Below are 144,179 nucleotides of genomic sequence, written 5' to 3' on the forward strand. Positions count from 1 at the left end.
TCGGGATGCGACCGGCGGCTGCCGACTTTTGCCGATAATCGACCACCAGCGGCAGGAAGGAGGTATTCTGTGATTTCTGTTTCGACACCGCCGTCACCATAACGGCCGTATCGCCGATCGTTACGACGGAACATCCGTCCGCGAAGCGTGCATACTTTCCGGATGAGATCTTTAGGATTCTCCTGCAAAAAGTGGTACGGCATTCGATGAACATTTCAGCTCTATTCCGTGCAAAATGCTGTGCTTACCCCGTGCTTAAAGCTACATCGACTTCGGGACTTTCGAAGGCGGGCGTACTGAGCTGCCTCCGGATGGCGCATCGCACGTGCGGCAGGATGTGAAACACTTTCCTTCGATACTGGCAAAGTTTTGCAATATTGTGTAACATTTTAAGGGCTACCTGCGGCCAAACGAACGTGTATAAACAAACAAAATCCCGTAACAAAATTATCTGTGCGGCGCCGCACACGATTTTGCGATAGCCGGCGAGGGAGCTGTCAACACGCGCATGTAAATATTATTCTTTCAAACGTCTTACGGCATCCGCCTGTCAACGCGATCAGACGTTTGAAAATGGCATTGTGATTATTTTTTTCATTTTGTGAGAAAATAACGATTTACAATTTGTATTGCACAATTAAAAACATTTTCTATGCAATCATCCCGTTAGAAAAAGCAAATAATTTTCCATTTTTATTTAAATTCTCTTCGCTGTCAGCTCATCAAACGTCACCAGAGCACGGTGACATTTTGACAGCTGGGAGAAGATTGCAGTTTTCTTCCCAACAAAAAAAACACAGCAGGGAAGGATTCCGAAACGAAAGAAGTGACTCGAGAGGCACCGTAAATTCGGTTTTTCGTCCCGAAAATGGCATCTCTGATCCTGGTCAATGGGGTGCAGCTGGCAAGTAAGTGCAGGGCGACGATGTTCCAACCGATCCGACCGCGGGCTGGATCGATTCCGGGACACAATCCGTCGGTTTGTTATGTAATTTGTTTGACCAGTGTGGCTAATCGTATCTGCATCCTTTCACCGACACAGAACAACAAACCGGGCTGCTCGGTATCGTGTGCCTGAAGGCGAACTACAGCAGCGATGCGCCGCGCAAGCTGAAGACGACCAGCCTGGCGGCGATGAAGCGCGGCACGGGCGGCCGCTCGAGCTTCAACGGCATCGTCGCGACCGTGTTCGGCAGCACCGGGTTCCTCGGGCGATACGTGTGCAACAAGCTGGGCAAAATTGGCAGTCAGGTCATCATCCCGTACCGGGCGGATCACTACGAAGCGATGCGCCTGAAGCTGGTCGGCGATCTCGGCCAGGTGCTGTTCCATCCGTACGATCTGCGCGACGAGGAAGCGATCTACAAGGCGGTGAAGTACTCGAACGTCGTCATCAATCTGGTCGGGCGCGACTGGGAGACGAAGAACTTCACGTTCAAGGATGTGCACGTGGACGGGGCCCGTCGGTTGGCCCGGATTGCGCGCGAAGCCGGCGTGGAGAAGTTTGTGCACGTGTCGAGCCTGAACGCGACGCCGAACCCGCAGCCGTTCTTCACCAAGGAGGGCAGCAAGTTCCTGGCGAGCAAGTACTACGGCGAGCTGGCGGTGCGGGAGGAATTTCCCGATGCGATCGTGTTCCGCCCGTCGGACATCTACGGGCAGGAGGATCGGTTCCTGCGCTACTACGCGCACATCTGGCGCCGGCAGTTCCGCGCGATGCCGCTGTGGTATAAGGGCGAGCGCACGATCAAGCAGCCGGTGTACTGTTCCGATCTGGCGCAGGGTATCGTGAACGCGATCAAGGACTCGGACAGCCAGGGCCAGACATACCAGGCGGTGGGGCCGCGCCGGTACAAGCTGTCCGCGCTGGTCGACTGGTTCCACCAGGTGATGCGCAAGGACGAGAAGTGGTGGGGATACTATCGGTACGATCTGCGCTACGATCCGACCTTCCGCATGAAGGTGCTGCTGACCGAGCTGGTGTCGCCGTCGTTCCCGATCGGCGACGTGCACACGGAGCGGGTCGAGCGGGAGTACGTGAGCGATGAGGTGGAGAAGGGCGTACCGACGCTGGAAGATTTGGGCGTCAATCTGACGTACATGGAGGATCAGGTAAATGTGGTTTAAGTGGAAATTGAGTTAAAGAGCAATATTTACAACCTTTTTGCTTCCTATTATCCTTTTTTTGTAGGTTCCTTGGGAACTGAGACCGTACCGTGCCGCCCTGTACTACGACGCCGAGCTGGATGAGTTCGAAAAGCCAACGCCACCACAGTACATCCAGTAGTAAGAGAAAAGCCTTTGCTTCATCTCTCTCCCTCCCTCTCGTCCCGGCGCTGCCCGGAAAAACGAACGATCCGAGCGCGTTTGTGCTTAGTTGTAGAGCGAGCGAATTTGTGCGCGAGTTGTGGTGCGAATTGGAGACCTTCGCCTTACCACAAGTGTAAAAAAAAACGTTTAAAAAACTAATTCAAAAATAAAATAACAACAAAAAATATAACGCCCGATAAAAATAAATTACCCACTGCCTTGAAGCGTTTCTCTTAGCGTCGTCACGTAAGTTATAAGATATTGGTTTTTTATTATTGGCTGAAGTTGGCTGGAGATCCATGGTTCGATATTAATACAACAGTCTCTACAAACAACATTCAGGAGTTACGAAACAGTAGTTAACAACTAAAACGAGAACTGGGGCCGTGAAGGGCCCCGGAAACACAACAGCAGAGATAAACAACATCGAATGGTCAGCGTTGGCATATAATAGTATTAGTAATAGTAGAAGTAATAGTAGCGGAAATGCGCTCGTGATGTCAATGTGGAATAAGGATATCCGAAATATCCCGCGGGAAGGTATGGTGCAGTTGCTTGAGCAGCAATGTTAACGTTCAATGCGCGCCGTATACCTTCTTCTACTGCTCCAATATCGATCGCATCGTTTGATTGTTTTTCGTCATCCTTTGCCCTTTACTTTAGATTGCTTTTACACAAGCGATCGATTAAAACGTTTTCCCCCTCTTTTTGCGCGACGGAAGCAGTTGCATATTTAAAACTAGCAATTCATAATGCTTGGGGCATGACTCACACACGCACGAGTCAATAAAATACCGGCAAACAATACTACGAAAAAACGGAACGGAACGTGGGGGGGAAACCATTAACTCTACGCGTAAATCTATTTAAACCGGTAACCCGATTTTCGAATGTTAGTTTTGGCAATGGACGCGGGGCGACAATGCGCCGGTACGCGTTCGGCGGGATCGCAGGTGCCTGTGCTTTGTCCGCGTGCCAGGTGCGGCGATGAATGGGTTTGAGCTAAATAGTGTTTTTTGGCATCACATCATAGCCGTACGCTCACGCTAGCGTCCTTTTGCCAGCCCCGAGGACGAACAATTGCTGCCTTGTTTGCGCTTGAAACCGTTTGAACCGGCAAAAATATGCTGCAAACGACTAGGGAAGGGGGAAGGTGTGCAAAAAGGGTCCCTCGCGGCGGTTTTCCGACATCTATGTCTTTCGCTTATGATCCCGCTGCTGCTCTGGTATTTCCTCCTGCAGCTCCATTATGTGATCGACGGCGTGCGGCTTTCCGTCCTCGCCGATCTTGCACGGCTGTATCAACCCCTGCCGCTGCAGCTTATCCATCAGCTTCACCAGCTCCATCGCTTCGTACTCTTTCTGCTCCTCCGACATACCCTCCAGTGGGTTCGGTTTCGGTGACTCGTAGCACCCAATCACCGGATTGATCGCGTGCTGTATCTGTTTGTACTCCTCCGTATCGCTATCCTCGCTGTCCGACGAGTACTGCTCGCCACCGTTGCCGGTGCGACCACCCAGCAGTCCCCGGTTAGCGAACAGGCCCGCCGCATTACCGTACCCCGTGTACTTGATCATCCGGCCGACGTTCTCCTTGCACAGCACAAACAGCAACTCCGCCGACAGGTCAGCGATCTGGGTGCAGGGGCTGGTCAGCAGGGAGCATAGATGGTTGCGCAGCTCTTTGCCCACCTCCGGCCGGTCGCGCACATCACGCAGCGGCGGCAGAATGATCGACCTTACGTACCGGCGATGAACGCCGTCGGCCCGCACCGCCTTGATCAGCACGGTCAGTATGGGGGACAGCAGCTCGTATTGGTCCGATTTCTTTTCCGCCTTCTGGAAGTTTTTGCGCAGAAACTCTACCAGCACGTGCAGCACGTACACGTTGTTGGCCTCGAACGGGACGACGGTGGATGGGTCGGGTCCATCGCTGCCGGGGGTGGAAGCGCTATCGAGCTTGGAGTGCAGCGACGATACCAGCTCGACGTAGCAGCTTACCGGGACGCTCGTGAGCAGGTTGACGATGTTGGAGTGTAGCAGCACAATCTTGTCCCGATTCAGCGTGCGGTAAAAGAACAGATCGTGCAGTACGGTCACGAGCCGATGGAACTGTGTCGCTTCCTCCTCCTCCGGGACGAGATTGTCCGTCGAGCGTACTGTTAGGTTGAACAGCACCTTCAGCACCTCATTGATTAGATCAAGATCTTTGTCCTAAAATGCGATTTGAGTAACAAAAACGGATCAAATCGTCAGCACAACAAATCATCGGGTAATAATTACACTGAATTCCTTAAATATTGCCGCCTGACTCATGAACAGATCCAGCGTTTCCACCAGATACACCAGCCCGTGCAGCTGATCGCGTACTTTGGCCCGAATATCACAATTGATCGCTGTCAGCAGAAACAGTAGCTTCATGTCAAAATACTTGATATCGTACCCGTACGGTGCTTCCCTAAAATGTAATTAAATTAATTAACCTTCCTCCATTTCACCTTTCATTGCATTCGTACGCACTTGTACATCTTGACGCGCCGGATGATGCCCTCGGTGGATGCATTGGTGAGACACATTTCCTGGCACTTGGTGCTTTGGAATATCATATTGCTCAGACATTTGAGGGCTTCCACCTGTACCTCCTCGCTGGCCGGCGCGTCACACCCTTCCGGCGTCCCGATGCCGGCCAGCTGCAGTAGCCCATCCAGCTGCCCCCCGCTAACCGTCTCGTTCAGGTAGGTTTTGTCACGGGCCAGCACTTTGATTGCCATCAAACAGTCCACCCGGTGGGGCATGGCCGGGTCCGCCAGGTACTCGAACAGCTTGTTCCAGATCACCACCCACTGGCCCGTGCTGGTGAAGTGCATAAAGTTAAACACCTGGGAATTCTGTAAGACCCACGAGAGGGAAAGGAAACATTAACGTTAGTACCGATTACGTCGCCCACAGCGTCCAGGGGGAATTACGTGCCTGGCCGGGGACGACCTACCTGTTTGTTGAATTTCACCAGCGCTTCCTTCACCCGCCCGTAGTCACCGCTCAGCAGGCAGCTTAAGCTTTCCGCATCCATCGCTATTGCTTGTTGCACACGCGCACGCACTATTCTAGGTTAACTCACGACCACGTCTTGCTCGAGCCACGTTCCGTACCGGTTTGAAATGGTTAAATTGGATTATAATCTACACGACGATTCCGAGGGTGCAGTACAATTTTGGGGGTGCTTCGAACAAATCGATCGCAATCAAAACAAAAAAGCAAAACAATCTACAACGGGCTGTCAAAACCAGTGTGGCCAGATAATTTTGGCGGTTTTCGGTAGGCGCATCAAAATTTTATCGGTAGTTTTCGGTAGGTTAAAACTCGAAACTTAACTGAGTTAAAAGAAGTGAACGCGAAAGAAGTGTTAAGCTAATGCGCAAAATGAAAGTTCCATCTCACGATCCAAGCGCCACAGATTAAGCTTAACGACTAGAAAATTGAATATCCATAGAAAAAAACAAAAGCTCCATAGCTTCATTGGTTTGCTCAATAAATGGCGTATTTCAACCCATCATTATATTACAGGCGGTCCCCGAGATACACGGTACCTCTTATACGCGGATTCGGAGATACGCGGTTTTCCAAATCTGACAGTTCTTTGAGCAAATTGTACTGATTTGACACATCCATTGTGAAATACCAAATAATTTCCGTATTCGATCATGTAAAATACCATTTCAAAAGGTTTAACCCAAGCACCACAGATTAAGCTTAAACGACTGGAAAATTGAATATCCATAGAAAAAAAATGAAAGCTCCACAGCTTCATTGGTTTGATCAATAGATGGCGTATTACAACTCATCATTATATTGCTATCCTTTTCTTGCAATGTGTTTCGACAAGTTGCATTTTATTATGACCTATATAGTCGTTTAGAAGCCGTTTAGTGGTCGTTTAGTGGATTTGTGGCACTTGGGGAGAGCTTTCTCATTTCCTCTGTACTGTTGTATGGTTTCGCATTGAAGTTATGCATCGCTAGAACTAGAACGGCGATACGATTGTTTAAATACTAAACTCCAACGGAAACCACCAGCACTGAAGCAAGTGAGATTTGAGCAATGGTCATTGGTGTTGATACCCACGTATCTAACCACACGACCATTTATATATATTTTTGCTCAGAAAGTTAGAAGGCTATATAGGTCATAATAAAATGCAACTTGTCGAAACACATTGCAAGAAAAGGATAGCAATATAATGATGAGTTGTAATACGCCATCTATTGATCAAACCAATGAAGCTGTGGAGCTTTCATTTTTTTCTATGGATATTCAATTTTCCAGTCGTTTCAGCTTAATCTGTGGCGCTTGGGTCCTCCAAGCGATGAAGCTCAACTGGTTGGGGTATCCCACCAACAGATAGCGCCACCAGCTTTTTTGCTATTTTTAGAATGCATGAGTCGTTTGGCGTCTGCTAAACGAAGTCTTTCTATATTCCGTTTAGGTAGAGAGCTTGAGTCATTTAGAAGCCGTTTAGTGGTCGTTTAGGGGATTTGTGGCACTTGGGAAAACTGTTCAATTCATTAGAAACATATCAAATAATTAATTTGATAGCTAAAACCACCCCCTACTTGCAAACTTGCACGAAAATTAGTGATATTTTGGCTGGAAATCACAAGATTCGACTTACGTGGAAATTCGAGATACGCGGTATTTTGCGGCCGATTTCGGTCCCCATTAACCGTGTATCTCGGGGACCGCCTGTACTGTCCTTTTCTTGCAATGTGTTTTGACAAGTTTCATCTAATCATGACCTATATAGCCTTTTATTTTTCCGCATTCTCTGCGTAATAGCACTCCATCCGCCATTTTTAATTTTCAGCCCAAAACAATGGACTTCGGATCCGGTATTGGGCCAAACCCTCACCGTATGTTTCTACCTACCCTTCGCTTGAAAATTTCATTCTCTTTGTCTGTGTTGTCATTTAAATTTAAATGATTTTCTTTGACGATCAATTCTCGGAATCCACACAACTGACATTTTCCACTTACAGTGGAGCGCCGTTTATTCGGGTACCTTTTATCCGGTTGTCCGTTTATCCATGCTGTTGAACAATGACAGTTCAATACATATATGACATTACGTGCTGAGGAGGATATTTGAAATAACGGTTAACAAAGCATTTTGTCATATCAAAATACACTATAATTCATGGCACATTTCAAACAATCTCATTGGAAGTTTATAAAACTGGCTAGGTTTTACCTAAACATAATATTAATTTCAAAAACAAATGAGGATTTTGTGATAAAATAAATACTTTGACTTATTATCCGTGTTATTCGACTATCCATGCGAGGTAGTGTCCCGAAGAGCCCGGATAATCGGCGCTCCACTGTATTATGAACATTAAATTTTAACGGATAAAATTTTGAATTCAAAACGCATATAGCATCCCAAGTGCCACAAATCCACTAAACGACCACTAAACGGCTTCTAAACGACTCAAGTTCTCTACCTAAACGGAATATAGAAAGACTTCGTTTAGCAGACGGCAAACGACTCATTCATTCTAAAAATAGCAAAAAAGCTGGTGGCGCTCTCTGTTGGTGGGATACCCCAACCAGTTGAGCTTCATCGCTTGGAGGAGAGCTTTCTCATTTCCTCTGTACTGTTGTATGGTTTCGCATTGAAGTTATGCATCGCTAGAACTAGAACGGCGATACAATTGTTTAATTACTAAACTCCAACGGAAACCACCAGTACTGAAGCAAGTGAGATTTGAGCAATGGTCATTGGTGTTGATACCCACGTATCTAACCACACGACCATTTATATAGATTTTTGCTCAGAAAGTTAGAAGGCTATATAGGTCATAATAAAATGCAACTTGTCGAAACACATTGCAAGAAAAGGATAGCAATATAATGATGAGTTGTAATACGCCATCTATAGATCAAACCAATGAAGCTGTGGAGCTTTCATTTTTTTTCTATGGATATTCAATCTTCCAGTCGTTTAAGCTTAATCTGTGGCGCTTGGGATCTTTCCAGTGCCAGGCAAACAAACGTACATCAGCGCGATAAGTAACAAATGAGGATATCGATCCTTGAAACAGCATCCCAAGCGCCACAGATTAAGCTTAAACGACTGAAACATCAAATATCTGTGATTTTCGGTAGGATAAATGGAAAATCGGTAGTTTTAGGGCAGTCATGTGTGAATCGGTAGGCATATAATCGCAGGACTCCACAGAGCATAATACGGAGCGCAACATCCCAAGCGCCACAAATTAAGCTTAAACGACTGGAAAATTGAATATCCATAGAAAAAAAATGAAAGCTCCACAGCTTCATTGGTTTGATCAATAGATGGCGTATTACAACTCATCATTATATTGCTATCCTTTTCTTGCAATGTGTTTCGACAAGTTGCATTTTATTATGACCTATATAGCCTTCTAACTTTCTGAGCAAAAATCTATATAAATGGTCGTGTGGTTAGATACGTGGGTATCAACACCAATGACCATTGCTCAAATCTCACTTGCTTCAGTGCTGGTGGTTTCCGTTGGAGTTTAGTATTTAAACAATTGTTTTGTGGGGTTACAGGGGTTACAAGTACTTTTTATTATCACCACTTAAGATAACAGGATGGGTGTGTGTGTGTGGAACCGATCGCTTCGGCGTCGAGCAAAAGAGAGAGCTTCGTTACCACATTGCCACTACTTATAAAGCCTAACTGAGTGCCTCTCGCGGGCACTCCCTAACTTCGGGTTTGCTATAAACTAAAGCATGCGTTACACTACGCTAACCTTAGCATGCAGATCCCATAACACGCCCAATTTTTTTTTTTTTTTTTTTTTTTTTTTTTTTTTTTTTTTTTTTTTTTTTAGTTATGCCATTTCTTGAGCCTATTCTTGTGTATTACTTCGCTTTTATTATGATCTTCGAGCCTAACGTTTTCTCCTTCATCTTTGATTACGGTGTACGGACCAGTGTATGGAGGTTCTAATTTTTTTGTTTTCTTCCCTGATTAGTACTTGATTGCCTGGTTGGAACATTTTCGTTTTTGTTTTTTCATCGTAGTGGATTTTGCTTTTTTGCTTATTTTTTATCAACCTTTCCGTGACTTCTGCATGGGCTTTTCTCAATTTTATTTGTAATACATTCGCATAGTCGTCTAGATTGTATCGCACTTTCTTTGCGCTCTCATTTATTATGCTGGTTGGTACATTAGCCTGTCTTCCATGCATTAGGTAAAATGGTGTATATCCTGTAGCGGTATGCACGGTATTATTATAAGCAAACTCGTAAAAGTTTACCCATTGGAACCAATCTAGTGCTTTCTCTTCGCTATATATCCGTAAGAAATTTCCTAGCTGTTTATGTGAATTTTCCAGCGCTCCAACTGTTTCGTGATGGTAAGCGGTTGATTGTAATTTCTGAATTTGCAATACCTTACATATTTCGCTAAATAATCCTGATAAAAATTCAGTTCCCCTGTCAGTACAAATGGTTCTTGGCACTCCATACTTTAGGATGACTTTTTCTACGAAAGTTCGTGCTACTGTATCTGTTCGTTTATTTGTGATTGGCGTGGCTGTTATGAATTTAGTTAGATCGCATTGCGTAGTTAAGATATATTCAAATCCGTTAGAATTTACTAGGGGACCAACAAGGTCTATAAAAATCTTCTCCATTGCTTCATTGGCCGTATCTGTTATTTTGAGAGGAATTTTAAATGGTTTATTTGATTTATAAAGCTGACAGTGCTTACATTTTGCTATCATATCTCTAACGTCTTTATCGATTCCGGGCCAAGTGTATTTTTGCTTAATTGTATTAATCGTTCTTTGAATTCCTGCGTGCCCTGCGGTTGGTAGTGTATGATAATCATTCATAACAATCAATCTCTTTGCTTTTTCTCGTTCTCCAAGTACTTTTACGTCTTCGTTTAGTATGATTATTTTTGGCATCCCTTCTCATTGAGGGTTTTTAAGTTTTCCATGAATTTGGTTGTATGTTCATCACGTTTTCTTATTACCAAATATATCTTACTTTTCAACGATTTGATGTAAGATTTTATCCTTACTATCATTCCTCGTAAGCGAACGATAGTGGTGGATTGTGGTAATATTATTTTGTGGTTAGAAACAATAAGATCTTTAGTATTAGGATTTAACTGAAGCTCAACATGGGTTACTTTAGATATTGCTGACTCATTAATGTCTTCGCAAGTATCGTTGCTTTCAGTTTTGGATCTCGTAGATATTAGCACTTCATCTCGCACACTCATGGCTCTCAATTCAGAAATTGGCAATCGGGATAAGGCGTCCGCTATTACATTTTCTGCTCCTTTTTTGTAACAGACGGTGAAGTTGTATTCTTCTAACGCTAAACGAAATTTAGTTAGGCGGCTTGAAGGATCGTTCATGGTAAATAGATACGTTAAAGGTTTATGATCTGTGAAGATGTTAAAATGTCTTCCAAATAAGTAGGGACGGTAATGTTTAATTGACCATACTATTGCTAATAGTTCTTTTTCAATTGTTGCATAATTTAATTCGGCTTTGTTTAATGCTCTACTAGCAAATGATATTGGTTTTCCATTTTGATTACTAAGGACTGCTCCTATGGCACTGTTGGAGGCATCAGTGTGCAAATTGAAAGTATTTGTTGAACTAAAATCTGGAAAATCTAAAATCGGTGGTTTAACAAATGATTCTTTCAATTTTTCAAACGCAAATTGACAATCAGGAGTCCATTCAAAGGGAACACCTTTTCTTGTCAAACGATTTAGTGGCATGCATATTGCAGCAAAGTTTTTAATATGTTTTCTGTAATAGTTTGCAAAAGCTACAAATCTCTTAGTTTCATCAGCAGATGTTGGGGCTTTCCAATTTTGGATGCATTCCAATTTGCTCGGATCTGGTTTTATACCTTCCGCGGAAATATAGTGACCTAGGTAGATTAACTCTACTTTAAGGAAGTGGCATTTTTCCGGATTCAGCTTTAGGTTTACCTTTCTTAATCTTTCAAATATATTCATTAAATGTTTGTTATGTTCCTCTATTGTTTTTCCAAATACTATAATGTCATCTAGATATATCAGACATTGTTCTGTATTTAATCCTGACATAGCTACCGTCATCATCCTTGAAAACGTAGATGGGCTTATTTTTAATCCCATCGGTAGCTTAGTCATTTGGTATTGACCGGTAGGGGTTGTAAAAGCTGTAATAGGCCTGTCTTTTTTTCGTAATGGACATTGATAGTATCCCTGGGATAAGTCTAAATGCGAAAAATATTTGCATCCAGACAACGTATCAATGACTTCATCGATGTTAGGTAGAGGAAATTTGTCGTTTTGCAATACCGTATTTACCTTTCGGTAGTCTATTACGAGTCTCCATTTCTTAGTATCATCAGCACTCTTTTTAGGGACCAATAAGATTGGACTATTCCACTCCGATTGTGTTTCTTCTATAGTTTTATTTTTCAACATTTTGTTAATTTGATTTTCTACTTCTGCCTTTTGGGAGTAGGGTAGTCTATAAGGTTTGGAATATATTGGCATAGTATTGTTGTTAACTTTCAAGGAAGCTTCGTAAATTGAAGTAGTGCTTAATTGATCGTTTTGTAGACAGAATACATCATTATATTTGATGCAAATTTTCCCAATAATAGATCTATCAGGTTCCGATAAATGAGTTAGTTTGAGTTCTTTTAATAGTTGATTTGCGTGATTACTATCGTGACGAGGAGTATTGAGTTCTAATATTTTATAATCTGTAGCAGGTTTTATGATTGGAAGTATCTTTGCTAAAGTTACAGTTTTGTTTTGGAAACTTGCTATCCGAATTGGAAGTTTACCATTTTTAGGATGGGCTATAGAATTTGCTACATACACATTTGGTTGAAGCACTTGATTTAATACAACACAAGTATTGGTTTCTGCTGTTTCAAAAAATGTAACAATCTCTGTTCTAGGCGGAATTATTAGGTTTACTGCATTATTATTGGTAGTACAAATTAAATCCATATTTCCAAAGTTTAAGATAGCCTTATGTTTTTTAAGAAAATCAGCTCCTATTAATCCTACGATATGAGAAGGCAATGTATCCACAACATGAAACACTATATGAAAACTATTTGAATCCGTAGAAATGATGGTGTTAATACATCCTAGGGATTTTGCTGGACCGTTAATTCCATACATTTTTAACACAATTGTTTTATCGATAATTGCATTTTTAGGCAAGTAATTAAGATTTAATACACAACAGGTGGCTCCTGTATCAAGGACAAGATCATGATATTCACCAAATAAATAAAATTTTGCTTTAACACTGCTATTGAAATGTAACTTAGCGAAATAAATTAATTATTTCCTCATGTTCAATATCAGATTCTGGGATGTTACCGTTAACTGATTCTAATGGATTACTAGATGCCAATTGCACTCGAGTTGTTGTATTATTTCGTCTATTGGAATTATTGTTAGATGGTAACTGACTAAAGTGATTGTTGGAGTAAGGTCTACCTCTATACGTTCCTCTGTTGTTATTATTGGTAAATCTTGATTGATTTTCACTTGAGGAATTGTTACCAAAACGTTGTGAATTGGATCCACGGTAAGGTTGATTATAAAATGATCTAGGATAATACGAGTGATGAGGGCGTCTGCTATATCGACGCATGTTCTGCGGATATGAACACCAAAGTGTCATTTCTCTATCCTCTCCAGCTGATTTAACTGGTTCGCACTCCAAAGCATCAGATATGGCTTTATTTAGAGTAGAGGGGTTGCGAGCTTGAAGGAAGAATTTTGTATTGGCTTTGTTTAAACCTTGTATGAATGCACGAATCACTATAGGGTTTACTATATTATGCGCGGCAAATTCAGTTTCAAACGTTCCAGTAGACACGTGAGCAGCAGCAAGTTTAGCAGCCATTTTCTCCAATTCTAGTCCAAATTCAGAAATCGATTTAGCACCTTGTCTTAGAGACAGGATTTCTTTTTCCACGGCTAATGGTGTTAGTTGCACACTAAAACGTGTTCGTAGAAGAACGAAAGCTTGTTTTAGCGTCTCTGCTGTATCGATAACTCCATGGGCAATACCAACTAAAGTAGTTCTCACAAACTTGAGGATTTCCTTTTCATCTACTTCTTGTGCGTAATCTTGCAACAATTCGATACTTTCAATGTATGCATTTAGTAATGTGGGTGTACCATCAAACGATTTAATCAACTTCAGAGCCAATTGAATATCAAGTTTGGGAGCCATTTTGTGCCTTACAATATTACCAACTGCAGTAATGATGCGCCGAGGTGTACGAGTAGCGCGAGTTGTTCTTTTCATGAAGGTTTAGGACGAGATCCTTTTGTTAAATGGTTAAGGTTTATTCAAATTGTTTTAAATTCAGGAATATGCCAATATTGTTAAAAAGGAAAACGATCAAAAGCAAGAAACCGGACTGAAACCAATGACGAACGATCACCCCACAAGCTTGTAGGACTTTCCCAAGTGCCACAAATCCACTAAACGACCACTAAACGGCTTCTAAACGACTCAAGTTCTCTACCTAAACGGAATATAGAAAGACTTCGTTTAGCAGACGGCAAACGACTCATTCATTCTAAAAATAGCAAAAAAGCTGGTGGCGCTCTCTGTTGGTGGGATACCCCAACCAGTTGAGCTTCATCGCTTGGAGGAGAGCTTTCTCATTTCCTCTGTACTGTTGTATGGTTTCGCATTGAAGTTATGCATCGCTAGAACTAGAACGGCGATACAATTGTTTAATTACTAAACTCCAACGGAAACCACCAATACTGAAGCAAGTGAGAATTGATTTATGGTCGTTGGTGTTGATACCCACGTATCGGACCACACGACCATTCATATAGATTTTTGCTCAGAAAGTTAGAAGGCTATATAGGTCATTATAAGATGAAACTTGTCGAAACACATTGCAAGAAAAGGATAGCAATATAATGATGAGTTGTAATACGCCATCTATTGATCAAACCAATGAAGCTGTGAAGCTTTCATTTTTTTATATGGATATTCAATTTTCCAGTCGTTTAAGCTTAACCTGTGGCGCTTGGGTTATAGCATTCGTCGAACTTTCAACACAATCAAACACTTTGATAGCATAATTTACGTAGAATGGATTTAGTAATAAATGCACTTTCAGGTTGAGCTATAGGACGGATTTGAAAGTATTGAATAACTATTTAAAATCAACAACGCGATAACTAATTATGAGAAAATATAGGGATCATAGTTTTAGCTTTTTTTTTCACTTAGCACTGGTTTAACACTTTTTACTCGATTTGTTAGCGGTTTGAGTTTACGCAGTTTAAAATAAATATAATAAATATAAACGCAATTTGACGCAATTGAACAAAAAAAATAATTTAAATTATCTAGCTAGCTCTCTTTAAAAAAAAAAATATGTGGCAATTTTGTGGTTACGTACCTTGCTCTCGAAGGGTTAAGTGTGTGCAGCTTAGTATGATGTCTTCAGACCGCATGGTTTTGAGCAGCGCGATGGCGGGATATAGATGTCTTCAGATCTCGTGGTTTTGCTCGGCGCGATGGCGGGATAGATGTCTTCAGATAGACACTGCGATGGCGGCTTGGATTGTCTTCACGTGACGGCTTACGGTGTCTTTTTGCGGCGTTTTTTTTTTTTTTTTTTTTTTTTTTTTTTTTTTTTTTTTTTGTAACTGCAGCTTTCCTCTCGGTCAGTTTTTTCGGCCTGTCGTCTCACGATGCGTGCGATAGAACGGTCACACGTCGTCTCACGATGCGTGTGGTAGAACGGTGCACGAGTCGGCTCACGATGCGTGCGATGGACGGTACGTTTGTGTAGCGCGTTCTGCAGTTAGGTGGCGTGTGCGCGTGGTTGTATGCGTGCGCATGGACTTCGATCGGGATGAGCGTCGCTCTGAGGGTTATTCGTCTCTCTTCGTCCTCGTTTTTGTTGGCTGTTGCGTCGATCCTCTTTTGTTAACACTGTCCAATACTTTGCGGCACTTACACTTTCACTTCACCACGTTGCACTGATTATTGTGTTATACGTAAACGGCTACCGGCACACGGTACTTTATTAACCATCCAAGCGAACAGCTCCTGGCAGGATCGCCATGTTTTGTGGGGTTACAGGGGTTACAAGTACTTTTTATTATCACCACTTAAGATAACAGGATGGGTGTGTGTGTGTGGAACCGATCGCTTCGGCGTCGAGCAAAAGAGAGAGCTTCGTTACCACATTGCCACTACTTATAAAGCCTAACTGAGTGCCTCTCGCGGGCACTCCCTAACTTCGGGTTTGCTATAAACTAAAGCATGCGTTACACTACGCTAACCTTAGCATGCAGATCCCATAACACAATCGTATCGCCGTTCTAGCTCTAGCGATGCATAACTTCAATGCGAAACCATACAACAGTACAGAGGAAATGAGAAAGCTCTCCTCCAAGCGATGAAGCTCAACTGGTTGGGGTATCCCACCAACAGATAGCGCCACCAGCTTTTTTGCTATTTTTAGAATGCATGAGTCGTTTGGCGTCTGCTAAACGAAGTCTTTCTATATTCCGTTTAGGTAGAGAACTTGAGTCGTTTAGAAGCCGTTTAGTGGTCGTTTAGTGGATTTGTGGCACTTGGGATAACAACTGACAGCTGCCAAACGCGTGAGAAAACGCTTGGGAAAGGAGGTAAAGCGTTTCATTAACTGTTGGTCATCGCAGTAGGTTGGTAGCTTTTCAACGAGAAATGAGCGGCCTTCTAAGGATATTCAAAACATGGTACCGGCAATAAAGCGTTTGCTGAAGCGTTTAGCAGCTGTCAGTTGTTATGTTGCGCTCCGTGTTTTTGCTGTGTGGAGTCCTGCGGTAAAAAATTCGGTAGGAATACAAATAAATCGGTATTTCTGGTCACTTTGGTCAAAACAATGTCAGTCGCGCGAGAAAGTGGTGAAATGTCAAACGCGTTGGTCAGGGGTGGCAAACATTACGAAGGAGAGAGTGTGGAATTAATAAAATGCTTTATCGGTAAAAATATGTGCAAAAATTGTAAAACACGTTAAAAAGGGGTATGATTTCATGTATGCCAACCACAATGTAGCTTTTTGGGTTAATTTTTAGAAAATGTACTTTCCAAAACAGATTTCGATTGTTGATGCAGGGGTCGTGTACCATTTATAAATGGAGAGTTTGGCCAAACAGTTTTAATAAAGGAATACTTTCAACTTAAGTTTACTTTCAACTGTACGACTAGAATATTCATTTTATGGGACAAAGTATCAAAGCTTTGCAATTGCTTCATCAATCGCAGCGAATAATCCTGTCCATGTTAAGTCGAATAGCAAGAACAGACAACAAACTCGATTATTGGTTACGATAACCACACATTGGTTTTAATTGCGCTCAACCACCCTCGGATTAACTTCCATCGAAATCCTGCAATCTTGCAATGACGTCATACGCAACAAGTTGTTCTTCAAAAAGTTCCCAAAAGTGTCTGCATCTATAACCGGGAACAGGTTCTGCAGGGTTTGACTGTACGCAGCATGCGTCAATGAGAGAACGAGTTTTGATTTTGTTTTGCTATAGCTGTTCATACGTATTTTATTACACTTAATACAGCGATAGAAAGAGAAGATAAGGCATAATTTCGTCTATCAAGCCTAACAAGCTAGAGCATGTCGAGAAAGATAAGCGAGAAGCCCTTTTTGCCAAGATCTTCACTCCCGCATGAATCAGCCCAATGCTTATCCTTTGCCTTTGACCATCTCTTTGGTATAGCTGTGTGAAGAGCACCAATGTCCTACCTCACACATACATCGATACAACCTATGCAACCATAAATTCCTGTAAAAGATAAACATAAAGCACACACAACGAATGCCACGCAAAGGAGGACGCAAAAGGAGGCTTGCATAAACGGACGAAACAATTGTGGCGGTCAGAAAGCAGTCAGAAGTTATCGTTTGGTGTAGCAACAGTACAAATTGGCTGACAAACTATTTTGGATAGCGAAATAGCAGTTCTATGTTTAAAAAAAGCATCAAAATCTAGAAGATCAAGCATATTGAAGGCAATTCAGGTAGGTTGTAATGATCATACGCCACAATTGGATAGAGTACAATCGAAGAAACTTCTGGCTTATGACGCTCTAAGAAGTGCTATTGACTCTTCCGCTGATCTCAGAACATTGTTTCGATTGTAGCAAAAGTTGTTACTCTGAGAGAATCGCATCTTAACGGTTCCGTTGCACGATCACCACATGGTTGGGAAAGGGCTCAAGGTTCTTTAACACCCAACCGCCCATAGATGCACTATTTTTACCCCTTTCTTGTAATAGAATCATTATTAGAGATCGGTTCAATGTTCACAAACATACCATGCATACTGTTACAATGGATCGGTGTGTCATACCTCTGGGATAAGCGTGTAGTCATACACTTGTGGAATATAGACATTATATAGACATCGAAAAGTAACAGCGGGATCAAGGTTAAGGGAGCGAAAGATCGTATTTTCTATTGCTATTTCTGGAAACATTGTGGGAGCATCAACCATCCGCAGAATTATTTATTGAGTTTGAGTGTGTGTCCACGCATTTGTCATCTTCGTCCCAAAAAAAGCCAGCGCATTAATTATGCTAAGCAAAACAAGGCGAAACAGGGACAACATGGGAAGATGTTATGGTTCACTGTACAAGTGACAACGTGTGTGAGTTTGTCTGTGTTAGTGCGTCCTCGACATCAGCTGTATTATGATTGGCGCAGATCGTTCCGCTTGTCCATGTGCGTGCGATGCTGCGTTCTACGTGGGCCGCCCATGGGGTTGCCGTTATCTACTGTCGCCCCTCTTTTGCAGTAGTATTGGTGTGTGTGTGTGTGTGTTTTTTTATATTGAGCAGAATTTTTTTACTTCTGGATCGTGGTGTGCAAAGTGTTTTCGTTTCGTTGTTGTGTTTTCCTTTTCATTGAGCTAGCAGCGGTAAAACTGAAGCGAGGTGTTTGTAGGAAAAGTCATGTAATTGTTGGCATTAGGAAACGCATGCAAACTTGGATGTGATTTTTGTTTTTGGATGTGGGTGATAGTAAATGTGTAAATAAAATTTTGGACAGCACATAATAGTCTGAGAAGAACGTTAAGCTGTAGCACTGACTGGAGTGAAGTGATTAAAAATATCGACACTAAAAAAGGCATTAAATAGAATCACATCAATTCAACGTCTGTAAAACTCAATATGAAAAATCAATCAGTAAAGTTAAAAAAATAGAGGAACAAAATGGAAAAGAAGGAGAAAAAAACAAAGGAATGGATAAAAAAGGTTACACAAAAGAATAATAATAAGAATAAGAAGAAACCGAAGAAAAGTAAGAAGAAAAATAAGAAGTAAAATAAGAAGAAAAATAAGAAGTAAAATAAGAATAAGAAGAAAATGGAAAAATAGAAGAAGAAGAAGAAGAAGAAGAAAAGAAGAAGAAGAAGAAGAAAGGCAAAAAGAAGAAGAAATACAAAGCATTAATATTTATATTCAATTTGGTCCATTTAACAACCAACCATAAAAAAGGATTTTTTTTATATTATTATTACAGTGTTTGAACCATACATAATTACCACCACAAACTATATGAAAATAAGATCATTCTTTCCAACCCGGCTCCTGGGGGGATTCGGTATCTATATCGGAAATCAAAAATTCCTCCACACACTCCTAACAACCCTCCCAGCAGCGGTTTCGATTTTTTTCCCTCGTTAGGTATACCTCGCGGGAAGGGAAGGGAAAGAAACAGCCACCCCGTGGGGTGGGGTGCAAAAAGCGCATTAGTGTGTGCGCGTAGCAGCCGCGCGCTTCACACGCGGTTTGGGCCGTCGTTGGCGATAACGGCCGCACCGAAACCGGCCGCCAGCCGGGCGATTCAGTTCGCATTCAACAAGTGACGGAAGCGGACGATCAGTGACCGGCACCGGCACCAATAGATCGGTCGCACATACACGAGCACGACATCGTACCAATAAAGCATCACCCTGAATAACAAAAACACAAAATAGAAACAACCCCCAAAACGCGTGGGCTTGTTTCCCTGTCCCTTGTGCAAGTGTGGTTGTGTTGTGTTTTGGTTTCGAATTTAGTGTGTGCTGTAGGGGTTGTTCAGTGTGTGGCTGTGTTCCATCGAAAGCGAGTGTTAGTATTTTTAGAATCAAATGCTTATTTGTGGGGTGAAAATAAACGGTGTTGTGAAAATGGTTTTTGTGCAATGTTGCCATAGGAAGGAGAATGAACCCGACCGGGTGTCAAAACGATATGGATTATTTTAATAAGTAGACAAATATGTCATTGAATGTTGAATATGGTTCCCAACAGTAGTAAAATAAAAGAAAAATGTTAAAATTTGTGCTTGAGAGAGAAGTTTGCCAATCAAATATGCAAAAAAATACCAACAATAGTTACACAAAAGTGAACCAAATTAGAATCTTCCAATCAAATGCTCCTTTTATTATGGATTTTATTCTCTCAACTTCAAAAACACCATACACATCATCGAGACCCGTCGAGAATAATACGCAATCGCATCATAATTGTAGCGAACACTCGACCCTGCTTTCCCAGTTTGTATGCTTCACTGTCTCCGTGCGTCTCTCCGATAAGCCGGAGAAGGAACAGCAAACCAAAAAAGAGGGGTTACAAGTGGTTTCCTTAATCTAAAATATCGCTCCGAAGGTCTCTCGCATCTATCATAAGTTTAGCACCGGGCCTCCACTTTTTGATAAGGACCCGCTGTCTAACAGTTGTTAAATGTGAAAAGATTGTTTATCGTGCATTGAATCGTAGGGAGATGGAGATTCAATGGATCGCGGTTGGAAGTGGCGAAGAGAGGTGATACTTTTAAGAGAGGTTGCAATTTATTACCGAGCACGCCCCAAACTCTTGTTGCGCTGTACCGTGGAGGATGTTTTGTGTGTTTGGAATGGAGCTCGAGCTGTGGTTAAATGGTATGGGGGCGATTGTGTTCAATTAAACTGTTACAAATCGGAAGTAGAGACTTTGGGTTTGGAGTGGGGAGGGGTTGAGGAGTCTTTAATTTACAGATTTTTTAAAGAGCTTCATTGAATATTCAGGGCAGTAAATGATCCTTAATTCATTGATTAATGCTATTTGAATTAGAAAACAATAAAATTATTTTGAAAAAATTAACCCTCTCATTGAAAGTCACTAACGTACCAAAATTGCACTTCACTGAAAGAGTTAAAACGCCCTCCAAATGCGTCTCCGTTCTGCAAGAATAACCACCACGTGGTAATAAATTCGATGTTGAGTGCCAAATTTTCGGCACGTGCAATGGTCCCCAACAACCACCACCAACGCCAGATTGTTGACCGCAAAACCGGTGGCACAGAACATATTGCCCCAGTGTCTACCAGATACGTTGGCGGCCGGTATGGGTTTGGAGAAGCGTGCACACACAAGTGCCAACATTATTGCAATTACGATCGCGGGACAGCATTGTTCCACGCTCCAACTAAACCAGAGTCCAGAGCCCGTGGGCGCATTGCGGTCGGGCAGTGCGGGAACCTACGGTCGCTTATCTAACTATCCCACGGCTCGCTATCGCGCACCGCGGTCTGGGGGTTTGATTTCCCTATCAACAGGTTAATGTATGTATGCCAGACCGGGGAAGCTAAATCATCGTCGCTAATTGAGTTGCGAGTTTAGCGACTGACCGTGCGTGCGGTTTAGCGGTTTGCAATGGATTATCTGGTTTGGGAGGAGGAACTCTAACTCTGGGACGTGCGAGGACCGAGGAAATTGAGGATACAAATGATGTGTTAAAATTATTAATTGATAAAATATTGTTGTCTAGAATTCATTGCTCCAGCAACAAGTGAAGACATCTGTGGGGATTATCTTCCTTCAGTGGTGTAGCATTGTTGATTTTTAATCACGCCCTAATGCGGCTGGAGTGTCAGTTTACCGTCAATCACATTTGAAAAAACTTGTTTGAGCAACGAAAAAACGTGTGGAAGTCAACAAAAAGTGTGAAGGCGTGCAAGGAGGCCTGTCCAAACTGTGGCCATCAACGAAACCAGGGTCACAACTTTATTTGATAATTTATTGAAATCCGAACAGTTCCAACCTGGCGAGATTCGGCTCTTGGAACTGACGACTTCTTGCAGACGTGCAGGCAGGCAAGTGAAAAGAAGATGATATTCCAAAGTAAACACGATCCTCGTAGAAGACCTCCAAAAAAGTGCTTCACCTTGACCTCGTTTCTCTCCCTCTCTCTAGTCAGTGCTGTGTTGCATACGAGATTTCCTATCAGTGACGTGTTATTCGATGTCTAATCGCGTTATGGGGTGAGCGTCGATGCTTTGCGCCCGGGTAACGTGACGTGGGGTGGAGCTCAGCATTAACGATCGATAGGCGCAAATGGAGTAAAAGTCATTGACACTGCCCCAATCGGTTTGAGGGGTGTAAGTTACCAGTTTTAAGCTCGGTTGGGATGGATGCCCCTGTACGTGTATGTCCCCTTTTTTGGGAATGGCAATGACGCCATATGCACATCGATATGCGTGCGTAACCTTGGGTTGGCTTTTAAATTATGCCAACAGGCTACAGCATCGAACGTGATCGAGCGACCATCTTCGATTGACCCGATTCTTCGTTGGTGGATGGGTACTTATCGTAACAAAAGGCGAAAGTGTGCACGTATCATTTCACTGACGACCTTGCCGTGTGCGTGCTGCGACTGCAAGCAACTACTATGATGCGGTTGAGGTAATAAGACGACTGCGCATTAGTTGAATTAAGGACGAGGAGGTTTACGGCCGACAGCCAACTGAGGAGGTTAGATGTAATTTACAATAGAATGTTTGTAAGCGAAGGGAAGAAATTAATAACCAGGAAAAGACGATGCAGACCATTTAAATCCAACAATAAAACTCAATGTCACAAGACAACTTTGTATGGAAGTCATTTGCAAGTGTGTCAAGTAGCAACAACTTCCAGATTGCGTACTTAAGGCGGAAACAAAAAGAAAGTGTGCTTTTGCTATGATTTTTTTAAAGTAAGCTGCTATGAACAAAGAACACAGTCATTTATAATTTAAATGACAAAAACTCAAGCATTTTGGAGAAAAAATATGTAATTGTTTTGTATTATTACTAATTTTTATGCACAAACTCACCTTCAAACTCAAGCTGAAAGTGGAAGTATTTAGTGTCAGCAGTTCAATTAGCTACTCTACCTCTCCAGCTCAGTAAACGGAGCAAATTTTTTCCGTTAAAATTATCATTTGTAACCAGCTGCAGTCGTGCGACTTTATTTGAATAAACATTTTAAACCCTTGGGGCGTACGCACGAGCCTCGTTGCATGGCGCGATACAAAATTTAGCATTCGCTTCTATTTTAAAATATTCTATTGCTAGAGGAAGTGAGTGGTTGTTGTTTTGTTGTGGCTGATCGTCATCTCCATCAATTGATCTACAATGTTAAACGATCGTTGGTTTGAAAACAGCAAAAAACAAAAACACTAATATAATTGAACTCACGGGTAATTGAGACCACCATTAAAGCTAGCATCCTATTAAAGGGGGATGTTGGGGCAAATTGGTTCTTTCACTATCGAGCTATTATACGTGATGGTGGATGCGATCGTGTGGCATCATTACTCGATTTTAGGGTCAAGTTGAGGCTCAACGCTGCAACACTGGGCGTGGAGGCACACAACGTTTGATTGTCACATGAATTTAAGTGTTGGATGGTGTTGCGGTGTGCGTGCTTGCCGGTACGATTGCTCCATAAAACGTGGCCTGAGTTTGATTATTCGTGCAGACGAAAGGGGGATTGTAGCTGTTGCAGAATTTTAAACTACGAAGTGAAGTGATCCTTTTGTATGCGCATTCGATGTGATTGTGTAATTTGTATTGATGGTGGATGAAGAATGAAGTAGAAAGAATTGGGTTACAGTAATCAAACGACGATCACGATCGTTTTAACCCGGTCATGATTGAACGGTTTCCCAATAAAGTGCGTCCATGGTATCGTGACAAATGCTTGATTTATCACACTACAGGTAATGTGATCGATTCCAGTCTCTAGCACGTTAACGATCTGTGCCGGTTGGGCATAAATAATATTAGTAAATACACCCAGCAAACGTTTCTCCTTATCTTCTTTCCATCACGTCGTTTGTGTTCTCTCCATCTATATCTATTACAAGGGGGGGTGCCAATTTGATTATAAAACGGCCCTCTACCTCAGTTCTCAATCTCAGCCATTAAAAAAAGGATCAATAATCGATTTATTTCCGCAAATCCAACTTGTTTACAAAATATGTTTCTTTGCTTTTTTGCACCATTCAGCACAATGCTAGTAACGTCTTATCAACCAAGACTTTCCCTACACAGCGCACCGATTGGCGCGTGAAAGATTCATCTGCTTGAAAGACAACAACGCGCAGTACGCTTGCTGTTGTTTTCTTTAACTTTTTCACTTGTACACAAAATCTCCCACAAACAGTTTGCTGCCGGATTTTACCAGAGTCTCTGCGATCGTTTGCATTGCCAGCCTTGCGCCTCGCGGTCTATATTATTTCTATCTGCGAGAGTAAACATAGCGCACGGCACAACACTGATGCGGGCAGACGAGCCGAGAGACAAATCTGCTTGCCTGGTGTGATAGTGGCAGCTTCTGCTGTAACCATCGCGTGTGGCTCATTGTGCCTGATAAGGGTTGTATTGTGCCTTCCTCCTTCTTGTGGGTATCACCAGAATTTGGTTTTCGGTCATAAATTAATCCACCGCGCCACAGTTACAATGATAACGGCAGGCGCAAAGACTATTGATGGTAATTTGTTGGCTTTAAGGCTGACAGAGGCGACATGTGCTGGTTCCAAGGTTCTGGATGTTGCCAATGGCAAGAGGCCGTGTGTGGTTAAAGGTGTGCGAACCAATTGGAGCAGGTGGATCGAGGTAGAAGAAGCGGTGATAAAAACAGTAGTACAGTGTGTAGCGTTTACACAGTGTCTGGTGTGGTGCAAATTTTAATAACACATGCTTCTTGCCACCGCATGGCTACAGAAGCGTCATGTTGGAATGAAAATTTCCTATTCACCATCACCTACCCATTCAGATGTGGCAAATACGTTTTGAAATGTTGCCTGCCACCCACCGTCCGTTATCATATTGTCGCCCTTACACGCTCCAGCGAGCATGTCGCACACGATTAACGTAAGTGGATTGCACTCAACGGTTACGGAGAGGGGTTGGCGGGTTCCCTATCAGAGTACGTCTTCTTCTATGCCCTTTTCCCACCCCAACAATAGGGGAAGCATTTATTCAATTGAGCTATTGTGCGGGTTCGGTTTTGCCCGCTCGCACACGACGCAGCGCCCCATTTACTGTCGATAATCGAGCCGCGCAACCCGCTAACGACCGGTATCCGTTTTGCGAGCTCGTCAAAAAATATTGCCCCATCGGTTTCCTGCACGCAAGTCACGCCGTGGTTGCCGTGTTACTGGTGGGACAAGGTTAGAAGTCGTCTGCTAAAGTCTGCTTCATTAGACACTTACACTTGGTGAAGAGTTTTAGGGGGGCGTTATTTGGTGTGGAAAAGTTATAGCGGTGGATATTTTGTTTGTTCAGCAGTTTGGCAGTGAAAACAAAATTTTGCCAAAAACACCTCTAAAATTGATTGATAATCAACTTTGAAGTATGGCTATGCCTGATGAGCATGTATGTTTACTGCATTGTGCTGTTGTTTGTTAGGTCTATGTGTTATTCGGTGTTTTGTATTTAATGCTTTTTTATTCAGAAGAAAAGGCCGAGTTGAATTACTATGGAATGTTACTTAATTGGAAGTAAAGAGTATAGAAAAAGGAGTTGTGCAACCAGTTGCAGTGTCACTGTTTAACATGTTTTCGAGTTTTGTTTTGAATAAACGATGCTGATTGAGCACATATTTTTTAATGCTTTCTTGCACCGTTATCTTCTTTCTCTTTTTATGGAGTCTAAAATAAAGTACAATTTGTATGGATTTCATAAGATTGGCCAGCCATTTTGAAGAAACGAATACTGTCAAAATGTGTTAAGTTCTTTCAAATAAAACAAGCTAAGTTCTTTCAAATAAAGAAGCTGAGGAGTATCTATAAAAAAGAATTTAAACCTTCTGGGAATGTGCAAAACAATATAAAAAAGGTTTAAAAAGAAACGAAAACGAGGAGAAAAAATTACCAAATTTTAAACTGGGTTTTGGAACGCAAGTCGAATCATACAAAATTACAAAAAAAAAATCCCCTCAGGAACCCTGCTGGGAAGGGCTTTTAATTTCTGCGAATGTAATCCTAAGATTTATGCAAGCTTCTCCTCACTCGTTCGATCTCAAACTGCGAAAGATGATTAAAGGGACTTTTCCACGTGAGCCTGTTGTGTTATGTTTCGTTGAATTTTGGGGGAATATTTTCGGTTTGGCATGAAATGCCTTGCAACTGATCGCATGAAATCGAATTTATTAACATTCTAAGAAAAGAATAAATTTACAACAGTATTAATGTGACTCAATGTTTTCCCCCTCTCCATCAGAATCTAATGAAGTGCCACCGGAACGGGAATATTACGTAGATCGTGCCGGAAGTTAAGCTCACAAGGTAGTTAACTGAAGTGCTGCACTGCCCAAAATGCCTATGAAGGAGTGGATCTACCGGTTGCAGCCCGTCCAGCTGTACATCGTGCTGGCCCTGTCGTCCGTCTACTTTCTGGTGCAGCTGTTCCTGAGCCACGTTTCCCACTCGCTGGTACTGCTGGTTGCGTCCTATCACATGCTTTGCAACATCATTGCCCTCACCGGTTGCATTCTAACGATAAAGGTGAGTTGTTTGATGCGGTCGTTATCTTGCCTTGTCAGGATAATTAGATTGTTTTAATTTGCAAAGTAAATGCGAATGCCTAAAGTTCGTTATGACATTATTGACACATTCACTTACTAGTCAAAATTTACAATCCTCAACTCCGATCCGATAACGGACCGGCACATGCCTTGTGTGTGTATGTGTGTGTGTGTGTGTGTGTGTGTGTGTGTGTGTGTGTGTGTGTGTGTGTGTGTGTGTGTGGTTAAGAAGAACGCATCAGCAATCAACGCAAAAGCCATGCGATGGGTGGAATAATTGATGTGGTCCAATGGGCAAACTACCCGGGGCTGGTTTGGCATTTTCAAGCACTGCGTTTTGCGTACATGAGGCCCGGGGGAGGGATGGCCCCACAATAATCACAATGTTAATCACAAGAAACTGCTTGAGCGATGTTTACCCCTTGCAATACGCAAAAAAAAAGGTTAGTACATACAAACACACTTCTAACCGTGCGACTAAATTGCAGTGTGCACTCGGGAGGCATCCGTGCTCGGTGGGTTTTGCACGCTGCGCGCTTCATCCAGGCCCGCCCGCGACTTTCGCTTTCATAGCCCACACTGCAGTGAGTGTGCAGTTTGCATCGCCGAGATGGGTTGGTGCGGGCCCGTGGCATTTGTTTGCGTTTGTCGACTCATAATTAAACGCATCGTAGCTGCGGCGTATGGCAATCATGTTCCACTCGCCGTACTACAGCAGTAAAGCTCGCGGTGCAGCGGCGCAGGAAGTGGCACGTAGAAGCTGCTGCTCAGTGTTTGTGCGATTTCATCCATCGTTTGTGAATGTCTGTGTGTGAGGTTTGTGAGGCTGTTTTTTTTTTTAATTAATTTCTCTACCTTCATCTGCACTATCCCGGCGATGTTCGTATTAGCCGAAGCGATAGCGAAACTATGCACAATGCCCCTTCCGTCCCTATTATCAGCGGACTGTCTTTGTGCAGCTTCTCATTTACGCAAGCCCTACCACGTGTTCATCAGGGAAAGCGTGGCAAATTAGTGGGCAAGCAAGACACGTTTTTCTTTCTTAAATAGTCCGCATCCGTTTGGAAGAATGGAAGATGGATTGCCATTTGCACGTTGCATAACTCACGGGCGCAGGGAATGCTTTACAATGGGCGGGAAAACTCCGCAGTTGCTCTTTTCTTTTGCTTTAGTTTAAATGATAATCTTTTCTTTTGCGGATTTATTCATGGTTCACCGTTGTTTTACATTGATTGCAGCTTGTAGCTCCTCTATACAGCTGTGACGGTGTAAAAGAGCAATCGTCTCTTTTGTTTAACGAAGCTTTGGATAGCAATCGATTCATTCGGTTTGCTTTAGGGAGTTGCACGATATCTGCCACCTTTTTTGTATTCAATTAGAGATGAACAAGCTGAAATTATGTCAACACTTCATGCAGTTCATGTATGATTGAAATGTTTCATTCAATCATTCCAAATACATCAGAGTAACTTGAATATTCTCGTAATAAGAATTTACGATTTAAAGAGAACATTTATTGTTAGTTTTATACATTACATCCATTTGATATTTTAAATAGAAAATAATCATATAATTCAATTTTTTTCGCTATTTTAAAACACCGGCAATAAAGCAATATATTTTGTAGCTTACAATTGATCTGTTAAGATGGTGAAATTTGCTCAAAGGAATGTCAAACTTAGAAGAGCGTTCTCTCCGGATCTGTATTACCCATGAATTACGTCACTCGGGAATAAACTTGATTCCTTTTTAAGTAGCAAATATTAATACCTAATATTTGAGATTCATAGTTGTCATTATTTAACTCTGAATTTAGTAAAAAAAACTTTTATTCTAATTTAATATCCAAAACATGCACTGTGTTCGTCACGTGATTGATAAAGACAGCAATTGGTTTTCCCCATATAGGTTGCTAAGCGAATATCGAAGGTCATCTGCAAATAGTTAAGTGCCACACTTCAGCTGGCGTTTCCACACTCTCTTTGATGGTCGAATGAATCTTGATAGGCACCGCTTATCATGAATATGGCTATCGCTCGATAAATATCATGCTAGACAGTGTGATCGGAGCTTACGCAATGTAGATTGCGATCCCGATTACAGCATAGCAACGTAGCTCCTCGACAAGCGAATATTAATTGTCTATTGTTTACCTATACGCGTGCTAACTGCGATAATAGTGCTTTACGCGTTGCGTACTGTCTGGAGTGTGTTGGTTAATTGCATTATGTGTTTCCTTGCCTTTTTTCTTCCCCCAATTATTATAGAAAAGTGCCTTACCGTCTGCACGGGAAGACAGTGCATTGAAGCAGGAGGCACGCTCCGTCTCCCAACAGCTGACGGCGGGTGATGGGAAGTTTGCGGAAGTTCCACTAGCCAGTGAAGAGTCGACAGATGACGGCAGCAAGGGCAGCTCAGAGGATGCCGGCAAGGCCCTTGAGCAGTCGGTCCTGGAGATCAAGCAGAATGTGAAGGTGAAAGCGCGACAGGCGCGCGAAAGCTCGCTGAAGAACACGTTCGGCTGGACGCGCATCGACATCCTCACGATGCTGGTGGTGTGCATTTTTATGGCGTCGTTCTGCTTTTCCACAATCATCGAGGCGCTGCAGACGCTGTCTCACATCCATCATCAGGATGCGATGCACTTCCCGGCCCACATTCTCGTGCTGGGCGCGATGGGCTTGATACTGAACGGGTTCTGCTATCTGCTGATCGGTGGCTACACGTACCATCAGGGCAGCTTCCTGTACATCACGGCTAGCGGAAATGTGATCCTCGACCACGTCATCACCGGGGACGGTGTGCGAAAGGGTGATCGACGGCTTTCCGGATCACGCAAACAGGTGTCTCCTTCGCAGATTCGCGAACAATCGAAGCGACAGAGTGTTCGGGAGCTGATGAGGGATATTTGCAGTAAGTTACTTTTTGCAGAGGATCTCTTGATACATCTTAGCAACACAATGGTTTATTCTTACAGGTACTGTGATCGTCATTATCTGCTCGGTGATCGTCTACTATACTACTGAGGAGACATCCAAGTTTGTGGATCCAGCTCTTTCGATAGTGTCTTGTATCATTTTACTCACCCTAAGCTACCCTTACAGTAAGTTCTGTTCCAAAATCATAAAAAAATCAATACTTCTCCTAATCAAAATGTTTCACTACCTCCACCCAATAGTGAAAGAATCGGGCATGATTCTGCTGCAAACCATCCCCGATACGATCGATATAGAAATCTTCAAGAAGACGCTGCTTGATGGCTTCAAGGATATTGTCAGTGTGCATGATCTTCACATTTGGCAGCTAAGCGGAAACCAGTACGTCTCAACGGTGCACATCATCTTTGACAACCCAAAGGTAGGTTGCGTCGATCTTTTAGGAACTACAATGTATATTACCTCAAACTTGTTTCTCTCTATTTGATTGCAGGTGTACTTAAAGATCCACAGTGATGTGATAGAGTTCTTCCATGAGCAGGGCATCAATCAAGTTACCATTCAGCCGGAGTTTAAGGTGACGGACGAAAAGCGTACCCTGGGCAGCGGTACGGAGTGCTGCTTGATCCAGTGCCGGACGATTGCCCAGTGCGCTAGCCGTACGTGCTGTGATACGCTGTCTCAGGAGGCGGCGGCCAAGGAGCCCTTGCTGACGGAAGTTGTCGATTTTCCGCTGGAAGAGAGTAAAGTTGAGTTGGAAGACAACGAAGTTATACAGATGAGTCCAATGTCGGCAGTGCAATCATCCAGTGAGGGTAGTATCTCCCGCCAAGTGGCTCCAGACCCCAACAAGTCAATGACCTGTGAAGAGATTGAAATTACGCTGGACGATGTCACTAAAGCCACTCTAGATCATAGTCCACTAGCCGCTACCGCTCAAACAACCGCTGAGAAGAGCACCGTCTCAGCCACAGTACAAATAAGCCCAGTTAAGACTGAATGCGAGCAGGTGGCGCAGGTAGACGGTGATAAGAGCACATAAAGAGGTATAGTACATACGCGCGGGAATTACAGTAAAAAAAATGCCAGTATACACTTGACGAACGGTAATCTCGTCAAGAACAGTTCAATCGTATTTTAATTTGAAAACGTTTAGTAGGGTAAGTTGGCGAGTGTAGAGTGCGGAGTGTGCGAATCGTTTTGCACCAAACCGTCCGCTCATTGATCGAGCGGACTGCCATATCGTTTACTACGCTTGGTAAAGTGAGCAAAGATGTCGAATTGGTTGTGCCTTGTGAATGTATTTTAGCTGCATTTTACTTTGTTAGCGTTAAGATACATCAATACATACTGATAAACGTAACAAGCAACGAGTACGATTAGCTTTATCTACGGTGAAAGAAAGAAGTATATTTACAGCGGTACCGTACCGCAGCCACATTCGAGCTGTTATTAAAACAATCGAGCAATATCGGTGTGCTGCGCATTGCATACTTTGAGGCGTTCATGGGGCATGTTTTAAAACTAGCGATTTTGCTACCAAAATTTAACCGTCGTTTGGAAGTTAAAAGTGTGAATTGCTTTCCGCGTAAAGCATCGCTAGAGCGAGTGTACGGTGCATTAAAATTAATGTTTTATTGTGCAGCTGGCTTGCCAACTGGCCCAAGCTGGGGGTGGAATTTATTCCACCGTTGTCTCGGTTCGGTACACAGCCACCGTCAAAAGCACTGCAAACCATGCCCGACCACTTTTCCCGGTTTGGCTGCATAATGAGCTGACTGAGCTTCTGTCGCAGACTTGATCAATCCCGTGTATGTGTTTGTGTGTGTGAGAGAGATAGAGAGAGCGCGAGGGAATAAAACTTTCTACCAGATGCTCCACCCAGCATGTTCTATGCGGGCTCTGGGCTGGTCTAATTGCTCAATTATGTAGCGCAAAGGGCTTTTTTTACGGAAAGGGTAATTGAAAGCTTACCTTTTCGGTGCGGTATGGGTGCGCTGCGGTGATTGGAAAACATCTCGCCAACGGGCTAGAATCACCCACGGGGTGGAAAAACATGGTTTCGCTTTCGGTTTTCTACGTACGGATGGGTTGCGGCTGGGCCATATTGGGCGCTACCGTGAGGTTATTGAAGTGCCGGGCTAGCTCTGGCAGCGAGAAAACAGTCGGGTCTATAAATTGCTACCCGCTTCCACTTCACCGACGGCAGACGTGTCCTTATTTGGTGCATTCGGTGGGTGGCGGTAGAGTTTAGAACGATAGCGAAAAAGAACGCCCGGGGCTAGTGCACACGAATGCACACGCGAAGAAGCGGTGAACCCGTTAACGGTTATTGCGCTGTTTTTCGCCATCCGAAGGCAGACAGAGTGAACCCCGAGCTGAAAGTTGGGTGGAAGTTTATTTTTTCTCCTTGTGATGCTGTTCACCAAAAACTTCCCAAATACACCAGACAGCACAGACATACACACACGTGGTTTGACTTTTGACGCTATTGCAGCATGGACGTTCGAGATGTGATCGTTTGATGGGATGCAATTTCGCCGCCCCCACAAACTGCAGGTGCATATGGTTTTGCCAGTGCACGTCGATTGCTTGCGATGCTGTCGGCGCCACGTTCACGGGTCACTGTGGGTACGAAGGTTCACAAACGATAGCCCATTTATGGTAACGGGGATATTAAAATAAGCTTTTATGGGTAGTGATACAGTTTGCTTTAAGCATTGCGTTGCGTTTAACCTGAACGTTGACATTTTAAAGAGCATTAGATGGAGCGGGATTGATAGTTGGGGTGGAGTTAATAGTCAGTTGATTCGTATTTAATATAACGACGCTGTGTGACTATGGTTTGAGCATAATGCTACAGGTCGGGTTTCATCAATGTGCATGGCGAAACCATACTACTCTAAACTGAGAGCTTTCCCTAGAACTAAGCAAATAATAAACACAGCATTTACTATTTGACCAACGCACAACGCAGTATAGTATTAATTTACGAGCATTATTGCACTGCTGAAATGATATAGTTCGTGGAAAACGTAATAAATCATACGTATCTGCATTAATCGGTACACATGAATTCGAGGAAGTACCTTTACAACAGGTATGATTGAAGTATAAAGCAAACAGACAGCATTCCTGCTCAACGTATCATCATGGCAGAATAATTTCAATTGTGTATTGCTGTTTGTTAATGTTTTGCAATAATATTCAACACGATTGTACGCCGCAACAATGTACAATGATTCATAGAAAACTGATAAATTATAGACGAACCAGATGGATTAGCACGGCCAACAATAATTAGCGCAACAATTCACTTCAAAAAATGATAAGAGAAGGACACTTTCCAACATAAAGCACCACACAAATCGAACCTTTCCCGCACCAGTGATGATCAATTATTGCTATGAATATTCAATTGCTATTTCTCTTACACTACATTAAACACAGTGACGCACCGATATTGCACAAACGTCGATTGTACCGCAATCAATACTCAACCACAGGCTTGATATTGAAAAAGGGAAAAACGATCAAAATGCTGAGTAGAATATTAAACGAACACAAAAAAAAATGGGAGCAAGCAGACAAAGATTAGCAAACATTACCCGCCTACCCGCACAGCAGCAACAGCATCTGCCGGATGGCAAGCCGATGAAAAGTTTAATCGAGCACTAAATTGACACCTGTATTGATCGTTCGGGGAGGGGAAGAGATCGTTAAATGGCGGCGAAACTTTTCGTGCCATTTTTGTCTCGCTGTTTTTCGCTTTTTTCCAAAGGCGGTTTTGCCTCGGTTTGCTGTGAGAAAAAAAAACAGGCCAGCGCTACAGAGGCAGCAGTACAATGGTGCTAAACGGTGAAAGTGAATATCGTTTCCATTTTCCCAAAAAAAAAAAAACCCAACAAAAAAGAGCGCTCTCAACTCTCGTCCCTTTCCATAACCGAACTTGCGGTGTATTAATTATTCACGTCAATTTCGCCTCCGACAGTAAGCGCGCGCGCGTACCGTGGTTCTGTGAGTGTGTACAGATGAAAGAAAAGCGTAGCGCGTAGTTGGGAAATTGCGCACCCGGGATGTGGACACAGGCGGTCGTTTTTCGGCCCCACAATCGGGGTAGGAGCGATGGGCTATCCAGGCTTTCGTCCCGGGTTTGAGGATGAGATTTAATCAATTTTTCGGGGATTTCAAAAACAGTGGGGGGTTTTAGCCAGGATTGAATTGCAAGTTGGAGGGTGTATCGGGTATGCGTTAGAGGTTCACGGTGATGGCGATGAAAGATCAATTAAATCGGTTCTATATAGGCCGCCTTTTTTTTGGAAAGAGAAAGGCCTGTTTCAGATGTAGCAGGTTTTAATAAAATTGTGATTTATTTTTGTGAACTAAAACACAATCAGGGTGAAAATTTGGGATTTATTACCTAAGGGACAAGTTAAACAGCTAAATTAGAGTATAAGAAACAATCTAGGCATACTCCAATTCAATTGATTTTATAAATTTACTGTTTCATCGAAGATCAAATTCATGGGACGTTCGTTTTGAAGAGTCTCCAGACACTCCGGCACTGATTCGATTGCGCGTTCCGGTGCAGAAATCACGGCCCAGTGACAATCAACGCCTTAATGCGATTGAAGTGAAGATCGCAACACACATCAAAACCTATCCAACCTGTCAGAAAACGGATGAAGGTGCCCAACAGGGAACATCAATCTGGGATTGGCTGTGCACACAAGCACACACGGTGGCGCCTGCGTGGGGTCGCAACGAACGTGAAACGCGAAGGATTGTGAGGATTTGTTGCAGTGAGCCTTATATCACGGTAAACAGATCACGTACGACAGTTATTGTTACAGCACGGTATCTTTACCACAGTGGTTGGAAAGACAGCCCCGATTGATTGGTTGTTGGGTAGTAATCATCTTCTCCTTCTCCCGGTGTATTGCGTACCTTCCATTCGATGAAGCACAAGTTTACGCCTGCTCGTTTGTGTAAAGCTTACATCGTGCTTAGATGTACGGAGGAGTTTAGTCCGACTTGCGGTAATGTGTAGTGGCGTATAAATGCTGTCAGATCCATCACTGATAAGCATCGGCAGCAGGTTCGTATTGTACGTCCAAAGCCACCTTCTCCCGCAGAGAAATTAGAGCACAATTGGGGTGCATAACTCAACTGTCGCCCTCCCGTACTGGCTCTGGTGGGAGAGCTTTGTGTCCTTAGGCACACATTAGACGGTACAGACATCGAGGTCCCTGTGACCTTTTGCAAGTGTCCTCGTGTAAGCTCTCCCCCTCAGGGGAGAAATTCAAATTGTTTCAGTCGATTGAAAATTTACACCGCAAAACTGGAAATGTGTTCGATTCCTGGGATTACTTGCTCGGGAAGGCCTGCTGGGCGAAGTACACAAGAATTGCGCTCGACGTACCGACGCACCTTGAATATACACTCCCGCATGTCGTTGAGGAATAAATAAAAGAAAAGCCCTCCTATTCCCATCGGAATCGGATTACGTATTCATGAAAACAGTCATTCGTTTTACTTTAGCTTCAAAGAAAATCCAATAAGCAGGGACAGGACTGGCAGCACTTCCAGGGACATTTGTTTTACAAGAATAACATTCACGAAACCTTACATGATTCCTTGCCGTCTTTTACTTCCATCTAACACTCTCTGTAAGCTATTGTACGCACTCTTTAAAGCAGCCGGCCAGCTTCATCAGCTTCGTTCATTATCGTTAATTCACCGGGTAATAAGTGACAGGGGCACGCAAAAAGAAAAACGAAGTTGAGCTGCTTTTCCGATAATTAAAAGCACGCACCAGCACAGCTTTCGTATTGGGCCCGTCAACGACAAGCTTAATGAGTGCTGCCCGGTCGAAGCTGAACGTCCTTGGACGCCTTGTGACGCGAAATTGCTGCAGAAAATCCATCACCGGCGCGAGAGTGGCGAAGAAGCAGGCGAAAAATTGAACCATAAAATGAACCGTCTTAAAACGTTTACCTATCGAAATTGGATTATTCTTTTCGTTTCTTTCGTGTGCCATTTTCAGACCAAACAACAAACGCCGGTTTTCACTTAAATCAAGGAAACAATTTTCGATTAAAGATGTATTTTGTCGGAATTATTTCTGAAACAGCTGCAATTTGTCGTTGGGTGTGAAGTGTGCTTGTTACGATCGGGCAATGCGTTCCCTTTGCGCCATGCGTGACCTCGTTAGTGTCCCAGGGGGAAAAGAAGCTCTCGGTGGGTGTTTATCTCGAATAACAATAAAACACGCAAACAACCAGAGCAACATCGACCCTAGCAGCCCATCAATAATGATAATGAACATGGAGGATTAACGAAATATTGAGCACGCCAGATTTGCCCGCATTCTGCGTGATTTTTCACCACCCCTGGCCAGCGAGGAGACTGAGAGAGCGAGATGCTGCGGGTTTTGTTGGGAAAACAAATTAATAATCATAGCTTTTCCGGCTGCGGACGGTGTACGTCGAGGCTTTGGAGCTGCTTAATGAAAAAAAAAATCAACCCGTAATTGGAAGATAATTGGCTGTTTTAGTTGAATTTGCTGTGCGCCCACCGTTGGAAGGTCGTTGATTGAAGCGGAACTTTTTTTCCCGGGCGCGTTGGCGTTGAAGCTTCGAACGCGTCTTCGAATGGTGGATTAGGTCGAAACGGCACGGAGCGAAATGCTTTAATGTGTTGGGAAGTGGAAGTGGTGATGGTAGTGTAATTAAGCTTTCGGTAAAGTCCTCCGGAAGGAAGCCGGAAAGCTGCTTAGTTAAGTGCTTTAATGCGGGTGGCGGTGTTTTTTATGGAGTGTTGCGGGCGATGGGAGAACGATTAGCTTATTGAATCGCCTTTCATGGCAGATTAGTGTGAAAGGTTTGTTTAGAAAAAAAGCGCTAAATGGAATGTGAAAATTGTGTTTTTAATGGATCTAAAAATGGACCAAAAGTCGGTCAAATTCAATCATGAAACAGTAACAATTGCTTAAAAGTGCAATGATGTGTTGCGTTTTGCGGTACTATGGGAAAAAATGCTGTATAGATTGCATACCTTTAGGCGACATAACAGAAACAACGCCTACAGTGTATGCAAACCGCATCACAGCATGTTCTTCCTTTCTTTATGGAGAGCTTAAATAGTATCATGAAACAATGGCGAGTGCTCAACGTGTTATGAGTGTGGAAGGCTTTTCTCCCATTCTTTGTTTTGTTGTCCTAGCACCTGACAAAAACCAACAATCCTAAATAAATATTTAAATTTCTCCTTTTGTGTCCAGTTCCCCTACTACCCAATTGCAGCACCCAATTCCAAATGTTCTAATATCGATTATCCTTCTATTGGAAACTCTCCCTAACACGCCGTTATCGTACCTGCAGCCACTTTAGGTTTCGATGCCTGCAACTTAAAACTTTCTCTTCCGAGCTGTGGTCAAGGAAGCCTCTTTGCTCTGCCCCTCCTGCTGGGTGGTGTGGGCTTTTTTGGTTAGGTTTTGCGATGTTGTTCTACTTTTCAACACTCTCCGGACGCAACGAAGAAACCATCCCGCAAAGCAACTAAATTCTATAGAGAAACTCCTTTGTGCAAGTTGGTGAGTTTTTTTCCTTCTAGTTTTGGGGGGGAAGGAGGAGGTGTAAAAAAACCGCAGCTAAAATAGAACCGGAGCGGCAAAACCGAACGGATATTGGATCGAGTTCCGGTTCCGATAAACTACCGGGACGGCGCTCGGGGTTTTGAGGGTGCTGGTGCCGGTTTGCGGTGGTGCGGGTTTTGTGTGAGCCAAAGTGTTCGTGTTTTTTGGGTGAGTTTGGAAAATCCACATACACGTACGTACACACCCGCATCGCTGGCTTTGCGCCTCTCGCCTATCTGAGCGCCTCGATAGCGTGGCTTATAATGGCATTCACTTTATGCCGTGCGCTTTGCACGGTCGGAAGAATGGTGGGGTTAAAGGGGAAGTTTCCGTAATCCGAGCATGAAGTTTCTTCCCAAACGGTGTGAAGGTGTGTTGCGAACTGCCGGGAGAGGCTTACCTGCCGGGCGAAATGGTGTTGAAAATTCGCTGTCAATACTTTGGCCGGGAAGCTGCATCTTGTTCTCGATTAATCCTTTACTTGCGGATTGCAGCCTTGTTTGGGATTTTGAGGTGTTTTATGGACATGGAGATACTTTGTTCGTTATCTACGGACACATCAAAATATATTGGACAGCTTTCGGAGTGCATTAGTCACTTGTGTTGGCGTGGTTATTGAAGATTGTTCTTTAAAAAAGCTTTCGAATGTTCATCTTGAGAAGCAAGAAGCATCAAACTCAACTAAAAGCAATCTTCAATAGTCTATAATGAGCATTTCTTTTGTACATTTTAGCAATCATTTTCAAGAAATATAATGACCCTTTGGAGAACTCTCGTCACTCGGTTAAATCGCCTACTAAACCGGGATAAAACTATTTATAATCTGCCTCTAGAAGCTCGTCGTTCAATACACCGCTGGAAACAAAGAATGATCAAGCTTACCTCACTAGCATATGACTTTTCCAATAGCCGGCAGGACCCGAACAGTCCGTCCGACAACCAAACTGACAGACACTGGGGCTGGGCTGAAAGATTTTCCATTTTGTGATAAGGGTTCGATCGCCGGGTGGAACGATCGGTGGCAGCAGCAAACTTTTTAATAACTTTCTTCGGACTTCGCCTCGTCGATGTGCCATTGTGTTCGATGCAGCATTGTTGCATCCATGCATGGAAAAGAGCAAAATGGATAAAGGAAACCACCGCCTGTGTGAAGGAGTGTGTGGCGTGGTAAAAACTTTCTGACTACTCGGGAAATCACCGGAAGTCACAGTGCCACTCTGGTCATTGTGGGAGCTGCAGCAGAAAGAAGTTCCACACTCTGTCCAAAAGTGGTTGCCCTTTCGTAAGTTGATCCCCCTTGTCATCGAGTCAGGACATGGAGTCAGTTTGCCGGGGCTTTTCGATTGAAAGAATGTCGATAAAACAAGTTTCAAGCTGCTGGATCCAACTTTGACGCCCTCGATGCACTTTTACTTCACCGTGTTCGGGTTGGTGGCGTCCGTGCTGTACGGTTCATTTAAACTTGATGAACCGTACAGGGCAGGGCTCGGCATAAATTTGCTCCCTCTTTTCGGATGCGGATTTCGCAATCAGGTGATTTCATCCGATTGATTAAATAAGCAATACAAACAAATTATTCCCGCACTCGATGTTGCGCACAATAATTTAAAAGAAACACAGATAATTTGCAAGGAAGGCCGAAATGACATGGCCATGTGAGGTAAGCGAGGTAAAATTAATTATCACCAATCGACACTGGTACGAGAGCCAACTTTTGCGAGCAGAGTGGTAGGTCAGGTATTTGTGTTTTTCGATTATGTTTGCCGATATGATGCTGCCACTGCTGCACATCTGCGGTTGTTGGACAATTTTCATGATTGTATTGTAATACCATTGAAAAAACAACAGCACCAAAAACATCAACCGCAAACCAATGCCGTTTGCTGAACGGTGCACAAAATGCAATTTGATGGCATATCGACGCGGGTCGGTTTCATGTCCAATTTCATTTGAAAGGAAGCTCGATATCGCTGTCACTGCAAAGGGAACGAAACGTATGCCACACCATAAACCATCCAACGGTGGCGGTGTATGATTGAGAAGTATTGATGCGTTATTTCGTGTGGAAAATTTATTGCAACCAAACGATGGTCTATAGCGGTGTACAGGAGCGAGTGAATGGGTGCGAATGTCACAGGATATTTGGTTTTTGTGGGTTGAAAAAAAAATGGCTGAATATAATTTCAAACAGTAAAGAGCGAACATAGAGTATTCATTTCAGTGACGAGCGGCTTTGTTCTGGATGTTGTGCGTTGAGGGCTAAATATTAGCGGCGTGACATTTGGTGTTGTTTTTTGTACCTCGTGTTGGTGTTTGTATGTGTGTGTGTCGCAAGTGGAACAATAATCCGTGTGATTTAATTATGGCAGCGATATTGATGTTCCGTGCTGATTTATTGTGGTATGTTGTTATTAAATTGAAACTGTTCAAGCGATAATGAAAGGTTGCTCGAGAGCTGCTTTAATGGATTTGTTATGAGCGTACACTGGGGACGAACCTGTATCGCTATTGAGCTGTTTAAGCATGAACTGGTTGTATGGTGCATTGGTAAGTGTGTGGACTGTAACACCGTAGGTAGTGGGATCAAACCCCCCAACAAAGAAAGGATCTCTTTGTTCTCCAAAAAAAAAAAAGGATCTCCAAAAAGCTTTCCTCAATAGTTGTGTTCCCAAGTGAGAAGACGTAAAGAAAAATAACCTATAGTAGTCTAGTCGTGATGAAAAACAAATTTACGTGATTTATGAGTTAATTATTATTTACTCATCCCCAGTTATTTCTGTTTTGGCGCTACCACGCTCCAACTCTCTTTGTATTGTTCTACGAATAGGAATGAGCTCATTATTCCCGACCCCTTTCTCGCACCTAAAACTCTCTCCCTCTCTCTGCCCCGCCATCCGCGCTAATCCGTTTTGGCAGCAAATTATGCAGAATCAGTCAAGATTAAGAAACGCAGCTCAGGCGGCCGCCTAATTACTCCTGTGGGAGCTCTAATGAGGGGTAAGAGAAAGAGAGAGAGAGAGTGTGCGATGAAGTCCGATTATGATGCTGCCTTCCACCTGATGAGTGTCGGTGGTGCCTTACATCGTTCCCGCCCCCTTTCGCTAGAAGTCATCCACTGCCGTTGACTGCCCATGAGTGTACTGTGCGGTGACTACCAGCGGCGGCTGATGGATAAAATTCAATTTTGACTTTCATCGCTGACGGCGTCGAGTTCATGTGCGAGCTTGGAACAAACTGCACCCCGGTGGGCAATTTGTGAGTGATTTAAGTTTATTTCCCATTCTCCCTCGCGCCCCAAACTTTTCGGTATCAGTCGCGCAGTTTTTGTCTATGGCTGTTCTACGGTAAGCTATCTCTAGCTTTGTTCTAACTTTTTTTCCTTCCCATCTCGTTCCAGCTGGTTGGACAGTTTAGTTCCATATTTTTTTGCTATTACCTTTTACTCAGACACAACTCAGTTGGAACTAGTTCTACAATTCGTGGTTTTTTGCTGAGCTGTTAAACTTTTTCCTCCTTACTAATATGTTTTCCCTATCGGTAGCGTAGCGTTTTCCCTGTTTGTTCCACTTTCTATTTGTTCAATGTAATTTCATAGGATCCTACCCTGCAGCGGAACACCATCATCTAATGGATTTGGTCAGTGATAGAGGGGAGGGGAGGGGGATTTTAAAAGTTTTTTCACATAACACATTCCCTAGAAAAAGCACAAACGAGCACAAACGCTCGGCCATACCATAAAACACTACTAACTAGCTGGCTTTCCCCCAACGAGTTCAATCACGTGTTGGCTTTATTCTCGAGCAGAATCAGTTGTGAAACAGACACACACAAAAATTAAACATTCATAAGTGTTAATGACAAACCTTCTAAAGGGTGATTGGGGCTCTCGGTTGAGTTTGTATTTTTTGTTGGCTTCGTTTTTCATTTTCCAACAATTTCAACTTGTTGCCTGTGCCTGACCGTTGCCACCGCTGGTGCTTTATCAATTGTGAAAAAGTGGTTTAAAAATTAATGACGAGTTAATGGGAGGCTATGGCAGGGTTTTTTGCTGGCTGCTGCTTGCTGTTTCGATTTTAAACTACTGCTTCTATCTCTCCTCTTTATCATTTTTTAACGATGCTATTGATAGATAAAAGTCAATAGACTGGGAGCAAAAAACTGAACTTTAATTCTATCTACCCATTAAAAAAACCATCGTTTGCTGATTGAGCAAATGGAGTCAAAAATGGGGTGAAAAAACATGGCTTAATTGCTGGATAATGTTCCGTGTAAATAAAAGTGGATCGATTTTAATGCTTCAATCGGGATTGCTTAAAACAGCGAAGCTTAACGCTTATTATTATTCTGAGGAAATACGGACTTTTGAGGTAGAGACTGTGCAATTTTAATTTCTACTTGTTTATTTACTCATCAGAGTTTAAATAATCCAATGATTTAAGCTTCTTTGTTGCTTAATTTTGTACAATTAATACTCGTTAAGCTTTTTAATGCAAGCAGACAGCAGTACAACTTCGTGTGGCACGAGTTTAAAGGGTGTATGAATAATGACTTCCCATCAGACGATCATCATCCACGCATGATGTGTGCCTCCCAGAGGGTTTGCTGGCAAATATTAGCTCGACTTCCACTCCCTTGCCCTAACAAACAGCAAATACACGCGAGAGCTAATCGTGCGTGTTGAATTAAATTACTTCAAACATAACGCGGAACCTGGATCGCTCGCTGCACGCAACGTTGCCGAGGTTCGATTAGGTTCGCATCAGAATTATGCTGTGCACTCGGGAGAACAATCGATTTCGGTACATTGTTGAGCGAACCAGCAAACGTTAATCGGCACGCTTCCGCAATATGTTATGATTTCCATTTCCACCCAAGGGTCCGGACAGGAAGCAACGATCGCAACTACACCGGCTCATCATTGTCTGGGAGCAATTAATGGCAAACACAGCAAAAAAAAAACCTCCGCTTGACAACAAACCACTCCACCACAGTTTCGGAAGTTGGATGGCTCACTTGAATGGAGCAGTGGTGGTGGTTCACAGGTAAGCAACAGGATGGCGATGACGATGGTTACGAAAATCAATCACACATCCCTAATGCTCACATTGTTGAAGGTGAACGTGCCAGAACTAATAATAACCCTTAGCCTACGGACCGTTTTCACCCACTGGAGTAGGGGGCTTTGTGGGAATGATGGAAGGCTTCCCCTACTCCTCCCCTACCCACTAATGTCTACCATGTCATTCGAGCCGGAACTCGATATGTTAAAGAATGGCCGTAGGTGGATTTGCCGCGCTCCTGTGTGCAGTGGGAATACGATTACGCGCTTGGAGTCGTTGGAAGGAGAGGGTAAGGGAAAGGGGTAGAAAATTAAATAAAACTCGTACAAACATCGCATCCCTGCTGGCAGTTAAAGGACCAAATTAAGCAAAAAAGGCAAACCATGGGACGCGCTGGATCTGGCGATGGAGTCGTCTCCGTACAGTGTGCCTGACGAGTGTTGCAGTTGGTATAGAACTCAAGACGTGGTATTGAACTCAAACTCATTAATGACTATTAATCAAGTGGTTTCTGTATGATGTAATATTTGCAGGTTATATACTTCATTTCAGTGATTTAAATTACATATTACAAAAGATGTTCAACCCTATAATTTCAGTGAAACAAATACCTAAAAAGGGTTTTTCTTTTCTATTTACGTCATATCCCACGTTCCGTCCAACACTGTACTGCTTTACTCTTTGTTCTCTGCCGAAACAACGTCGTTAGACGGTGCTACTTGACCATAACTCGTGATACTTTATTTGGCAATGTGACACATGTGACGAATCATTCCCGGGGCCACATCTAAGCAAACAGAAAAAAAACACACACACACACATTCCATACCAAAAACGCTAGCCGAATGATAAATGCTTCCCGGGATAGCCGCGGTGACACGTGATGCATGTTCCAGCAGTGTCAAGATACACATCAGCCCAGCGTGTCCGTGTAGTTTGTCTGGAAAAGCCGAAAAAGCCGACCTCGGCGTACGGAATGAAACATTCTCACCCATTCCCCCTGAGGTCTGTGCGGAGGGATCATAAAAAACAATGCCCTTATGCAGCATGAAAGGAACTCGTCGCTGTAGCTACCGGGACTTTTTGCAGCAAGAAAGGCGCCTCCCTGAAACGCGGGTGCCTTTGCGCGGAATATGTACGTAAGCGCATGCAATCGGCACATGGTTGCTATTATTTTTACGTCCTGCACGAGTTTGTGTGTTTGCGTTTGGTGGCATATTAAGGCCTTTGCGTAACACGGAAGTTGGCCTTTAATTTTCCGCCATCGTAGATAAAACAATCTCCTACTGTGGGTGGGCTATGGGTGACTCCGTGTTTGGGGTGTTTACGTTTGCTGCTGGTGCATTTTTTCGAGAATAAACCTGGAACGAAGAGGAATAAAGGGGAACAAGGGGAAGCGGAATAGGCATGATGCTCTTGCAGATGTTGCAGCACTGCTGCCCTGTAGTTGATGTCGTTCAAGTGTGAGAAAAACATAGGAAAAGTGGTAATGATACAATTTCAATCTTTTTTCCTCTAAGGCAGTGCTCTTCAACATTTTTAGGATTATGTACCATTTGGCTTTGGAAGTAACTCTTATATTGAGGGCAAATATTTTGTAGACTTAGTTAAAAGCTTTTTGATCAAAAATATATTTAAATCTTCTTCTAGATATGCATGTTGCCAAAATGTAATCTTGTTGTGGGTACAAAATTGCAGGATATGTTTTGTAACAATCGACAATAAGGCCGTAATAATAAACTAAATAAATGCATTGTATTAAACTTTTCTTTTCATATATAAATTTTTTCGTGGACCCCTTCTTTTAACTACAATGCTGTGTATAAATTTGAACAGATTGGAAAGAACTGCCGTAATGCATAAATTTATGACCATGTGCATCAAATCTCAAATAGAACAGTAACGATTTAAATGCATTTGCATGAAAAAACGGTGAGATTTTTATAGAGTTTGTTATTAACTTTATCATTGATCGATCGTTTATCAAGGATCGTCACTGTTCCGTTTACACGACAGGGTCGTGAAACCCTGTTTCTGCTGCATGGGCGACAGACGTTAGAATAAGATTTGTTAATGTATTAGAATTAAAGCGAATGCCATGATGGAATTTACAACTGAAATACACGTCGAAGAGCAAACAGTCGTTTTAGATTAAAATATTGATAATGAGCCTAGAGTTTTCATTTTTTGGTTTTAAAAGATTGAGAAATCATTTGCAAATTGAAAACAAAACTATTTACTTACTTACTTACACATATGTACTTTGATTTCATTCACAAATTGTTTTCCAAGTTTTCCAAGATATAGCATATATGCTTTACAACTTATTTTTACGTATACTTCCTATGTTGAGTCTTCACATTCTTGCTGTATTTTTAATAAACTGTAGTAGTATTTAATATTAGTAGAAGAAGGGGTTATGCCTTAACCCAGCTGTGTCAAACTCATTTCGATTGATAATAAAAAATATACCCCAATATTTATATAGTATACTGTTTAAAATCATTATTGTTAAAAAAATTGACTTTGTATGCTCCTCGCTTCAAATCTGGAATCGTTTCTTATTTACAAATTTGCGATGTTATATTTCATTGTGCTCTTTTTTATTAAAAAAAAAACGTTTAATGTACTCTTAATGTCACATGCTATTTCTTTTATCCTTTTTATAAAAATATGAAAAACAAAATTTTCATTAGTAACGTTCTCAAACGGCAGGTCTGTTAGAAAATATCGCTCAACCACACTTTTTCACTGTGGTAGGGGAAGTCTAGCAGCCTGTTGCGTATCTTTTTCAAGGAATCCAAGCTATCCATCGCTGGATGAATTACAAAAATATTGTCCTGCAATTTTTCGGCAGATCAAGAGAAAAATTGTAATATAACGTGTTTAAACATTACTTTTCACAAATTTCCAAGTTCCAAGTGGTGGTATATTCATTTCTTATTACAAAAACTCGTATTATACGAAAAATTTTGGTAAATTTCGATAATTTTATCTGACGAAGATTCGTGGTGTGTGATCCCACAAAGGTCGGCAAATATTTTTTGGCATTTGAAGCGTCTTGAATGATTCGCAAATTGAGGAATGGACTTTGTGAGCTAATCTATTAATAAGCTATGTATTGCAGGGCTTCGGCATTTCGATTATTTGAATCCTTAATCTAAATTCCTCTATCTTAAGCGTAATCATTTCATTTTGGTTTTGATTTTTGGGGAGTTTGGAAAGTACATTGATTCATATTGTAGAATGGGGGTACGAATAATTTAAACTTGGTTACAATCGCTTTCAATGAGTCATAAACATTAGATATTAAGGCTGGAAATAGACGAACCGAGATCGTCGCGGTACCGCGAAATTCGCGCCTTGTTTATAACAGTTGTCTAATCGCGCCTGCTGTTTCGCAGCGATACCCAACTTTGGTATTGCTGAGATTTTCGCGGTAGCGAGAACCGATTATTTTTACTTTTTCTGGTGGGTTTGTGTGAAAACTCATGTCGAGAAACGAGTTTTGTATTTTATTTTGCATGAACTATGTGAAATAAATAATTTGATTAGCGAATTGATTAAAAAAATCATCTTAGCACATTCAATCGTCACCAGACCTCGGATGGTTCGATACACGAACCGCGATTATCTCGCCTACCTGTTAGATTTTAAAACAGAATTGACAGCTCAAGTCATACGCGATTTTCGTGGTACCGCCACGATCTCGGTTCATCTATTTCCAGCCTAACATGTTTATGGTGGCATGGTTATGAAAAAAAATAGAAGTGAATCCAATCGAATATCAAAAAATTTAACATTCTAAGGTCGCAGCCGTGCAGATCCGTACGAAACAATTCGGAGTCGACTGAAGCCTTTACTCGGCAGTCGGAGGCATTGAGATTGTCAAAATCGGTGAGACCGACCAGAGCCATTTCTGACTGCAAACTAGCCGTGCGACTACCGATGACTTCAACGGTTTCGAATGGCTCTGGACGGCTCTATAGGCTTCGGACGGTAACGAGCGGATCTGTTGGTTTGATTTAACCGGAATCGGAGTCGGAAAAGCTAAGATCGGAAATGGTTTTGAGCCGTGGATGCGATTCCGATAATCTATCACTAGTTGTTGCGAAGTTTCCAAGTGTGTGTATCAAGTTATTTTCATTCCTATTTCGTTTCTAGACAGTTGACACAAATCTGTTTTTCCATATAAAATGTGCAATCGATTCTGCACAAAATTATGCTAATATTCAGAATTTAATCGAAACATAATACGACTGAGGTTGCATTCGATATAATGTTTCTTAAGGGTTTCGGTTGTTCTGTACGTACGTGTAGAATAAGTTTGTTAGATGTTATGGGTACATTAATGATAATTTCGAATAATATAGCGACAAAATGACTGTTCTTCTCTAAAAATTTGAACACACTTCAACAAATAGTAATAACAGATTTTTGATTTGCAGTGCTTTAAGCAATTCTCAAAATATTCATGCGGGCGGCATTCAAAATCGAGGCGGGCCGCATGCGGCCCGCGGGCTGCCAGTTTGACACACCTGCCTTAACCTAATTATGCTATCTTAACCTAATTTTTAGCCTAAATTACCCTAAACCTAAATGTATATTGAGCCGATTTCACGTACTGCCGTGTGTGAAGTATCTCTACATTTTTCGATTAGCTTGGTCGTTTGATGCGGTATGTGATTATCGAGTGGAGCTACTCCGCAGATAGCATAAAGATCTGAATTCCTTGAGAATTGATCCTAATTTGCTATCATACAAAAATATATAAATAAATTTATTACCATTTTAATATTCAAACTGATGCATTATAGACCAAAATTGATGACAACAATGCAAAACATTGACACAAAAATTGAGACCACTAATCAAAAGAGAAGAGAAGAGAATCAAACAGTAAGAGAAGATAAGATACGATTAAATAAAAATTTGGTATTTTGGAAACAACATTCAGCAGTAAAGACACAGTGAGACAAAAAAAGTTATTTTTAGTCCTTTTTTTCAATTCTGACTCTGTTTCAAATCATCAATTATGTCTTGGCGCGTGTTTTAGTGAAATAAAGGTAAAATTATGATCCTCATAAACCCATCGAAGTGTGTGAAAAATAATAGAATCGATAAATTACACCCGATTGGAGCTCGATCGTACTGCACGAGCGAATGTTTGCGGACAAGCAGTATTTGCCAATTGAACACTCATAATTTTCTCTGTCTGAGTACCTTATTAGAGGACTCCGCCCGGTTATTCCGTCTTTCCATTCCATCTTCACCTTTTCATCGTTTGCAAATCAAGAACTTACCAAGCGAAAAAAACGCACTTCCTCAGCACGCTTCAATGGCAATCGTTCATCACTGTCATTTTCATCGTTCCCGTTCAGCGAATGAGCAGTTCTTTGGAAAATGATGGGGGAAAACGACACGAAACATTCTTCGAAAAAACCGGCACCGGCTAGAGCAATGGGGTTGGGGAGGCAGGCTCAGATAGGAATAGTATTTTGAGCATAAATAATGGCGCTCTGGCGAAGATTCGACATAGTTTTCTTTGGCAGTTCCCCCACAGCCAAGAAGGGGGTTTGCGGTTTTCTTGGACGGAAAAGTTTTTCCCTTGCACGCCCCTTCCCCTCCCGAACCACCACCACAATCTGCTTGAGTGACAACAAACATCACGCCATTGTGATGGTATAATTAATTAGGTGAAAATTAGATACGCTCTGGTCATCTGTCGTGTGCAAAACCGACTGTGCGTAGTACTCCGGTCACAGTAATGTCTTGACGGCTCCCGGAAGGACGTCCCCGACAGATTCCTCGGTGATTGTGAGTGACAGGTGGTTTGTTTTTTCACCATGTATACGTGTGTGCATGTGTGTGTGTGTGTGTGTGTGTGTGTGTCTTCTATCACGAGCACGAGCATGCGGAAGCAAGTCCATCTTGCTGTCCATACTGTACTGGGCGGTGTGTATGGGTTGCCTCATCTTTTTGGTGGCTGACATTACAAGGCCACATCGTTGCGGTTGTCTACGTTGTATTTTCCTTTTTTCCCCTCAGCTCAGTCTAGGTTGTCGAGCAACAATGGCGTAATTTGTTAAGCTTCTTTGACGCCAGTCTTTTGGGCAAAGCTACATTTTCGTATGCTTCGTTATCATTCATCGCTCATCGTGTCTCGCTCTTTTTATTTTCGCTGAAAGCTAACGTACGCATCAGTCCAGCAAAAGCTGCTAAATAGAAGGAACAAAAAGTGAAGCAAACCTGTAAGCAATTCTAGGAATCACTATCCTGTTATCACCGTACACATACAGCAGATTCTTTTTGTTGTACTTTACAACAAACACTTGTGCATTTGTCTTTGAACAGACTGGACGGTGATGAATGGAGAGCTTTGGAAAGTTTCTCCGAACGCATCATCCTTCGAGCGGGAAAATAATCTTATTAATAAATGGGATGTCATCGAGCCGTGATGTTGGTGATATTGATAGGAGGAATAAAAGCGATTTGTATTGTTAGCCGGATGTCGTCCAGATAATGGTGTTGTGCAATGTGCTTTGTTTTTGTAGAACTACACGTCTTGAGTTCGAATCTGTTCTGTATATGCAAGGGTTTAAAACAGTTTAAAACACGTATAATTTAAATATCGACGCTTAATTAAGTAGCATTGTGAAGGCGTGTGTACACTCTTTCCCACCCAAGCAGTACAGGGTTTTCCAAGTCACTTTCGAATGTGCACATAATTATTCACCGCATCCAGGATGTTGTTCAACAGCTGTCCAATGGTTTGATTGTTTCGAAATGAAATTTCAGTTTCAACACATGATTTTCAACAAATAACAAAGAACTGTCAAACTCAATACAGCTTGAGTCGTGTTGAAAATCATGCTAGAGAAATTAAAAAATTAGTGCGACGGAAATGGAATGTCAGATCGATGTGAAACAACATTTTGCATGCGGTGAAGAACAATGTTTACATTCGAAACTAACTTGGAAAATCCTGTATATACATTTATTTGAAGTATTTCAAGCATAAAAGATCCTTATTTTCGGAAACAAAATTGGCCTTCCAGGACTCTCAGCAAGCAGAGCTTTTTTCAAATTTAAAACATCTCATTACAGTTTTCTATGTTCGATCTCGCCTCCGATCTCACCCAGGCGAATGTTAGGCAGGGTGTTCAGATTTCCGAAAAATGTGCTATCGATGACGGTAAATTTTAAGCATAATTTTGACTACACACTGCCTCCCAGGCTCCACTCTAGTCGGGGCGGCGATTGTCTTTCTCCCACAGCCACCTCTACCTTTGGGAAATTGTAATTTAAAATTAATCACGCTCCCGATGGCCCGGGGGTGTCCTAGGGCTTTCACGGTCTCGCTTGAAAATTCTATTCAATGACGATTTTTTTTATTTTACAGCAAAATGGAAAGCTGCGCCTCGAGACAGGCTCGGAGGCATTCTGAACACGCCGCGGCGCAAAACGGAAAGCCTCTTGAAGCGCTCATGAATAATGTTCAATCACTGCACGCCCAATCTCGGCTGATAATATAGAATCAATAATGAGCAGAGTATGTACGTGTGTGAGTTTGTCCTCTATTCCTTTCCAATGTTTTTGAAGCGATTTTATATAGAATAATGTTTGGAAATTATCACAAGCACCGGAACGTTATAGCGTCGCGCTAGTGGGCGACAGACAGAGGACAACCACCGTGGAATGGTGGAGATTGCCGGCATTTCGGGCAGACTAGCACCAGTGCCATCGGCAGATGATGAATAATTTACCCGTGCAAATCCAGTCCTGTCCTGACGGGGAGCGAAGTTTTACAACGGCCACGCCATGCACCGATGCGATCCAGTGCGGATATAATTGATTTGATTTATTTATTTTCCACTTCGTCTTGTTGCTTCGGTACTCTACTTGTTGTGCTTTCGATCTGATTGGTTGTTTAATAATTATTTTGATTATTAGTGTTTCTCCTATTTATGAGTTTTATTGCTTTAAGTTATAAAATCGACTTTTAAAATTTTATATAGGTAAAACATATGCATCATATAAATGATCAACGATAAGAAAGCATATTAAAATAATCGTTCACAATCAATGATTCGATGATTCATTAGTTTGGAAAACATCATGTTTAAAACAACTTGAAATTGATAGCTGCCTCTTGTTTTATTAATTAAATTATTTTGATAATATATTTCATCTTAATTATTGTATATTGTTTAGCAAAACAGCTTGTCAATATTACTTTGGCATCATTGCCACAGCATTCAATTATCTTCTTCATGTCTCAATTTAATGAACTCCATCCTATCGACTCCCTGCTCGGCTAAAATAATGTGTTTATTTATTAACTGCCACTTCTACCGCATAGTTCCACAACCACAAGTGCATTGCTTCGAAAAGTTTCGCTATTTCCCGTTTTTCTCACCTTCCCGAATCAGAATCTGTGCCCACTGTGTTTAGCCCATGCGACAGCCGAACGACTCCACGCAAAGCATTCTCGGCAATACACACACACTCACACAAAATGCGACACTCGAATGCGAAGAAGCGTCTACTCGATTCTAATTATGCTAATGCGTCTGGTGTGCCCCTCCATTATGAATTACAAGCACTCCCGCGTTCGAGTGCATCGAAGCTTTCGGGCCGATACCTGGGAAGACCCCCGCCGCTAGACAACCGTGACGCATGCACTCAATGCGAAGCGGGGCTGTTTTCTAGCTTGCAACGGGTTACGATTTACTGGGAGTACGGGCAGAGCACTTGGAGCAAATTATTTAAATTCAAAATGCTAGCAAACATTGCTCTTCCTTTCCGTCTGGCGATAATTAATTACCAGGTAACGGTTGAAATGGTTCACTATATCGACACAAAACCCATCGATATGTTTAACAAATCTCAATTTGAAACCTTTTCCCCTTCCTTCATCCTTTGCTGTTTCGGTATCCAATTATTGTGCAAGGTCATCATCACATCCATCTCGGTTGCAGCCAAATCGGTTCGGTCCCGAATGCAAGCTGTTGCAGCACGGTGCAACCGTCGGAAGGATCAGGTGGTCATTGCCGATAGATACAGATCAGATCTGAAGCGTCCAATTTTCCGTTCAGTTTCCCCCTTCCTTAAGCCTTCCTTCCACGAAATCCATCGGTGCATTCCAATGCACAGAAATTCTAGCAGTGGACAGCATGGTATTGGGTGTTGTGCACTTGTGCTTTGTGCTCTTCCTTCTCTTCTAGCTTTACTTTTGACCTTTGTTTCTGCGTCGGGCAGATCCAGGACGAAGGTTTTAGCTGCACCGTAAGCGTTCGATCGGAGGGATCGGAATTGTGGGAATGCTTTAAAACAAAACGACACAATCGCCTGCACTTCGTACCTCTTCACCTGCATCAGCACCATCACCACCACCAATCGAACAGTTGGTATCTCTTTACTTAATAATAATTTATCGTTTCCGTGCATCTTCGTCTGAGGGAACGAAATCTGTGCGATTGTTTCTACACATTTCAGGTTGTTTTTTTTTTTTTTTTGCTGCGGCTTCTGCTGCTTACGGCACACATAAAATCGGTCGTCGTCGATTGTGGGTCTCATCCTTGAATCTTCTTCTCTTTCAACCTCTTTCGAAAGGAGATGTATGTGTGTGTGTTTTTTCGCCGCTTGTCTGCTATTTTTTGTTTAGTTGATTTCGGTTTTTTTCCTTCCTCGATTTGAGATTGCCGCTGCAGAATGCCTCCAGAGCTACGGCCTGCCCCAGACGGTGTTGTGTCTGGTTTTATGACTTATCGGGAATTATAGCATCGCTCACACCCACTCAAAACCGTTTCCGTAATTAACGCAGCAGCAGCAACAGCAGCAGGCTGACGCGGGAGGGAACGGATTTTCGTGTCTTGTTTCTTTTAATTTGCTACACACGATACACGAGGATGATTGAAAATGATGCCAAAGAAGAGTTATTATTTCGATAAAAAATGCATCTTTGAAGCGGAGAACACTCCTCCGAGATCAATGCGCCCTTGACATGGTTCGTTTTTTAAAGAAGATTGTGGATGACGAAACTAGTGATGATTCATTTTGTCGGTAAGGAGGTTGTTTATTTACTCAAACAAGATTTTGCTTTTATTTAATAAAATATCTGTAGTTGTTAAATCCCACAATGGTTTAAAAGTCCTGTATTGTAATTTGTGAAATCTGATATAAAATTGCATAACTCTGGGCGCAGTGCTAATTCTATAGCGAAACTCAGATTGTCTTCCTTTCTCCTTTGATCATGCCTTGTATTGTGTAATCGTACATTAATTTTTCATTTATTTTAATTTGCTTAAAAAACTCGTCACTTCCACCAATGTACACAGAAAACCAATATAATTCATTAATTAAAACATAAATCAGCACCTGTCATCCTGGGTAGCCGGACAACGATTCTGTTTCAATTTGCATAAATGATCTACGCGTGCACCATCGGGACGATCGATATCAATCAAATAACTGTCGAAATACTCTCATTCGGACGATTATTCATTCGCCAATTGAGGGTAGCAGTTTCCATCAGTTTCTGCTGTCCAACGTTCGGTCGCTTCGTGCCGTGTGGCGCTTGCTGTCGATGTGGTGCGTGTGCTAAATGGTGAGTTTGACGTTTGTTATTTTTTATCGCTCCTCCCATCAATACCGTTTACGGTTTTATTTTAAATTAAAAGAACGAACAGAAGATGAGAGGACGAGATGTTTGCACTTGGTGTATTTGTGTCCGTACTTCATTGCGCAAAAATCCTGAAGAGAAACTTTTTCTTTCCAAGATTTCCTCCCTCGCATGCGTACGACACTGTGTACCGAGAGGTTGGGGTTTTTTCTGCTTGGATGCCATTAGTCTTAAGGCGGGTGGATTTTACATTTCTTGTTGTTGTTGTTGATGTTTGAAAGTCGCGCTTTTTTAACCTTCTTTTAGCGTACGCCCTGCGTCTTGAGCACTTTGTACGCTTGTTCGCCCTGCAGCAAGGTATGGGCAGCCGCGTCTGCTTCAATCGAACAGAGAAACAAAGCGGTCCTGCCCGCCTGCCGACTGGTGCTGCTGCTGCTGCTGCTGCTGACAACCGCGAACCCACCGCCGTTCAACGCGAATCAAATTGATTTTAGATTTATTGACTTTTGCTTGCATGTTCTAGCACTCATGCCACAACGCAAAGCAACAGAGGTGGGCTTCCCTCCCGCTCTCGCACAGCTTTTATTGCAAACTTTTTATTTCCACTCTCACATCTTCTGCCAGCGTTATCCGGCTCGAAGGACCATGTTTGGTGGCGTCTGGCTCTGTGCCTTGTGCTGTGGTGTTTTTTTATTATTATTTTCTCGCATAACCATTCCGTGTAGGTAGTTGGTACATCGGTTGGCAATCGTAAAACGTTGCGCAAAATTTACAGGCCACACATTACATCGCCGCAGGAATCCGTCACCTGGGAGGAGCCCGGCCCTTCGCGGGCGGTTTGGTTTTATACCCATCTTTTAAACTCACGTACGTAACTCGATACTACGCGTGATCGCCATCATCATCATCATCGTCTTCGCCAACGCTGTCGTCGTCGTCGTCGTTCTGCTAAAGGTGATGAAAGTGAATTGCAGTTTGATGGAGCATAAAGAACGCCGCCAGCACCAGCTAAAGTGTTGCGAGCGCGCGTTAGGATAATTTCCAATAGAGGAAAGAGGACGCATTGGGAAGAATGGCCAGCAGGTTAGCAAGGGGATTGGGGGCATACGCACGGATACGCCGGCAAAAAAAAGATGGAACGTGTTGATAAACCGAATCGAAACGCGTTGCGCTGATACTTTTCGCACTTTGGCGTTTTAGAACGTTATTAGTATTCCGAATCATTCGGTGCGGTGGGTTCGGCCTGCGAATGTGCCGCAGGTCACAGCTGGTTGTTAGATTTTGATCGTGTGATGGTTGTTTTGGTTGAATGTCGTATACCGCGTTAGATTATAATCAAACTCGGTGGAAAGAAGCAGCGAAATCGTAACGTTTGAACGGTTTCGCCTTTTGTTGGGTGCTTTTGTTTCTCGTACAATGCTTTTATACAATGCCGCAGAGCATGAATGGAAAGTATACATACATGGTATTGGTCCTGTTATATCGGATAGGATAGGGTTCTGGTTAAAGTATCGTACTTTTGTAGTTTTTTTATGAGCATTTTCACCCTCTGCTGTCATAATGAATACTGCAGGAAATAGAACAAATGTCATTATTGACAGTTATAATACAATAAATTCAATTAAGACTCCATATGAGCTTGTTAGCAGAATGAAATTTCATAGTTCGAAGAATGAGAAATGAATTCATGATAGGGAATTTGATTTTCAGCTTTAAAAGGCACATGTTGTCAATTTAATCTGACTTATTTGCAAGGGATTTTTGAGGCTATCTACACTGATACTCTTTAATTTGAAGGATTTATTTAAGCCGTAAAGCATACAAAAGGTTAATATTTACACAGTGGACAGTGGAACGCCGTTTATCCTCTTTGGCTTATAGAGACTCGACCTCGCCCGGATACTCGGATTACACAGAAAATGGATCAAAGTATATATATTATCCAAACTCCTGAGTTTTTTTTCTTGTTGAAATTTTTACTATTATTTGGTAAAACCTAGCCAGTTTTGTATAACTTCATGTTTTTTCAACGAAAATATTTGAAACTTACCAAGATTTTCAGCGTTTTTTAATATGACAATGTGCTCTGATAACGGGTTTTCAAACATCGTTCTCAGCACGCCATGTCATCTTTGTATTGAACTGTCATTTATCAAATGGTGTTAGTTACACCGTTACATCAGTGGTCTCGAACCTATGTTCCGCGGACCACTTGTGGTCCGTGGCAATAGCAGAAGTGGTCCGCGAAAACATCGATTTTTTTTTAAAGAACAGCTCATTACAATACATATCGTGCAATCTTTTCCCACAATGAAGACACAATTTTCAACAGACATTCATAGAATAAGATTTAATCATATTGTTGATGGAAAAGCTTTGAATTAAGTCTAAAAACTACATGCCCTCAACATATGTGGGCCGCGGCAGAAGCATTTTCAAAGCCAAGTGATCCGTGATCCTAAAAAGATTGGAGAGCTTTACAGCACCAAAAAACATCGTTTTCTTCTTCTTTTTGTGGCTATGAAACTATGCCAACAAAGAGAGTCAAATGTTAAGATATTTGTCAGATTACAAATTTAAGCTAATTTTTCTACTTAATAGATCACTCGTCACATTTCTATCATTTAAATCTGGCATTTATATGTATTTAATTATTTAATATTGCCAATAAATAGGGAATCTTGTTTTCATTACAAAAAAATCTGTTGAATTAGAACAATTTGTTCCAATAACTGTAAAATTTAATAAAAAAAGATCATCAGAAAACTCTGGAACTAATTACAATGCATAAAGGCTAGTTTAGGTTTTTTGAGTCATGTTGTTTTATCTTCATGGATTCAAATATTATTAATAACATATTTTTAAATGGATCGAAAATGCCATATCTTGTGCATAAACTATAAAAAAAAAACAAACAAATGACCACACACGTCTCTTACTTTTAGGACTGAAGACGCTTCAAAACAGACGTTGAAACTAACAAGAAAGCTTTATTGCAGTGTCAGGAACTAGGAACTAGGACTAGGAACAATTGATGCACCTTCGATTATATAAAAATTCCGGTTTTCCGTTGCACGTTTAGCACTGCAGCAACCCAGAATACTGTACGAATCGAGACACACGAGTGTCCCTATTATTTGACTATCACCTAAGCGAGACAACATTTAGAAACATATCAAGAAATAAGTACTAAAATATGCCCTCGTTGAACCTTCGTGGCGGATGGGTAATTTTTAAATAAACAATACATAATAAATGAGATGGCCTTTCAACATCCGGTACAGCACAGCTCTCAACTGGTGGTCTACGATACAATCCAATGAGACAGTGAGTCTTCGAATGTTGCAATATATGCTTGACAGAAGCATGCTGAAAATTCCAATATTCTATCTTGAATGTTAAAACAAGCCATTCATATGCCTATTGCACAATTGCATACCTTCAGGCGCTATTCACATAAAATGAGAAGTTATGTTCTGATTCGTCTAAAACGGCCAGTCTTCTAGGTACAAAAATACAGACATTTGAACGCATACTTTGTAAATAATCCCTTTTAATACGCAAGCACTAACGTCGCTCCACGCTTAATTGCAATCCTTTCCCCTTGGTTTCGTTCCGTGAAACGCAATCGTAACGTATCCTCCCCCTTTGCGTTCGCTGACGGAATGCGTTTCTGCTCTAAGTAACTCGATGGAAAATTCTGAAGATTCCAAACGCGTTTGCAAAACTTTTACCGTAGCATAATTGCTTGCGCAGCGAGAGCTCCCAGTGTCGCTGTGCCCTAACCTAGCTTGCGCGTATGTGCGCTCGCCTGCTTGTATGTTCGCGTAATCGCTGAAAATCCCACGCTTCGTTCCCATTTTTTCGCGCTCGTGTGGCGCAAGAATTTTGAGGGAAGCTTTCTCCCCCGTGTAGGAGGTTGGACTGGTGGAGAATTCATCATCATCGGCGGCAAGCCGAGCGGCGCTTTTGCAACAACGCCAGGGACGCCCGACCGCCTGCAACCTAACATAAATGGGCGGAAATGAGTGAAAAGTAATCACATCCTTTGTATGGCGGGCGTGTTTCAACCGTTGGATAATGTTCGCGATGTTCACTTCCTTTTTTCCACTGCTGCTGCTTTGAAATGTTTTATATTGCTTCCCGCTAGGCAGGCAAGACAGGCGAGCAGAGTACGGTGTGGCCACGGCCACCCCAACATCCGGCAGCTCGCTGTGTGCATCGGGACGTTTTCTATGTCTTCCCGTTTTTGCTTGCTTCCGAGTGCGCGAGTCTCGCTCTCAACTCAACGGTAGAAATAATAACAAAAACTCCCTGAAACCCACACCCGTAGCCACCCACCGCGAAACGGGTGCGTACGCTCCGTGCAGAGGGAAGGTGCCCGGGGTGCCCAATGAAAGGAATTTCATCGCGGAAGATATTTGCTTTGGTGAAAACGTAAATAAAAGATGGTTTTGAATAGCCGAGCGGGAGCAAACATTTGCTCAGGCAAGCGACAGCGAGGCAGGGCCGAGCGGCACGGCTGGCTCAAGCCCTTCCCTTGTATGTATTTGTGTGAGTGTGTGTACAGGTGCAACCACGCAATGAAAAAGTTAAGCCTATACGAGGAAACCATCACACATACCTTCATTCCTGATGTTTTAGTTTCATTCCCATCGGGCCCTTGCTTGGTCGGTTTAGGGCAAACTAGGACAGCGGTGACAGTAGCGAACCAGGCCCCTGCCAAAACAAAACTAAAAAAAAGCGCAACCACCAAAATGACGCATCGTCCCGTCGCACAACTCGCCCGCATTTTGTCCCTTTCTTCCGCAACGATGTGGAACGAAGGAAAAGTTTTCGGGCACACGCGGACGACGAGGTGGACACGTGGGAAAAGTTTCACCGTTGCAGTTTTGTTAATTAAGCACTAACTCTTCGGCACGCTGTCTCAGCAAAGCAAACTCCCACCAAAGTGATCTGTTTGATAATGCAAACTTCGTCATTGCTCGATGCAGGGAGGAGATGCCCATTTCGCCGCTTACGGCTGGGAAGGAAAACTTGGACGATAATGCCTGTTGCAAGATAAATACTGCAACAACGCGGTGGAAAAGTTTATCAATCGCAGCGCTCCCGAGTGGGTCGAAACAAACGATCAAAGTGGCGAGCAACAAGTGAATCCGGGATGTCCTTTCGTGTGGGACGTGACCGGGCATCCGGGCGGTTGCTATCAATAACAGTTGTAATTGTTTTGTTCGTTTTGGATTTAAGGGTCGAACAAGTTTCCGCTTTGGTTTTTGCATATTTTGAGATTGTTTTAAAGAAATGCTTAGGGTGTGGCACCAGGTTGTACATACCTGTTTATATGCTTCAAAATGTATGCTTTATTTTAAAGCTAATAAGCTATCAAATTGATTCAAAAATCTTCAAATTAAGTCCTCGTAAAACTGAAATGATAAAATCTTCCGGAATTGAATTGCATTGTAAGTATAGTAAAACGTGTAGCATAGTTCTTATCTATAGATAATTGATAATCATAAAAAACATAAAAATTTTCCTCCAAAATCCTTCCCTCGACTAATACTCATAAACGTCAACTTGAATAAAGCTAAAGTAATGATTAACCTTTCAAATGAACTTTGCATCCCATCAGCCTGGGAGTGGCCGTTGTGTTACACTTGTCAGTATATTTTAAACAAATAGCTATTACTTTCATACCCTCTTCAAACCCATCTTGACACTCTCAAACGCGTGTGCTAGAGAAGATTGCTGGACAAATTGGTTATCGATAGCCGCATCCATAATTAGCCACACCTCACCGGCGCACCGCCACTCCGATCCGACCGAACACTTTCACTCATTAACATTTAAATGTGGTGCCCAAAAGCCGATGTCAAAACGATCAAACCCTAACCACCTTGTGACAGTGGAATGGCCTCGGACGAACACTAATTATGCAAAGGTGGCGCGGCGTGCGTCATTAGCGTCATGCTCGAACCGATCGAAGCGCATCAAACGCACAACAAATCACCTCCCCACGCTCCCTCCCTATGAAGAAGCTCCAAGATTCATACCATCCAATTTCCCGTCAGCATCCACTCCATCCTCATTCGATCGGTTGCGCATCGTGTCGCATAAATTAAAGCACGAGTGATCTTCGTCCAGTGTCAAGTGTGTTTGTGCGTGTCGAAAGGGATGGTTCTTCGAACGGTGGACGGTTTTTGGCAAAGCAACACGTAATTAGCATAATCGAATCATCTAAATGCATAAGCCGAACGGTTTGGGTGGTTCGGAAAACGAGCTGCTAAGCTGCTGATAGTAGTTGTCGGGGTGTGGGTGTGTGTAGTTCATCAAAATAACGGGCATCACCAATGCCATTCCCGGAAGCCATTTCGACAAGCCTGTTTTTGGCTTAATTGAATGAAACGAGCCGCTAATGTGGTTATTGTTTTTTTTATTTGTGTGTGTAGACTAATCTTTATCGTTGCCGCACGATGCTTAGTTCTTCTTCTATTTCTTCTTCTTTGGCACAACAACTGTAGTCCGTCAAGGCTTGCCTGTACTACTAGTGAGTGGGTTTGGGTTTCAGTGACATATTTATTACCCATAGTAGTACTAACTGTCCTACGTATGGGACAAGGTTCATTCATGGTTTGAACCCATGATGGGCATGTTGTTAAGTCGTGCGAGTTGCCGACTGTATCACAAGACCGGTCTCCGAAACCGATGAGATGCTTAGTTCAACTTTGGTTAGTTTGAATAGCGTGTCGGGCTGAAAAGACAAGTTTTAACTATACAATGGTGCATCAAGTTAATTTTTAAGTATTGTATTTCAAAACATTTGGTGCCTGAAATTATATCAATACTGCATCATACATCTTGATCCGGGGACTCCAAGCCTTTCAGTTCGCTGGTCACATTGCATCGTAGATAACGTTGTTAAAATTGTCTTAATAATATACTATTTACATGATCCTTAAAATCATCACGAGCCGCATTATATGCTCTCGAGGGCCCCATACGGCCTTTAGTTTGGAGACCCAAATATTGAATTTTGCAGCAAGAAAAGATGGTCTAAAACCTGGTTCGTAACATGCTGCAAAGCACAGGGGTAGGTGTCAGCCGGTCTCGAAGTTGTCTGAAGTCGGAGTCGTTCGGAGATGGAGTCGGATTCATTAGGAGCCTTCCGAAATTAGCCAGAGAAGGTACGAATCCAAATCAATCTATTTACATGCCTTGCGCTATTTACATGCCTTGTTGCCTTGCGTGTGCACTTCTGTCCATAAACCTCCCGTATCTGGCTCTGACACTGACTGACTCCGAACGATTCCAACTTCCGTCGCCCACGGTCGATTTCGACTCTTGCCGACTTCAGTAGATTTCGATTCCGGCCGATTTCGGCTAATTCCAAATCAGACTGCGGATGACTCAGGATGACTCCGATTTCAACTTCGGACGACTCAAGACGGCTGTGGACGATTCCAGATGACTCCTAATAATGTTGGTTGGACTTATCCGTATTATGCTGGTCGGAGTCAACTCCAGATTTTTTTCCAACATTATCCATCACTAATTACAAGTACTATAGACACAATTTTGAAATCCGCCATTGTATTGCCACAATTGTCCATTGTACTAATCCAACATTGGGAAACACAAATGTCAATTAGGTATGTAAAATATAACCTAGTTGACAGGTACCGGCTAAGCTATGATTTGTCTAATTTAATTTGTAATAATTGCCATTCGTAACAACGAATCTTCCGAACATGGGAATATAAGTTACTGTTTATAAGCAACGAGGGCCTGACCGATCTTCTCACGCGAAAAATGTATACTTAAAAAGCATGTAGTGCCAGGTGAAAGATGGAAAAAGTTTAAAAAAAGGCTATTAATAAAGGTCCAACTTTGCATTCCAACGGTCGGTTCCATTAGGCACTGTATTTGGAGATGATCCTGCGCAATTATTTTCGGATGCTGCTGGCTTAGAACGAGAGCACACAAAAACACACAAACACAACAGGTACTTTTTTTCTCCTATTTTTAATAAATACTTCAGTTTCTTATTATAACCGGCTTAATGGCATATAAAAATAGTCTAATAAAATACTATTTACAGTTAAGTAGATGTTCATTTTGCTTGCTTTTTGCATCGATTTAAACGGGGGGGGAGGGGAAAGTGGGAAGGGGGAATCATTATACCATGGCCTGCCTTACTGGGGGGGTTTCTTACAAGTGTTTTGCTTTAAGTAATTGAAATTGAAAGATTTAAAGAATAAACTAAAACACGCACACACAAACAAGTAGCTGTGCGAGTGGACACGTGAGCGGGAACAGATAAACAAAGGTCTACGCAGCTTTGTCAACCGTTCACTCCGCTCCGGTAAACGTGGAACACACTCATCTGCCCACGCGTTGGCCCATTTTAGGGGTCGCCTTATGCTCACGAAGTTTCCCATTTTCCCTTTGTCGAGTGCTACGAGTAAAAGTACACACGTGGCCGTGGCACACTATCCGTTTTGTTTGCTTTTTTAAGTAAGACTGTATAAGTGTGTGCTTTTCCTGGTTATTCGTTAGTGTTAATCTTAAGAAACGGTTTTGCTTCCGCCCTTTGCCCTTTGAAGTAGCAGCTGACAGTGAAGCTGTGGGTGTAGAGTGTGGCCGTTTGTGCCTGTGTGTTGGTAGAGAGAAGTACAATTTACTTAATCGTGTTAGTATCTACGTCTATACGCCCGACCTTTCCAATTTGCGCTGGGTGTTGTGAGTGTTTGTTTTTATTTTTGCTATTGCTTTAGTGCACGCAAAGAGGGGATTGCCTGGAGAGGAAATAAAAATAAAGGACAATTTGTATATGAATAAAAAAACACATACAACCGAGTGTTTCTGTCGAGTGCCGAGATAAGCTTTGAGCTGGATCACAGGGTAAAGGTGATATGCGGATATGCCAACCCGTCAAAACAAAGCGGCTTTAGTGATCCAAGGAGCTTTTCCAGGGAGGTGGAAGACGGTTTTCGAGGAAGGATGGGAAGGGGATATTAAAGAGAAGTAGATAACGCACACAAACACAAGGACCCATACGCGCACACACTTAGACGAAAATGAACTGAGCGTCGCTGGAGGGACACTTCTTCGGCTGGCCCACGGTCAGGCGCATCCACTTGCCCCGGCAGGCCGGCAGGGCCAGCGTGGTGAAGCGGGTGTTCCGTCCGGTCAGCCCGTCGCCCCGGCAGCGGTACTTGGGCGTGTCCGGCTCCTCGTCGTCCTGCACCGAGTTGCTCGCGAGCGTGTCGACCGTCTTGTCTTCGTGCAGCGCCTCCAGGTCGCAGCGCACGATCACCCGCTCGCCCTCGGCCAGCCCGCGGTACACGTTGTCCTTGTGGCATGCCTTGGTCGCCTTGATTACCTCGAACTCCACGCAGTACCTGGAAAAAAAACAGAGAAAGACGAGATTGTGGCGTTAGCTGACACCAACAGGATATTGAATTGGCCCATTTCTGGGCGTCTATATGATGGAGGCAATATCGGTTGAAGAAAAAAAAATTGAATCATCAAAAGCACCCTCAGGCTCTGGTGTGTATGTGTGACGAGCAGATGAAGTTTCATCGTCGATTTGCGTAGAAATCCACAAAACGGGAGCAGGGATAGAAGTCGGGAGCAAAATATTACACTCCATATCCTCGAATAACATCCGCCGCCTGCGGTCAATGAACGGAATGGGGCCCTTTGGCATGGTCTCGCAAGAACCTCGCATCTCGCATTTCAGTTCGCAGATTCCGCTTCTCTCCTGCTAGGCCCTTGTAGCTGACGTCAGAGCTACACGCCGCACACAAAACGTGACCGCGAGTTGGGCCGCACACGATACCATATATGGCAAACGGGGCACATTCCAGCCCTCGAGGGCTACGACCTCGACTAGTCAGGGCACCGAATCTGGGAACCTCATCGTCTCTACCTTTGGTAACGGGGGTTTTACAACGGCCGTACGCACCTTTCGCATCGCAATGTAATCGGAGAAGCTCGGAGCCTTCGGACGTTGCTGTTGTTGTTGACGGATCACGGTCAACCAGGGCGGACAATGGTTGTGCACGGTGCCGAATCTTCACTACCCGTTCTGGAAAACACAACCTTTTTTTGTGCATTCGGCTGTACCGTGAGGAAGCTATCCGGTTTCTTTGATGGTTCCGTGATGGAGAGTTTGATTTGATCCGAAGTGCGGATGGTTTGAACCATTTGATCCAACGGCATTCGTTCATTCCGGGGCCGATCGTTCGGCATTCAAGTACTTGAAAGCTTTTCGAACGTAGGGAATATGGGATGTTAGGTGATGGTGTGCGCATGTAGCTTCGAGCAATGGTTTTAGATTGGCTGTTTACAACTAGCAGTTACTATTTCGTTCGACAAGTGAATGAATGAACTTGTGTGCATTGATCGGTTTATACTTCTTTTGGGAAATCCCATTGAAAGGGGCTTTCAAAAATGGTTCCAAAAACCTTTCACATACTTGAAACCAACAAAACTCGTAGCACAAAACCGTCGTTGCAGTGTAAATCCTATGATAAAGTGTGTATTATAGAGAGCATTCTATCATTTTGAAAGATTCGGTGAGTGTGCATATTCAAGAGTTTCGATTCTTTTCATGTCGTTATCTTTATTGAATTTTTATGAAACTTGAGGCAGTATGGCTTCAATTACTGTTGTTTTTTCATGAATCACTATGCATTGCTATGTATTTAATATTTGAATATTTGAATAATATTAGATGGTTTATTTTTAATTAATAAATACACTTTGTGTCTATCTGGCTTTGTTATTTTCATGAATTAATTATCATTCTGGATTGTACAGTTCAAAGAACCACTTGATTCAATTTCATGATATAAATGAAACCAAAAGAAACTCAAACCGGAAACTGTACCTTTTTGCTCAGAAATATGCAACTAATAGGCCTCTTATTTCGACAAACTATAAATTAATGACAACATTTCACAAACATACCCACAAATCTAATGAGCAAATGATCCAAAATGATACTGAAACGAGTTGCTGTGTTCGTTTCACCACCGCTTCCTCCGCCACCATCATCCAGATGGCGTCATAATTCCCACACGCAGAGCTGCGTTTAGAAAAAAAAGTTCCCCACGTTAACCATTCCCCGCAAAAACTACATTCAAACTATCGGTCTGGGCCAGACACATCTCATTGCTCGCAAATCGATTAGTTCCCGCAAGAGCATCGATTAGCGAATCGGTGCAGCACCATCCCGGGAGCGCTTTCGCTCCCGTGTGGCGACGCAAATCAAGCGAACACGGTTGCGTTTCCTGTGCATTCTACTATAAATCGATACGAACCGCGCACACACACACGTAGAGGTTGCATTTCCCGCAAGTTCCATTTCCAGCTGGGATTGGGAAAAGCGCGCGACTCCGTTTTTCACCTGCACTAGCGACCCGTTTTTGCGATAATACTTACTCATTTCCTCGGTTGTGCTTGAATGCGTTCTTGTAGCGCAATCGTAGATTTCGCCGAATGTCGCTGGTATCGTTCTCGTGGCGGCTCTTGGACAGGGCGGCTGGCAGCAGCAGTGCCGTTTCTGCAAATTTGAAACACAGAGAGAGAGAGAGAGAGAGAGAGAGAGAGAGAGAGAGAGAGAGAGAGAGAGAGAGAGTGAGTGAGAGGGAGTAATGGATGGGGAAAAACATCATCATCAGACGGTGGAAATCGATCGGGTTTGTAGGAAGATGAAAATTCACAGTGGAAAGCGAATGACTACTAGCCGTCGCTGGGCTGGGCAAAATCCAATCCGGACCATGTTCGGGGGCTTCATCACGTCATTGGCATTGGCGCACGTGGCTACCTGGGTACCGACCGACCACCAACACCCTTGTACCATTAGCAGCATTGCAATCAGGCTCCACTCAAGCAAAGTTTTTGATTATTTTAGCTGGCTGAAAGTTCGCCCCGGACCAACCCGAGGACGGCGAAAAGCAGTTTCCCAATCGTCACTCAGACGGTCGGTCTGCGCTGGTTGCCAGAATGCGCTCCGAAATGCGCGCTTCTCGGTACAGTTCAGTCGGTGCGGGAAGTACGGTTCCGTTGCACCATTAAATCAGGCTTGCGGTAAACTGTTTTCGCCTATGAATGGGCCGAGAGGCATGTTTTGGTATGTTCTGGTGGGCTTGGGATGAACCATGCCGGGCAAGTGTTGCACGACGGATTTTATGGCGCATTTCGGGTTCCGGGGAATGTTATGCCCGCAGGCATGGTGTAAGCAGTGTCCAGTCTGGAATGGAGCACCGTGAAGCTACTCAAATATGGATTTGTGGTTCCGTGGTTGATGGCCACGGTGGTTACGACCGTGGACGATGAGTGTAGCGTAGTGGAGCAATGTATGAGCTCCGAACATGAACCCCGGCATGTAGATGGGTAAGTTTATTGACGCTGATTCACTCACAAGCTCGTGATTTTTCAGGTACGTTAAGAATAAAAGCATAACTGACATTAATAATTTAAACTCCAAGCAACGTATCACATATTCTGTTGATTCTTGCTCCACTGTAATTGGGATTTCATTGGCTGCTTTGTAACTATACACGAGCACGTTGGGCTTTGATCATGAAATTCAATCCCTTGGACAACTGTTCAACAGGTCTATCGTACCAACACACCAATACGGTCTTTATGAAAGCTTACCAACCGTTTCAATCCATTCCTGCACACGACCGACCGAACGACGGGCACGATCGCACAAGGGCAGCAGCAAAAAACAGGGATTGACCGATCTTCTCACGCGAAAAATGTATACTTAAAAAGCATGTAGTGCCAGGTGAAAGATGGAAAAAGTTTAAAAAAAGGCTATTAATAAAGGTCCAACTTTGCATTCCAACGGTCGGTTCCATTAGGCACTGTATTTGGAGATGATCCTGCGCAATTATTTTCGGATGCTGCTGGCTTAGAACGAGAGCACACAAAAACACACAAACACAACAGGTACTTTTTTTCTCCTATTTTTAATAAATACTTCAGTTTCTTATTATAACCGGCTTAATGGCATATAAAAATAGTCTAATAAAATACTATTTACAGTTAAGTAGATGTTCATTTTGCTTGCTTTTTGCATCGATTTAAACGGGGGGGGGGGGGGGGGAAGAGGGAAGGGGGAATCATTATACCATGGCCTGCCTTACTGGGGGGGTTTCTTACAAGTGTTTTGCTTTAAGTAATTGAAATTGAAAGATTTAAAGAATAAACTAAAACACGCACACACAAACAAGTAGCTGTGCGAGTGGACACGTGAGCGGGAACAGATAAACAAAGGTCTACGCAGCTTTGTCAACCGTTCACTCCGCTCCGGTAAACGTGGAACACACTCATCTGCCCACGCGTTGGCCCATTTTAGGGGTCGCCTTATGCTCACGAAGTTTCCCATTTTCCCTTTGTCGAGTGCTACGAGTAAAAGTACACACGTGGCCGTGGCACACTATCCGTTTTGTTTGCTTTTTTAAGTAAGACTGTATAAGTGTGTGCTTTTCCTGGTTATTCGTTAGTGTTAATCTTAAGAAACGGTTTTGCTTCCGCCCTTTGCCCTTTGAAGTAGCAGCTGACAGTGAAGCTGTGGGTGTAGAGTGTGGCCGTTTGTGCCTGTGTGTTGGTAGAGAGAAGTACAATTTACTTAATCGTGTTAGTATCTACGCCTATACGCCCGACCTTTCCAATTTGCGCTGGGTGTTGTGAGTGTTTGTTTTATTTTTGCTATTGCTTTAGTGCACGCAAAGAGGGGATTGCCTGGAGAGGAAATAAAAATAAAGGACAATTTGTATATGAATAAAAAAACACATACAACCGAGTGTTTCTGTCGAGTGCCGAGATAAGCTTTGAGCTGGATCACAGGGTAAAGGTGATATGCGGATATGCCAACCCGTCAAAACAAAGCGGCTTTAGTGATCCAAGGAGCTTTTCCAGGGAGGTGGAAGACGGTTTTCGAGGAAGGATGGGAAGGGGATATTAAAGAGAAGTAGATAACGCACACAAACACAAGGACCCATACGCGCACACACTTAGACGAAAATGAACTGAGCGTCGCTGGAGGGACACTTCTTCGGCTGGCCCACGGTCAGGCGCATCCACTTGCCCCGGCAGGCCGGCAGGGCCAGCGTGGTGAAGCGGGTGTTCCGTCCGGTCAGCCCGTCGCCCCGGCAGCGGTACTTGGGCGTGTCCGGCTCCTCGTCGTCCTGCACCGAGTTGCTCGCGAGCGTGTCGACCGTCTTGTCTTCGTGCAGCGCCTCCAGGTCGCAGCGCACGATCACCCGCTCGCCCTCGGCCAGCCCGCGGTACACGTTGTCCTTGTGGCATGCCTTGGTCGCCTTGATTACCTCGAACTCCACGCAGTACCTGGAAAAAAAAACAGAGAAAGACGAGATTGTGGCGTTAGCTGACACCAACAGGATATTGAATTGGCCCATTTCTGGGCGTCTATATGATGGAGGCAATATCGGTTGAAGAAAAAAAAATTGAATCATCAAAAGCACCCTCAGGCTCTGGTGTGTATGTGTGACGAGCAGATGAAGTTTCATCGTCGATTTGCGTAGAAATCCACAAAACGGGAGCAGGGATAGAAGTCGGGAGCAAAATATTACACTCCATATCCTCGAATAACATCCGCCGCCTGCGGTCAATGAACGGAATGGGGCCCTTTGGCATGGTCTCGCAAGAACCTCGCATCTCGCATTTCAGTTCGCAGATTCCGCTTCTCTCCTGCTAGGCCCTTGTAGCTGACGTCAGAGCTACACGCCGCACACAAAACGTGACCGCGAGTTGGGCCGCACACGATACCATATATGGCAAACGGGGCACATTCCAGCCCTCGAGGGCTACGACCTCGACTAGTCAGGGCACCGAATCTGGGAACCTCATCGTCTCTACCTTTGGTAACGGGGGTTTTACAACGGCCGTACGCACCTTTCGCATCGCAATGTAATCGGAGAAGCTCGGAGCCTTCGGACGTTGCTGTTGTTGTTGACGGATCACGGTCAACCAGGGCGGACAATGGTTGTGCACGGTGCCGAATCTTCACTACCCGTTCTGGAAAACACAACCTTTTTTTGTGCATTCGGCTGTACCGTGAGGAAGCTATCCGGTTTCTTTGATGGTTCCGTGATGGAGAGTTTGATTTGATCCGAAGTGCGGATGGTTTGAACCATTTGATCCAACGGCATTCGTTCATTCCGGGGCCGATCGTTCGGCATTCAAGTACTTGAAAGCTTTTCGAACGTAGGGAATATGGGATGTTAGGTGATGGTGTGCGCATGTAGCTTCGAGCAATGGTTTTAGATTGGCTGTTTACAACTAGCAGTTACTATTTCGTTCGACAAGTGAATGAATGAACTTGTGTGCATTGATCGGTTTATACTTCTTTTGGGAAATCCCATTGAAAGGGGCTTTCAAAAATGGTTCCAAAAACCTTTCACATACTTGAAACCAACAAAACTCGTAGCACAAAACCGTCGTTGCAGTGTAAATCCTATGATAAAGTGTGTATTATAGAGAGCATTCTATCATTTTGAAAGATTCGGTGAGTGTGCATATTCAAGAGTTTCGATTCTTTTCATGTCGTTATCTTTATTGAATTTTTATGAAACTTGAGGCAGTATGGCTTCAATTACTGTTGTTTTTTCATGAATCACTATGCATTGCTATGTATTTAATATTTGAATATTTGAATAATATTAGATGGTTTATTTTTAATTAATAAATACACTTTGTGTCTATCTGGCTTTGTTATTTTCATGAATTAATTATCATTCTGGATTGTACAGTTCAAAGAACCACTTGATTCAATTTCATGATATTAAATGAAACCAAAAGAAACTCAAACCGGAAACTGTACCTTTTTGCTCAGAAATATGCAACTAATAGGCCTCTTATTTCGACAAACTATAAATTAATGACAACATTTCACAAACATACCCACAAATCTAATGAGCAAATGATCCAAAATGATACTGAAACGAGTTGCTGTGTTCGTTTCACCACCGCTTCCTCCGCCACCATCATCCAGATGGCGCCATAATTCCCACACACATAGCTGCGTTCAGAAAAAAAGTTCCCCACGTTAACCATTCCCCACAAAAACTACATTCAAACTATCGGTCTGGGCCAGACACATCTCATTGCTCGCAAATCGATTAGTTCCCGCAAGAGCATCGATTAGCGAATCGGTGCAGCACCATCCGGGAGCGCTTTCGCTCCCGTGTGGCGACGCAAATCAAGCGAACACGGTTGCGTTTCCTGTGCATTCTACTATAAATCGATACGAACCGCGCACACACACACGTAGAGGTTGCATTTCCCGCAAGTTCCATTTCCAGCTGGGATTGGGAAAAGCGCGCGACTCCGTTTTTCACCTGCACTAGCGACCCGTTTTTGCGATAATACTTACTCATTTCCTCGGTTGTGCTTGAATGCGTTCTTGTAGCGCAATCGTAGATTTCGCCGAATGTCGCTGGTATCGTTCTCGTGGCGGCTCTTGGACAGGGCGGCTGGCAGCAGCAGTGCCGTTTCTGCAAATTTGAAACACAGAGAGAGAGAGAGAGAGAGAGAGAGAGAGAGAGAGAGAGAGAGAGAGAGAGAGAGAGAGAGTGAGAGGGAGTAATGGGGGAAAAAACATCATCATCAGACGGTGGAAATCGATCGGGTTTGTAGGAAGATGAAAATTCACAGTGGAAAGCGATGACTACTAGCCGTCGCTGGGCTGGGCAAAATCCAATCCGGACCATGTTCGGGGGCGTCATCACGTCATTGGCATTGGCGCACGTGGCTACCTGGGTACCGACCGACCACCAACACCCTTGTACCATTAGCAGCATTGCAATCAGGCTCCACTCAAGCAAAGTTTTTGATTATTTTAGCTGGCTGAAAGTTCGCCCCGGACCAACTCGAGGACGGCGAAAAGCAGTTTCCCAATCGTCACTCGGACGGTCGGTCTGCGCTGGTTGCCAGAATGCGCACCGAAATGCGCGCTTCTCGGTACAGTTCAGTCGGTGCGGGAAGTACGGTTCCGTTGCACCATTAAATCAGGCTTGCGGTAAACTGTTTTCGCCTATGAATGGGCCGAGAGGCATGTTTTGGTATGTTCTGGTGGGCTTGGGATGAACCATGCCGGGCAAGTGTTGCACGACGGATTTTATGGCGCATTTCGGGTTCCGGGGAATGTTATGCCCGCAGGCATGGTGTAAGCAGTGTCCAGTCTGGAATGGAGCACCGTGAAGCTACTCAAATATGGATTTGTGGTTCCGTGGTTGATGGCCACGGTGGTTACGACCGTGGACGATGAGTGTAGCGTAGTGGAGCAATGTATGAGCTCCGAACATGAACCCCGGCATGTAGATGGGTAAGTTTATTGACGCTGATTCACTCACAAGCTCGTGATTTTTCAGGTACGTTAAGAATAAAAGCATAACTGACATTAATAATTTAAACTCCAAGCAACGTATCACATATTCTGTTGATTCTTGCTCCACTGTAATTGGGATTTCATTGGCTGCTTTGTAACTATACACGAGCACGTTGGGCTTTGATCATGAAATTCAATCCCTTTGGACAACTGTTCAACAGGTCTATCGTACCAACACACCAATACGGTCTTTATGAAAGCTTACCAACCGTTTCAATCCATTCCTGCACACGACCGACCGAACGACGGGCACGATCGCACAAGGGCAGCAGCAAAAAACAGGGATTGGAATGTTATAATCGCTCAAAGCACTTCCATGCAGCCCAGCTGATCAAACAACTTTATTACACACCCAGCAACACGCTGTCCAGTTGCCCACTTGGAAGCCTATTAAAATGTAAATCACTGTCTTATGTATCATCGCATGCAGAATCTGTTTTTTTTTAAATATTATTAAGCGTTTTATTTTCGTCTGTCCCATCCAACCCAAAAAATGAAGGGGAAAATACATTTTTAATCACTGTACTGTGGTCGATCAAACTCTGCTTCAAGTTGTCGGTAGTAATGAGAAATATAATTTACTGCAAAGGGTTGTACACCCAAAACGGGTTGAGCTTCGTTCCGAGGATCCATCACACAGGTAGCATAAATGTCCCAAGCACAAAACCAGAAAAGGGCTCTAAGCTAGATATCGTTCTACCAGCACCACCACCAGTAGGACAGAATCTCTCGTGTAACAAACGGTTTCGCGAGTCGTTTCGGAATCCCTTCGCCTGGCAGAGCACCGTTTGGGAGGAGCAGCACAACTTTGACACCGACTGCGGCCATCAATCATTGTAAGCGGACCGAAAACGCTTAACGCGCGCAAAAAAACGCCATACATGGAATAACAAGCCCCACAAAAGCGCCCAAAGTTTGTCTGTAACCGTGCTTCTTCCCCGTCGAGCCGCACCGGCAGACGCACGAAACGAAACGAACGAGCGCCACTGACAGCTATTGATTGTCAGTGAGTGATAAAATGTTCAATTTCAAATTTGGCCAACAAGGGCCGTACGACTAGCTAGGGAGGTTTTTTTCCCTCTCTCTCTCTCTCTCTCTCTCTCTCTCTCTACTCCTCGCTAGCTTTTTTAATGCTGAAATTCTCAGGAATGCAGACAAAATGCGGGATCAGACGATGTAAAAAGTCGAAAAAAGAACGGACCAAACATACATAACAATTTGAACGATGTGTAAGGACTGCCCCCCGCCTTTAAATGGGTTGAATGTTGAACAGAAGCGAGATACGCGTTCTGGGCGTAGCGCATGCCACAGACGACGAAGCTTGACAGTTACATGCGGCCGAGTAATTTCGAGTACGAATCGATACACAGAACACAACACAGAACCTCTCACACACCGGAAGCAATAACCATTTCCAAAAAAAAAAGAAGCCAAGCAATGAAGAGAATTCAAGGAACAAGAGCGAAAAAACAAAGCGTCCAAAAATCATCAATCGACAGTAGCCAGTGCTGCCAGCCGTCTGTTTGTAGTGCGAAATTGAAACAGTGCGCCATAAGTCATGCAATCCGCACAGCAGCGAAGGACTTGCGGCGCTGCATCAGGGGGGTTAAAAAGCCAAAGCGTCAAGTATTTTGCGCCCATCCCAAAAAAAAATGAAACTCTGCATGCTGTGAAGGAATTCCAAAAAGGGAAGCACATGGTACACAAACGGGGCAATGATACTGCGTTTTTGTTATTGCAAAATGCCGAAGTGCATACCAATAACAGTTGGGTGGAAAACATGCAACAAACAGCTTCAATTGCGTTTGGACGTTGTTGTGTTCTGTGACAAAAAAAAAACCAAAAAGCATTACAAAAATAATAGCGAAACGCATTCCAATTTCTGTGAACCATACTGGACAGACCGCAAAGCCCGGGGCACCAGTTGTAAGTGGTTTGTGCCGAGTGTGCATGGTCTCGATGGCTCTCCACCACACATGGCGGCGTTTTTGTTGTTGTTGTTTGGCTACGTTTCATCTACCGAAACTTACCTCGCAGTGCCTTCCGGTCGTGATGGTTGTGACATTTCAGGCCCTGGCAGCCCCGCTTCTGCACCAGCGAAGGGCAGTGTTTGCCACCGTTCTGCGGTTTCTGCTCGATGATGCGAGTGCGCGACATCATACCGTTGCCGCAGGCCGTGTCACATTCGCTCCATTGGCCCCATTCACTGACGATGCAGTCGATCACTGGAAATAAAGAGAGAAAGAGAGAGAGAGCGAGAGATCAGTAACATTGAATTGATAATGCAGCTACACTACGGGTACGGGTAAGGGTGCATATTTGAATTATGATTTCAAACGAGGGATAGCAACAGCGGCCGAACGGTTTGTCCGACACACACCACGGCACGCCGTGGTTTTGCAAATCGATCCCGAGGCCTGTTGCTTCTCATTTCCGTTGACCTTTTTGGCGGAACGCGGGCTAGTGTGTGAAGCAAATCGTTCATCAATGTATGCATGGATCTGTTAGAATTTATTGATGCTTTGTGAGGTGGAAATTGCATGACTAAGCGAGCCTAATCATCTTGCATTACTTGACGCTTCCAATCAAGCACGGACAATCCAAGGCTTTGCTTATTTGTGCAGTTGAGAGCGTTTAAGAAGATAAATATATTGTTCGCAATGTTATTACAGACATCCAAAGATACTGAATCTTTATTACGGAGTTCATTTCTGAGAACCGCTCGGATCCCTTCACGAGTCAACTCCAATAGCATTGCCTTATTGGCTTTATAGATTCGATGTCTTTTCATCCCAACTCCCGGTTCCAGCAAATCAATGTTTTCCATCAATCCACAGACCTAATAAAGCATCTCAATAGAACCACAGACCGAACGACAGTTCGCATAAAGCATAATATCACAAGCGCTGGAGATGGAATCGCTTCCGTTTCCAAGGAACAATCAATGCGGCGTACATTGAAGAACACAATCTTGCTCCTTTCCGGACACCGTTCGGAAAGGGGAGTTCGTGTGGACAAATATTTTTCAATTTACATTCAATTTTATTAATCAACTTGTGTGGAGAGAGCTCGGCACACAGCGTGTGCACTTCCGTACAGAAACGGCAGCACACCACAAACAAGCCATAACAAACGTGGACCATTGGTTGATGGGACCAGCAGCAGGTTGGTAATAAGTTTTGATTTGTTCGGAAATCCCGCTTCCATCTTTGGCTGTGGTTGGAATGGTACCGGGGTTTACCGCACAACCACCACCACCACCACCGCACATTTCCGCCGGGACCGGGACATTCGAGAGATCAATAAAAAGGTCCGACTGTGCGCGGCAGGACACTTACCCCCGTGTGCAGTTTTATGTAATGGCAGCAATGTTTGCCTATTATGGTGAGGACAGCAACATCGCGTCAAGGAGGACCTCACCGTGATGTCGCGAGGGTACGAAAGGCACACAAACCCGAGTGGCGCCAGCGGAACAACTTGCGCCCGGCAGTTTGTGCTGTGTGCTCCACTGAAACCTGGAACCTGGAGTAGTTCGGCATCTCAAGGAGCGCATCGGAAAGATGTGCCCTTGATCGGGTCTGTTGTTGTTTTTCTCCCCCAGAAGACGGAAACAACCCGCCGGCAATTTGCTATTGTTCTGCGGGTTTTATTATTTATGTAATGTTTTGTTTGTGTGCGCGTGTGCTAGTGGAACGAACCAGGCACCGGAACCCAGATAAGGCAGATCTTTCCAGGCCAATCGAACTGTCCTAAAAGGCAGCTCCGGGCCGGACCGGAAGCCACTTACGAAGCTTCATTCCGAACGCACTGCCGCAATGCTCTACAATGTCTTGCCGTGTGTTTGTGCTCAGACTTCTCAGACTTGATGATCTTGGAGCGCTGGAAGCAAAGCTGAGACTGTTGGCTTGTTTGCCCTACCGTGCGCGTTGTACAAACAAATACCTCTTGCATCGTGTGACTCCCAACTTCCAGCACCGTCGTGAAGTTATTGTGCTATTTACGTACTTATAGACATTCGCTCTCGTGCTGCAGAAGTACATTTAGGGCTTGCTCCCCACGGTACTATGGTTGAGATCGTAAATTCCCATCTCGAGCGTGTCCACGGGCACGGGCAAGAAGGGCACAAAACGGATTTCCAACCGAAGCACCTAGCCTTCTTCGGTCGGTGTAGGAGCTACTGCAGATGCAGATGCTGATTGTGATGAACAATAATCGACACTTAGTTCACCATTGGACGCTCCCCGTTGGTGCTTGTACCTCATGTATTTCAAAAAAGAGAAGCAGAAGCTAAATAAATAAAGCAGCAACAGCGCACGACGGCAGCGGACACTGGAGCTAGTAGGTACCACACCTCGGACTGATGGCTAGCAATGACAGATATAAACTTTTATGACAGCTGCCCGGTGGTGATGTTGGTGCAAACCGGAGGCGTGAGGTTCTCGTAAGCGTTTTAGGCAAATCTGCATCGTTTGCTAGCAAGTGTCGTGTGCTGAGGGTGTTACACACCCTCTCTTACTTCTATACTCCAATCGGCTCTCCCCCACTTTTGATGTGTTGCGAAAGCAGACTGAGGAAGCTTTTACATTTTACAAGGCATGAAATATTATTACGCTCATCGTGGACCATAAGCTCAAGCGTACTACGAACCGGGCGGAACGCGCCCGAAGGGCTGAATTCGCTTTATTATGATTAGCATGGCGTGCACAGGGAGCACCTCATCAACCCACACACACGCTCACACGGACGAGTTCTACTGCGTGTTGCATGCAATCAGGTGATTGACCTGAAAGCGAAGATTGAATCCTAGCGCGTACTTTCCTACCGGCGATACTCGAGCGTGTTAATACCGTGTGCTGATGGGCCGTTACCGTAAGATTACAGTTGATTTGGGTGGGGTTCTCCCCTTCTCAGTTGGGGTGCCTTGTTTCTGAGCTGTTTGTATACACGCACACATACAATGCAGTGAGGTCACGTTTTGGCACGCTCAGTCACGCCAACGCGAGTGACAGGATCATCTGCACAATTTGCGATTCAATTTCGATAGTGCTCGGGCGAGGAGCCTACGGGGGCCTCATGATGATGATGATGATGATGCGCTCTCTGCTCATACCTGGACTGGAGAATGTTTTTAATCCTATCGATCGAGCTACCCGTAGACTGTGGACGTGTGTGTGTGTGTGTGTGTGTGTGTGTGTGTGTGTGTGTGTGTGTGTGTGTGTGTGAGTCTGGAGTTGGCATGATGCAGCACGATGTGTCTGGGTGCAATGTGGATGGTGATAATTGCATGGTAAGCAGGGTGCGAGAAGCTTTTTGCACCAGAACCAGCCCGCACCAGCAGCTGGAGCAGTTCGATGTAATGAGCGCTTTGTAGGCGATGTCTTTCTGGGAATGAAAACCCTTTGAAACTGTATTTCTAGCAGGTTTATTAATTTCTAGAAAGGCTTTACGCTTGGAATGCACATTCGCACATTGCATCGAACGGGTGCTTAGAAATTTGCAATGAACGTATGACATGAATATGAATATTTTGCTGGCATTTCGCACACTGACTGAGCTCGCATTGCATCGTTTCAGTTCCCCCACAGCGAATACAGAGAGTGCGTTGTAAGAAGCTTTTCCTTTACAAAAACCCCCTTCCTTCAAGACATTATTCAGCACTTCGGGCGAGAAAGTTACCATCTGCTTATGGTCTAAGACTTTGATTGAAGTATACATTTTCAATGAACTCTTCCCTTGCAACCGTTCAACCGTGGAGAGAAAAACAAAACCACAGTAAAGCCGAAAATAAATCGCAGTTTTTTTGTTCACCCCAAAAACACTTTCCAGACAGTTTTTGCCAGCCCCTTATCCCGCTCCAAAACGCGCACACTCGACGATGCGATAAAATTGGCAATGGCAACCCGAGCCAGGCCTCTGGGTTTGCTTTGATGCTGGGCTGCGTTTTGATCAGTGGCCTCGTTCTGCCGGCGGTGATGATGATGGGACGAACGCGTTTCTGTATGTTATGCCGGGTGCGAGATGAAACGAACGGCTCAGCTTTAAGCTGCCTACGGGAGCCAGATTGCGCCAAGGTTAGGAGAAGTGCTTTAGCTTTACCCGGGTGCGGTGCTGGTACTGTGTTGTGTGAGAAGCTTTAACGTTGTTCCCGCTTTTTTGCTTCAGATGCGCTATTTTATGTCGTTATGACACGGTGGTAGGATTGTCTGCATGTCCTACGGTGGTAGGATTTGCAGTAAGCGCAGATAAATGTTTTAGAAAATTGTGGCTCATGTTAGCTACAGACTTATTTTTGAAGACATATTATTTGCGCCAGTTGTAACTGATGTTAGAAATAACTTCCTCAAATTCCTCTATACAATTTTTTATCCTCAAAACATGCATTAAAAGGATTTTAAGCAATAAGAAAAGGAAAGGAATAAGGAAAGGATTAAAAGCATTTTTTCCCTTTTTCTAAAAGTTTGGCATCCAGAAGTGACACTATAAGCTAAATTATATCAAACTGTAACCAAAAAAAAGCGGTTGCCCCTGTAACAACTTCTGTCACTGTAATAAAAATCGTTTGTGTTTCTGCGGTTTAAGCAGAACGAGCGAACCAGCTTCCCGTCCACTGTCTGCTAAGCTTGTCTAACGATGTAATATTATTTCCACCACAAAATGTCATGGTAACGAGGAAAAACGTGCGCGGCGCGGAAAACTACGGCGTGTGTGCCTTTAGTACGGTGGTCGCACTATAATCCCACCACCGCGCTATATACCGCTTGAGCAGAAAAAAATATTAAGCTGAATGTTGCATATGCAAAACCACACGGAACCGGGGCAACCAACGGGCACTGTTCACATCCGCCGTGGTGGACGCTGCATTGCTGTCACATACCAAAAAAATAATATTACACTATTTTGCACTTCATTTGAAAAGGGTTACAGGGTTATAGCGTTTTTTGTTGTGTCCTTTTCTCATTCACTTTGTCTTTCTCTCTCGCTGTGCCAAATGTTTACACAGCAGAGTTTTACACAGTACGACCGGAAGCAGAACCCGACCCGGAGTTTCCCGGAGTGGCTAATTAAGGTGGTACTGAATAGAAAGCAGGGCGCCCAACGAAATGGCGTGATGTACGAGTGCGATGGGTACCACAGTGGCCCTCGTACATTTATTTAAGTTGAAGTGCCTAAATTCTATTGGAAAAAACGAGACGAAACCTAGTGTAATGGTTTGTTTGTAATAGAGCTAGCTTTCACTTAAAATTGGATGACGATAGCGGATTTTCGCGGAAAAACTCTCTGGTCGCTTTTTGCTCGAACAGGACATGCTCTAATTTACAGCAGAAGCTGTTCGAGGAATTATGTATCTTAGCAGTGCGAGTGAGCCTCTGTATTATTTCTATGAATATCCTTGAAAAATGCTGAGCGATTTAAAAAAGCTAAATACTTTGGGAGAGTTTTGGAGAACATTTAGGCACGGAGCAAGCGTGTCTTACAGGTAGTGGAAAAGTTGTACTACGTATCTTTTCCCACAAGCATTTAACTTATGGTCTTTCAGAGAAAGCTTTTACCAAACTGCAGGCACTTTTCTCAAGAGCAGGCACAAAAATGCTTTTCGTTGAATCGAAAAAATGAATCTAAAATGATAAAAAAAAAAAACAATTTTCAAATTGAACAAAAATTAAAAATCCCAATCTGAAAAGTTTTAACAGGAGGCTTATGTCAGGGCTTCTAATATATTGAACGCCCAGGCAAACACAGGCTCGGGCTCGTTCTTTTGGAAGCGATTGTGTTAAAAAGTTTGCACCACAAGCAGTGCCAACGAATCATCCAGTGGTGCTTCCCGGTACCCCGATAGCTCGTTAGAGTCAAGAGGTTTATCAAACTTCTGCGGCTTAGAAGGCGTAGTATCGAGGGAGCCGCACTAGAGCTTGTAAGACGCGCCTGCACACATTCATACATAATTCAACGTGCTGTGGAGGTGAAGATGAGCCTGTGCGTAAGCCCGCTGGCTCGCTGCTTCGCATGTCGTGGAGGCGCATCGCCTTCGAGCGAGAAACAACAAACGCACCAACCCTTAACCCCTCCCCGACAAAGAAAAGCCTGCGTAGGCTTCAAAGACAGACGAATGCAGCCAATAGTCGCATATTAAGCAATCTCCGCCAACTTACACGAATTGCAAATGAGCACAAGCGTGCACCACGGGGTCCCGGGGATTTTTGTGTGGCTTACTTTTGTGCCCAGCGGAGGTGCGGGTGCGCGCAAGAAGTGTTTTTTGTTTTAGTTAGTCTCATCCGGAGGAAGTAGTGGGAGGCTTCTGGCTACAAATCAGCCAGAGTGTGTTAGGGCTTTTCCTTTTGTCGAAGAAAAAAAGCGCTCCCAAATGTAGATTGAGGAGCACGAGAAAAAACACCAAACAATTTCACAGAAACAGAACGCGCCACACAATTTGCGCTCTGCACTACCGAAAATTATTTTTGGGTAATTTGCTTCCCTCCGCAGCTTTGAGGCGCATCGAACGTTAGAAGATGCGACGACGGCAGACGATCGACACTGACAAGAAATTACCATTCGCGGCGAGTAGCGAGCAGCAGCAGCAGCAGCTGCAGACGTAAATTATTTACAGCGCTGCCAGAACAAAGTGTAATTTAGATGTTAAATATGCTATTTCCTTTTGCCCTTTTCCCCGTCCTCCGGATTCCCCATTTCCAGTACCCAGAAAAGGTTAAGCTGTTCAACACAAGCAGGAACTTTTACCGCTTCCCAACTTGGCTGCTCCGGACACGGCCAGATGGAGCACGTTTCTTTGGAAAAGGATGGAGCAGCCTTTGGTACGATGGTGCCAATACTCGATGAACTTTTACACCATCGCAAGCACCCGTTTTTCTCATTCCCTTTCCCCACACCACAACGGGTGAGAAAAACAATCTTCATTATCTTGGAGTTAAACTGTTTGCCTAACAAATTTTCTCCACCGCCCGGAACGGGGAAGGCAGGAAGTTCTGTTATTTGTTTCCTGTCTGTCTGGTTGACCCGTGCAGAAGCGGAAGCAACAGCGGAGCCGTTGGCGGTTGAATTAGTGCAATATTGAATTTATTATTATTCTTGTCATGCCAGCCTCCTTCCAACAGGCTGCCAACGCTGGCGGCACGTCAAACGCTATGCGCATTGTGTATAACTTGCATGCGGTCACGAGGAGGGCTGTGTGCGTCGGTTGCACTCCAAGACACTCGCTCTCATCGTCAAATCATCAAATGCTCGTTTTAGAATGTTCATCCAGTCATTATCGGGCCTCCCTTCCCTCCCCCCCATCAAGCTTTTAACTTTCAAAGAAAAGCGGAGAAGAGTTTGATTCGTTAAGCATTTCGTGCACGTATCTCGGTTGCATCTTGGGGGCTCTGCATTTCTCTAACGCCCGCTCTTGCTTGTGACTGACTGACCGCTGAAGAACGCTGATGAATTATGGAAAATTTGCATTTTCTTTCCGTTGGCTGAAGCGTGGGAAAGGAATAACGAAAGGCAAAGCTGGAAGGCGTGTCGTCAAGCAATGTTGAATAGGGATTGATCATACCAGAGTAATGTCTGGAGCTCTTGTTGCGTTAAATATGCAGCACCGAAAATGCATTATGCATTAAGAAAGGTAGCTTCGAAACCCTTTTCCACATAGAAAAAAAAAATAGAATTTTAAATGGAAATTGTACCAATGATTTGAACAGAAACCTTTGCAGAAGCACAAGTGATTCTAAAAGTGATGAGTTTTCATTTCAATTTTGCTACACCAACACTACCTTATTTACAGAATAATTAAAAAAGTTCTGTTACTCCCTGCTCGCTCCCTCCGGAAGGCAGCTCAAAACATCAACTTTCGGGACTTTTGCATCTTTTGGTGCTCTGCTACCACGAGCAAAATAAAACAAGCGTACAACATCATCTGTCGCAATGGTAGAAATTTCCATATCCTTCACGGAAGAAAACCCCATACCTTACCCCGTTTTTCCAACAGGTGTACCTGTCCGGACCGTCCTGAGCCGGCAAACATTTGTAATGAAAAATGAAATAAATATAAATAGAAAAATATTCCACCATCACCCCCACCGTTACAAAGGTTGTTTCTGTTTTTCTTTCGACAAAAACTAAATAAAACCATCACCAACTCGGGGAAAAACAGTCCTCGCAGTGAAAGTTTCAGTTTCCTTCAGTTCACCCCAAAATGGGCAACGATGGCAATACGAAGACGAACGGCGACGTAGCACTTCAACACAGAAAAACAGTGAGTTGGTGTGCTTTTGTTTCACAACGCACCTTTCTCTACACTTCCCTTTTCCTGCCACCTGTCCGTGTGTTTCCTAACTGGCCATTAGCATTTTCATTTATATTCGGGGTTTTTCATATAGTTATATTTTTTACTCCCCCGTACCCGTTTTTCGACAGTCGGTCGGTCGGTTCAATCTCGGTGTGTAAAAGTTTACTATAGTGACGCGGAAACGAAACGGGATGCAACGGTCGGAATCTGGATGGATTTTTCCATGAATTTCATTTCCCTCTCTCCCCAGCATTCATCCCGGGATGGTCCCTTCCGATGACAACGATGGCGACGACGACGACGACGGCTGACGTTACCGAGTTGATGGTTGAACGGTAACGATCTCCGTAAACCTCCGTAAACCAACCATTCGCCTCGAACTGGCCCAACCCTCGCGCCAAATCGCTTCTTCCACCGATCGTCACAGAAAAAGGAAGTTAGTTACGACCGGAAATGGTTATTTTACGGTGCGGTTTGTTTGCATTTTTTATTTTATATTATTATGAGTGGAAGTTTTCTTCTTTCCGTGGTGGTGTTGGGCGAAGTGGGCAAATTTTGCAGCCCGAGCCGAGGTTCGGTGTGTTTTGGGCGTTGTTAGTTTTTGTATTCATATTTAAGGTACGTGGCGGGTGGGTGGAGGGAGTTAAAAATATCAACATATTCATAAAGTATGACACCGAGGTACGGTTGGCGTTCCTGGCCGGTTTGAAGCGAAATTTCCGTCGAAACTTTCCAGCCCTCCAATCATCATCGACGCCCCAGTATGTGTGTGTGTGACAGTGTGTTTGAGATGCTCACTCATTTTTGCCTCACTTTGAAAGGCAAATATGTTTGACGAAATTGCATCCCGATGCAAATCTCGCTGCATGTCGGCAGGCCGGGAAATTGCCGCCCGGCGCACACGCTTTTGAAAAGGTGGTTTTGGTGGTGAAAATTTCCATAAATAATGTGGGATAATGTTGGAGGCAGGGTGGGACGAACACGCTAACGTCGTGATACGTGCTCCATTCACACACAAACACGCCCCAGTGGACCGGCTTTTCATGAGCAAAGGGGCGAATGAAAGGCGAATATTTGCCCGTTGCAACGGATTATTTTCGGTACCGCATAGATGCATGATGGAGGTAGATGAGAAAAACCGGGTGGAAAAAACGCCTCTAAATTTGGTGCTGTTGCAATAGACAACCCCGCTAAACGTATAGCAGAGCCACGCGAACCACGACCCGCGCGGCAAGGCAATCAATCGACGCGCCGTTGTGCGACTGGCTGCGAACGGGCTCGAAATAGCAAAAAAAAACGCGGAAAGGGGATTTACTAAAAATAATCTAAAGAGCCGGCCCAACCAACCGGCCAACCGGTCCACCCGGGTGAGTGCTTGATTTATGATCTTTCCGTTGCGGTAGCGTTCCGCGCCGTGATTCATAGCACAGCATAACGATTAATTATGCAATCATTGCGTAGTGCGGATTGGGTATGAAAAAAACGAACAAGCGACCGACGCGGGAGGCTGGATGCAAAGGTTGGCAACATTGTAAATTGCAACAGCGGTCCAATGGCAACACAAAAAAAAATCTCCCATTACGCCACTCATCCAAGCGCGGCAAGGATCGATCAAGAAAGAAAAATGTTTTGCAACGCATCCTAATCCTTTTTTGTGGGTGTATGTGTGTGTGCCACTGCTAGCAATCCCACTTTCCAATTACTTTCTTCAACCAACCATAGAGCTAAAAGGGTAAAGGGCCAAAGGGCTCCGAGAATTAATGGATCGAATCGAAGGCAGCAGTGGCAACACAACAACGGAACAAAAAAATCGCGAATCAATGACCAATAAATGGATGGTTTGTTGCTGGATGGAAATGGACTTTCCACGCCGTTTTGGGACCCAACCGGTGGTGGTTTATCATTTTGGCACAAATCTGTTTCGTCGCTAATGCGCCAGCTAACCCAATCGACCGGAAGGGACACTGGCATTAGGCGGAAAAGTGGAGCAAAGTTGGCAAACAGTGCAGTGGATGGTGGTTTTGTTCAGGTAATGTGCAATCGTTGATTAATTGTAAAGCAGCAGTGATGGATGGACGAGAATTTACGCTTGGACAGGTTGTTAATCTATTCGATTAATCACTATCCGGAGGGGGATTAATGTTTTTGTTTTGCAGGTTGTAGTTAATTAATTTTGGCTTTTATCGTCAAACACTGTTGATTGACTAGAATTCAGAGCGTTTTTAAAAAATAATAAAAGTTAAAATAGTTGTTGAAATAGTACATTAGACGTATTTGTAGAGATTATTGTTTTAAAGTTTCGTCTTCAAATAAGCATAATAAAGTCAATTTAATACTCATAATATAACAGGTATTACGCCTAATAACAATCTGTTTATTTGAGTAGCGTTTTGGACCTTATTAGAACTGGCGCTCTTGTAGTATACGTTTTCGCCGCACAGTTTTAAAATTTGTCTGTTTTCTTTCGCTTATTTTTTGCTACTACTTTTTTCTTTTTAATTTTCTAGATGGTGCCTATTCTTCATCAGCTGGTCAGACTTTACCCCGCTTGACCCTGTTTCGCGACCGCTGCCGAACTTGTTTCTAATTGGCCCTTTTTTTTATCAGCTAGTGGTTTCACACATGGGGATATCGTTTCGTCTTTTTCTCCTTTCTTAGCGCTATCTGCTGTATCTATTCGATGTTAAAACCATCAAAAACTGTTGTTTTGTTTGTTTTGATAATCATTGCTGCAGCTAATCTGCGTAAAGATTATATCGTGGCAACAATAAGTTTTTTTATTCTAAGGGCACAGCAGAGTTATTTAAACTCAGTTTAAAGTTTACATTACAAATTTGAATGACAAAAAACATACATTTACTACAATGTCAGCCCAAAAAGTGTTTTTAATCAAATTGATTGCCAAAACACTTCAAAATGTGATTAATATTTCAGCTTCTATATGTTGAAATATGAAATAATTATCATTCTTGCTTCGTCAAAGTAATTACTAAATATCTACAAATCTATCATAACAAATTTCACCACAATAGATAAATTTACCCAAAACAACATACTTACTTAAAGCAACATAATCATTCAAAGCAAAATTTTGACTATGACAAGTTGTATCTATGTTGTATCTCTATTCCCTATTGTGTCAAGAAAGTGTACCAATTTGTCCACTTTTAACCAATGCAATGTGAAGGAATCAAATAGTTTTGTGGTTAGTGTCGTTAGCTTTTACAAGCTCTTGCGTTCGATTCTCGAAATTCAGATCAATGCCCAACAGAGCATGTAAATTATGCAGAACATTTTGTACTCTTACTCATTTCTATAGTATGATTTATCATAGATCAAAAAGGTGAAGATTAATTAAATTAAAAGAACAATTTGCTTATTCCGCCATTTTATAAATTATTAAGAAACAATTGAGTAATATCTGTTGTTCTCTATCAAGCTAGATGCATATAACGGGACGGTGTAAAGTTCTGCAGTACCAATGGTGGTGTTCTTCAGCAAAAGAACACTTAATAGTGCAATTCTCGCTTAAAACTACCGCCCAACTTTTTCACATTTATTACCAACCATATAATCATTTCAAATTCCTGGCATCGCTCACCAAGCTCCCCGTCCCATCTACACACAGAACTCTGCACTTTAGTCTTACTATAACCACAAGAAGCTCTTACAAATTACCAAATCACATTAAACACTTCAATCCGTTTAAATTGTGTCTCGCTCGCTCTCTACCTCTCGCGCACACATCATCATACCCGAGCCAAATGGGAAAATGCTGACCGCGTGAACAGTAGTCGGGAGAGTCGTGTCTTCCCGCATGTTGCAATATAATCTCCGCAGGGTTTGAAAAAGTACTCTCCAACCACCCCGTATCTCCCCATCGCATCGGCCCCCTTCACTTACCTCCACAGTGCGATTTGAAGTCGTCGCAGCAGTCGCCCAGCTTGAGGCAGGCGTGATCACAGTAGCACGGCTTATCGTTCAGATCCTCGATGATCGCGTTCAGCGGTGCCTTCTGCACCACGCACGACGAATCGCGCCCGTTGCAGCAGAGGGTGGCCTCCCGGCAGGAACCACCGTACGCGCCCCCGATCAGGGCACTCAGCGGCACCAGCAACACCGCAAACAGCACGTACTGCTGTACGCCCATCGTGTGGTGGTGGTGATGTGTGATGGTTTCGATTGCTTCTGGACACACACACACGCACGCCGATCCCGCGGAGGATGCGTCGCTTCTTCGTCGGCTGTTTGCTGTCTGCTCGCGCTTGCTCAGTAGCACATCCGAAGCGAACAGGCTCGCGCTCCACTCTGCGCTCTGATGCAATTTCCGTGCTTTTCACGCTGCACTGCAACCCGTCCGTCGGCGAACGCACGTACCACCCGGTCCCGTTGCCCCAAGCAAGCGGGACTAGCTTTCCCGGCAAACGCGTTACAACAAAATCGCCACCGGAACGAGTGTGCACACCCTGCGGAAAGAAATAGAGAAGAAACGAAAAATGGAACGACATCAGTAACGCTCGTCTTCAACCAGCGGGATCGGCGACGGAATGCTGGAAAAAAGATAATAAATTGCTTTCGATTTCAGCCATTCGCGAGCGCGAGGTTTATAATTGCACACGCAGAGAAAGGAACAAAATGGGAAGCAGGGAATGGGCCGGTCCTGTGCATTAAATCAAGCGTAATTGGGTGGTGGAGCAGCAAACCGCGCGCGAGATGAAAAGGATTAAGTTACTTCTGTCTTTTCTGTTCGCTTGTTACGGAGCGTTTGCTTCGTCCTATTTTTTGCTCATTCGGTGGTTTTTGGCAAACGTTTTAAAGACACCGGCCGGGTTGAGAAGGATGTCAAAACACAATCTTACCCACTACCGCCCTAAATTTTCGTGAAAGGATCGAATTTTGGTGCGGAGAACATTTTTCAGTTTGACTTTTGGACTACTTGCGGATTGAAAATGAATGCCAAACATACTGGGTGAATGTTTCAAATGCATTTTTTCTGAAGGGAAGAGCAAAGGCAGTACGTGTAAACGAGCTGGGATATAAATTATTATGAATTTTCAGTGCACTTTGTGTACGAGCGCATAAATAAACGGAGATGGCTGATGAATGGAAGCTATTTATGGCATTATTTCATTTTTTTGAAAATTAATAGTGAACGTGCTTGTAGACTACTTTAAAATTGAGTTTTAATTTAATTTATATGTTCAAAACCATAAAATATACATCAAAGAATGTGCCTTCGTCCTGTTCATTCGCGCAATTATCATTACGAATAATTTGCCTCATCATCAGCGAGCTTAAACGATATACTGACTGGCGTACCTGGTACCTTCTTTGCAGCTCCGGTAACGCTCATTCACAAAACCAGTAGCTGCAAGCAATAATTTTAAGCTTGTTAGCCGTTCCCCTCCACCGCCTTATAACGAGCTCAATTTGCCACCGGATGAAAATCTGGTACACCCTCCTCCGAAAAATCCTTTGCACACTGACGTGCTCTCGTGAGAAGCGTAAAACATGAGATGTCTTGATCCTACGAACGAACGATTGAATTATGAATGGCTTGCAAAACCTCTCGCCCTGATCTCCTGTGCTGCTCTCTATGTATGTGGTTGTGTATAGTATTCATAACGCTCCAAAGCACCACCCCAAAAACCCCTGATGCAGGTGTTGAAACGCCCTAAATGCCGAACAAAACCGCCACTAATCCAGCAGAACGAACTTCACGACTCGAAGACGGTGTTACGGTCGTCTATCTAAGAAAAGTCTATCTAATCTACCGCTTAGAGGCGGTTCGAGCGACGAAACCAGAGGTCACTGGAACACTTGCGAGCGGCTACAGCAGCCTTAACAAGCGTCAGCAGAAGATAGAGTAGCCCATTAACGAGTTGGCTGTTGGTGGAACACGACACCGTACCGTACGCACACACAATCGCGCTAATGCTTCCCAAAATCTGCACAAACGAATTACTTCTGCCAGGGAGTCGCTCTATCTACGCTTCACCATCTGCTGGAGCTAATTTATACGCCGGGACCAACCGGGTTTTGCCTCAATTTTTCTCCCGCCAGAAGGAGGTCGAGGGTGGGGCCGAAAAAGGGAGAGCAGCAGCACATCCGTGTGTCATGTGTCGGTGGAATGTGGTGAACAGGCGGACCTAAATAATGAAGGTAGAAAGTCATCCGACCGACAAGCGCCCGCCAAAGATAACTAACTTTAATTTGGCCCATTCGTCTGGGAGTTGCAGAGACCGAGCTGGTGCGTGGGCTTCACCGTAGAGAGATTTGTTCCTGTCCAGCTCGCCCCAGCCCCAAAGCAGAGCGCGGTCTTATCTTGCCGTGACAGTTTCGATAGCTTCAATACAGGAACCAAGGTACGGCAGCCCAGCGAGCAGCAGCAGCAGCAGCAACCAGCGACCAGCGTCATCTAGATCTAATGGGTCTTGGGGTGCAGGAAATCTGACCAGCTGTCAAGATTGGGCTAATCGGTATTCTGTTCAGCAGTCCCTCTCCCTCTTCCCAGCGAAACTTCCTGTCGATGTTTGAGTCTTGTTGCTACACCGAACACACCATTTACAGTAGGGTTTGCTCCCAAGTATAGCGCTTGCCGAAAGGTCAACAGGATAAAATCCCAGTCTACAGCTTAGGCTCTTTCGAGTCTTCCAACACACGGACGTAAAGGTTCGTGAGGTCCACGATGCGTGGGTGATGGTTATCAGCGAAACGGAGAAATAATCCTACCCCCAGTAGGAAGTGAAAGCGTCCAGAAGACGAACCCGGTTATGGAAACCGAACGCGATGACATTTGCACCCATACTTGGAACCGGGGCGATTGTTTTTAGAGCATTCCACCATTCACCAGTGTCACCTGGCTGGCTGGACGATTTATCGCTTGTCGCCGGAAGCTTAAGAGCCAAAGAGTGAGAGAAAGAGAGAGAGCAGGGCCAAAAAAACCCAAAACCTTTCGCCGAAAACAATCGTCAGACCATCGTCCATCATGCTGGATTTCGGAAAGCGTTACAGAAATGATGGTCTTCCCACACATATGCTGGTACGTTCACGTTCGGTGGTTGTGATTTAATCCTCCGACAGCGCAAACGTACCACCGAATACCCCTTGATCGGGAGCCGCTCGGTGGAGCGATTTGAAGGATGAGAATTTGATGAGTGACGTGAGCTTGATACCGATTGTAACAAAAACGGGAAGAGAATAAAGTCAAACCTTTGTCTTGATAGCTACCCCTAGTAAAGGATTACAATTCGAAATCCGATTTTGATGGGCAATGTGCTTTGCATGTATGTGTGTGTGTGCGTGTAAAGGTTCCTCTTGATACTTGGTGCTACCCTGCTAGTTGGAAATTGATTGAGTGTGTTGGAGAGGACTGATATCAAAGCGTCTTTTCATTAGGCGAAGGGATAACGAGCTTCTAATGGAGTTTGGGGTATTCGCTTGGAAGTCTTTCATTTTGATGATCAGAGCAATTTATCAAACAGTAATTTTACCTGGATTGATATCTTCATTGTGTGCGTTCAATATCAAAAAAGAAAATAATGACTTTTGCTAATGACATTCATCAACTCGGAATGTGGAAAAGCCCTTTTTTCATTATTAATAGTCCTCGTTTCGAATAAAAATACTCCCAAAAACATGAAGCTTCTTTGTGTGTCAGCTCATCACTGAATGAATGCAAAAATGACGCATTCAAAACTTCCCCCAAAAGCGGTCCAAAAACGAAAAACATGTACATTCAAACTCGAAACCCATTTCACGGTTGACAGCAGTAGCAGCAGTTGCACGGGAGAGCGGGAGAAGCTTTCCGTATAATAAGCTTTCCCAGGAAAAACAAACCACTTACCGCCTGGTACGGTACAATAACTATCTTTCCCTGCTATTTTTTTTTTGTTTTCTTTGCTAGCCAAAGTTATCATGAAACCTAGCCAGCTCGTTGCATTGCACAGAATCAAGTCAAAAGGTTCTTGCTTCTTTTACATTTTTCGCTCCACCGTCACTGGCACTGTATCAGCAGATTCTGTGACAGCAGCAAACTGGCTGCACTTTAGGACGGGTCCGTCGCCTGATACAGGTGTCAGATAGGTTCAACTGTGTGAGAGGGCACAGTAACAGGGAGGGGCCACACCCCGGAAGCGTTTCGGGTGTATGCAGTGACATAAATCATGAGCCAACTTTTGCTGTCCCGGGCAGGCAGGCACGCTGAGCGCTTGTGAATGTTTTATAATTTTCCTGAGCAATCACTTCCAGAGTTTGTTGCTCATGCTATCACTCCACAACGATGATGCTCTAACCGCTCCCGCTCCTAGATGATAACCTCCTGCTTAATCCTGTCCTGTCTATTGCTGTGCTGTGCACACTTTCCATACGTGTGGCGAAGTTATTTGACGCCATTTTGAGCCGTACCCCCAGGGGTGGGAATGTTTTCCACGTACCGTGTTGCATTTCTTTCAAAGTGTGCTGCAAGTACAATGGGGGTGAATTTTCATCGCAAAAAAGAAAATGAAAGGACAGGGAAGGACAAAAAAAGCTTATGCATTTTCAATGCACTTTCTTACAGTGATGGCACACACACACACACATAAATTTCTCCGCAAAAGTAAAGCTTCGGTTGACTGTCTTTCCCTTCCGGAAGCGTCACATAATTTTTTTTTCTCGATGGAAAATAAACAACCTTTGAAAGAAAGGCTGAAAGCGCCATCCAAGCGGAAAAGCAAAATATCTCACAGGTCACTGTGAGTTTTCCGATCCAATTTCGGGAAAAGAGTTGCACATCGAATATGCACCGGAACCAGGACGGGGTAGACAGGCCCGGTTCGTACTTATTCTCACATCACCGGATCGTTATCAGTGAAGGGAAAAGGCAAGCTTTTTCTTTATGTGCAATTCAAAACCTCCTTGCATTCCTTAGGGAGGAGCAAAACGTCCCCAAAGAGGAAGGGACTGTCTTTTGCAGACCTGAATGCCTTTGTTGCTCGTTTAAGAAGGATAGTGTTTTTTTGTAGTTTTTACTATTTCACCTCCCTTACTGTACAACATATGATACCTCACAAATAGCACATTTCTTACGTGCCATGTTTTAGAGTCGAGCAGAAGTTGTTGCAAAAGTGTCTGCCCTGGGCCAGGGAAGCGGCTCAAGCGCATGGGAGGTCAGAAGGCTTTGACGGTTTAAGTGCTTCAACTCACAGCACGGCACGCCATCAAACACGTTCGCACGTTTTATGACAGATCGAACTGACAGCGATACCTTCAATGTGTGGATTGTTGGAGTTTATTTTTTGTTTTCTGCCGTTCGATTTCACACGAAGAGCCTGCCGGGGAGGTTGTGAGGGCTTGCGAGGGTCCTCTGGATATTACTTTTTCTCTCCAAAGGACACTATCGCCCGTCCGACGTAGCATTCCGACCAGCGAAAGGGAACCGGTTGGCCAGGGCGACTGTAAATGTTATTATATCATCTCCGATGCTTGAGCGGTCGCTGTTTGACTTATTGATGCAGTTGATTGACACATTCGTTAGCGCGCGCATTGAAATGGAATCTCACCCGACCAAGATGTCGATCAGCCCGTGGCAGGGACGGAGCAGGAGCGAAGAGCAAACAGCTTACCCGCCCGAAAATGCCGAACATGATTCAACTGTTTTTTTTTATCTCATCTCTCAAATGGTGGTAGCCTTTCTTGTTTGTCGTCAATGAAGGCTTTCTGAGCGAGCCTCTCCCCCTATTAGGAACGGGGATTAGGATGCAGAGGTGCATTGGGAAGGTGCTGGAGAACACGGTGCACTGGCAAACGTGGCAAACCAGACAGGCGTAACCGTACCAGACTACGCCACATTTTGCCCGTAATTGGTCACAGCCGATTGTGAAACGTTCCTTCGCTGACGTTCGATGACGTTCGGGGCGACGTGACATGAATGACCACGTAAAACGGCACGTTTAGGGATCGTATCGGGTGGCACACCGAGAAGGGGTGGGCGATCACAATCACGAAGGAGGTGTGAGTGATTATAAAGTGCCACACAAGGAAGGCATGACGTATTGCGAGGCTTTGTGGTTGAAGCTCATAATGTGCCTACACTGTTCGTGTTAAAGGATCGAGGTTAAAGGTCGCCAGATAGAAAAGGCTTTTTGGAATTGTGTACGACCTTGGAGTAGAGGAAGGTCTAAAAAAAGGGAAAGCAGACAAGACACGGTAGACATAGTCAATTAATCAGTGCATATTTCGGGTGTCTTGGGCGAAAAGGTGCTAATAGATGCCGTTTGGAAAGGTTCGTTAATCAGTTATTCACACAGTAGCGCAACGAGCGTCGGCGAGCTCAGTGTTTGAAGTGTTTCCGCAGCAAAAAGGGAGAATGTTTGTTTAACTGTCAAAACGTGATTCTTATGCAACAACGCTACAGCTGACGGTTGGAAGGAATGTGAGTGGTGTAACTGCAGAATTGCAGCAGAGCATGGCGGGAATGTGAGCACTTTCAGTTTTAGTTTTTCTATCGACAAACTCAGACATTTAGAAGAATGGAGTATATGAATCCATAAACATTAGGGCTTTCATTCCCTGAGGAATGCAATTGATTATAGGTTTGTGAACTACCGTTAGGACTTCTTCTTCTAAATTCTAAATTCTAAACCAAATTATTCACAGGCTTATGTCGCCTTAAGCAGGCCAAAACCATCAAGATTTGCTATTTTTAAAAAAATCATACTTTTTTGTGATAACACTAGAAAATATATAAAGAAGATTAGATGATCAAGTTGATCTACAACCAGATGTTCTGTTTTCATTATATAAATTTTCAAAACAGACCATAAAATCTGGTATTGAGAAAATTCTACTTACACCAGCGATTTAAAACAGTGATCTCCAACCTTTTTAGGATCGTGGACCACTATGCTTTAAAAATATATTGGCCGCAGCCCACATTTATTGAGGGCATACATTTTGGAGACTTTGTAAAAGTTTTCAAGTTAAATTGCACAAAAAAGCTGTATAATTTATCTGAAAATCTAGAAATTCGACATGAGTTTATATGCCTTTCAAAAATTAATTCTATAGCTGACCAGGTTCACGCCACGGACCACAGATTAGAGAACACTGATTTCAGGTATTGTGATAATAAATATTACAATTTTTGGAAACATCAATTACCATTCGTATCTTAAATATTTCAGAGTACATGTTGAGTATGTGTTATTGGTATTATTTACAATTTTTCTGAAGATCTTGAACATCACAAAAAATTAAAAAAACACATTTACAGTAGGTGTAATCATTAAAAAGATGTCTCATGAAAAACAGTAAATCACACATTTTTAATCAACTGTTGATACTTTCACCTCTAAAATGGCATTACTCTATCGCCTACCGCCCAAGACTCTTCAAAGGAAGCCATAAATTAAAGCACAAAATATTACTCTTTTTCATACACTCACCCATAAACCATAAAGCAAATGATTCATGCCTGCAATCGTTCCGACAGGTTTTTTTATGTCTTCATCAATAAACTCCCAACGACTGTGGGGCGGTAAAAGCCCAACCGTTTACTTCGGCCTTCCTGTCATAAACCTTCACACGGTGCGGGGTTCGCACAGCGCGCGCTCATTACTAATAATTTACTGAACGGCCAGCAGCCGGCCAGCAGTAAGTTGAGAATAAAACTACACCCGCAACCCGAAAGGCACGTAAATTTGCGCCCCATACGACTTTTATGCTCGCGAACCCCATCCCATCCACTACATGCCAGCCGCCGGCAGCATGTGCTAGAGCGTTCGCGCTCAAAGTTTAAATTTAATATCAATCCACGCGGCTTCGATCGATAATTTATTCAAAGCACATTTTATTCCTCATTTCCGGGGAACGTCCCCCTGCCGGGAATCAATTAATTAATCGTGGCCGTGGCGCGACTCGTCGATACAGAGGATAGCAATCTAATACCGCACCTCTCACCGTATCGCAACTAATGGAGCTGTGCGAAAGGAAGCAGTATGGCGGAACATTACGGATTCGCTTTTAATTAAATCTACGCGAATTTGCACATGTTAATGATGGCTGCTGGCGCTCCTCCATGATTCAGGATGTTCCACCGATTGGTCGTTTGTTTTAATAAATCGAAGTGCGTAAGAACTTAACAAACTTCTAACCCCTTTAATAGACATTCACACACACACACATACTTGAAATACTGTGAGAAACAAACAAGAGCTAATAAATGATCTCCTTGGCCACGAGACTTCTCTAGCCCATTTATGACGGGTTATAAATTCCGAACGAAGGGACACGATCTTCTTCTTAAGGGCTCACGGGCACTGGGCAATCTCAGCAGGTGTCGGTATACGGTTTCTCATCGGATTATTGCCCAACGATTATCTCCCCTTTGCTGTCCAACAGTGAGGGTAGAAAAAGGAGCTCATAAAAAAACGGACCCACACCAAAACGAAACAAAAAATAAACCCTCTCCAAACGCCTCTCGCGAGGCTCAGGAAGGCGTGCGCGAGCGTCACCATTAATAAATTTGAAACCAATTTGATCCTGCTCTGTTGCGTGTGATTATGAATGAACATGGTGCGCATTAACGGGCCGGGTGTCCGCTTCCAGTTGATGCATGGTCGGTAAGAAATCATCCAAGGGCAGACCCTTGGAGTTCAGGTTTTGGATTCTCCCTTTTACAGCTCAAACTGCGAGGCTTGTTGTCCTCCCAGTCCCTCGGAGTTAAATTTCGAGCTTGTCATGTTTTTCTTTGGCTATTCACTTTCTTCCCACGCGGGCACGCGGTTGGGAAAGGAGGTGCAGGAAAGCTTAATTTCTACTAGCTCTTCTGGCACTGGGAACAGATCGCCGCTAATGCTATCAAAGCAACACAGGCGGTATGGCGCTGCCTCGATACGGAATCCGATGCCTTTTGGAACAAGTTTTTAATTTGATAACAACTCCGCCGAACACAGAAAGCACAGAAAGAAAGCCTTATAACCAGCGCACGAAACAAAAAAATAAAACCATGGCAAACAGACAGACTCTCACACATTCAAAGAGCGTTCTCGTTGGACATGGTTTGAGGTTTGGGGTGGCAAAAAAAAACCACGATCCCTTGGGAAAAAGGGAGCATTTTCTCTTCAATCTCCCACAGCTTGACGTTCCACCATTGAGAGGTTGAGCATCTTGCCGTATTCTTAGCTGCACCCAACCGGCCGGTGGTATTTAATGCCGTTTCGGTACAAAAAGGGACTCGGTTGCTGTGTCTGTCTATCTTGCCCCACAACTACATTATGCTTATGACTTCTGTTCTAATTTTATTTGCTGCTCTAGCACCGGCACAACCTGCAGTGTTGGTTTGTAGCGTTCACTCCGGTTTTAATAACGATGGAGACGACGATGAGGACGACGATGATGATGATGATGAAACAATTGAGCCATGTAATAGACGAAGGTCTCGGGACTCGAGTGTCTAGGCTGTGAAAAAGGAAAACCTGCAACCTGGACAAAGATAGAGAGCGCCGTGCTCGTACTCAAACAGTTTTCTTAATTTTTCCAGATACCAATTTATTTTTCCCGACCCGAGCTTGTCTTCGGGAAGGGAATATAAGGAACAGAAATTATATTCTGGACCACTATGCGCCACTCGCAGCATTGCTGTGGAGCAAAAGTATCAAACAAAGACAAGTTACATTACAGAGAAAATGAGGTTATCGTGTTTTGCTCGCCCGGCCCGGGCAGAAAACAGCGAAAGGTAATTTGAAGGTAATTTTATTTTGCAAACAACAAACGAATCATGAAATGCACAAAGCGTCAGCGGTTTTGCATCTCGCTGCCCGTTTCGGTGTGAGTTACAGTCCTTGACCCTTTTCTGTTGCCCGCGGTGGGACGTTAGAATAACGCAGCTCGGAAGAAAAAGTAAACCGACCGCGTTTTAGCACCTTCCCTTGCATGTGTCGAACTCGCAACGAGGGTTTAATTCGAATAATAAAGCGTCCTTGCTCTGGTTTTACAATTTGTGTGTTATGATTTTCTAAAAATAAGCGTGCGTTCGTGCTCATATTGTGTGTGAGGGACTCATTAGATTTCAATTTTATGCCACTGCAAATTGGCACTTTGTTTCGAAAATTCTCATTACAGGAAGCCGCGTCGAAGGGTGCGCTGGGAGTTTACCTTCGTTAAATTCCATAATTTTACCTTCGTTTGACAAAAACAAAAAAACACACACGTAAAAAAACCCAAACCCAACGTTTGACATAAAATGTTTAGCATTATTAGATTGGGAAAGGTGCTCGTTCGATGGCATGCCGGGTTTTGCTTCGTATGGGGTGGAAACATTTCATTTCCTTTCCCCGTCAAGGCTCATGAGCCGAGGTGTGTCGCAACCAAATTACGTTTTCTTTTAATGAATGCACCCCATCAGATCGCTTTTATCAAATCCAATTTAAAGTCAGACTCCCCGCCGTGCCTGTCGGAGGGGTTGCAAGAAAGAACAACCATCAGACCTTGATTTTGGGCCCAAAGGAGGATAAAAAAAGCGAAGAAAAGTGTGTCCACACTGGATCCTTGGTGAGCGAAACACGCGGTGGCAACACGCATGAGACTTTTTGGTTGTTGCTGTTGTTGTTTGATATCCTGATGCCAATCTCGGGTGGGGGAAGGAGGTCCCATTTCCGGAGCAACCTTCACAAAATGTGATATCAAAACCTCACAAATGAGTCGTATAAAAGAAATTATTTTTCTTCTGCTTATCGGGACCAGCGAATCCGGCCCCAGCCAGGCCAGGCCAGGGGTTTTGTTGATCCATCACTGAAGTTCTGAGCTTGTTGTGGTTGTTGCTGTTGTTGGGATTCTTTGTCCCTGTGCTGTGTGATTCTTTCCAGCGGAGCGTTAGGTTGTTTAATTTGTTCTTCATTTTCCACCCCTCGCCCACCCGTCACTCTGTGGCCTTCCCGCAGGATGTGAGCATTCCACGGGCAGAAGAAATCGAGCCTGACATTCCTCGAAAAAATTTTGATGGTCGTTTCAATTTGGACGTTTCCTTTTTTGTTGTTGTCTTGATTCCATCTCTCGCGCCCATTCCGGAATGCTTAAGCCGTTTTGAGCCCGACGATGGAGGCAAGATTGAAGTGAGGCAATAACATCGTCCGCACAGAGCGAAGGCATAAAGAACGGACGGTTCGCTCCCGTGCTCTCCCACCCTCATGACCTTGTTCTTGTGACGGGGCTGCCTGTGCTTGAGGTCAGTCATCCACCCCATCCTCATGCCTCGGAATCGGCCAACTGGACTGCGGTTTTAGTACACATTCATCAACAAGTTGCCCTCGGAGGGGTGAGCCGAGCAAGAAGAAGAAAAAAAACCTACTGTAAAAGGATCGGGTACGGGTAAGGTACGCGCTGGAAGCGATTTTTATTCATTCGCCATCAGCATTAAAGGGTTTTGCCGAATTAATTATAGGCTTCTCGTTTTATTACGATCATTCCTTCTTACGTTGGTGTTGTTTTTTTTTTCATTTCGTTTTTGTCGGAAGCTTTCCATTGGTTTCTTGCTGGACCGGCTCTCTCGCATTTTGGACAAAGGGATAAAGAGTTGAAAGGAGTAGTAGAAAAAAAACACAAGGTGAATTTGTGTGAAGCAATTAAAAAAGGCAACCAAAGTCAGTTCCGAAACACGGGGATCATCCCGGATGCCCGGACTTTTGAGTAATCACCACTAATGGAGGTGGAATAAATTAAGGAAGAATAAGGCAAGCTACCAGGCAACCGGCCAAGGAGCTGCAGGCCGGCTAAAAAAAGGGTCAATAAGCTTGTTGCTGACCAGTGCTGCTGGCCTGGTTGTATGCTAATTCTAGGTGGCTAAAAAGGATCCTGGTGTTGCTACACACCTCCTTGTTTGTTGCTAACTACTTCCGCTGAGGTGCCTTCGGAACGGGTTAGCAGGGGTGACTTTCGTGCACATGACTAAGGAACTAGTGTGAGGCCTAAAACACACACACACACACACACACACACCAGCTCCCACTTTTTGAGCTAAAGAGCAAATTTGTGTTGGTGCTGGGTGAGTATTTTGACAGTTTCGGAAGGGCTTGTAGACCCTTTGCGTACTGAAGTCGAACCGATTAACACGTCAATTTTTGTTGTGCAATGTTCATTAGGGTTGAACACCTGTGGGGGAAAGGGTTGAATATACATGTGGCATAATGTGTGGCACGGACATTTCATTACGTGGCACGTGGGTGTAACAAGATAAGGATGAGGTGTTGAAGGGATATTACGTGTTTTTTTTTTACTGTATTTTAGCTGGAAAAGCATCTTACTAAAATTATTTTGCTTTTAGAATTTTGGGATTTAAGTTTTCAGTTGAATGTCTCATCGTACTGGACATGCAAGCTATAATTATTTAGCATGATGAAAAAGTAAATTAAGTAGAACAAACTGAAAAAAAGTTCATGAATATATAACGAAACAAAACGAAATATCATACAAAGTGCAAAAAAAAATCAACTATTAAATTCCTGAAACTTTCAAGGACTTTCGGTAAAATGTGTACCCTTTTTATGAATAGCACATCATTTTGATTCCCATAAAATACTAGGAATCAACCTTCTACCAAGAAAGAAACCTTCCAAGCGCTTCCTTCCATTCATAGCCGCCCTCCGTAACCTACAATCGCTTCCAGCGCAACGCTCTTTTGATGGTGGTGATGATGGAAAATCTCCAGAGTAAATAAACACTGGGACAATTTACGACATGAGCCTCTCGAGTGCGTCCCCTTGTGCCTCCCCGGCCTAAACCGTGACATCATTCCACACCGTTCAGCCGCGTGCGTGCGTGTGGTGTTTAATTATTACGCTCCACCACAAGACACACCAGCAGACACTTGCCAGGGCAAACATAGTAGTAAACCTTTCCCGACACCAAACGCAACAACCGCAAGCGTCGATTTTTCACGGAAAAAAAAAGGAAACATTGGCTTTGAGACGCGGTGTGTTTTGCTTCACGATGATGGTTTGTAAGGAAAACACAATTTGGGGTTCTTCATCACACGCACACACACACACACGAAATGATATCAAAATCGATCTAATCCGCCGACGAGAGACAGAGAAAGACAGAAAGATAAGATCGCACAAAAAAGAAGGTGTAAGTTTTACAGCGTGTGTTTACCTTCGGGATTTTTCCTTCGCTTCCTTGGGCGGGAGCACGTGCGGCTAGGCCGTCGTTGGCACCGATGGGAAAGCGAAGTCTGCGAAAAACAAAAACCTCCCAAACCGAGCGCCAGCCAGGTGGGTGTGGGATGAGGCAATGGCAACCGGAAAAGCTCACACTTCACTTTTCACGAAAGCAATAAACACCGAGCACAACGAGCACTTTTACACAGAGATACAAACACGAGCGCGCACACACACACACTTCCTTTATCGAAAAACGCACCGCGCGTAATCCTTTCAAATGCGTTTTTTGCCGCTGTTGTTGTTGTTAATGCTGCTACTCCTGTTGTTTGGTAGGATGGCACACTAGATCATTATTTATTTACGCACGCTTTTCCTTCCCCTTCGGCAAGCCGAAAGCAAACAATGGGGTTGGAGGTTAGTAGAATTCGATCATTCAATTCACACTGAATGTGGAAGATTGTACGTCTGTGTGTCTGTATATGAGTCTGGGTGTGGGTGTGTTTTATTACATCTGTATTCCAACCGCTTGGCGGGGATGCTGCCGTAGACACTGCACACTACCAACGCACTGTTACGGTCGAGAATATGTATTAAACAAACGCGCTGCCGCGAGCTTTGAAGTACGTTTTTCACGGGGCTTTTGGTTGAAACACACACACACACACACACACACAAACACACAAAACCGGCACACGAAGCGCGAAATCGTCCACACAGGACGATCAGTACGACGCCGGGCAATGGTTTAAAAGGGAAATTTTGACGGAAGACTGCAAATAAAACGACTGAAGAATGCACGGTCCCTACTCGAGAGCTTACGAGACGGAGAGAGGTTTGGTTTAGAAACAAACAAGACGAACGAATGGGAACTATCTTTCCGCAGGGAACGCGTTAAATCAATACGCTCACGTGAAAGGACCGCTTGCGGAAGTGGATCGGAAATTCGCGACTTTCACGTGTCGTAGAAGTGACAAGGGTAAGCGCAGTAAATCAACGGATGAAATGCTTTAAAAAAAGGGATAAATATGAGTATTATTTAATTTTAAATGTTTTTACTGCTCTTCACACTTTACACAAAATCCAACTTGAAGCTAATTTATTTATTTTTATCTAAAGCAATAGGAACACTTTGCACCAACTCGCAATCTCCTGAAAACCCTTCGCGACTGAACTTGGAGCACCTACAAAGCTGGTTCGCAAGACACACAACCGTACCACAACCGCACCGGACGACGCACGAGAGTGAAATGAACGCGCGATGAACGGTGATGCTTCGGTATGCTGCCAGCAGCATAAACTTCTGCGAGCATGCCGGTGGTGATCGTGTGCCTGGCGTAAGCGTGCGGCTTTTTTGTGCCTTGGCCGCTTGCTTCGGGTCACTCAGTACGTCGGGTCGGGTTTCCACCAGGGAGAGCGCGCGAGAGAGCTTGAACCGGTAAGAGTTTTGGATGTTTTTTACGTGTGTTTTGTACACGTAACTCACGCGATGGTGTTTTATGCTTGTTCTTGGTGGTAGAATAACATTTCCAAAGCGTCTGCACACAAGCTGTTTTGATTTCAATTTTAGTTTTAATATAGAACATTCCGTGACTAATGTTTAATTTTGGAAAAAAATCAGTAAAAGATCGATGAATTTTCAATACTCATCAAATCAATGATAAAAAGTAAAATTAAATAAATAAATAAATAAATAAATAAATAAATAAATAAATAAATAAATAAATATATAAATAAATAATTAAATGAATAAATAAATAAATAAATAAATAAATGAATAAATAAATAAATAAATAAATAAATGAAAAAATAGTTATATAAATCAATAAGTAAATAAATAGGCAAATAAATTAATAAATAAATAAATAGATAAATAAAAAGGTAAATAAACAAATGCATAAATATTTGAAAAATAAATAAATAAATAAATAAATATAAATAGATAAATAGATATATAAGTAAATAAATAAATAAACGAATAAAAAAATAAATTAATAAAGGTAGATAAATTAATAAACAAACAAATCAATAGATATATAAATAAATTCAAATAGAATAAAAACATTTGAATTTTATTTGTTACAATCTGTTATAAAGTTTGTTACAACTAGTATTCAAAACGAAATTTGTATATCAACAAACAGGATACTAATACACTAGATTTGTTCTTTTTTGCATACATTTAGGCGTTTTATCAATTTAAAGCATTTTTCAATAAAAAAAATCTCAATAAAACATTAATTGAACTTCGATAATGCTAGCAAGCCTTGTTTTCGACTAGGCCTTGTTTTCGCGTGGATAATGGGAAGGTTCGGAGAAAAAAGTCAGGTTTGTATTTAATTATTTCTCTGAGAACAGCGAAGCATTTAATTTTCATTAAACCGTTTCATAAAATGGAAGAATTTTCAGAAAAATCTATGCAGTTTTATTCAAATTAAATATAATTCCTCAATTTCCATGAAGCTTACATGGTACACCTACAATTACAAGATCCTTAAATTTCATCACTCCCCGCACACTTGTTCTTTTAATTACAATTTAACCATAGAGTCTTTCCATGGAGGGAATCTCTGTTGAATAGCAATACCCCTGGGCGGTTTGTTATTACTGTTGGATTACACCGTTCTTTATCATCCCACAAGTCGTGGCGGTGGCGTTTAATATACATTCAATTCGAGTCAGCCCCCCGATCTTAATACGGGGTCGAGTGTTTTCACTACGAGAACGTTTGCGGTTTTATTTTTCGGCAAGTTTTTATTCGTTGTGGCAGTGTAGTGCCTTGGAGCGCACCAGAAACAAACACACTCCCTGAAGTCGTGGGAAGCAAGAAATATTTCAAAAAAGCGACTTTAACAGCAGCATAAGAGTAACGAGCCAACATACAGACGGAAAATGAAATTCCACTTAACTTACCCCGGGTGCCATTAATCATTAGCTTTTCCCTCGCGTTGCATGCATACCTGCCGGGTGGAAGCCCGACTGCTCGTAAGGGCCGGTTCCCATCCGGCTATCGACAGAAGCGCCATGCAAAAGGGAGGATGCAAAGTGTTTCAAACAAACACACATACACACACACATACACACAAACGCACACTGCACCGACTCCTACGAATGCGAGAGATTAAGGAAGCGCAAGCTTACCGGCAACCGACAACGCGGTAGACAAAAGCGAAAGGATGAACCAACTCCGGCATGCAAAAGGGGGCACGAAGCTCGGAGTTTCTCTCGTGGCCGAAGGCTGCATACGCCGCGCAACTGTTCTAAAGTGGCAAGCAGGCTACGAACCAAGAAGTGAAGTTACCTAAGTGAGAAAATGAAACGCAAAGCGCTCCAAAACGGACAGCTAACGAGTCATAGAATAGAAGACCGCAGGCATCTCGCCGGACGCGATTGGAATTACAACGCGTCTAATGTAAATGAGCGAAGAAAACGAAAGGAAGGAAGCAACGGCGCAACGGCACAAAATAACAGAAAAGATAGGTAGAGCGAGAAAAAAAAACAAACGGTAAGACAAAACTCCGATCTCTTTAGCTCACTGCCGGGCCGGGCGTGTGCGACATGGGCCCATGGTAATGCTAAATTTAGTTCCCGTCCCGAGCCGCACGTTGGGCTAGCGTTGTGCTGGGAGGTGGACGAACAATGGGATGCTTCAGAGAAGAATATAAGATTCTTAGAAGTCAAAGAATGGTTATTTTTTAAATGCTAAGAATGGAGTTAATGAAGTATCTTTTGTAAAATGTTAAAGAGATACAAAAGAGAGAGAGGAATAAGACAAAAACATGACATTTGAATAAAAAAATAATCACAATGAAAGAAGCAGAAAAGTAAAGCAAAAATAATTTGCAAAAAAAACATTAAAAGCAATAAAAGAAATGGTGTACCCTTATACTAATTTCCAAACCCAATAAATAGAAGTGAAAAGAGCAAAACATATAAAGAAAAAAGAGAGTAAGTGAAATAATACAATGGAGTGAAAAAACAAGAAAATAAGAAAAAAAATATAACGATAAACTATAAACACGCAAATAAATAAAACTACAGCTGAGTTGTAACATACAAGGTATATAATAACGTAACAAATTAATCTATAAATAACCTTACAAAAGAAAAAGAAATTCAAACGAAAGCAAACTTTTTGTGCGCAAAAACGACCCAAAACGCAATTTATTTGAACCTCGCCACGGTGCTAAAACTCCACGACCCCAAGGTGCAGCACACAAAACCTGATTCGTTTTCTCCGTTCTGCACCGCTGCCAAGCACGCTGCCCCAAACAGCACGCCGTGTCGGCATGCTGCGCCGAGGACAAAGACTCGGACCCGGGCATTCTGTAACAAAATATGCCTTTCCTTGGTATGTATCGCCGTGTAGTGACCGTTGGAGCACCACCATGCACCTACCTTTCCCCATCGTATCCTCTCTACAATCCCCAAACTCTCCTTCTTTCTCTTTCATGCTCCCGTACATACCAAAGAGCCTGTGGTGCGAGAGCACGATTCGCAAGACGAGCTGGATTGGAGCATCTTCCTACCGATGATTTCACCCAGCTTAGTGTCTGCCGCGTGTCTGGTGTACGGCCGCCATGCCGCGAGAGTCCAACGGCCCCAGAGGATCCCGAAAACCGTGGAGCCCTGGCAGCCGATACACATTGTCGTTTCGGTTGCATACACGTTCGCGGCATGTCTGCTGCTGCTGCCGCCTTTCTGCCCATTTCGTAAGCCGAAGCTCGACAGCTACCGGTTGCTCGTTGCACCGTGACCAAGATGCAAAACGCGCCCTGGGTAAGGTATCGATTTTTAATCCGCTCCCGGCAACGGGAACGACGGGGCGCATGATTTCGGATGTCGGTCTCGAAAATGGAAACGGTCGTTTCCTGTCCCCTCCTCTTCCTTGTGCCGTCCCAAGAGAATGTACCCCGAAGCTCTTCAGCTCGGTGGATGTGAGCAAGTGTCATGCGAAGGGACAGAGATTTATGTTAAGCGCATTCGGGTTCGATTTCCGCAGCTCTCGTTCTGCGGGCGGTGCGGGAGATTTCGGGTTTTCCCCATTCCCGTCTGACCGGGGGTGTCTCGTCGGGGGAGCAGGCATCAGGGCTAATTTAGGAAGCAGCATCCAAATGCAACCAATCTCGAGTGTCATTCGCTCGGACAGCGGTGAATCCCTACCCCCGAGTTTGGGGCAGTAAATTCGAGTGGAAACAACATGTATGCATGTTTATGCGTCTCCCTTTTCCCACCGAACTGAAGAACTTCTAATTTTGGTGGGAATAAGCGTTTGCTCCCTGAACGGTAGCGATCTTCATTACAACGGCCCGGAAGGCGCAGACGGAAAATTGGGTAATTAGGTAGAATAGAGTTTCATCACACCAATTTCGGTTGATTAGCGGCTGGGAGAGCTCACCCTCGTGGAAGACTCACGTCCCAAGACGGATATAGCACGGCGAGGGCGAGCGTTGTTAAATCATTCTAAAATTATCATAAATAATCGAAACTACTGGCCCCAATGTTACGGAATGATAGGGAAGAAGCTTCCCAGCAAGGGTCTTGGCACGAATTTAAAGATCTATGTTTCATCCACGCAGCTCACTTTAAATATTGTGTTTTGTTTTATTCCCACCTTCTAAAGCCGTCATCATTGTCATTCGCAGGCTTCGAGGGAAGAGATATAAATCTTCATAATGCAAAGGACTGCCGACGCAAAACCACTCCGAACAGGCAGCGCACAACCATGAAAGCCTATTAGCCTACCCGACGGAGCAATGTACGGAAATCTAATTCCAACCAAGCCGCAGCCACACGCACGAACACTTTTTCCCTTCCCCCCCTTCCAAACCAACTGTTCCCAGAGCCGGTACTGTTCTGGCGTTCCGGCCAATTAGACCGTTCAATTAAAACACTCCGCACTGAGAGCCATCCAACACTCCGAACGGTTTTGCGGCGAATGAGTTTGCGTTCCCAGTGACAAATTGATTAATTGCAATCTTCATAATTGCTCCGATGAGTGTCCACCGGGCCGAGGGCGTCCTGTTTGGCCTCCGGAGCTCATGGGCCGGTTCGTTGAACTGCCTGGCTGGGTGAGCGTTGACGTCCCACTTCCTGGCTTCCCCCAATGAAAAGGGGAATGAGTTTTATGGCCGTTTTACCATCACCGACAGATGCGTCCAGTTGCGTTCAGCGAATGTGTGCGTTTCCTCATTAACCCAAAGCCCCCAAAGAGTGCGTCGATTCCGAGGTAACCGGAGATGACCCTACAGCACTGCACTGCACTGCAGGAAGCGTTGCATTTAACGAGTACTGTCCATCGCGAGCGTACATGTCACTAGTTCGTCACTAAACTTTACTCTTACGACCTCGGCTGAATGATGGAACAATTGCACCACCATTGCCGCAGTCATCAATCATGGCCACCCGAGGCCACACTCCCGCTCCGTTCTCGAGATGAGTCTTCAAGGTAAATGGCAAAATAATCTTCCCGGGACAGCAGAGTGTCCCCAGAGGCCCCCGCTGAGGGAATGCGTTCTTTGGGGCTATTATTTTTCGGGAACCATGGGGGATGGCCCTAATTGGTGCTTTCGGATAATCTTGTACAGCTTTCACCGGAGGCTGCAAGCCACCGGCCATCGGGCACTGTTGTTGCCTGGGTAACAACAATACATAGCCACTTCCTTCTCGGCAGGATGTGTCTAGAGCAGTTTGAGTTTAAGCGAGCGTGACGGTTCTATTAAGCTCTCCAAGAATTTCCCCATCCCCGATTACTCCCTCGTAGGCTCCACTTCACTGCCACAACGAACCATTGTCTACTTTCAATTCTATCCTATGTATTCCATCATCATCATCGTCATCTTCAGGCGGTAGAAAAGAAAGCCGTCGGGGATGTGATGCCGATACCCGTAAGTGGTTAATGTACCCGTCTTCAACGACGCCCTTATCCTCCAAACGTGAATGCATGATAAACGATGCTCTCTGCCGACGGTAATCGACGATCCGGATGTCGCTTTCGCTCGTAGTCAATGTAGCAAAATCCTTCCGGCGCGCTGCACGGATCTATAGTGCTTTGAAGCAGGCCCGGTAGCTTTACAGGAGCACGGCTACTCCTGGAACTTAGCTCAGACTCAGTCGTGGGAGCCTTCCAGTCCCGAAAAGCCTCCCCGGATGAGGTCCAGGACTAGGGAAAGGATTTTTCCCGTACGGAACCAGTAATTAGTGCATTAAATCAACGTGAAAGCTGCAACCGCTCTTTTGCAACAATCCTTTGCGTCCTCTGCGCACAGGTAGTAAGCAGCCAGGGCCGACGCTGGTTGAGTGAAACATCGTGTCGAGATCAAAGCGTGAATAGGTGGCGGAGGTGGCGGCGAGAGTTCTTCCGAAAGGATAAAGTAAGCCGACGGGCTGTGGGACATTAGCAAGAGACTCTATTTGGTAGATACAAAGCGGTTGGAGGGGACAGATATCTTGCCTGTGTGCCTGCCCTATCAGCTTTTGGTCAATTAAAATCTTCACCGAAAACAGAGACATTGTCCCTGGTTGGTGGAAGGATTGAGTCCCGGAGTCCTGGGAATTCGCTACAAACTGGATAAAGGCGGCGTCGGTTAGCAAACGGGAATTGGGGGGCAAGCTGTAAAACACTTCAAACGAACCCAGACAGCTCAAGCTAGCTCTGTTATGTTGGGAATAGAAGCTAGGTGGTACCTTAGGCCTGGTTTGATAGAAGTAGGCTAAACCTCTGAATCCAAAGAATTGTTTCGCAATTAGTCAACAACATCAAAGCATTTTTGAAGCATGTTTTCAGTGAAATATATTTTACTGTTTCGTTTTCCACTACAACTGTTCAGCTTTACTTTGATAGCTCTTGATCTTGTATTGCCTGTGCTGTTATTGGACCACGATACAGATTGTTGTTCCTATTCGAACCACTTCAGGTAATGCAATACCCATGCAGTTACGCCGCAGCGTTATGCAGTTTTCTGTCCACAGTGTGCCATTCCTGCCGTAGTTCGGAGAAATTTTAAGCCAGCTCGTTTTATCCTGTGTTGTAATTCGTTTGGTGGTAAGGTAGCACTTATGTTTCGAGAAGTGCTTGCAAAGTCCTCGAACAGTTCGCAGCAAAGCAATGGGAATCATGTTATCTTACTGTCGTTTCATGCCGAACCAACGTGAGTGATGGTTTGAGTGATACGGGAGCAACCATTACCGTTTTATCTGCGTGTGATGTTATAGGTTGCGTTCCGAGAAGAGCGGTGATTTTTAATGTTTGCCGCCGCTTTGGTATGATATCTAGTGATAGTTATCGATAGTTTCCAATAAGAGTGACATAATTTTAACGCAAACCACTGGAGTAATTACTGATAGATCCTAGCAAACTGCCAGGAAACTCGACTGAATGGCATGAACGTAGCGACTACCGCGTACTGCTTCATCAACGTTATCGATTGACATGCACTTGTGGTGCATCGCGCTGCACCGTGCTTTCCACATCAAAGTCGTTCGAGTCCCGTTGCGCTCTAGACAACAAACAAATCGCACAAATAGCTCCAACAGCAACTCACCTTTGCTGCACCGTTGCGTAAGTTACCCGTCGAAGCGAATCACTCGCTCGGTCCAAACGTCGGATGCGTGATTTATACAAGGATTACATCTCATCGATAGCAAACACACACACACACACGCATACACGGGGAGCATCGAATTGGGAATAGTTGTATTTCCAACTTCTATAGTGCACGCAGATGAATAGTTTTCCCTCGCCCAACCATACTACAATCAGGCTAAAAGCTCGCTGTCTCGTTCTCGGCAACTCGGGCAGCCAACTCAGCTAAGGTCATTTGTTTTGTGAACTTGAGCAAAGGAGCGTACTTTGGCCTCTCAGGGCTCAGCGCTCCTGCTGTTGAGGATGAGGTGCGGGGGGAAAACAATGGATCGTTAATCTTCATGCAGTGCAACATGGCTGGTGTAGAATAAATTTCAACTCTGCCCCACCAAATCTTTGTCGGGGAGCAAGCGGAGCTTTATAGGTTCATTCCTTCGCAACCGGTATCGGTATGCTGTTTGTTGGCGCTGTGGTAGATGTATTAATCGGGCTCTTCCGCCCTTTTTCTGCCAACCATTGCCATACAATTTTATCTAAGTTTTGTTAAAGTTTATCTCCTGGGTGATGAATGCCAATGGTAGTAAAATGAACGGTGAACGGTTGGGATCATGCTGATGGGAGAATGAAACACTTCTATTTCTCAATTAAGAAGCTAGACAAAATGCTCGAGGGTTCTAGATCACATTTTGGCTTCTACAACTTAGCTCGGTGTTCCTTACTTAGGAAGGGCTGATTTCGATTTTTACCACACAAACGGGGTATGTCTCTTGGAGAGCTTAAATTATCTTTCAAGCTTCTCAAAACAAATCCAAAAACTATGAGCTTCCTTGTTCGCATTACATCTTTATCACTCATTTACATTAAGCTTGTCATAGTAGTACCTCTATTCTTTATAATCCTTCTGTGTTCTTCGCTACGAAATCCTTTTTAACATTCCTCATTCCCGAATGCTCCGAATAGCTAGCTCTTTTACAGTTCTACCGGGTTCACCCATTGGCCCGGTTTGCAGGCTGCATTAAATAAATTACCACCTAAGCTAGCTGATTGTTATGTTCCGCTTTCCGGGCTATTACACCTTAAGCTAATACATGCCCGGGAGTAGAGTGTCCACTAACCTGCAGTACCACCGTTCCCATACACCATACACCCGGGCGTGTTGGTTTTTGCACTTCAACCACGATGGGCGAGTGCTCACTTGACCCCCCCGACCAGGCGTAGCTCAAGCAGCACTTTTTGGAAGCACCTTTTGTCGACCTGCCCCAAGGGGTGGCGGTAAGTGCAGTAAGCCCTTGCGCGAACATGAAACGCGGTGCGACATGAAGAGCGGCGGCGGCAAAGGATTTAATGTGCTGCGCTTTCATGTTTCCGGCCAACACCGGCTTTTGGAGTTGCTTTTGTATTCGAAGCGGTGCTTGGGAGGATTTTTCTTACACGATGCGTTTCGCTTTTTTGCGATACATGGAAGTAATGTGTCGAAAGAAGTGGTTTTACTTTTCGTTTTTGGTAGTAATATGCTTTACGAGCTTCACCGGCAACATGTCGTCTGGTTGGGAGTTTTATGGTTCTTTAAGAGCTTTTAACAACAGTACAAGTTTGTTCTGATGTGATGCGTTTTTTTTCTTCTTTTGCGGCTGTTGTGCCCACTCATCACGTTGATTGTCGTGAGCGATTGGTGCCGTCTAGCCGTCCGAAGCACGTGTATCGCCCAACGGCCACGCTGCATTGGACCAGACAAGCGTGTTTGCGTGAACACTAATGTTTATTCGCTCGAATCAATGTGCAACCAATGTCGTAAACCATGGCCAACGTATCGTATCAAATTAGCAGTCCAAATCAAAACGTTAGTCAAACGACGTGCATTTTACAACTTTACAAAGAGAGCTGCGGTTGTAAGAGTTTAATATGTAAATAAAAAGATATTAAAAGTTATTGCTCTCGTCTTTTCTCTCTTCAAAACACCCTAAATGCACTGTGTCGGTCGGTGTACTAACGTATGCTGGTGGAGGAAAACTTGGACGAAATGGTTAAAAGTTTGCTGAATGGTGGTGAGTAGTGCAAGCATACATGTATGCGTAGAATATTATATTCCCGACCTGGCTACACCACATCCGGCAGCTTCGGCTGGCACAGTAAACAAGGGAACTAGTTTGACTTGCAAAGTAAACCCATAAATGCGATATTTGCCCGCACTGACGCAGCTCCACTATAAAGCATGTGTTCCGTGGAAAACAGCTTTGAGCGAGTTTGATAGTTAGGGTAAGTTTTGTAAGCAATTTACTTACGGTAGGAAATTAAAAAAAGACTTTAAATAGTGAAAAAACTTTTAGTGAACACACATTGGGATCTTTAAATATTGAAGGGCGTTTATCTCTCGCATTCATCAAACATTACAAATATATTTACATTTTTTTTGAAAGTCGAATAAAAATCAGTAAACACCATTCATCTTAAACCGAAGTTGAAACAACTCGAACTCGTTTGTCAGCAAAAATTGCATTCGAAGATAGAGATCTCCTCCTTATCTCGGTCATTCCGTGTGAGGTTCAAGTACAACTGCAGCAAACCCCCGACGACAAGAAAGGCACGTTTAGCTCATCTTCAATTGCATCACTGCAACGGCTGCAGCAATCTCCAGCCTTGCAGTCCTCAACCAGAACCAAGTGTTTTTTGTTTTGCTTTCAAAACAGCGAGACAGCTAGATGGAATCCAAAAATAAAACAAAATGCACAACAGCATTGATCATCGATCCGTTTGCAGCCGACACGTCACACAAACCGCGGTAATGAGTGTAAATTGTGTGGGCATCATCGGGGCCCACTTTAACCTTCCTCCGCAAGCATCACGAGCCGAGCCGTAATTGAAACATAATATAATCAAACAACCAGTTTGCGAATGCCAAACTCGATCTTGGATGTACATACGTGTGTTGGCATTGTGCCAGCTTAATGGAATTATACGAATATAGTTCTTCTGCCGGCACCAAAGGATGCCGTTCCAATAAGACGATTGATTTTGGCAGGTATTTGCGAAATGCGATGGCCAAATAAACACACACACACATATTTACACATACCAATCCGTTCGTGTTTGACGTGTGTCTGGCTGGAAGGATGAAGCGAAGGTTGTGATTGCTTGCGAAGCAAACAGACGGGCAATTCGTTACCGTACCCGAACGGTCTTTGGGCACATCATTCATCAATGTTTCTACCAAGAAAATTGTCACAAACGTCATACTCACAGGCAGCAAAAACCTTCAGCAATTTCGCTCGTGCCACTCTTGTGCTAACAATAGCATTGCCATGAAATGTCACGCTAAGCGGCCCTGTTTTTGTGCCCGGAATTATCTTAATGTGCGCCCGAATTCATTCACCGCCAACAGCCGACACGAAAGCCGACACTTTTAACACCTTCCATATGTGGCGAGGAGAAAAGTGAGTTTAGAAGAAGGATCGTGCACATAAATCATGCTCCAGCTCCAAAGGCAGGGCAGCATATCAGTGTACACCGGGACCGAAACGGTAGAAAGCATTCGCTAAAACTTCAACACCACCCCCAACACGTGGTTTGTTCAGCGAAAAAAGGGGGCAGCCCACTCGACCCAGCTCAGAGGGAAACATTGTAATTCCCATGAGGTGTCGCCCGCCGACGGAGTGCCACGGAGATATGCTTGCAATGTGGCGTTAACCACGGCGGATCATGAATAAACATCATTCTTAATTCACACGAAGGTGGCGAAAAGTCAACCCCTCCTTCGAGGTGCGCACGGGTGTGGGGGTTCCAATTCAGGGGCCCGGGCAAGTGAAAGATACATGCATATTTAAGGAAGCCATCGGGAAGCAGAGAGTGCAACATGTTTCACGGTATTTGCCAAGATGATTGTCACCGTCAACGGGTGAAGAAAGGTATGCCGCCTCGACCCTACCAAAGTAGGGACCCCGAACGCCCGAACGGACAGGCGGCAAAAACAGCTAACGCAACACAATAAACATGACCAACCTGGTCCTTTCGTTGGCTCTACCCCGGTTAGAAGTAGCAGCAGCAGCAGCGGCAGCCTCAGCAGCATCCACAGGGCTGGTTGTGTGTATGTCATCGCTTTCAATTCGACACCGTTTGAATGGTAAACAGAGCAAACGGGGCGCGAAAAGAGCCGGCAAGACAGTGAGACAGCATCCCTTGGCAGCAGCAGCAGCGGCGGTGTTGATTTGGCAAACAGCTTTTACCCGTGTTCCGAGCAGCCAGAGGACAGCCAAAGGCGGGCGCGTAAGATGACACCTTTCGTGCTGCGATGGTGAAAAGTTGCAAAACGCGGCCATCAAGCGATCAGAGTGCGCAGTGTCACTGGGAGGCAATGGGAAGGGACGGCAACATAAACAATAGGGAACAAATTGTTTAAACGCACTACGCAATGTGTGTTGAGTGTTTGCACCGCAACCTGCATAAAAGGTGCGGCAGGTAAGTGCATAGGAAAGTGGCCATTTGGAGAAGGAGAAATTAATTGTAAGCAAATAACTGGCGTTTTGTGTCTTTTTTCTTCGAATGTTAAATGAATATTGATAGCTTTTCATTACTTTTAATGTGCTTCTGTATATTTTGTGTTTTTGTTGTTGATTCGATGAATGCACTTTCATGTTACTTTCTTTTATCAGTTTCTTGAGTGCTGTTTATTAGTTTCAAAATTTCCTTTTTCTGTTTGATTTTGTTGTATTTTTTGTAGCTTTTGGGTATGGTTTGTTTCGTTCTTTTGTTATTTCTTCTATTTTATTTTAATTATTCTCATGCAATTTCAGCGTTCATCAGTTGCATATTTTTGACAAAATAAATAACTGATTTATACAATTGTGTTATCTTTCTTATTTCTTCAAATATCTCACGACTTTCAAAGAATGCAGTCATGCAGTCATGGAAAGCTTCGTTCTAAATTAAGTTTCCATCTAGAATTGATTATTTCCAACAAAGGAATGTGGGACCAGCGAAACTGCACGCTGCACGTCTGCACTGCTCTATGTGCAAATGTTGGGTGATTTGGGCGACAGAATCAGCCGCAGAGTCGGCACCGTTTCCTCAGCTACCGGACGTCTTCAACACCTCGCCGGAATGTTCGTTCGTTACAATATTTACGCTTTCAATCAAACGTACCACATCGTGCCCGGAATCGTATTACCCGTAGTGCGTTCGATTCGGGTTGCGAAATTCGGCTGCCAAGCTCGGGCGGGTGATGACGCCCCGATGACAATATGTAAAATTCTCCAGCTGCAAGCTCTCTTGGGCTGGCATACTTGCATGTTGCCACTGCTGCGCATAGCAAATGTTACCCGAGCCGTTTGAAATTGCATTTGACTGATAGCGCGTGGGGCGGGAAGGGAGCAAGTCTTTGCAAGTACGATAACGCTTCAATATCCTTTCATTTCATACGGGTGGGTGAGATTGATGCAAACGATGAGGGGGTGAGGTACTTTTGCGAGGCGGGACGAGCATTTGATTGTGCTGGAGATGGTGAACGCGCCCAGATCTGCATGTAATTTACGATGGAAGGAAACGTTTCGATATGAAGTGAGCGGTGGGAATGTGTTCCCTTACACTTAGGATGTTTGTTTAAGGCTGTCTGGTTCAAGAGAATGTGGAGATTATCGTACGACAGCAGAAGCCTTGATTGTAAGCTCCAATTGATAATCGGTGTTGAACTACCTTCAACCTTTGTTTGGAGATTTGTAGGAATAAAAATGTAATAAAAATCAATCAATGTTGTAAAAATGTAGGTCATTGGTTTGACCGGTTACAATGCCGTCATAATAAATAAAAAAGAATAGGAAAACAGGTCCGTTATTTAATTCAGAGAGAAGTTTCGATAAACTTGATGACTAGTGTGTAACCTTTTTGGTACACCTGTTATTTTTACTTTTTTATTAGCAAATTTTACTACTATTGGTTTGAGGGTCGAATATCGACACAGAGTTTTGAATTAAATATTTCTATTGTAATACAGATATCTTTTGCACAAATTCGATCAATGATGGTTTTTGAACATTAGTGAAATTGAAAAAGAACCGAACATATTTTAAAATATTAAAATATTTTCAAAAAACACTTGGAGCTGTCATAATTAGAGGAATCGCGAATTTGCGAGTATCGTGTATTGCGTACTGCGAATTTACGTACATCGTGTATCGCGTATAGCGTACGTACAGCGGATAATTGCTGTAATATAAATTTAAATATATAGCAATACGGCCTTTTCGGACCGTTCCTCCTGAATAAAAAATTAAATATTAAGCATCAAACTAGCAAAACATGGTTGAAAAAGTGTGTCTGTCAAAAAAACATAGTTGTTTAAAAAAATTGTAATACATTTCAATGCAAGTTATTGTTTAATTAGTATTAAACCAACTCTTAGTCAGAAAATGTCCTTTTTCTTGAAGAAGTACATTGGAAATAAGAGTCCACTGCAATTAATTGCAAAATTTGAAGGCCTTTCTCCTATTTTGACATGATCATAACCCACACAAGCCTCTTTTGTACGAAAGCTCAACACAGTGTCCATCCACACACGTGTGCTCCCGCCTCAAGAGCCAACTATAAAACCGCGAGGCCACCCAAGCGAAACGCCACTCCACTCACCATCGGTCCCATATGCGGTTGACACCGGAGACAGCTGATCGATGGCTTCGGCCCAAGTCGAAGACGCGTCCAAGCAAGCATTTCGCATCCGGACGTGCGAACTGTACTGGTGTGTCCTGCTTTTTATGAGCCATTTGATTAATGTCCCCTTGTCCCCAACACTGACCACCCATTCAGCAAATTGCTTCGGTCGCAGTTGACCGGTGGACACCTTCGAGTGGTGCAGCAAACAAGACCAAAACCACTTCCTTGTGCGATCCATACCGAACGATCGGTATGGCAAGTCAGGGCAGGCCCATGGTAGCCCTAGCTAATTTATGACGGTGTCCTCCTACACGTGTTTAGTGCGATGTTCTCATTTTTTGCACCCTGTCTGAAGCCTAAACCCGGGGTAGAAGCCATGAGTTCCATTTCCCATGAGTTCGCAATGGCTTACCGCATTTGTTTTTTTTTTTTTTTTCCTCTTGTTGTGCCTTAACGGCTTGACGGCTAATGGACGGAGCAGAGAAAAATGGACATCCAACCCTCGAAGCTACCGTTGTGTAGCAAAACCATCATCATCGTCACACACACACACACACCCTTCAACAGATCACATCAAATCGATCCATTCCCTGTCATAAGCCGTTTGAATGGGAGGAGAGGGTTTCCGATGTGCAGCACGCCATCACTGCACCACTCTAGGCAGCGTTGCGGTTTTCGGTTGCCGTGCTCGTGTGCCGTGCAATCGACGGCCGTGGAAAATCCCCCAAACCCCGGAAGCCATGCCGTAGAATTGCGATCTGGCGCATCGCAACATCATCCACGGACATTCGATACGCCGGACATTCCTGCCAAACAAGCGTGCAGCATAGTAAAAGGCAAACGAAAAAAGAAACGAGATAGTCGAATTGCAAACCCAACCCGAAGCAAGTACCTTTGAAGGAGGTCGAAAAAAAGGATTCGATGGCCTGTGGATGGTTGCTGTTTGGTTGAGGAATTGCAGAGCTCCCTTTTTTGCTGGTTGGTTGTTGATCTCTCTTTAGTCGCTTTTTAGATCAATTCGTTTCAGCAGGAAATCATGGCACACACAGGAGTCGGCAAAAGACTGGTATCGCCAAAAGAAGCACACCCGGAACATAGGCAGTTTTTTTATGTCTGGACAAGGGAGCGTTCAGCTTTCGCCTCATCGGTCACCCGTTTTGTGCGGTGCGGTTGAGTAAATTGTTCAACCTTAAGCCGGTCGGATCTGTTCACCTTCCGGGCGTGCTGTTTGCGTTGTCGGTGTGATGTTGCTGCATGTTCGGTCCAGTTAATCCGTCCCAAAATGCGCTTTTTGGAAGCATTACACGGAAAATCCATCGTGCAGCTCGGTCAAGCATTGACGGTGCGGCTAGACGTAGGGCGAAAAACAAACCTTTTCTTTCTTATGAGGACTTTTTTTCAAGTGAAGGTTAAGCTTTTGCCTTTGTTCTTTCGAACAAAGAATTCTTGTCTTTTGTGGTTCTGCAGGATCCTTCAACAAATAAATCTAAAACTTCCTTGCGAATAAATAAGAATAGCCTTGGAGAATATTTATGGCTCGCTCTCCATCGATTCTCGATGTCATTTTAGCAATTTATAACACAACAACCACTGAAAAGCCGGCAGCGAAATCATACCGAAATTAAATCACCCCACAAATACCGCACAAATCTGTTCCAATCACGGGTGACATCCCGTCATTCGTCGTCCCGGTTTTGCTAATCCGGCCGACAAAACAGTAACTCAATTACCGTCATAAAATTCACGATCCTGTTATCGAGCGAACGAAAGCGAGCGTGCCCGTGTGGTCGTTGGGGGATTTATTGTAGTCGAAAAACGTTAACACCGCCCGAGCTCAAAACATGGTTCGAAACCCTAATCGTTCCGTCACGGAGCTGCCAAGGATGCACACGGCGACAGAGATGTGTAAGTACAGAGCTTTCCGGGGAGGGTGGGCGATAAGCATCTTAAGGTGTTGTCGTCAGTCGTTAAAAGGTGTCTGAGTAATTGAATAATAATGAGCTGCTAGAAGTGGTGATAACTCACGCTGACGTTTTTGGGTGAGGGTTTACACACAGTGGCTTCTAAAGTTGAAAGTTGTGGACCGATGGAGATGATAAACTCTTGCTTTGTTGGCAGCTTCTTGCTGAAGATCCAGACAGCTTTGAGGTGATAGAATAAGCAATGTATTTTAGTCAACGCATTATCTGCCTTAGCTTTCAAACAATGTCTTATTGAAGCTTAATTCAAGAGCGCTTATTAAAACCTGCAGAAAGTTCTATACACTCTAAATCACCATTTCACCGAAAAACACAAACAAATCCACTCACACTTCTAGCCCCACCAGAAAACACCGCTTGAAAATTATATTAATTTACATCCTCACGCGACAACTCCCTGGACAATTATCTCAACAGGTCCCGCGTGCTAATGCCCCCCTCTCAAGAGATTTCATTAATACATACCGAGTGGAACCGCAGCACCAGGCAACGCGTGAATGATTTCATTTTACATCAGTATCCAACCTAACGGACGGCAGGAAAGCTGGTGGGAACAACAACTTCCCGGGCACGTGTCGGAGACGCAATAAGCACTGAAAGTCACTGATAACGTTGGTGAGAAACGGAGAATAACATCGATGTTAGCCTAATAATGAATTGCTCGTCGTTATCGAAAATCCCAAAACCCTCGGTGAATCACTCGAGTTAGCTGGCCCTGCACGGTAACGAACTCCGTCTACTCGACTTTGCGAGGAATGAAATATGCACATTATTTATAGCAGCAGTAGCATCCGGACGGAACGCACCGGGCACCCCGCCCCGAACACACACCGACAATCATTGGCTTTGGCTGGTGGTACAAATTTCTTAAGAATTTAATTTTCTGCTGTGCGTTTTCCGGATGATACGTTCTTAGCCGTTGTTGCCGTTGCCGAGCAGCAGCGGACTCCTTGCGGTGCGATGAGTCGTTCCTTCGCTTAGCCAATGGAGCATGGTGACTGATTGCTAAATAGCGGGTGAATAAACTGTACGAGACACTCCGGCACGGCCAAGTATCTCGCTTACCCGGGTACGGGACGGGGCGAAAGGACGGTTTACATTCATTAATATGACATAAAAATGAACAACATTCACACAGCGCACGGTAGACTCGGGGTTTCGAAATAAACTTCAACGCGCACTGGGGGCGAAATTGTCTCGAAATGTATAGCCCTTGGTAAAAGTAACACCAACCACGGATGTGTAGACGGAAATGGTTTGACATGAACGATGAAGTGGTAAACCCTTCGCACTCGCTACGTTTATTGTCCTGCCCCGGGAGGATCTTGGCAGGGTGATACTCCACACAGCAAACCTTTGCCCGGTGTGCTACAAAGTTATCTAATTCTCCGGAGCGCTTTATTGCATTCTTCTCCGGTGTGCGGCGGAGTTGGAGTTGTGCACTGGCAAACTGGCACAGGAACAGTCAGTCGTTTCGCCTTTTCTCCATGCCGCAAAGCGTAAGATTTATGTTATGGTGCGATTTGCAAATGATGCTTTTTTGCAGTTCATTGCTGTGCAGCACAACCGCCATTCTCCCACCGGTAAGTGATTGTAAACTGCCGAGGCAAATGCTCGCTATTCGGTAAGGGGAGGTTCGTAAAAAGTGCCGGAGTGTTGGAGTCAAAGTTGTGCATAACGATTGCGGGATTAAACTGGAATTGGTGAGCTTTTTCGGAGCGCTCATAGCTCTGATATGACGTTGAGACATTTTTGAAGGCATGTTAGTTTGTGGCCCTGCTTGAAAATGTGGTCTGCCTATTGTGTGCCAATTTGAAATGTAAAATTTACTGCATAGGAACAACTCAAGCACTCATTACATTCGTATAGCACTGGGAATACATCAAGAAAGGCTTTGTGGGATCTCAGCACGATCAAAGTCTAAATTATTCAATTACAGCAATCGTAGCAATCTGCACAATACGCCCAAAAGTATGCAATACGAAAGACAAAACGAGCATCCGTTTCAACCTCCATCCACCTAAATATCCATTCTATGACCTCTTTCAGCAGTTCATCTTGTTCTTTCTCTGGCTATTGTGTTTTATTAAAATTAAACCATTGCCCTCTTCTTTCCACGTTGCATATCAAATTCCATATCTGTTCTTGCATAAATTCCAATTCCAAAATGACCCTGAAAATGATCTCGAGTCTATATTCGTCCTGGAACTGAATCGGAATCTACAACGGTCCTAAAATTGACTTCAAACTCATATCGTACCAGATACTGATTCCAAACCCATAATGGTCCTAGAACTGACTGCGAACCCATATCGTTCCTCCAACAGAAATTAACTTCATAACAGTCTTTCAACTAAAAGTGAACCAATATCTATTCTGGAACTGATTCCTATCCCATACAGATCCTGAAAATGACATCAAATTTATATCGATCCTGGAACTGATTCAAAATGCATAGCGATCCTGGAACTTTGAACCCATAGCGATTCAGGAACTGATTCAGATCCCATAACAGTGTTAGAACTGACCCTGAGCTCAATCTTTCCAATATCTGATTCTGAACCCATACCTGTTTTCGAGCTGACTCCGATCCCAAACCACTCTTGGAACCATAAATAAACCCATAGCGATCCTGGAAGAGATTCTAACCTCACATCCTACCTGGAACTAATTCAAATCCCATAGTATTCCTGCAACTGATTTAAAACCATAGTGGAACTGAAACCGACTTCTTGCTACGAATCTATCGATTCTGGATCTAATTGCGAATCCATACAGACCCTGGAGCTGACATTGAATCTATAACGGCCCTGGAAGTAATTTCAAACGCATTTTTCGTTCCGGTCTAATAATATATGTATACTAAAAGTAATATACTCTAGAGTCTAGGCGTAGACGTATGTGTGGAGTAGATGCAAAGATATTATAAGAAATTATCAAGAAATATGTCTGCTGAAGATAAAAGATAGCACAGAAAAGTTCTCAAGGCATATTTTCTCGAAATCCAACAACGTCACGTGCTCTTTTGAAATGATTGCTTCACACACCATACACAAAATTCAAGCTCCAAACACCACCCTACCTACCTCGGTAATAGCATATCCAACGGTTTAAACCCATTCATCGTTTGCACGGTTTGTATTTTGTCACCCTTACACGTTTGTCGCACCATTTTCTTTTTATCCACCAAGACGACACAACACTGGCTGTCGGGTGGCTTGCATCTTCCGCCAATGTTTCGCACATTTACCCATCAATCTTACACTCGTTAGCGACGCGCAAGAGATATATCCGCTGCGACAACTCCCCGGTGTCACGACCCAGCGAGCGCACACACCGCGCAAGCACGTGCAGGCGTGTTCTATTTTCACCGATTTCCCGGTGGAGACGCTAAAATGTAACACGATAGTTCATCAAACCGACGCAAATGTTGTGTTTGATTTTTCCGCGAGGTTGGAAATTCCACGTCCCCTGTGGGTCGCTGGGTGTGATACATCCACACACAACACCACCACCACACGGCTCGATTCACATGTGGCCAACATGATCGATGTCAACGATGTGATCTTCACGCGTGGTTGTGGTGTTCCACGATTTTTCCTCCTTGGTTAAGAAAAATCACTTCTCCACCCCGTCGATAAAAGTCGGTGTTGTTTGGCACTGGGAAGAGGGCAGCGCAAGCAACAGAGGACAGAGGTGTGTAATTAATTTTGTGCTAAACTGGTTGTCTCGCATGTATCTGCTGCGGATGCTCCGAAGGAAGTTGGGCTATCTTCCAGCGTTTAGCAAAGAAAATCGTCCCATTCCATTCCATTCGTTTAGTTTTCCTTCGCTGCTGTTCCATTTTACACAGTCTCCTAGCAGCGGTGGTAGTTCGGGCTGGCCGCACCAAGAATCGGTGAGTCAGCAGGTTTTGTCGTAGCTGACGGAATGCGATGGCCACTGGGTATGCCTGTTACCGCACAAACCGTGCAGAACCCATGCAGCTGCAACACATTTGGCTGCACCAAAAACTCACGTGCCCAGACCCCGGACCGTACCGTGGTAGACGTCGAAAAATTCCAGCGATTTGTTCGACGGAATGAATCATGCGACAGATTTAAGACGCAACCCAAGCAACGGAGCACGATTTATGGCGCAGGGTGGAGGGAGGACCTTCCTCGGTGGGTGAGTTTGTGTGTCGGAAACATGTGTCCGAAGGGTGTAGTGGGAAGAATGTGTGTTTGCTTCCATTGCCATCACAGCCACACGCTTTTCAGGAACGATGAAAAATGTGGTTTTCTGTTGCTTCATAGTTTTGGGGCGATTTTTGTCAAACAAAACTCACCACCCCTCACCACAAACAACCCAGCAACTGATGGCATGAAGTTGATTGACGGTCTCTACTACACGGGAGGGGCAAGCATTCGTAGCAATCGTGTTATACGAATCGGAGTTATTTTTTACCCCAGTCATACGCATACAAGTGTTGTAACTTGCGCAAGAAATCGGTTCACACGCTTCGGAGCCAAAGTGTGCTGCAAGCAATGCAAAATTCGATTTTCACAATGTTCACAAGCGCACAAGAAAAAACAATTTCCTCTTGTCGATTTCTGCTGCCACCTTTGTGGCAGCGTTAAAGGCATGGAAAACCGCCCGTTTCATAAGCATATGATCGACTTCGATGGAGGTAAAAGTGAAGAAAAAAGGCAACTCCATGCACTTTCTGCAATCGAAAGCATGGAGCGTGAGCGTATTTTTTCAAACTATTCTACAACCTTCATCGAAAAGTGCACAATGTGCTTTCAAAATGCAGAAAAGGGGTTCTTTTTTGTGTAAGATTTTGTGGAGCGAAAAAAAACACACTCAAAAGCTTACAACGAAAATGAAAAGCACACTTTTTGCTTTTTTTCCTTTTCTCAATTTCCTAAAGGCCAAAGAGTGGATACTTGTGTGCATCTATCGGGGTTTGATCTGCAAGTAGATAAAATTGGCTTTTGGTGGGGACTCTTTTTTTGTTGAGGTACAAAATCCCGTTGGGAGTTATCATGGAAGTCAAGCGAATAAAGAAGACGGTAAGTATTTGCGTTGCCGAAGGAGGAATAAAATATTGAACGATTTCACCGTGGACGGAAATTGTACCCACCGGAACAATTCGTTCACGGTTCGTGTCTGGCTGGCGCTTACTTTGTGCTTTTCCTTGTGTCTTCCGTGCCAACTTTTGAAGGCGATGTTTTATTCAGCGCCGGATCGCAGAATCTTTGGATCTTTAATGAATGAATTGGGATGGAAATTCGTTGAAGCAAGCGCAGGAAATTGTCATTTTGAGTAATTTGTGTTGATACAGCTATATTTGCGCATTACGCCTAAATGTAGGCAACACACATTCCAAATATGCACTAAAACGGTATGATGAAAGAACGTTTAACAAAAAAACAAATCCATTCAGGTTCGTTATAATCTCACCCAATCGCTATGCTATTTTTCCTCTACATTGATGAAGGACAGCTTATCCCTGCTTTTGTCTTACCCTCAACGCAAAATGGGACGGAATCAAATCCCGACAGGATGCGACTTTCTGACGCTTTATCAAGCTCTGCTCCAAAAACGCCGGTATCCCAACCATTACGGTCAATCAAAACTGTCCCGTATCACATGCTGCCAGCAGCCGGTACCCTATCCTAACGACTCACAGACACACGAACACATATAGAAAGGACCCCCTTATTACGGCAAATAAAGTGTCCGTTTTCTCTTTAAATGAACCACACCGTCACGTAGAAGAAGAGGAGAAAAAAATAACAAGGATATCCTACCGGTTCGATAATGAACTGTGTTTCACTCGATGCGACGTAATAACATTACTCTTCCCAACGGCCCCGAAAAAAAACCCCACGCGATCGTTCGGTTGTGGGGGGAACGTTTTCTTTCTGAAGGGACGAAAAAAGGACGAACGTGCAAAAGACATGACGCCCGATACGGTGAATTCAATTTTTGCTGAGCCACAGAGTCCGCAGCTCTATGCGTTCGTTCGATTTAACTCCTGCCCGCCCCGAGTAGGATGGGAGCGCTACCTTTTCAACCGTAGCGTTGTCTGCTCGGCCCGTTTGCTCGGCGATCGGCGGCAAAAAGGTCACAATTGTCATGGTGTGTTCAATCTTATTGATTAATACACTTCCCATCGAAGCACGACCGCAGTTGGGGTAAGGTAGAAAAGCAACATACAAAAACCCTCATGGGTCACTTCAGCAAGCCGACCGGAAAAAATATAGGGACCAAAGGGAGGTATTCACATAACCTTTTTTTGGAGCTATGGCGCTTCAGTTTGCGTGCGTGTGCGTATGGAGGATATGCGGGGAGATATTATTATGGGTTCGTGGAGAGTGAATAGAATTTACCCGCTTTTACGTATCTTTGGCTTGCAGGCGATAAACGAAAATAGTTTTACTTGGCCGTTTATAAACACGCAAACACATGACGAGCAAGGAGATACAATGCCTGTTATGTGGTTTTGAAAGCAAAAGTAAAATGTGATTTAATTTATTTGTAAGTCAGATGCAGATTACTGCTGTGATTTTTTTTTCCTGTCTTCAGTGACATGAATCAATGGTGAAATTGGGAAGTTTTACGAATGAAATTAGAATACAGGTGACCCCCGAGATACGACTGTACTTGGAACTGAAAAAATAGTCAAAATAGTCGTAAGTCAAATATCTGTGAATAAAAAGTTTACAACCGAGTGGAAATCTATGCTATTGTGCATTTTATTTAAAACAATGTTAAGAATGATACTATATTAATTTGACTCCAAAGGCCGTTTACACCATATAGATATTCAAGATCGGTCGTTGGTGAATCTTTGTAAATGTGAATGTAACGGTTATCGTAGGGAAATTTTAAAAACATAGATCAATTTCTTCTCAATGACAACTTTTAATTAATCTGCAAATCGTCGTAATTCGTGGGGGTCATAATTTGCCTGTACTGATGCCTGTACTGAAATTTGAAAATCTACCAGCGTCAGTGAATTATGTATTGTCTGGGTTGTATTTTGCATAATTTGCTGCCATTTGAACAGCATAATAATAAAATTTGACCATTATGTTCAGTCGAAACTCACTAACTTAACTGCTATACTAAGCGCTACCAAAAATTTGAAAGTTTTCTTCAGATGAGATATTATTATTTTCTTTGAAAAACGATTTGTTATACAAAACTGTGTTGTCCGTAGACACAAAGAATAAGAATTTGCTTACAATTATTCTGCACCGCTTACCGTAACTATTTGCGATTTGAGGAAAATCTGGAAGAGTTGTATATTTTATGAAATTTACAGTTGTACAAATTATACAGAAAATTTATGATTTGTACTAATTCCATTTTCACATCTTTGCATATTTATTTTCAAATTTTTAAAAACGAAATAAGAGTCATAACTTTACTACACAGACATGTAATAAAATAATAATATGTCTGTGTCGCTTTTGTTTGATAGGATCAGTTTTTACCCGTAATGCAATTGGCATAACATTATTGCATGAAGGCTGTCATAGCAATTCAAACTTATTATTTGTACGTCTTGTTACATATTTTAATGTGTTTTTCCAAAAAAATCATAACGTGTGAAAATTATTCTTTGATTTTTTTTATTATTTTTTTAAATTTAAGTTCGAAAATTATCCTTATAAAACTCATAAATCCTTACACTAATAGAAACATCTTTTCAATATCTTTAAAAATGTATTGCGATACAACTCTCTTAACATAATATTGTTTTTTTTTTGCAGACGATTTGAAATTAATTAGTTCGTACAACAAACCTATTTTTCCAAGTGTTATTGTTATGGTATGGCCTTCAATTCGTTTTTTATGATAAGTGGTGAAGTAATGGTTTTAAAAATATGAAAAAATGTAGAATTGTGTTTTGCACAATCCATACATTTACTTTTTTATCTATCTCCTCTGGATTTTCCACAAATCTTGAAAAACGACTGTCCATATAGTTTTTGTAGGCAGTGTACTTACCGTCAAAAGCGTATTAAGCACTACGCACACCAAGCGACTGCGTGGGGTCCCGACGTCTCGAGGAGGTCCCAAGAAAAGGAACTCACCCTCCTCACAAGTAAATTTTCTACTCAATCTTTCCCTGGTTTAGAATACCACTTACAATTTTTTGCTCAACACTACAGAAAGGCCTACTTTCGTGCGGCCACTTAGGGTCTCGACTAGTGTTAATCCGCCACTGGTTACAGTAGGCGGTGTATTTGAAATTGCAAGTTCGAGAATAACTTCAACCTTACGGTATTTACTATGTAAAGGATTGTAATGTCACTTTGTGGGGCGAAAATGTAATGAACATGTCAAAAATGATCTTATTTGAGATATTTTCCAAATTAGGAAATTTAGCAGATTACAGACAGTTCACTCTAGTTGGTATCGTAAAACTGCCCATTGACAGAACATTAAATTTTGAGCAATTTTCTATTTTCATCAAACCTTTTGTATCCATTATGTTCAGTAAATGTTCTCCATCAAGTTGCATCCGTCTAATGTTTACGTTTTACTGTTCACCAATTAGTACAACTTTGCTCCAATCTAAATAATCATTCTCTTTACGAGCCACCTGATCACTTGTTTCGTTTACATTCAGCCCGATCCCCGTAATCCCAGACCAACTTTATACAACCAAGCAAGAGCAGCAGCAACATAAAACAAACCGTTAGCATAGCCGCGTGTCATAATAAAATGCGCACAATTTCCAAGCACTCCCAGAGCACGGTGCGATTTATGTGCCACCAGATGTGTGCGTGCTACTCCCAACTGCACAACCTGAAGGTCTGCGAGCACCCCCAAAAATAGAGTTTCTCGCGAGTGGTCGCGACCACTACCGGTCGCGCTGCTAATTAAAAATGCTCCCTGTTGCCTTTACCCTACCCCATCTGGCACGCAAATTAGCTAATTTACAACCGTGCGCAGCAAAAGGGCTACTAACCAATGCCTACTGCCCCTAAACTAGTCCTTTGCTGCTCGTTGACAGTTGGTTCGTCAAGCGCAAAGCATCGCTGACAGCAGGTGCCGGGCATGATGATAGCAAACGCTGACACTAGACCGCCGTGACAAATGAACCGAGCTACGCCAGCATCCTCTCTCAAACACACATACACACACACAAGCACACAATAAAGCCTGCCCGAAACGATCGTCCCGGGCGTGATAAATTTCCCAAATAAAACTATCCACCTAACCTTGCGCGCGAAGGTGACTTCTGCCGGCAGAGCATCAAAGTCGCGGTCGGTTGTTTCCGATTACGATTGTCCGAGAGGGTTTGGGAATGGATCGTGTTGCTGTTGTTGTTGTTGTTGACCGGTTTATGTTGACGTTGTTTATGCGCGGGGTGTGCGCACTTTGGGGGTGTCCCTATTGCGTGTCGAATAAACATACTGGTATACTAGGGGGACCAGCATCTCGGTCGAACACGATACGATACGGAAGGTGGCAATGGTGATGATGATTGTGTTTACAGCGCGGCCTTAAACGTTACACGGCATAACGCAAGCTGAGTAGATTATCCACCAATCATGAAGTGTTTACGTCGAATGTGTCGATTCTGGAAGCATAAATTAGTTGTGCTGCCGGCCGGTTTGTGATTCGATAATTACACGCTACAGGAGAAATGAGATCCTACCCTTAAGCGCTTCCAAGAGAGTTAGGTTGATGATACGTAGTTCGATTTCGTATTTCTTTGTGTTTTTGATTATTTTTAATTCAAAACGCAGACACAAGTGGTTGATAGTGTTTTCTGTAAATAGGTGGCGCTACTTTATTAAGCAAGTTTATAATATAGGTTCAGTGGAGGGCCGTTTATACGGGCTCATCGGGACACGACCTCGCCCGGATACTGAAATAACACGGCTAATGAGTCAAAGTATATATTTTATTACAAATTCTTGAAAATTTTCATATTTTGGTAAAACGCAGCCAGTTTTTACCAACCAATTTTTTTTTTTAATGAGGAGACTTCAAACTTGCCATGACTCATAGTGGTTTTTGTTGTGCCAATGTGCTCAGATAACCATTTTTTTAAATATCCTCTTCAGAACGCAATGTCACCTTTGTATTGAACTGTCATTTCTCAACAGCACGGATAAACGGGCTGCCGGATAAAAGGTACCCGGATAAACGCCGCTCCACTTCATTTCTAGATTATTTGTTATTTACTTTACCGATTTGACCAAGGTGAGTAAACTAAAGGTATGATAATGTCAATCTGTAATAATTCCTGCTCATGACATAAAGTAAATGATCTGTTCTAGAATTAAGCGATACTCAATTTACGTGGATTTGACGTTGAAACCATTTACGTGGAAACCACAATGGTGCAATGTTTATAGCTTACTGATCAAGAAACATGTTAGAATAATTAAAAAAATCATAATAATCAAAGCATAAATATATTATAATAATTCTGATCATGTAATAATACCATTATTATTTTTTACTATTCAGTATGTTTGTTTTTGAAAAGCAATTATCTAAAAAAAAACACCAATTTTCTTTGATTCAATTTGTTCCGTAAGCAACTAACAAACTACCCAGCTTTGATATTAAAAAAAAAACACATATCACGTATGGAGGCTATAACATCAGGTTATCCAACCCCCGCTAAGCCTTAGAACCGTAAGCTTACGTAGAAAAGCTGTTATGGCAAAGTTCATTCGCATACCAAACTCCAGCTCCTACGCTGTGTTTTCCCTCCCGCGTCAAACTCTTCGACCATAGGCACAAAGTTCAAAGCTGCCCCGGGAACTTTTAGCATCCCTCCCGTTGGTCCATCGCCCTGCGCGAACTGCAGGCACAAGAACTTTTCCCCAACAAACGATTGACGTAATTTATCCGCAGGTTTATCGCTTAACGAACCCATCAATGTACCTTTTCTGCACATTCGCCACGTTGCACCAGCACGGGACGGTTTTTTGTGTCTATGTGTGTGCCACCATTAGCCTACCTTAGCCCGGTTGAAAGAGGAAAACGGCGAACTAAAAAAGAATCCTCGATTCCGGGGAGAGAGAGCAAAACAAAAAAAAAGCAACTCTAGACCACGCGCCCGTCCGTGTCGATATCGCACAATCTGGCATTTGGACGCCCACCGACCCGCTATGGACCAGACATCGGCGTCGGCGGTGGTGGTGGTGCTGGCTGTGTATTCTATCGCACATTTCCTCACCTTTACTGAACCGCGTCACGGATGAATATTCTATCGTTGCCTGTGTCTTTTCCCTCGGTTTTTCTAACCCACCTACGCGCTAAACGCTTCGATTCTTTTATTTCCAAGTGAATCTTCGCTTGTACGCGTACGCGTATCAGCATGCCTGGAAGGTATCGAAGGTATGACGTGCTGAAGCAACAAAAACAGTGAAATTCAAAGTCTGTAACCACAACTGTGCACAAGCCGTGTAAAGTGGCTTTAGCACCAGCCAACAGGCAGCATGCCAGCGAACAACACAGCACCACGGCTACGGCCAAAACCGTTGAAAGATTTAGAAGACTTGAAGCGGTAACCGAAAAACACTGCCCGAAAACTAACCTCAGGAACATCGACCGCAGCCTGACGTGCCCTGTCTCCAGTGCGTCTCACGGGACCGGGCGCACCGTGGCTGCAGCGCATAATGAGCATAGCTCGTCTGTGCTGGATGGTTTGCATTGCGTCACTCAGCACCAAAACAACGGGGAAGCCGCATGGCGTGCCCGGTGGAATTTTTGCCCCAATCGCTGCCGCTTTCCACGGTTGGCGTTGCGGTTTTGTTCTTTATTTTTAAATCGTCCCGCAGGTTCATTGCCCACGGATCGCGCGTTGGAAGTGTGGAGCTCGAGCAGGTCGTGAAAGGAGTCTCGGACCCCGCGGAGAGTGAGTGACTTAGCAAGGAACTCATCTCAGCGAGCGAGAGAGAGAGAGAGAGAGAGAGCGTGGAAGTGAACGCAGCATCCCTCACAGAATGAACGTTCACGAGAACGAATGGATATGGACAAATCTGTCTCGATTTGTTTCATTACTTTTAATGCACTTCTTTTAATTATTGTTTGTGAACAGTTTGCAGTCAGTTTCATTATTGGTATCACATTTTGCTTAGTTTTCCCTTCCCGTCAGTTAAAAGTTTTTCATGAAAGAAAGTGATTTTTATTGCACTGATCAACTTCAATTCGAAGTGAGCGTTACTAAGGCAGTGCGGGTAGCATACTTTCAGGGGTTTACGTGTGGGACTCATCGGATCGGGTTGGAAACATTAAATTTCTTTCCTTCTTTTAGCTTATTAGCTACGTCTATAGTTTTCTCATCAATTTTTATTAACCCATCCTGTCTTTAAGTGGTCAACCGTCATTCAGCAGCCACGGGAAAACAAAGATTCTCTCTCACCTGTTCCAAGCTAGAACAACGATGTCTTTTATACTCCCTTTTTCTCTCCGTACCATAAAGAAAACAAAATTCAATTCCCATTAGCACGTTCTCCGTTGCCTAGAACTGAAGCGTAGTAAACAGTGAAACAACATCGAAACAATCGTGGCAACACCAAGCGACCGACCTCCGCCAAGATCGGATGCGCCGGGCGAGTAATTAACTGGTCGATTAGCTTTCTTCCAAGTGGACTGCAAATTGTTTTCTTGCTCAGTGACAAATTGGTTAATCAAACTGATAACCATTAAACGGAGCAGGACCAGGTGGATAAAAAGCAATTCGATGCTCCTGAGTTTATTAAAGGCAGAAGTGCCTTCGATTGATTTCATCAGCGGAGCGAGAGAGAGAGAGGCAAATCAATGGTTCGGAAAATGTCCGCACTTCAGCAGGTCGATGAACAGCGGGGAGTGAGTTTTATAATAAACTAAATCGCTTGTACCATGAGCCTTACTATGAAGCTTTAAATAAACTTCATGAAGTCGTGTGTTGATTGTGTAGGAAAGTTCATTTTCTAACAAAGCACAGCTTGCTCCCTCCGTCCACACTCGTCTGTTTACTTTGGCTCGTTTGATAATCATAACGCTGACGGCCGCATTCGATCGAAGCTAATTGATCAAACGAGATAGATGGAAATGAAATTACAACAGCATTATCGTCGCTCACCGGCCCCCGGCTGTCGTCCTGCACGTGATTGACGTTGCTTTTGTGTGTCTTTGTGCGTTTGTATGTGTGGGTGTGTATGTGTGGGTGTGTGTCTTTGTCGACTTCAGAAGGTTGAGATTCTTTTGATATCGCTCGTCCGTTTGGACATGGGTCACTTTACAAGAAGCTGTCGTCTAATCTGCACCATATTATACTTCGTTTTATGTCGCTTTACCTTGCCACGTAATATTCACGAAAGTCGTAGCTATATCAGTGCGCTATAACATTTTCCTTTCCAACCTATTCTGCGTGAAGCAATCGATTTTGCGTTTCTTAGATGCTTTCAACATCCCACAAGCAGCAGTTGCACGACATTGAAGATAAACAGTTGTGAACAAACAAACGCATCGAATGAAGAAAACTCATACACTCGCTACTACTCCATAAAGATTGCTTCAAACTTTTTCCTCTATCAACAAAATTGTACCTCCACCCAAAAACCTGTAGCACCACCGTTCCTTTTTTCCCCATGCCCAAGCACCATACTAAACCCTCCCGGCAGAGCAACTATGCAAAACTTTAAAGTTATTGATACCCATCTGTTCGCCAGTAAGTCTCGGGTGCTTCGATGCACTACGAGGAAGGATCGTCGGGCCCTGCCAGCCACTAACTTTACTGTCGCTGTGCATTTATGCAGTGCATCCCTTAAGAGCTGCTGCCCCGGCATGTCTGCCAGTCTTTCTTGCCTTCTATCTCTCTAGCACTAGACCGTTTCGTTCGACTGTAATTAATTAAAATTCATTGCTCATGAAGTAGTTGAGCTGCGAAGTGTTTAAGTTGGCGTCGGGCCGGCTTTCGTCACGCAAGAACCAGAGAGCCCAGATGGGTGGGAGGGGGAATTGAATTGGATTATTGTTTGTCGGTTGTTCTTCAGGGCGCTGCACACAAAACCCGGTACACTGCCGGAGCAAGATTTATGGCACGCTGGAGAAGTTTTATAATTTTTCATAAACACTTTAATCATAATAAACCGTTTTGCTTTTGCGCTGCACGTTTGCGTGCAATTTTAAATAATAAAAAAAATCTAATTTTTAATTAAATTAAACACCAAACCACTGCGCCGTTTGCTACGCGCATTCCATCATTTTAATTGTGGCTTTCGGGGTGGCCCCACCCCTTTACTAGATTCGTGAGCTTAAAGCATTTGTCGCTACCTTTTTTACGCCTGTTCGCCTCCTTCGCAAAGACGCAAAGTTCATCCCCCGTGTCTCGGTTGAAGGTGGAAACGGAAAACTTTAATAATTACATTAAGTTCGTGATAAACTTAGACCCGTGGCAGGTGTTGGGCGCGTTCGTGGACGCGGGCAGTGCAACAACCGTTTCCTGTCCTGCGGTGCACTCTGTACCGCGGGCCACCGTTCCGTTCGAAAACTCCCACGAAAGGGGGAGAGCAGGAAGGCTAGTGGCCATTCGCGTTCTCGTGGTCTCATTTGCATGCACATTCGCTACGGGCACGAGAAGCTGCATCCATCCTGTGCCATAGAGGGACGGAAACGAGAACGGTTGTCTACCGTTTCGATCACCCGAGACCCAGGGCCGCTTCCCACCGCTGCTGGTTCGTGCACATTAATCATAATTTTGAAACTTACAGCGCCTTTTGATCGATGGGCTTGTGCACGGCATCATTAGAATGGTTTGCGCAACGCTAGCCGGTGGGGCTGTGATGTGTGTGCATCTGCGTGCTTCTAAACTTTGGTTGCCGTGTAAGGATGGGCTGAAAGGGACACGGGAGAGGAAGACTGCATCATTTGTGCATTATGCAGTTTTGTTTTATCGTACACACGTGAGTGGGATTTAATGTTGTTAAACTGCATTTAAAAGCACAAAAGTGTGGTGAGGTGGTTGTCGTGATGTGCGATAAAATGTCGCTGTTGTATAATTAACACTTTTACTATCATTTTTTATTATTACAGTCATTATCAGTTTAAATAATCAAATCATGCAATTAACACATAATCAGCAGAAAAAGAGTAAATCAACTATTGCACCCTTTATAGCAGCTGTGTCAAACTCATTTCATCAGAGGGCCGCTAGTACAGATTTTCAGTGATTCACGGGCCGCAAAGGTGAGAATAAAAAATATTCCTCAATATTTATATAAAGTACTGTTTAAAATCATTATTGTTAAACAAATTGACTTTTTGTACTCCTCGCTTCAAATTTGGAATAGTTTCCTATTTACAAATTCGCTTTGTTATTTTTAATTGTGCACTTTTTTATTTGGAAAAAAGGTTTAATGTACTTTTTAAGTCACATGCATTTTTATCCTTATTATTAAAATAGGACATTTTTCATTAGTCGCGTTCGAACACGGTAGTTCTGTTACAAAATATCCCCAACCACACTTTTTCACCAAGGTATCTTTTTCGCGAGCCGAATCTTTTTCAAGCCATCCAAGCTATCCATCGCTGGATGAATAACAAAAAAATGTGCCTGTAATTTGTTGACAGATCAAGAGAAAAATTGTAATAAAACGTGTTTAAACATAATTTTTGCTAATTTCCAAGTTCCAAGAACCCGTATTTTACAAATAATTTTGTTAAATTACGATAATTTTATCTGACAAAGATTCGTGGTAGGTGATCCTATAAAGATCGGCAAATCTTTTTTTGATACTTGAAGGGAGATGATTCGCAAATTGAGGTTTGGACTGTGCGAGCTAATCTATGAATAATTTATACATCGCAGGACTTCGGCATTTCGATTATTTTAATCCTTAATCTAAATACTCATGGCTTAAGCGTAATCATATCATTTTGGTTTTGATTTTTGGGGAGGTTGGAAAGTACATTAATTCGTCTTGTAGAATGTGGGGTACACATAATTCCAACTTGGCTACAATCATTTTTATTAACATTTATGGTGGCATGATTATGAATAAAACAGAAGTTGCTTCAATCGAACATCAAAAATGTAACATTCTAAGGTCGGAGCCGTGCAAATTCGTTCGAAAAAGAATTTCGGAGCCCAATTAATCCTTTACTCGGCACTCGGGGGCATGGAGATGGTCAAAATCGGTAGGACCGACCGGATCCATTTCTCACTGCAGATTAGCGTGCGACAACCGATGACTCCAATGGTTCCGAATGGCATCAAACGGCTCTATAAGCTTTGGTCGGAACCGAACGGAACTGTTGGTTTGATTTCGACGGATCAGGAGTCAGAATAGCTAAGATCAAAAATGGTTTTGAGTCGTGGATGCGATTCTGACAATCCATCACTAGTTGTTGCAAAGATTCCAAGTGTGTGTATGAAAGTATTTTCATTTCTTTTTCGTTTGAAGAAGGTTGACGCAAATCTATTTTTCCATATTTTTCCATAGAATGTGCAATCGAGTGTGCACAAAATTATGCCAATATTCAGAATTTCATCGAAACATAATGAGTTTGCATTCAATTCAATTTTTTTAAGGGTTTCGATTGTTCTGTACGATTGTGCAGCATAAGTTTATGAGATGTTATGGTTACTTTTATGTTAGATTCTAAAAATATACCATCAAAATGATTGTTCTCCTCTGGAAAATTTAATACAATTAGACAAATAGTAATAACAGTTTTTTGGTTTGCAGTGATTTTAGCAATTCTCAAAATATTCTCGGGGGCCGCATTCAGCATTGACGAGGGCCGCATGCGGCCCGCGGGCCGCCAGTTTGACATACCTGCTTTATAGCTATGATGTACGCCTGAAGGTATGTAATTTCAATGGAATATGTCGTTTTTGCGCGTCCACATGTTACGGGCTAGCGTACCGTACCATTCATTTTTGTATGGATAGTTTGACAGTACGGTACGCTACACGAGTCCGGTACGTGTGGAGTCCCTGTCATATGTCAATATACTTTATCGCTTATTCATCACAAACTGTATTAAATTTTTACTTACATTCGTATTGAAAACATAAAATATCAATATTTACAAAGGGAAAAGAACATTGTATACATTATTTGCATTAAAACAAAACGATATTTGGCGGCACGGTATGAGAGGACGCTAGGGTCTGCCAGTTGGACGGAAAAATTATGTGGGTTTTTTTTGTACTTTTTCCAATACATCATAAAGTTATAATCAAGTAAGGACACATTCTAACACAGCTATGCTATTTAGATATTTATAATTATTGAAGAAAGCACTGTAGCGAACCCATTTTGACGAACAGTGGCAGATTTAGGGTCGGATCGGGGGCTATAAGCGGTAAAAGAAGTTCAGGCCCCCTGTTGGTGTCGTGCGAGGGGGGTGGAGGGGTGGGGGGTGGGAGTTATGATATTAATAGCCTTGTCATAGCTAGTAACGGCTCATTGTATCCATATAAGGTATGTCTGCTCTGCCAAAAAGGAAATTATAATAGCGAAGAGGTCTAGAAGGCACGTAGATGTTGCTCTTCTTGAAGAAACAACGTCTAATTCGTTTTTTAGAAGAATATTTTAGCAACAAATACACATTGGTATACCTTAAAACGGTGTTCGAGCGTCTATAGGCGAAGCAGAAGGCAACGCGGACGATAATTTGGCATAGCTGTAAGTCCTCTGAATTGGTCGCATTATAAAGCAAGTCTTGTTAACTTCCGTTGTATTGCCTCTATTGGGTTGAGCATCGTAGTGCAATTTGGGAACCAAAGTACTGAGCAGTACATCACCCACCACCACGCAAGACAAATAAACAACGGCATAAGCCTTAAGACATAACTACATTATTGGAATTGTCGAAAGATAAAACCTAGCATCCTGCATGCATTGTTAACAGTGTTGTCAACGGGTAAACATAAAATTTAAACTAGAGTACAGTGTAACACCTAGATCAAAAACTTCCTGATGACGATCCAACACGCTGCCTAATAACGAATAATTATACTTGATCGTTTTTCAAGTCTATGAAACGATATAAAAAAATATCTAGATCATTTTTAGACACCAAGTACCAAACACCAAGTATGACTCTCTTCGTCCATGAGGCCCCTATTGAGCACTGAAGTTCTCGATGAGACTACTGTACACACTGTTGTACCGTTAAATCCGCCACTGATGACGAAGAATCTTGTGACGTGTTTAGCACGCCAGACTGATATTTACCATAGGAATCTTAAACGGAACTATCGACTGTTCCGAGCTGTTTTCAAGGATCCACCTCTACGTTCCTGCCAGATTACTCCGTCGCCGGCCAATGCTGGCAGTCGCTGAAACCCGAACAGCATTTTACTCTCGCAACTCCCTTCTTTGTATGTGCCGTCTTCTAAATTCAGCTGACTATATCTATGAGCCTCGAATGAGCCTCGGCATGCGTCCAACAATAACTATATATAAATGTTCTGTTTGTTACCTAATGTCTATTGTAAACAAAATTTGACTCGAGAGTGCTTTATAGTCCATCGATTAATAAACACTAAACTTAACTAAACTAAACACAACTATACATATATTATATCCACAATAAATTCCACAATTATTAATACTACTACAGTCAGACCAAAAGCCAAAATGGACTTTGTTGAAAAAGGCTTTAATGTGCTAGCCTGCGGCGTATGGAGGCCCGCGCATTCAAATAGACCCCGTATACATCAAACATCTAACTTAATCGTGTCCAAGAATAAAAATATTTCAGTGCTACTTCACTCACGATTAAAATAAATAAATTACTGTTTAAGATATACTGATCTATAGTTTACATATTTTGCACTATAGCTTAAATTGTTAAGCTTTATACAACGATGACAAATATGTTTATTTTAACATCGTTGTATGTTTTAGTAACTCATTGTTTCTTCTTCTTGAATGGGATGCTATCCTGTACAGGATCAGTTTGTTAACATATTTCCATATTTACAATCCATTCGTACTAGTATGTACGTGTAGTATAATGCCATAATGGGTTCGAAATAAGCTTCTCTCCACATTGGTTTGATTTGTTTTAGCAGCTTTCGGCTGATTGCTCTCTGCATTACGTAGCGAATACAGCTAGGTAAAAAGTAACATAAGGGGAAAAGTGTTAAAAAAAACCTTGACGAGAAAAAAGAAATTAGCTTACATTAAACTCTAACCTACATTCAATCATAATTCCTATGACTTTATTTGATATGAATATATGAATTTAATATGAATTTAATTTACATATTTTTAACCTAATGTAGTACTAAAAAATAAACTAGATGTTTAAATGCATAATTCTCTCAAAACTGGATATGTGATCTGTCCGGGATCAGCTTTTGGAGCTTTTTTAATTTTGTTTGACAATTTTGTTCTTAGCGTGATATGTATTTTTGTATGTATATATCATGGGTTCAAGCTCCAAATGGACCATACCCCCAAGCGCAGGAATGACTGTCCTGCTGTGTGTAAACATTATGTCACTGAAAGCCAACTCCTCTAGTGGCACAACTAGACCTTCACCGACAACGGTTGGTCTACCGAAAAGAACAAGAAGAAGAAGAAGAAGAAATATGTACACTAAATATGTCAACACATTCACCCCATTGTAAATCAAACACTAAAATGTCATCTATGAAGTCAACTCAAGTCATGAGTGTAAATTTGAACAAACACTGAGAAATGGCGCCTTTCTAGCAGCTGCTATTAAACACACAAACTTTACTCTTTAAGTTTACTATAAATAAAAACTCCATAAAAGTTTAATACAATATTTCTCTACTGTCGCTTCACCTGCCACACTACGCACTGCCTGATCTGATTGGAATCGGAGATTAAATATTGATCCACCGGGCCCAGAAACCCTTTCTGCACAACCGCTCTGAACAACAACATCGTGAGGCTGCGCCCCGCACACCTGCATTGGGTCAAAACTTTACACACAAAGCCGCAGCTCGCCTGGAACACTGGAACCCATTTCCTGGAGGAGCTAAATAATCAATGCTCGCAAACGACAGCAACCCCTGGGGGAGTGGGCGACTATAAAAAAAGCGGTATCGATGACCTGTTTTTGGTAGCCGCTTTCCCATGCTAACGGGCGTGTTGCGATTCATCTTGGCTTTCTTGGTTGATTACAAAGATAATCGACCGAATGGTGTGAGGGGGAATCATCGTACCCAACGTCCTACGGTTTACTTTGATCTTTTTATTCGACCACCGTGTAAAGAGGTAAGTCACCGAGCAAGTCTGCGGGTCCTGTGGTCGAGTGAATAAATAATCGTTTTGGATCGTAACTAAAAACGCTTTAATCGGCTTTATAAAGTGAAAGGAGTGAGAGAAAATGAATTTCGTCAACCGTTGTTAGGATGAAGTGTAGAGAGTTGAAAGCTTAATGCTTTAACAGTATGCTACACGAAGCATTGTGCTTTTATTTTATTTGTTTTTATTTAAATTGCATTCCCCAACAAGCTTCTGTTTTGTTATAAAAAAAAGGTTAAACAAAAAGCGAAACATGTTTCTATTTCCTGCTAAAACACACACCACAGACAGATGCATAACAAAACAAATAGACACACATTGCACGAACGTTCTAACCATAGACGGACCATCCATGACAAGGGCAGCAAAAAAAAGTCAACACTTTGTTGATTTTTCCACTCTTGTACTCATTGTGGCGTTTCGAATGGGAAAAAACACCGCCAAACCTAGCACTAGAAAAATATCAACTCATGATCCTTTTCGGTGTGTTTGCGTGCCTCCAACCGGACAGCCGTTCCGGGGGAAGCTAACTCATTCCCACCGTCCACCAATCCTTGTTTTTTTTTCTGCTTCGCACCACCCCTTCAATGGAGAATATTAATTTTTGTATCCAATTTTGCGCTGCTACACGTTTTATTTATGTTTGCTCATCCGCTCTAGTGTCGCTAGAGTGTTTTGTTTTACTTCTCTTTTTTAGTGTACCTTTTATCCGTTTCATACTTAGCTCACCTGCCCTCCGATGGTTTAAAATGCAAAACACTATGCAAATACGCGGGCACATCGTGTACACGCTGTTGCTTCGGCGCCCGTAGAATCGATCGATTTTTTTATGTACACTTTGTTATTGTAGTTGTGCAAATAAGTGACGGGTAGGTTTTATATGCACCCTTTATAGCTTCGTTGTTGAGAGGGATGGATGTGTTACAATTTCATTCGATTTGGTACGATAAAATTGACTTACTAAAACACTTCTGTTAACGATATACTTGTGGGGTTTCGATCAAAATGGTGATGTGTAGAGCATTTTATTGATTTAAAATTCTATGAAAAGCTATATCCCTTGCTAACCAATTTCTACGAAAAGCCATTTCCTTTGCCCTCTAATATATTACCAACAAATTAGCTGGCTCGGGAACAAAAACCATCAAAAATTATCTACATCACACGCTGCAGTAGACGGCCACAGCTTACCTATCGCACTAAATAATCTCTAATATACGTCGAAAAACCGAACGGCTTGTAAGCTGTCAGCATTACCGCATACTCTACACGTTTTGATCTTTTCCCTATAATGGTGCGAACGCCTAAACAACAACGGTTTGCATGCCCGTGAAGCGGATGCATGCTGACGGCAGCATGTACTATTTTGCGCAGCATCAGCAGCATAACACTGTCGGCATGTTTTATCGCCCATCGAACAATGTATAGCGAACAATAATCTCCTGTTGTGCTCGTGTGCGTGTGTGAGTGTGTGTGTGTACGCGCGCGTTGCTGCTGTGAGTTAATTTAGCAAATGACATTAGGCGGGCAGGTTTTGGCCGGTGCATAGAATTTTACACAACAACCAACGTATTGACCGCGTTTAATCGGAACAGCATTTTCTCATTAGCGCATTGTTTCTATGAAATTATGATAATGGATGATTTTTTTTCTTTTTTTTGGCACGATCACGAAATTAATGCGGCTTCAGGGAAGGCAAAACACCACAAGCTAATTTGCGTACTGAATTTCATTATCGATTGGAGAAGCGTTAGCGTGCCCGTTAAGCAATTACATCATAATCATTGACGTCCTATTCGATAATGCTAACTAGGGTCAATTAGGAACAATGTGAAAGTAGATTAACAAACATCTACCTTCTGAAAATTGCAATTTTATGTTTTTATTCGCTTTCAGCTTATTGCTATTTTACGTGTTTTGGTGTCACAATTGTTTCCGACCGAATTCAACCAACGACATGATCGCCTATCGTGCCACCTTTAGCACAAAACTTTCGCATCCCGGTTTTTGCGTGCATCTTTACAGAAAAAAGTAATTTAATTTAGGCTCATTTACGACTTGCGCTCACATTTCTTTGAAGGCACGCGAGCAGCATTTTACCGCGTGCGTAACGTAACGGCGAAGACGTAACTCATCGTTGTACTTAAAAAAACCCGAAACGAAACAACTACAACGAACGAGAAGCAGTAGTAACCAACAGTAGCAAAAGTACTCCAAAAGGATAATAAAATTATAAAACTCGCGTGAGCAGTGTCGCGCGCTTTTTCCGCCGGGATAAAATAACACACGGAGGTTGCCTTTTCGTTTTCGCAGCAAATACGACGATTTCGGGGAAAACAAATTTGTCAAAATGAGTGTATGTAACACGGGCAAAGCGAAGGACATAAAAAAGGGAAGTTTTCCTCTTTCGGTATCAGCCCTTAACTTGAATACATCTCCGTTCGGTGTTGGTAAGGATTTAATTTGCATGACTTTCGCAGACGACGAGCAGAAGAAGAGGAACAAGAAGCACCCGGTAGGTACTTGCCTATCAATTACATGAAGCCTTTTTATACCCCATTCTTTGCTTTGAAGCTTTTAAATTGCTGTCTTATAGAAAACAGATAGATATTGTTGGAACGTTTGAGGCATTGTTAATCACATATAGCTTCCCTTTATTAGATGTATTTTCTTCGTTTATTGTGGTTTAAAATATCACCTTGCATCAACTACACCTTCCGACAGTTGAAGTTATACATCTTTTCTCCCCCCGTAACATATCGTTTCCTACGCAAATCGAACTAAATCCTACGCGTGATTTAGTTCCAACAGCACAGAAAACAGACCCTTGAGCGCATTCCTACGTACCGAGCGAACAGGCTGCGTTGTGGCATGCTTTTACCAATTTTTTGAAATACAAAACAAAAAACGAGTTTGAAATTATTTTTAACATCCAGCCCTTCTTCGAAACAGCGGCACACACACACACGTACACATAGCGATAAGCCTTGGGCTTGCGTTGGGAACTTACACACATGTCATTACGGTAGACGCCGGAGTGATAGCAGTGTGTGCGTGCGTGCGTGTGGCCACGGGCGAAAGGTTCGGATTTATTTTCGGTTCCGTTTGCGCTTTATGCAAGCTTTGCTGAATTTTTAAAGCAAAAGCAGTGGAATGGTGTATGTGCGTCTCGCTTTGAGCAGGAAAACAAAGATGCCAAACGATGATGGATTGATGGACGGTACTGGGCTGGGGGACCATGAAATATGTAGAATGTTTTTTTCGGAAATCTGATACTACCCTCGGTACTTCCCTGGTTCATGTGGTTGGGAAGAGACAATTGAAAGCTTAATGAAACAAATTCATCCATTTTAAAATACTTCATCATACGAATCATCGCATACCTTTCTACAAAATAAATATAAATGGCTTCCGTACCCATCGTTTAGACGAATATTTCCCTCCTTTAGTATTAAATACTTTAAAAATGGTTACGTTTATGGCCATTTTATTGCAAATTGGAAATCAATCCCAACACACATCCACAAAACGTGAGAAACGCATTTCAAAGGCAACTAAAGAAAAACCTACATCACAGCACCACGTGCTCTTGATCGCCACCATCATGGAGCAGCCCAGTACTTTACTAGCGCAGCAGGCTCTTGGGCGAAAATAAAAAAAAGCCATGCCATAGAAAACCATCACAATCACATACCAACACAACACCCATCACTCGCGTATCAATTGTTTTGCTCGTTGCTGGATCACTCAACGATCGTGTTACCTTTCCCATTCAGCGGTGGTTTGATTTGAAAAAGCAAAACAAAAAAAAAAAGTGGTTGTGATAAAAATGCTGGCTAGATTTCCTGTTTGTCCTCCAGCTACCCACACACACACACTCACGCCCAAGCAGCAAATAGATTTCTTCAACCTTCTGGGAATCCTTACTATAGCAGCGTGAAACTTAAATGTGAAGCACTGGAACCATTCCTTCACAAATTCAGTCCCTTCCCCCTGATCTGTTGAAAGAAAGTAGCCATCCACACCCCTTCCCCCTGATCCAGTGTCAACGCGAGCTGCAATATAATGCTTTCGCTCAAGGATAACGTTTCCCGGGGCGCGCACGATTGCTGCTGTTGTTGCTGCTGCCGTAGCTTTGCAGATGTTTTCACACATTCCGTGCCCGAAACGTGACTGGCGTTACCGATCCGGGCGAAGCGGAAGTGATTGAACGCGCGAAGAAAAGGGGGGGGGGGGAAGGGAAGCGAAAGCAAGAAGAAATGCGAACGTGACGGTGGTCCGAACGGTCTCCAATCGGTGTCCAACTTTTGCGCTTTAAATTGATAGATTTCAATTTGGGCGAAGTATTAAAGCGTGGTTAGTGGCGTAATCATGATGGGATTACATTTACTTCAATTACTTCGGTTGGTGGAGTTGTTAAATGGACGAGCAGTGTAATGCAGTTTATTATTGGACTGGCATAAAAATGAAAACTAGTTATCGATAGCTCATCATCAAAAGTAATCATATTTCATCAACAGTTTTGTATTACTATTTTTGGTAGATGTTTGTAGAATAACCATACCTTTCAGCGTTTTAAACGACATGAAACGACCGAACGTATATAATGTAAATAATGCCTATGCCACTCACAATGCAATGGAAACTATGCATTTGATGTGATGTGCTTACATCAAACAATGTAACAATCCAATCTGATTGAAGGGTTCAATCGAGATGAAAGCAACGAGGTAAACAATTCCCAAAGCCATTGCAGCCCTCTTGCACCTACTCGATGAACTTTTCGACTTGAAAGTACGATACGACTGTTGCTAGCGATGGCAATTTTGAGGTCGTTTGTACTACTTCAACTCTCTTTGCCTTGTTTGCGGTATACCTCATGCTACCGAGCAGGCTGAATAAAACATGAAGCAAAACATGTACCGCTTTCATTCAATTTGATCAACAATTATATTGTGATAGCATAAAACATTTGGTAAAATTTTCAGCACAGTGGGAGTTTTTCATGTCATTTGTTATGTGAACGAAGAAATTGCGCCTGAAGGTATGCAATGGCATTCAATGTTTAAATTAACCGACGGGCAATACCCCGTTGCGCGAATAAACTCAGAATTGATAATTTACAAGCGGGTTTAGTACGTAGTGCGCGTGTGGGGTGAGGTTTGTAATCACGGGGTCTATTCGAGTGCGGGGCGCCCCTCACGAGAGTACTCTATCTACTATCTACTGGCCTCCAGGTTAGCGAAGCGGGCCTCCAGTCGGTTCATAGATCTTTTAAACATATACTTTAGTTGGCAGAATAATACAAAAAATCCAAAATTCAATTTAGGAAATTCTTTCAAAATTCCGAGCATAAACAAAATTCAACTAGAGAAAAATGAAGAATCCATATTAAAGCTTTGTTCCAGTGTACAACGGCTTTCATGAAAATTAATAAAAATTGTAGGTGTATGAGCAGTTTTTGTGAAACTGCTGCATTAGCCTGCCGAAAACTAGTTATCTTAAACGATTCTTGTTAGTATGCTAAATTATTTTCAATTTCCAAAAGGTATTTTTCTAACAAAACAGACTGTGAAATGCCTGTAATGTCGGGAAATTAACCAAAATATTTGAAATTATATGGATTAAACAGCTTAAGACATAGAAACAGTTATAAATTGTGATAATCGTTAATCGTCGTAACAATCATTGGATTGCATTGGATACATTAGATTATGCTTGATTTGTGACAAACTAATACTTAATAATAGATCTAATACTAAGACTAAGTAATATTGTAGTTCTCAAGTGGTCAGATCGCTGTTCAGTTCTGATACTTGAGTAAAAATCAATTAATTACCCTTGTTGGTTGTTTATTTATAAAAATAGATAAAAACAAACACGCAAGACATGCTAAAATCTCTTGTTAGTGAACATTGGAAACTGATCGAATATCACCTGCTGAAATCTATATTTTTGTCCATAGATGAGTGATTCATTGAACTAATTTGTATCATTTTCGTGTATTTTTATTCCTACAATGTTCATTATAGCTTTATAATAAATATTTGATAAACTACAATCAGAACCTTATCAAAAGTCCAGCTGGTGCTATTATGATTTCACACTTGTTTTCAGGAATATTCCAGCATAATTGAAAAATATTACACCTATATGTAACAGCTTATTTAACATTCTCAACTAAAAAAAAAATAATTGATGTGGTAATTTTATAACTATTGCAAGAAACATGGTGTGGTGAAAGAATAACATTGCTCTATTTTCTAAACGTTTGTTATATGAACTGCATAAACTTGCTATTATATGCACTGCGAGTGAATGACTAGCCTCGTGAATAATCGAGAGTTAAATCACTCTTCGAGAGTTAATTCTCGAAAAAGGGACTAAACTTACGTATGATGAATCACTTCATGGGTGTTCATATCATCCTTAAATAGTTACATCACAATTGTGATAAACAACCTAAACTTAGTTTCATATACTCTTTGCAAATACTCTCTGAATCACTCGCTCAATCTGAATTAAGGAAGTTACATATTATTTTCAACTCATTTACCTCGTTCTTCATTGAAATACAAGAGTTTTTTTTTAATTTATATTCCTTTACTGCTTCGATACTAGCTGCTAGCTTTAAACTAAAGCCAACCAACATCAACAAACTATTCCATCACAACAACCACCGTCGAAGCCATTTACCAGTGCACATACTCTATTGCAAAACTCAAACGCAGACAAAGAAATGAAATTAAATAATTCATTACGTTCCTTTCCTTCCACGAGCACAGGCAAAAGCTCCTGGGGAGCCGGACAGATACACGAGAGAGTTTGCTCATCTTTTGTTGCTGCGCGCTGGGCACACGTGTCTGCTCATTGATCCATCACCAACTCCTCCACCAACTCGGGCGCCTGACGCTCATTGCTCGATCAGTGCTCGACGGTAAGTGGCAGTGACTTCCACTGACAGGATTCCAAAGAGGAGAGTGGAAATAAAAACAGAACCCATAAAAATCCAAAACTACTCCGGCTTGGGGAAAAAAAGACTAAACTAAGTAAAATTTTAATGCGAATCGACTTGTGGAGGATTGAGGATTTTCAGAAGTTCAGTTAGATAAAGCTTGCGTGTCGTGTGGCAAAAATCCTAAACTAACGAACTCGTGGTCCACTTTTCCGGGAAGAGAGCATTCGATTGTTCTATACCCCGAGTTGGGATGTGAATTTCCCTTCATTACAACTGTGGTGCGCTGTTTTGTTTCCTCTTTCACCCGAAAGCTTTCCACTTTGTGTGTACATAACGCTCTTTCCTTCGATAATATTCAGATAAACCATCGTTCGGTATTTTACTGCTTACATCCCACACTTCCAGCCAGTGCGAAACACCGAACTGAGAGAAAGTTAAGCGTGATGTTTTTCTGCAACAGCAACCACAAAAAAATGCGGCGACCGAAACCGAAACGCTTGTGGCTTTCAGTTTATGTGTTGGCATTCAACAGACACCCTTCCTTTTTACGCCGAGTGAGGTCCACCCTGTTTGCTATCCCGTTACTGGTGGAAAACTCAATCAACACTGACACAACTCAACCAAACTAAACTGAACTGTTAGTTTATGTATGTGTGCTTCTTTTTGTAACCTTTTCAGTGTTGGCCTTTTGACCAATAAGAGAAAGGGGAATGCCCTTTTTGGGACATTAATTCAACGAACGATTTGAACGGCCTGTTCGACGTAAATGAAGTCAACACACAGATTGATTGCAATACATTATTTAATGGGTCGAATTGCGACAAAACCATCGACACAGAATGTAGTTTGTGGATTCAATTGTTTAATTTTTAATGTTACTGTTCAATTGATTTGTTTCATTCGAAGAAGAAAAATGATGTGGTTTGTCTAGATGTTTTGCTATTTTCCACTTAAACAACGCTCAATGAAACACTAATCGTTTAATGAAGGACTGTAGTGTATTCTAAAAAAATAAGTCTTTTTAATTAGAAACACTTTACACTGAACTTCAAAGCGATTTTCTTTCCAATTTCATGGATCAATCCCATTCCCGCTCGTACTCCGTCATCCATTTGAAACAGAGTGATTGAGGAAAGGCATTATAGAAAAGCTCACACTTCTTTCCGTTACCGTGCAAATACAAGCAGTTTGTTTTTCACCGTGGAAAGGCGTGAAAATTGACCCCGTCGGCAGCGTTGACGGAGCGCAATGGCAATCTGGAGTGCTGAGCGCACTGTTATTGCTTTGTTCTTGCGCCAGCTACACCAAGACAAGCAATCACGCTGCTGCCATCTGCAACTAGCACTGCCTCGAGGCTGCCTCTCCAAACCCTGCCAGGCCCAGGATGGGTGGAAAACTGAAATTAGCATTTTTTATTTGATTGACGAGCGCGGAAACCGTGCCAGGCAGTGTGAGCCGCCAAAGCTTTCATGTTGTTTTGCTTCTGGTTCCATTGGTTGGTAAAAAACAGCTTCACTGAACGTTTCGTTTTGCTAAAATGTAGGGCAGCAAGGCAGTGTGTTTTGGTAAGTTCAGGAACAAATGCAGAAGAAAAAAAATACAATGGACAGCTTTTAAGTATTTACTGCGCTTTCGAAGGAGGAGTACGAGTTCGCTCCGGTCTCGGATGACGACTACACCGAATGACAGATGATTGATTTTCATGGCATTTATGGAAATGAATAGACAGCGTACCAGGCTATTTAAAGTCAGTCTTTAAAGTCTGCTGGAACTTGTTGCGACATTGATAAAAGGTCAACTTGATGGAAAAGCATTGGACTTGAAGTGATTACTTTTGATATTTAAATGCTTATTTTTTACAAATACTATAGCTTTTTCCACATTTTTTTAATACAAAGGAAGAGAAATAACATGCTTCAACCGAGAGCTCGCATGAACATATTTCTCTTTACAATTCAGTAACGAATCATTTTGCTTCTAATTGCTCTGCCTTCTTGACAATGATAAGCTTTGTTTTGAGCACACACGATAGTCGGTTGCGTTTCCTGTTCAGTCTCTTCTCCTGATCGTTATCGACAGGAAGTTAATGAGGTAGAAAGACACCGCAATCTATAGGGCGTCTTTTTCAGTTTGCTCACCTTCGACCTCTTAATTGCTCTCAAAGTGTATTTTCTGTCATCATTCCATTCTCTTGAAGTGGCAATTATTACACCAACAAATCCAACCACATTAAAGCTTCTAACGAAAGCCATTAAAACTAAGAAAATCATGCAATAAATGTTAACTGTCTGGTGGAAAAATCGTTGAAACCTCCTTTCTGTCACGCATATTGCATACATTTAGGAGCTTTTTCTCATTCCTTTTATCGTTGCACGCTGTGCTACGTCGTGCTTTCATTAACGAGCTCATTTAAGGTAAGCAAAACAAATCAATTACTTTAAAACCTATTCACGCGAACGATGGCATCAGTGCAGAAA

The 144,179-nt window shown here is 43.2% G+C and overlaps 6 protein-coding genes across 15 annotated transcripts in view; 2 read left to right on the forward strand and 4 right to left on the reverse strand.

Annotated features, from left to right (window-relative positions):
* The window catches only part of LOC121599742 (polyribonucleotide nucleotidyltransferase 1, mitochondrial), a 2,688-nt gene extending 2,209 nt beyond the window's left edge, over window positions 1-479 (reverse strand). Inside the window, exons 1-2 of the mRNA XM_041927792.1 lie at window positions 249-479; window positions 1-182 (exon numbers count right to left, since the gene is read on the reverse strand). The exon at window positions 1-182 is cut by the window's left edge and continues 1,811 nt beyond it. Of these exons, the coding sequence (XP_041783726.1) occupies window positions 1-182; window positions 249-388 (322 nt within the window). The 5' untranslated portion in view covers window positions 389-479. The remainder of the gene's footprint in view (window positions 183-248) is intronic.
* Window positions 480-740: 261 nt separating this feature from the next.
* On the forward strand, window positions 741-2,494 carry LOC121599474 (NADH dehydrogenase [ubiquinone] 1 alpha subcomplex subunit 9, mitochondrial). The gene is made up of 3 exons (XM_041927306.1): window positions 741-908; window positions 1,043-2,112; window positions 2,192-2,494. The coding sequence occupies exons 1-3, from the start codon at window positions 869-871 to the stop codon at window positions 2,285-2,287; spliced, it is 1,206 nt and encodes a 401-aa protein (XP_041783240.1). The 5' UTR covers window positions 741-868; the 3' UTR covers window positions 2,288-2,494.
* A 449-nt stretch (window positions 2,495-2,943) lies between these two features.
* Window positions 2,944-5,575, reverse strand: LOC121599473 (synembryn). Its single transcript, XM_041927305.1, has 4 exons — window positions 5,300-5,575; window positions 4,831-5,198; window positions 4,594-4,768; window positions 2,944-4,524 (listed from the first exon to the last, which is right to left on the reverse strand). Exons 1-4 carry the CDS (start codon window positions 5,378-5,380, stop codon window positions 3,502-3,504), a joined length of 1,647 nt encoding a protein of 548 aa, XP_041783239.1. The 5' UTR covers window positions 5,381-5,575; the 3' UTR covers window positions 2,944-3,501.
* Window positions 5,576-17,324: 11,749 nt separating this feature from the next.
* On the forward strand, window positions 17,325-30,497 carry LOC121599640 (zinc transporter 10). 3 transcript variants are annotated; one of them, XM_041927611.1, is made up of 6 exons: window positions 17,325-17,405; window positions 25,895-26,178; window positions 28,466-29,111; window positions 29,176-29,301; window positions 29,377-29,555; window positions 29,628-30,497. In XM_041927611.1, the coding sequence occupies exons 2-6, from the start codon at window positions 25,990-25,992 to the stop codon at window positions 30,174-30,176; spliced, it is 1,689 nt and encodes a 562-aa protein (XP_041783545.1). In that variant the 5' UTR covers window positions 17,325-17,405; window positions 25,895-25,989; the 3' UTR covers window positions 30,177-30,497. The 3 variants fall into 3 exon arrangements, with proteins under 3 accessions (XP_041783545.1, XP_041783543.1, XP_041783544.1); XM_041927609.1 differs by lacking the exon at window positions 17,325-17,405 and adding an exon at window positions 19,208-19,499; XM_041927610.1 differs by lacking the exon at window positions 17,325-17,405 and adding an exon at window positions 24,735-24,843.
* A 30,496-nt stretch (window positions 30,498-60,993) lies between these two features.
* On the reverse strand, window positions 60,994-64,309 carry LOC121599250. Its single transcript, XM_041926923.1, has 2 exons — window positions 63,900-64,309; window positions 60,994-61,852 (listed from the first exon to the last, which is right to left on the reverse strand). Exons 1-2 carry the CDS (start codon window positions 64,133-64,135, stop codon window positions 61,519-61,521), a joined length of 570 nt encoding a protein of 189 aa, XP_041782857.1. The 5' UTR covers window positions 64,136-64,309; the 3' UTR covers window positions 60,994-61,518.
* A 1,651-nt stretch (window positions 64,310-65,960) lies between these two features.
* LOC121599249 (somatomedin-B and thrombospondin type-1 domain-containing protein-like) lies at window positions 65,961-98,609 on the reverse strand. Of its 8 annotated transcripts, none has more exons than XM_041926922.1 (6): window positions 98,515-98,609; window positions 97,292-97,618; window positions 84,065-84,627; window positions 71,910-72,104; window positions 68,866-68,986; window positions 65,961-66,818 (listed from the first exon to the last, which is right to left on the reverse strand). In XM_041926922.1, the coding sequence occupies exons 3-6, from the start codon at window positions 84,309-84,311 to the stop codon at window positions 66,485-66,487; spliced, it is 897 nt and encodes a 298-aa protein (XP_041782856.1). In that variant the 5' UTR covers window positions 84,312-84,627; window positions 97,292-97,618; window positions 98,515-98,609; the 3' UTR covers window positions 65,961-66,484. The 8 variants fall into 8 exon arrangements, with proteins under 8 accessions (XP_041782856.1, XP_041782849.1, XP_041782854.1 ...); XM_041926915.1 differs by having other exon boundaries at window positions 98,485-98,594; XM_041926920.1 differs by having other exon boundaries at window positions 97,292-97,641; window positions 98,485-98,594.
* Between the last annotated feature and the right edge of the window lie 45,570 nt (window positions 98,610-144,179).

Source organism: Anopheles merus, chromosome 3L (genome assembly GCF_017562075.2).
Source record: "Anopheles merus strain MAF chromosome 3L, AmerM5.1, whole genome shotgun sequence".
In the NCBI taxonomy this organism is placed as follows: Eukaryota; Metazoa; Arthropoda; class Insecta; order Diptera; family Culicidae; genus Anopheles; species Anopheles merus.

What these genes read in the sequence shown, in the direction of transcription:
- LOC121599250 (XM_041926923.1), bottom strand. Translation starts at nt 64,135, where the DNA reads ATGATGATGTTTTTCCCCATCCATTACTCCCTCTCACTCACTCTCTCT. An exon ending in AAGCACAACCGAGGAAATGA is followed by an intron (nt 61,853 to 63,899) that starts GTAAGTATTATC and finishes TTTTTTTTCCAG; the next exon opens with GTACTGCGTGGAGTTCGAGG.
- LOC121599473 (XM_041927305.1), bottom strand. Translation starts at nt 5,380, where the DNA reads ATGGATGCGGAAAGCTTAAGCTGCCTGCTGAGCGGTGACTACGGGCGG. An exon ending in TGGTGAAATTCAACAAACAG is followed by an intron (nt 5,199 to 5,299) that starts GTAGGTCGTCCC and finishes TGGGTCTTACAG; the next exon opens with AATTCCCAGGTGTTTAACTT. An exon ending in CAATATTTAAGGAATTCAGT is followed by an intron (nt 4,525 to 4,593) that starts GTAATTATTACC and finishes ATCGCATTTTAG; the next exon opens with GACAAAGATCTTGATCTAAT.
- LOC121599249 (XM_041926922.1), bottom strand. Translation starts at nt 84,311, where the DNA reads ATGGGCGTACAGCAGTACGTGCTGTTTGCGGTGTTGCTGGTGCCGCTG. An exon ending in CGACCGGAAGGCACTGCGAG is followed by an intron (nt 68,987 to 71,909) that starts GTAAGTTTCGGT and finishes TCAAATTTGCAG; the next exon opens with AAACGGCACTGCTGCTGCCA. An exon ending in AAGCACAACCGAGGAAATGA is followed by an intron (nt 66,819 to 68,865) that starts GTAAGTATTATC and finishes TTTTTTTTCCAG; the next exon opens with GTACTGCGTGGAGTTCGAGG.
- LOC121599474 (XM_041927306.1), top strand. Translation starts at nt 869, where the DNA reads ATGGCATCTCTGATCCTGGTCAATGGGGTGCAGCTGGCAA. An exon ending in CAATGGGGTGCAGCTGGCAA is followed by an intron (nt 909 to 1,042) that starts GTAAGTGCAGGG and finishes TCACCGACACAG; the next exon opens with AACAACAAACCGGGCTGCTC. An exon ending in TGACGTACATGGAGGATCAG is followed by an intron (nt 2,113 to 2,191) that starts GTAAATGTGGTT and finishes CTTTTTTTGTAG; the next exon opens with GTTCCTTGGGAACTGAGACC.
- LOC121599640 (XM_041927611.1), top strand. Translation starts at nt 25,990, where the DNA reads ATGCCTATGAAGGAGTGGATCTACCGGTTGCAGCCCGTCCAGCTGTAC. An exon ending in GTTGCATTCTAACGATAAAG is followed by an intron (nt 26,179 to 28,465) that starts GTGAGTTGTTTG and finishes CAATTATTATAG; the next exon opens with AAAAGTGCCTTACCGTCTGC. An exon ending in CACCCTAAGCTACCCTTACA is followed by an intron (nt 29,302 to 29,376) that starts GTAAGTTCTGTT and finishes TCCACCCAATAG; the next exon opens with TGAAAGAATCGGGCATGATT.